At 42.7% G+C, this 144179-nt stretch overlaps 2 protein-coding genes across 3 annotated transcripts; both read right to left on the bottom strand.

The window, feature by feature from the left end:
* Positions 1-2806: 2806 nt before the first annotated feature.
* manea (mannosidase, endo-alpha) lies at positions 2807-27339 on the bottom strand. Of its 2 annotated transcripts, none has more exons than XM_084310309.1 (5): positions 27065-27339; positions 25629-26274; positions 22612-22721; positions 8423-8499; positions 2807-3910 (listed from the first exon to the last, which is right to left on the bottom strand). In XM_084310309.1, exons 2-5 carry the CDS (start codon positions 26164-26166, stop codon positions 3277-3279), a joined length of 1359 nt encoding a protein of 452 aa, XP_084166435.1. In that variant the 5' UTR covers positions 26167-26274; positions 27065-27339; the 3' UTR covers positions 2807-3276. The 2 variants fall into 2 exon arrangements, with proteins under 2 accessions (XP_084166435.1, XP_084166434.1); XM_084310308.1 differs by having other exon boundaries at positions 27090-27339.
* Positions 27340-32598: 5259 nt separating this feature from the next.
* Positions 32599-126217, bottom strand: LOC311225555 (serine/threonine-protein phosphatase PP1-beta catalytic subunit-like). Its single transcript, XM_084310890.1, has 8 exons — positions 126157-126217; positions 79972-80103; positions 57986-58216; positions 54701-54805; positions 54538-54609; positions 53940-54091; positions 41683-41817; positions 32599-34879 (listed from the first exon to the last, which is right to left on the bottom strand). The coding sequence occupies exons 1-8, from the start codon at positions 126206-126208 to the stop codon at positions 34775-34777; spliced, it is 984 nt and encodes a 327-aa protein (XP_084167016.1). The 5' UTR covers positions 126209-126217; the 3' UTR covers positions 32599-34774.
* Between the last annotated feature and the right edge of the window lie 17962 nt (positions 126218-144179).

Below are 144179 nucleotides of genomic sequence, written 5' to 3'. Positions count from 1 at the left end.
CAAAGGCCATCCTGGCAGACGCTCAACACCCTCTTCATGCATTGAGTTTCGACTCCTGCCATCAGAGAGGAAGTACACTTTCCCCAGGAGGGCCAAATCAAAAACACATATTTGAAATAATTTGTTCCCTCAGCCGTTGGGTTCTTAAACAAGCTGTAGGCCTAGTTGCTATTACACACACACTTTAAGAAAGGACTGATGGACTCTTCGTGCTTTTATAGCTCATTGCAATTTTATTATGATGCCCTCTGCTGTATATTTATTATATATGTATCTATGTCTTTATGTCTGTCTGTATTTATTGTTATGTGTAACTGCCCCTCAGTGACAATAAAGAGTAAGACCATCCAATCCAGTATGTTATCTCCAACATATATAAGAGAATGCTGCCATCTTAAGGCTAAAGAGAGCAGAGTGGCCACATGACTCCCCGGCTCCCTCAGGCTCAAAACACCTGCATGTTGTATAAAGAGGCCATACAATCAGAGAGATGCCAAGTCTAGAGACGAGCCCCCGGTACACACACCACTCAAGCAGCTTCAAATTAAAGGCACCAGCTCAAGCACCGATCTCCTGCACACCATCTATCCAATGTATCATGATCTATCAATTGGCCATATTTCTGACAGCCTCATTTCATCTTCCTCTTACAAACAGCTGTGACTTACTGTAGATCCGTGTTGTTCGTAAGCCGGACCCGGGCCAGATGAATCTAACTCCTTTTTAGAGGCTTTATGGTATCAATACATTTTCAGTAGTGATAAGCTGCTCCATATGCTTCACATGAGATGCATTTATTATATTCCCACCAGTAGTGTGTGGGGGGGGGGGGGGTATAATATAGATTCAGAAAGCCTGAGTGATAGCATAGGGATCATAGTCAGGCGAAATATGCAGTATAGCAAAGTTATAGTATCTCCATTATTGGTGACCAGGCTGAGTGAGGTCAGGGAGTATAATGAGGCATTGCACTCTCTTTTTTGTCAATTTAGCACGTCTAAATTAAAGCTAGATGAAACGGGGCTAATTCGTTCAGTTTTAGAAACATAGCAGGCTTTTTGTCGAATGCATTGTGATGTATTTGGGACACAGAAAGAGTAGTATAGTCTATAGTATAGCCTGCGGAGGGCTACGTTTAAAGAATAAAAACACAACCATATTTGTGTAGCATCAACCTTTACCTTTGCATGGATAATTGTTTGAGGTATTGGTAGGCCTATAGAAAATTGCATAATGAAAACGGTTCAGTTGCACCTATATGCCAATACGAAATTACATAATTTCACGTTGATTTGGTCCTGTATTCTGCCATGCGGGCTAGAGGCAGAGCTCATAAAAGGGCAGCCCATCCAAGGTGAGAATTAATGTTCAGCCAGTGCGATTTAACATTGAAGGTCATGTTAAAACGTGATGGTAGCCAACGCACTACTAGAAATGGGTGTCATTCGTAGGTAGGCTACTATATTGAAGTTGATGAGGATCATAAAAGCATTGGCACAATTATTGTGTTGCTAAAAACGGCCCTTTTGCGCACCATATTAATACCAAGTGGACAGCGGTAACGGAACATCTTTTCAATGAAAACAGTTAATCCACTGCGAAGAGTCGCGAAATCGATGGGGATAAAGCATTTATCCACTAATACTTTGTGTGTAAATTATCTAAGGCAGACCATATCTTCATAATAAACAACAAATCCGTAATCGTGGATGAAAAGATATGCCGTGTGTGGCAGGCGTTGTTTTAACATATTCTGGAGGTTAATTATCCTGCAGAACCAGGTACCACTCTGCTCAGCCATGGACGCGCGGGGATAATAAATAGCTATACTGTACATGTTCACTCACCATCTCGACTACTGACGTGAATCAAAATATGCATATCTTCCCCATGTCCTCGCTAGGTCGTTCCCTCATTCAAAGACACCTTGCTACATGCCGAAGGTACGAGGAACGGGGATAAAATAAATAATCCGCAGGAATAGATTCAGATGCGCCCGCATCCATCGTCCTGGTGCCTCCGCTGCTTTCGTGCAACGGGGGCGCTTCCCCTCCTCCTCCGCTGCTGCTCCACCGATGCAAGAGAAAAACGGGAAGAATCCTAAACGGGTGCAGACATTGACGGCTAACCTACTCTCGCTGCCCTGAAGACCAAATCCATCGTTTCGCGTGTGAGGGCGCCATGGATGCTGTGTGGGATGTGATGCGATGTGGAATAATTCCCCACTGGCTGCCCATGATGCGCTACCATGCCCTGTTTACTGACATGCAGCTGCAGGCTGTAGTGGCGGAGCCTCAGTCTCTGTGTGTGTGTGTGCGCGCGTGTAGGATGCCGAGATTTAGCGTCAGGCGCGCGTGTTGAAAATGCATTAATGACGATTGAATATCAGACGTGAATCGTGGGGTTGGGTCAAGATCTTCATCTGAATTGATATAAACAAGCAAGAGAGAACCCCTAGACACCTGCCGTTATTATTAGGCCTACTTGGCCTCGCAAATGTCTTTACTCAAAAAACACATATCGGACGGACACAGATAATGGGCAGAAAGTCTCTTTAAGAAGCACAGGATGTGGACGTGTGCTGCGCCTATTTGGATAACCTGACCATTTGTCCAATAAACTGGAGCTGTCCTGAGGAAATGGCTGTGCGCCCCAGAAACGGTCCATAGTAGACGCTAGGTTGGACAGAGATGCCATTCAAATCATAGCCTACACATTATCAATATGTAAGCCTACTCCATTTACATTCTGAGCAGAAAGATGGAAAAGGAGAAAGAAACTAAAGGAACAGACCAGAGAGAAGGGATTAGTTTGTTGATGTATGCAGGGAGCAATTTATTTCTGTCTTAGTTTTATTCACAAATAAAATAAAGGCAAAAAATGTGTCTAATAGTCAAAGATAGACCTAGTGGAGAAAAGCTTTTCCAAAGTGTGTCTGGCACAGTTTAGGCTTGTAAAGTACCGGTACTTCATTGTGACACCAGAAAGCAGAGCGCTGTGCAATCATTGTCACGAGACAATGTCAAATTATCATTGTCATTAGACAATGCAAGTGCATCAAAACAAACCACTGAACACTACAACAGTCAAAATCAAAACAACAGTAGCCTTAATTGCATTAGGCTTTGCAAGTACTTTGGCTTTTTCCCATACAATTACAATATTGACCTATTGTTCACTTTCTGATTTTCTGTATCCGTGACCTACAATCGTATTCACAACAAGCCAGGCTAATCCTTTCAGCGCTTTGTCGACAAGGTCCTTTATTACAGTAGATCATTCTTGCCACCTCCTATGTTCGCCTCCAAATATCGCCGCCCATTTGCGGGTGATCTCCAGGTAAACCACCGGCTTGTTGGGCAAGTAATCTAAATAAGCCGCCTGGCTCGTCTGGGGGATCGCCATCTCAATCTGAGTCCCCTCGTGCCACTCGTTGAACGACGTGATGGAAATGAAGTCAGGCCGGGCCTCCAAGGCGGCGTTCAGGGCCATCTCGTAGTATTTCCCGTTAATGCGGTTGCGCGTGTTCTGGAAGTTCCACGGCCTGACGCCGGTGTCGATGTAGCCCGGGCCCACGCTCGGGATGAAGATCAGGCCGTTGTCCTCGCAGAACGTTTTCACCGAGTCCCAGTTGCGGTGGGTGGACCCGTAGGAGAAGCCGTTGGTGGCGAAGTAGGTGTAGAGGCCGTCGAAGCCGGACGTCAGGATGTCCCTCTTGTGCTTCTCCTCCACCAGCAGGGCGATGAACAGGGCGTCATACGGCGTGTCCCGGACGCTGTGGCTCTCTGTGTGTTTCAGCAGCTTGGCCCACTGCTCCGAGTTCAGCAGGTACGAGTCGTACACATAGAAGAGAGGGAGCAGCTTGTTGTTGTGGCTCCTGTGCCTGAAGAACGCAGGGTGCTCTCCGTATCTGAGGGAGAAGAGTTATCAGATGAAGAAAGAAAAGACAGGAAAAAAGGAGATTAAAGGTACTATTATAGATAAAACATTTGATCCATTTTATCTAGCTTTTAGAAAGGTGCAAAATAAAAGTATTTCCACCCCCCCCCCCCCAATAAAAACATTGATTAACACTTTCAGTGCCAACGACGAGATTTCTCGTTAGTTCATGCCAACGACGAGAAATAGTCTTTTTCTCGTTATTTTTTTTATTATCGATTGCCATTCATTTTTCATCAATCTAGCCTCATGTTACCAGTGGGGATCGGTCTGAGCTCGAGGAGGGAAAATACCGCCCCCTATCGCCTCTCCGGATGGTACTGCACCCCATTGGATTGGATTGAATGAAACGCATGGAGAAAAAAAAGTCCTGCTTCCACATTTTACTTGTCAGACAAGTAACCGGAGACGATCCAAGTCATTGCCCACCACCAGAACAGTGGAGAATATGTGTTTCCAGTACCCAGCGTTGGATCAATAAACGCGATCGATATTTGGAATGGCGATCAGGAATTGGAATAATCTTTTTGGAGAACATCTGATCTGAGGTAAGGAATCTATTTGACCAGTCTTGGGATAATCAGAGCTATTTTCACCTATATATCAGCGTGTGCCATATGTGTGTATGTCTGTGTGTGTGAGATCAGGAAATAAGATAATCGATTTTCAGCCTAGGGCTGGGCGATATAACGATAAATATCGCGATATATTTTAATAATCGATATCGAATATCAAAAAAAAAAAAAAACGAAAATCTTTTTTTTTTAAGTTTTTTTTTTGTGACCTGCAACAGGGCAGTTTTAAAACCAGAGACAGTGGACAGACTTGTCTTTCTTGCCTGCAACTTAAAGTAATGGCTTTGCTTGTCCAAATGACAATACTGACCAAATTGAGATTTATTTTTCTCTTGTCCATTTATTTTGTTTGCTTTCTAATTTAAAATACAGTTTGAAACCGTCTGTACACAGTAGGCTATGTGTGCTAGCAGAACTAGACTCCAGTCACGAGTCACGGTGCACATGTGCGGTGGTTTGTCTACCAAAAAAGCGCCAAAAGATTGAAAATAAACTAGCAGAGCCAGAACTGTTCAACTCCCCTGGAGCCACAGCCAGCAGAGAAGCCGGTTTACTTTCGCTTTTAAACCAGCTGCAGCCTGAGAACTGGAGTGTGAGGGGATGTAACACTAAAGACACAATGACAAAGAATTGCTGCAAAATAAACATACATCTGTTGTTAAAAAAATTTAAAAAAATTTATATACTTATAACAATTCGATAATTATCGATATCGAGAAATATGATAACATTATCATATCGCTATCGCGATATGATTTTTTTCCATATCGCCCAGCCCTATTTCAGCCCGCTTCTATAGCGTGCATAAGTACACATATACTATCGATAATCTAGCGTTTATTTGAAAACGATTCATAAATAGGCCGAAAAATGACAACGTGTTTTGTGTATTCCAGTGTATTCCAGTAAAGGGCGTTTATCACAGAATCTTTTTTTTTTCTGAAACTTTCAAAAAACGAGCGTTTTTAAAAATGGTATAAAACGGAAATGAACCGATTAAAAAACAATCCGTTTAGACAATGTTGACTGCAAACAAGTCATTGATAAGCGACGTCCATATTAGACACATAGCCATAATTTAAGATATAGTTTATGCGTTCGCAAATATGAGAGCTCGGTCATTGAATAGAGCGGTGGCACGCAACAGGGTTCCTAGGCACCGCATGGCTGGCACGGAAAGTGTTAATGAATTTATCATAAAAAAAAAAAAAAAAAAAAATTGGTCGGTCCAAAATGAACGCTGTTGTTTGCATGTTGTGTGCATGTATCCCCTCCCTACTTTCCATTTCACCACGTGGAATTCACCCGATTGGATAAATGACAAGTTGGTGCTCTAGTGCGGCATCTAGTGGCTGAATGTTATCTGTAGCACCTTTAACCCCTTAAGCCCGACGGGCCCGGTACAGGGCCGATATTCATATCATGCAATAAATCAATCAATACAGAACGTATGTTGAGTTTCTTTTTCAAATGTAGCCAAGAGTAAAGATCCTAACCCATCAAAACAGCAGTCAAAGTGTATATTTTCAGCACTACGTTTGTTTACCAATGATTTTAAGTGTTAACTCATTCACGGCCAATCACGTAATATTACGTGTTTAGATTGTTTTTTCTTTTATTCGATTTTAATATCAATATTACACTCATGGACCTATATGTTACCGCTGAAAGCCATACTGAGACTGAGAAAAGTGCAGTACCAACCAGATCCTGCTAGGTGGCAGTATCGCCCACCCTTTGAAACCCTGTTCCAGACTGTGTCACATCTAATGTCCTCCGGGCGGAGGATTTTGGTCCAGGCAAGTCTAACGCTTCACCCAAGCAACTTGAAACACATCTAGCACATTCAATCCATAAATTGTGCCAAATTATGTCCGGGACCTGATGGACATCAATACTGGAAATCGCGATCAGACAATTCGAATATTATTTTTGGAATAACCCCGATCAAAGGTAAGGACTATCTGACGTCAATTCCACCTTGATCCTATAATGATTTCATATGATCCAGCTTATATGGTGTTCAAAACTAATGCAGTTACTGGCGATCAGAGCATAAAAACTACCCGCCCCCTTTGATGCATTCATGATGAAACATAATACCCATTATATACATTTGATTTGGAAATAGTAGCGTGTCCAGGCGAGAAACGCCAACGACTTTAGCAAAATTCACATAGCACCCTATAACTCAGCTTTTCAGGAACTGGATCACTCCGAAACTATATAATATTCACCACGGGATAACGTGCAAACGTATACATGAAAAAAATCCTCTTTTTCGCATGTTCGACGGGAGATAGTGCCTGTCAAATGACCATAGTATTGTCTCCATAGCTATAATATAGAATATATATATAGCTCTGCAAACATAGTGACAGTGAAAATAGGCTATGGAAAGCTGGCGCATTAGCTACAGGGATGAGGGTAATGGCTGGTGCTGAAATGTTAATAGCGAAATATGAGTTTATAAATATCTCGGGGGATCCCGACGTAAAACCGGTTGAATTAGACGGAAATAAAGGAAGCTGTCTACACGGGAAGTGTGTGTAATCCTATGAACGAGGAGACCCAGTGCTTTCGAATTTAATAATACTACACTTCCCAGCTCACGCCAGCCCCTGTCAATCATCTGACTTCCAGTGGGAACTTTCTTTTTTTTTTCGCTATTTTCGGGATCATATCTCACGGGTCAACAAACCGGAACATTGTTGCCATAAAATACAACGTTGTTGGTTTCTTTACCTTTCTGTGAACGTCTGGGGGGAAAAACCCTGTAACTGTACTTACAGTAGATTTCATTCACATTCTTTGCTGCCCTGTTACGGACGCCTGGTGGTACTAAATCCAGATTGAACTCTGCCATTGGAAAGAGGAGATTTGGCCCGATACATAGATGTGTGACTTTGGCCATAATAAAGGTAATTTATAGGCCTGATATTCTATGTTCATATTTCAAATTGCATGTGTCTGGATGGCAAAATTCAGTATTGCATCTACAAAAACCCCTGTAAATCATCTGCCCTTTATTCATTTGCTTAGAATTTTTATACACTTCTGAATGAGCTCAGTGGCAATTTACCACATCTGGTCAATGTTAGCATGGTGTTATTCACAGTCAAAAAAATAAATAAATGAATTTGATATTCTCCTTTGGTTCATTACAATTTACTCAAGCCTAGTAACAGACAATATTTCACTGGGAATACCATATATGTCCCTAAGAACATGCAAATGGACCTTGTAGAAGTTGAGCAATCTTCCATTTACTTAGGTATGTATTTATAGGCGAATTTTCAGAAAATATGGCTAGGGCTTAAGAGTTTAAAGGAGATATGCATTGCTATTCCTTTCACTATTTGGGCAACTTTACACAATTCCTGTGAGTCTATAGAACACATCTGTAAAGTTTCTTTAAAAAAAAATCTATTGTTTTAAATTTTTTATCAATTACTCAAAAGCAAAACATTTCGACTTCAAGATTCCAAGCCGTTTGTGCTGGGCTCCGCCCATAAGCGATTTGAGTGACAGTCGAACGGAAATTAACGGATTAAAAAACAATCAGTTTCGACAATGTTGACTGCAAACAAGTCATTGATAAGCGACGGCCATATTAGACACATAGCCATAATTTAAGATATAGTTTATGCGTTCACAAATATGAGAGCTCTATCATTGAAGTGGGTGGTGGCATTCAACGGGGTAAATAGGACACAGAGGCTGGCACTGAAAAGTGTTAAGTATATAGGAATGCTAATAGGACATCCATCATCACCGTCGCTGCTGAATTGGCAGGGTCGATAGTTGGATGGTGAACGATGCCCTGGTGCTATGTGTTGATGGGTGTATTGATACACAGAAAAGATTGTCAAAATAGACAAAAATAAAAACCCACTGCATTCACTCACTTGTCAATGATGTACTTGACGTTACTGAACATACTGGTCTCATCTCTTCCGTTGTACGGCTCGATGTGAAAAGCCACCTGCACTTCAAGTAAAATCAACAATGATGGCGACATGAAAGAGACATTGGGATTAATTTGACAAGACATTTAATGGAAAAATATCAGACTACATTCACAACTCTAAGAATATCAATCTGGAAGATATTTGAGGGGGGGGGGGGGGGTCTATTTAATATGTTTTCTTTTGTTGAGGTGTGAGTTTTTTTCTCTCCAAATGTTTTTTTTTATCCACTTTTTCTCCCATTTTCTATATTTTCTCCCATCCCAATTTCGTATCATCCAATTCAACCCTCCCCTGTCACGAACGCCGTTTCTTGCCTCCCACAAGCCGGCTGCAATGTGGACTAAGTCATACATAGCACAAGTCCCCTCCGGTACTTGAGGTAACAGCAGTCGCATCTTTTCACCTGCGCAGCTCGATCTCAGTGGCGAGGAGTAACGCGTGGGAGGCTCACGCTGCCCCCGACACTTCCTGATTCTACTGCGCAGGCGCACCAACCGACCTGTAGGAGTCGTTGTCCACAACGCCCGATCCCCACCCATCAGTTTCCCACCCCCTAATACGGCCAATGTGTATTAGTATGAACGACCAGCTAAACTGAAAGCAATGTGGAGCGCTGGGCTCGAACAGGCGAGCCCAGCGTCTCCGCATTCGTGGCGAGCGCCTTGCCCACTACGCCACGTAGCCGCCTTTTCTCTCCAAATGTTAACCTCCAAATTCTATCTTGGAATTCATCGATCTCAAACCCCACCCCTTGGACAAAACTAGGGAAGCAACAGTTGCGATTGGGGGGATCAAGAAAAGGGGTTTTCACACACCCCTACGCTAGTCCGTCACACTGTCTGCCCCAAGTGCCTAATTACTCCCAGGACCTCCCTGCCCCTAGACTGTTGTGTGTTTGTGTTACACTTGTGTAACACTCGTTTGTGTCTGTACACTTGTTTGTGTCTGTTGTCCGTCTCCAAGGGTCTGATTTGGAAAGTGGTTGGGACATAAAATGTATATATTTTTTTAAATGTTGATTGCATTTCCTGCTATTCTACACAATATACTATGACAATATAATACATTCGTGTACACTATAAAAAGGGGAGAAAAGATCAGTACAATCATAGCATTTAAAATGTTTAACAGTTCAATTCACAATATAACTACTGTTGATACAAACATGCACACCACTTAGTCACTCTCTCTTTGTTTGCCTGTATGGACAACATCTATGTAATACACCGTCGCCGACAAGCATACACGTCTAGTTTTGGTCTTGCAAATGGGATAAGGAGGATGTGTTCAATGAGATAACATTACAGAGTGTCTCTCCGATACCTGAATTGACAATAAGTGAATTATTATTATTAAGTTAATAAACACCGTAACTTAAAAAAGGCCACTGTTCATGCAGAGATCCCATTCTTAGAATGAGAGTGATGGGAGAATTTGGTGTAGAATGATGCTCAAATCATGCTCTTTGCATTACAGCTCATAGTGCAAACTCTCACCCGTCCACTCCCTGCCTGCCTGGGCTCTCTCGCTCTTTTTCTGTCTCTCTCTCTCTGATGTCTATGGTAACGTTAGGTTATGACTATAACCAAGTTCTGTTAATTAGGGGTGACGCTTGGCATCACTACTGCACTATCTCGCGTACGTGCACGCGTACTGAATAAACCACAAATGTACCTCTAATACCAGTATTAGTCTGACCACACCCCTCATCAGCTTACCTTCATAAGCAGGTGTGTGGTCACCTGCTCTCCTCCTTCCCAAGCTTTCACCACAAGGTGAGGTCAAGGGCTGCAGCGGCCGTCTGATGCCAAGCGTCACCCCTAATTAACAGAACTTGGTTATAGTCATAACCTAACGTTCTGTTTCATTAGGGGCTCTGCTTGGCATCACTACTGCACAAAGGGAGGCCAAGCGGAGCCGCTGGCTGACAAATACACCCCGCTGACAGCCCCCCAAAACCATCAGAACAGGGAGGGCCGAGCCCCCCCGACCCCCCCTAATGGAGGGTATCCCCCCTATTAGAGGCTTCACGGGAAGGCGACGGACCCGACCGTGCGAAGAGGCACTCAAGCAACTTAACGCACAGGGTGAGCAGACCGTGGCTTGACCCCACGACTACACACACGCACAACCCGCATGCCACCCGGGAACGAACGGAGGAACAACCTCGTTACTGCCCCCAGAATCACGGGGTCAAGGGCAAACCCAACCCCGTGGCAAGGCCGTAGCAGAGGAGCGCGAAGGAAGACCCAGACCCACCAAAAGGACTGGACTCCCTGGAATGGGGGCCCGGAGAAGTCCATGATGCCAGCATCAAGACCCCACCAGGTGGGCACGTAGTGCCCCGCCCCCCACATCGCCAGCGTATTCGGACAAAGGCCCCCCAGTTACTGCACCTGGTAATCCCAGGCGGTATCCCAAGTACTAACCAGGCCAGAACCTGCTTAGCTTCCGAGATCGGACGAGATCGGGCGTGTTCAGGTCGGTATGGCCGTAAACCGAGCGGGCCCCGTCCCCCCAACAGTACACCGCCTGGCACACTAACCCTGCAGAACAGACAGTCAGCATGGCCGTAAGCACACAAAAAAGGTTAACCAACGGAAGCAGGCAGCGCACCGGGGAAAAACCAGGCAACAGGCTGTTAACCCTAGCCTGGAGACTGCGGACGAGACAGGCGCCAGAGGGGACAGCTGAACACAGCCGCCCCGGCGGAAGGAGCGTAAGCTGGCGGTGTTGCATGACCAAGCCTCCATTTAAAAACCCCCACCCAGAGGGGTCGAGGCAGAGAAGGCTGACACGATTGGCAGACGTCATGAACGTGCAGGGGCACCCTCAAACGGTGAACCCGGGAGTTGACACTGCTCCAACACACCAGGGAATCAACCACCTCGGTGTTACCCAATGCGGTGGTTGTTCCTATAACCCCTCAAGAAAAAATTCCAAAACACACCTGCGGGTATACACCGGCTATACCGCAGTACAAGTGTTTCTGTTTCCAAAAAGGGTTAACCCAGGCCTACGGGTCGCAAACATCACTTCGGACCGGGCCTGGCGGTACGGGAAGCACAGGGTCACCAGAGGAGGTCAAAAAACCACCCCCACAGGCCCCTCTTCGCCATGCGTGAGAGAGGAGCGAAAAATAATGGAGAACCAGCCCCTAAGCACACCGTACCTGGTATTCCCCGGCGGTCTCCCAACCAAGTACTAACCAGGACCAACCTGTGTAGCGGCCGAGATCCGACGAGATCGAGCGCGTACAGAATGGCATGGCTGTAAGCCATGACGACAGTGCTGAGTAAAAACATACCCAACCAGGGTCTCCATAGCGCTTAACCCTGTGACCCCCAGACCGACCTGGCATTTTTCCCCCTGAAAAAAGCCCAAGTCCCTCAGGGTACCAGAACAGCAGATCTGCATCCCCGGCGGACAACGGGTTCAACTGATCTGGACCAGCGTGACCAGAACCAGTCCCGTGCCCTAACCACGCCGACATGCCTACTCCAGGAGAAGGGCAGATATGCGTGTTGATCTTAACATGAAAAGAAGGCGCCACCCAGACGTTCGGACGAACCGCGCCTGGTGGCCCACCCCAAGGGCGTGAGACCCCACTACATATGTTCAGATCCATCCCGTCATCATCCCCCAGACATGAACGAGAATCCGTCGACAACCCACCCAGGTCATGGGATGTGGTCGTCGGAAGAGGAAAAACCCCCATCTCAGTTGCTTTATAAAAACGCTGTTTCAACCACAAGCAACCAAGGCGTGCCAGTCAATCGCCTGTTTACAGCGAGCTAGCACTATACGTGCGTCGGGACACACCCCCATCAATGAACAGGCTATTTAGACCTGTCATTGAATCCCCAAGGCGCCCAGGGGAACGACAAGAGGGGTGTGACACTCCCTAACTCCAACACTTCTGGAATAGAAAGAAGGAAGCATCAACAGTATGTATCCCAGTCTACACAGCCGGGGTAAAAATTTTTCACATTTTTACATCCCACCACCCTCCCATAGGAAAGAGACGGGGATCCCCAGAGAGACTTCCCACGCGAGCTGTACAGATTGAAAAGAATATATTGCACCTTGAGCCATGTAAAAAACTGGTTTTAGGGCCTCCGGGGAAGAGGCACTGAACCCATACACACTCAATAAACGAATTGAATCGAATATACATACAATAGAAAAGGACCCTTCTAGAGGGTCCACTCACTTTGACAATCTGAGGAGGAAGGCTCTGTACTCTGATGGAGGCTTCCTCACATGGAAGAAGGAGTCCGAACTCACAGAAGGCCTGAATAGGCGCTTGGTGAGGAGGAGCCCTGACCACCCCCCCTGAAAACAGATCCATCACATGGACCTGAACAGCACACGGAAGTCCTACCAACAGAGACGCGCACGGTGACGTACTCTATGGCGGGGGAATTCCTGCGGTGCACACGCCCAATATACCAGGCCGTGGGACCAGGAACTCCCTCCCCCCCCCCCCCCCCCCCCCCGTAACGTGCCGAACCGCCACGTGACGGAAACCTTGAAGGACAGGGGGTGTACCCCTGACCGACAGAACAATGGGGAGAGGAAAGGTTACCAGTTCACCCCTTTACGACCCCACACCCATGATACGACGTAACGACAAAAAGAGAATATGACACAGTCATAGTCAGCTCTATGAAGCGTTTCACAGCTCCACACAGCGCACGAGCTAACCTGCTATCTGATTTTTACTAAGGAAAAACACAGAATAGAGAGGGCTCTAAGAACCCCGGTCCAACATACACATGTGCTTCTGTGGCCAGTACAACCCAGTTGTAGGTCACATGACACACACAACCCATCATCACCTACAAAAAATGGCAAAAACACTCAACAGAGGAACGCCGTTTTTTTCACAATGAGAGAATACATCATTCTTGATTAGTATCGACCACAGGCCTTGCTAAGCACACATGACAGCAACCAAACCAATTTCCCTTTAGGAAATAAGTTTCTCCAGCAGATTTAGCACAACCTCAGCAACCAAGCTAAGAGTTACATCGTATCCCTACCACACAAAAGACACAATTAATGCACAACATGTCTGATAGGAGGTGATAAAGTCCCCAGGCAACCGGGGGGGAAAACACAATCCTCCTATTTTACCCTCAATACGGCCAGTTAAAACAGGAAAACCTGTTAATGTGTGAACACACTGTTCATTGTCATTACAGTCTGAGAAAGAACATTCTTTTACTCACTTGTCACCAAGCATAGCTTCATAGGTTAGTTACCTTAGTTGTGAGTACACGGCCGTGTTACTCACACAACAACCAGATCATTACATCCCGTTTGCACGGAGAAGCTAACTGCCAGTGACAAAAACAGCTCACACATAACCCGCAACGTATCCTAAATGCATTGTAGCAACACACGTTTTGGGAAAAACACCGTTATTCACAATACATTTAGCAAAGTAAAACCAGAAGACGTGTTATGAGGTCTGGTCAACCCCGTTCCTACCCGGAACGCAGATCAGCGAAGTGCAGTCACAAGACACCGTAGAACACAGCCGTCCTGTGTTGTTCGATCCGGGCAGCGTCGCCGCTCCAACCAGTCGCTACAGTCCTCTTTGTTGACGCAATCCCCGTCCAGGCTCAGGGCAGGGTCGACGAACATCCCCTGTCAAGGATGACGTCGTGGTCAAGAGTGTAAAACATGTTAAAATCAAAGCACGTTCAACAGAATAGCATCAAGCTAACGGCTGCTCCAACCGTTCGGGTGCTATTGCTTCTGCTCGCGAGACGCCGATCTAACGACGCACGCGATCAGAAGCGAGCTCCCGGCGGCGCACGAGAAGCTAAGCTACCCCGCGCCAGGCCATGGCCATAGCAGCAAGCTAACGTTACCTAGCGACCACGACATGCTAGCCCCGCAGCTAACAGCTGACTGGCTAATAGTAGGCCTTAAGCAGGCCATGCAGCGATCCAGCAGGCTAACGCAGCAGTTAACAGCTGACCGGCTAACCGTAAGCTATGAACATGTAAACAATGACATAACACTCACCCAGACAGGCCGCCGTTCTGAACCTCTCCTCACTTTTTAAGAGAAAAGAGAAAACAAGATGTCAACACCGCTTCACAACGGTGACATTAACACATCCGACGGAATCAGCACAGTACCAACTGGCCTGTGTAGCTGACTTTGAACATGAATCTGCCGCTATCGCACATTACATGCACATATCCCCTCGTGAAGGAATACTCTCATTTGGATATGAAAGATGGGGCCTTAACACGGTGACAGAGAGAATCCACTCGTCCAGAACACACAGGGATCACCAGTGTCAATGGTCGCGGCCCACTAGTTAAAACTATAATGGTCTCCAGACCAAGGCCTTCTGTCGCCTAGGTGGCTGAACAAAGGACCCTAGTCTGGGGCCGGTTTCCATAAACTTTGTCAAGTAGCCCCCATAGCACTAACAGACAAGTGGAGCCCGCCAGCAAACACTACTCACCCAACCTGGAACGCACCGCTTCTCACAACAGCGGCATGTCCGACAGTTCAGCTGTGGCCTGACAGGTTTCACCCCAACAAACACAGCAAGGAACTGCAGTTGAGAAGCATGCAGCGGCGTGCTCCCAATACGAAAACCGGTGGAGGGTTTTTAGAATGATCATCATCTTCTAGACACTCCAGTACGAAGACAATATCGCCGTATTTTCTCGAAAATAGTGAGAGAGAAAATAAAGATATGATGTCAACGTATCCTTGTTTCCCAAAGCTGCTCCTAAACCTTTCTTCCATCATGGTGTCAAGTGTGGGGATCTACCGAGGCACTTCTTCCTTGTGGTGAAAGCGAGAAGGAGGAGAGCAGGTGACCACACACCTGCTTATGAAGGTAAGCTGATGAGGGGTGTGGTCAGACTAATACTGGTATTAGAGGTACATTTGTGGTTTATTCAGTACGCGTGCACGTACGCGAGATAGTGCAGTAGTGATGCCAAGCAGAGCCCCTAATGAAACAGAACTTCTGATTTGCAATACGACACTATAATAATAAGTTGACTCACCAAATTAGTAATTTGCTGATAGATGACTCAGCTTCTTACTACTTACATGGTTACAAACATTTACCAAGAAATAAGACCATGTGTCTCTTTTTCTTGACGTCCATGATGCTGAATTAAGAGGATATATTGCAGGAAGTTTAATCAGAAAATAATCCATTGTAATGTTAACTACAGTAACCCTGTAGCCACAGATATGGGATTTGAATCAGGGGCAGACAGAACAGCAAACTATCAATCCAGGAAGAATTACTATTGCTCCCCTTGTTTGGCCAACAACAAGTATGGTGCCAACATTGTGAGGCACCTGTCGCTCACTGAGCGGCACCTGTCAATCATTGGGTTCTGTGAAGCACACGTCACTCACTGTGAGTGGCACCAGTCAATCACTGGGTTCTGTGGGGTTAATCTTCCCTGATGAGGGGCAGGTGTGCGAGTCTAATTGTCCCTGATTAGGGTCAGGTGTGTGAAGTCTATATCTAGCCCCTGGTTTCTGGTGTTTCAATGAGATTGAGAATGAGATTCATTCTCTCATTGTCAGCATCCGGCGCAGTCATGAGCAGTCGCATTACAGAGAGCTCTCACCATCGATCCAAAACAACAAGGTTTTGTGCACATTTTCTCCTCCTCATAATATGGATTACGGATTTATACCTCAATTCATCAATGAAGCAACATCTAACAGAAGTGGAGAGAAGTGAAAACGGATTTAACGAGACCCACAGTGACTTCTACCTTCTCAATGGCTCTGAAAAGAAACATCTACACGTCGGAACGGCGGCTATACACACGCTACTAACAGCGAGCCCGGCACGTAAGAACTTACCCCCGAATGGCAGATTGGACCGTAGGACCATGATCATCCTGGTTCTACTACTTTCGGGAGACATTCATTTAAACCCAGGCCCGGTCTTGACCAGAACTCAGGCGAGAAGACTTGGTCTGGCAGCGCAAGAAGCGAAGGTGGTTTCCATCGCGACCAACAGCAACATCAACAACTCGACCCGTGGCAACATCCACTGCGCGGACGGCAACTGTTCCCCAATGACGCCGCAGCAGACGAGCACACGTGAGGCAGAGACGAGAGGAGGTGAACCGAGGGTCGAAACCATGACGACCAACTCGACGCGGGATTTAAACATCTCGACGCCCGATAGCCGGCTAGCTAGCAGAGCTAACAACGGAAACATCCAGGAACGAGTCCTTTGTTGTTCCAACACGGCGCGGGACCCGACCCCCCCCCTCCCCCCTTCTTTGTTGTTCCAGCACGGAGCGGGACCCGACCCCCCCTCCCCCCTTCCCACCCTCAACAACAAAGCCCCCCAGCCCCACACAGAGGAACAGATCACAAACGAACAATACTTCGAACCTGCCAACATCAATGAAATAACCAACGCCAATGGACTGAACATTTTTCACATTAACATTAACAGCTTAAAAAACAAATTGGATGAAATCAAACAATTATTCATAAATGGTAAGGCAAACATACTGTGCTTCTCAGAAACTAAGCTTGACGATTCTGTAAAAGATCCAGAGATAGAGATTGAGAACTACTCAATAATTAGGAATGATAGGAACAAACATGGAGGTGGTGTCTGTATGTACATACACAAGGACACCAAATTCATCAACAGAAATGACCTGAATCATAAATCAATTGAAACTGTATGGGTGGAAATCCTATTCGAAAGGGCGAAATCCCTACTGGTTGGCACAGTCTACAGGCCGCCAGATCATAGTGAATTTTATGATACACTGGATGGGTGTTTAGCTGGAGTTGAGGTTGTAGACAAAATTCTTATTGGAGACTGGAACACGGATATGCAACGAAAAGATGCACCCGTCTTCAAGTCATTCAGTAGGTTTTGTGATCTGCACGGCCTCAGCCAGCTAATCACCCAACCCACACGTGTATGTGAATCAACTCAGACTACCATTGACCTCATTCTGACCTCCGACAAGTCCAAGATCTCCAAGAAAGGGGTTATAGCATGCGGGCTAAGTGATCATTATATGATATTCTGTACCCGCAAAAAACTAAAACAAAAGGCTGGCTGCCACAAAACAGTCACATCTAGAGACCTTAAAACCTACTCTAGCGAGGCCTTTAACCTTGAACTGGAGAGCCTGGACTGGTCAGATGAACTCAATGGTACACTGGTTGAAGAAACATGGCTTGGTTTCAAAACCAAATTCTCAACAATACTAAACGACATGGCCCCCCTAAGAACCACCAGGGTAAAAAATCGCGCTGAGCCGTGGATGCACTCCGAAATACTGGCCGCTATGAAAACCAGAGACAAAAAATGCTCTGAGTTTCGTAAAAATCAGTCAAAGCTTACTAAAAGCACGAGCAGTGAACTCCAAGCCCACGTGACTGAACTCAAACTAGAAAGAAACAGACTAAGAAACGACGTAAACTCCATGATCAAAACTGCAAAAAAGAATTTCATCAATGACAAAACTGAGGAAAACAAAAACAAACCACGTGAACTTTGGAAATTACTCAATAATCAACTAGGATGCAGTAAAAAACTTAAAACCAGATTCTCAAACATAAACATAAAAACGGACAACACGCTCATCACAGACAAGCTGGATGTAGCCAATTACTTAAACATTTTCTTCACAAACATAGCCACAACACTGGTAAACAAACTACCCTCCCACTCAGGGCTTTATGGGGTAGAACACATAGTAGCTTACTACAAAAACCTAGGGGTCCGCAAGGACGACTTCAAGCTGGAAATGGTAACAACAGATGAGGTACTCAATAAACTGAGCGCCCTCCAACCTAACAAGGCCACTGGCCATGACAACATCCCCTCCAAATTCCTCAGAGACTCAGCAGCCGCCATCACCCCAATCATCACACACATAATAAACCTCTCCATAAAACAGGGACACGTCCCCAAGGACTTCAAAATTGCGAGGGTGACCCCTCTGCACAAAAAGGGCAGCAAATTAGACCCAGGCAACTACCGCCCTGTTTCTATTCTCACCTCCATCTCGAAAGTCATGGAAAAAATAGTCTACGAACAGGTCGAAAAGTACCTAGCGGAAAAAAATCTAATCTACGAATTCCAATCTGGCTTCAGAACATCCCACTCCACTGACACATGCCTTCTCTATTTGAATGACCACATCAAACAAGAGGTGGACGCAGGCAAATACTGCGGCATGGTCATGCTGGACCTACAAAAGGCCTTTGACACGGTCAATCACTCCATTCTGATTGACAAGCTAAAAGCAATTGGTTTTGATAGTCTATCAGTGAGCTGGATGCAATCCTACCTTGAGGGGAGGGAACAGATGGTGGAGGTAAACGGTACCCTATCCCCCCCTCTCACAGTGAGCTGTGGTGTTCCACAAGGAAGCATACTAGGACCGCTACTGTTCCTAATTTATGCAAATGACATGTCGTCAGCTTGTGACTGCAACTTGTTCCTGTTTGCGGACGACTCAGCCCTGCTGGTCTCTGACAAGAACAAGTTACAGGTTGAAAAAACCCTCAGCTCGGAACTAGGCAGAATCTGCATATGGCTCGCTGATAACAAACTATCATTACACATGGGCAAAACAGAGTCCATTCTCTTCGGTTCAAATAACAAACTCAGCAAGACCGACGGCTTCTCAGTTACAGTGGGTGACAATATTGTCACAAGGAAAGATGAAATTACCTACCTGGGTTCCATCCTAGAGGCTAATCTCTCCTGTGACAAAATGGCATCCAATGTAATAAAAAAAGTCAACCAACGAACTCGATTCTTGTACCGGATCTCCTCTCTGGTAAACAAGAATACCCTGAAGACTCTGGCAGGAGCACTCATTCAGGGGTACTACGACTATGCTTGCACCTCATGGTACCAAAGCACCTCAAAGGCGCTAAAAACAAAATTACAAACATCTCAAAACAAACTGGTCAGACTACTGCTTGACCTTACTCCTAGAACCCACCTCACCCCTGCCCACTTTGACAACCTAGGATGGCTTAGAGTAGATGACAGAGTACAGCAACTTGCAATGGGCCTGGTCTACAAGATACACTACACGACCAAGGTACCCATGTACATGGCAAAATACTTCCCAAAGGTCAGTGAATACCACGATCACAACACCAGAGGGAGCTCCACAAATCATGTTAAACCCAGATTCGGCTCAAATAAGGGACTAAACACGTTTCGCAATTATGCCACATCAATGTGGAACGCCCTACCCAAAGCTGTAAAGGAATGTGGATCACTACCCACTTTCAAAACCTCTCTCAAGAGACACCTACGGGAGACTGCAATTCAACACTGGCCCCTGTAAATATCCTAACCCAACCCCCTCCAATGTACAGTCATTTACCTAGTATGGTTTTGTCAATAGTCCAATGTACAATTTTGTTTGTTTGTACAGAGTCTCCCCCCCCTCAATGTACAGTTTTGCTTGTTTATACAGTGTGCCCCCCCCCCCCCCCCCCCCCAAACCACCTCCAATGTAAATTACCCAGTATGGTTGTCAATATCCCAGTGTACCCAACCCCCCCCACCCAACCTCCTCCAATGTACAGTTTCTACGTCAAATGTATATACTCCCTTTTCTTGACTCCTTCTGTATCACAAACAGTACTGTATTTGCAAATCTGGTATGTCATAAATGTATAGATGTAGCAGTACTGACTATCTGTATGTCATGTATGTCATATATGTCCTGATGAATTGAAAATGGGGGACCCTGGTGGAAACAAGACGAAAGTCTTTCTCTGGTCTGCATCCCCTTAACAATTGTGTGTATTGAGCTGTACTGTATTGTACCCATTCTGCAATCTGTTAATAAAGTTTTCAATCAATCAATCAATCAGAGATAGTGAGAGCATCTGTGTTAGGCGATGGGTGTGTATGAATCATTGTCTTATTGCTAGGGATGGGTACCTTTCACATTTGAACCGGTACCTGTGAATCGATACCGGTACCCAACGGTACCTTTTTTCGGTACTTTAGTCTCAAGAAATTTAATTTACCTACCTCAGTCGTAAAAAAAAAATCCAAACTTCAAATAACTATTTCGACAGTTTTCGGCTCGTCATTGCTCCGACTGCTTTGTTGTTGAATCAAGTCAAATCCTAGGTAAGCATATATTGTGCGTGTGAACGTTGACATGAAAATAAAGTAAAAAAAAAAAAAAAAAAAAAAAAAACGGTTTCTCACTTGATTCGATACTCGGTAGTACCGACGCGTTTAGTTTCGGTGCCTCAAAAGTACCGAATTCGGTACCCATCCCTACTTATTGCTAGTGGTAGACAGAGCAACGTTCTGTGTCCGGCTCTAGGTGTGTACGCATCTACAGAAGTTACTACACTGATCCTATCTGCTAGATTTGTACACCTTTTAGCTTCTCCTCCGAGCTGCTTCCTTCTCAGTGCTGTGGCGCATATTCTGCCCTCGTCTCTGAGCTGCTTCCTTCTCAGTGCTGTGGAGCATATTCTGCCCTTGTCTCCGAGCTGCTTCCTTCTCAGTGCTGTGGAGCATATTCTGCCCTCGTCTCTGAGCTGCTTCCTTCTCAGTGCTGTGGAGCATATTCTGCCCTCGTCTCTGAGCCGCTTCCTTCTCAGTGCTGTGGAGCATATTCTGCCCTCGTCTCTGAGCTGCTTCCTTCTCAGTGCTGTGGAGCATATTCTGCCCTCATCTCTTTAGTGTCCCCGTTCCTACTCGACTGGCTGGGGCGGTCTTTTTCTGCAGCGTGTTACTCCACTCCTTTTCTCATTGGAATTTTCCTTCAAGTAGCTGCACAGCAGCAGAGTTTAGTTGTAGAATTCTGTAACTCCTCTCAGAAGTGTTAGCGAGTAGAGCGGGAGAGATTAGTTTTCCCTGTTCCCTTCTATCGCTTAGTAACGCCTCGGTTCGCATTTGCATCCCAACCCCCTGTTACCCATAACAAAGCAGTACGTTAGTCAAGTCAAAAGTAATGGCACAAAATCCCCCTACAGCACACCCAGCAGTAACATTATTTTGCTATCAATCTGTTAATGTTGGCTAAGTATACTAGCTACTTTTATAGTGTTAATATGCCCATCTATGTGTGTACAGTGCTAACCTTAGCGAGACTATTACAATTCCTGGTCTGTAGTGAGTTAGCCAGGACATCTGTGTCTTTCATAATGCTCAACAATCGATGTGTTTAATTTGATTCCGGTACCGTAACGTTATGATCACAGAAGGCAAAGCACCTGCAACGCGGCGGCCTGGATTGTCTTGTGCTCGAGGTCTCGGAGCGCACTTCACCGTTTGATTCATCCAAAATGCACTCGAGCAGCAATCACTGCATGGAGGCAGGAGGCGAGCAAACAAACACCAATAGAAACTCAATTTCTCATCCCGTGAGAACATGAGGGAGTTAACCCTTTGTAGAGCCAATGGAAATTATTTGATTCAATGTCAAAAGAGATGGAGTCACTTTTAGATCAGAAAAGGGGTAACTTTTAGGTCATCAGAAAAGTGGTAGAGGACATGTCCCTACAATAAAATAGACCCATGTCTGTCTCACTTATTTATAAAGTAGACAAAAAAAGATGAGTGGCCATTTAATATATTATTTATAAAAATCTGTAAAGGTGCTATAGATAACATTCAGCGACTAGATGTCGCACTAGAGCACCAGCATGTCATTTATCCAGTCAGGTGCATTCCATGTGGGGAAATGGGAAGTAGGGAGGGGATACATGCCTGCAACATGTAAATAACTATATTAATTTTGGACTGGCAAACTCATTCAATTCATTCATCAATAATTGATCAATCATTGGGGGGGGGGGGGCCAATACTTTTATTCAGCACCTTTCTAAAAGCTCTGTGGATGTATTACTTAAAAAAAAGAAATGATCACTCTACGTAAAAAGCTTATCTATAGCACCTTTGAGGGATATAATACTTGTATAAATGGCACCGGTTAGTTTACTTCCTCTTTGGGCAGAGATGTATGACAGTGGAACATTGTCCACTTTCTGTATAAGAATGTTAAGTTCTTCAGATTTTAAAATCACACTGGTGTGATCACGCAGCTCAAAGGGATTTATGGTGTTGCAGTCACTGTACACACCTTTATACTGTACTTATGTGCCACCTCCAGCAGTAAAGGCACAATGTCATCTGTTGGCTCACCGTTGTCATCCTTCATACCTGGAGGGTACCAGGAAACGGCAATGACACCTGGAAATAAAACGATTGTCCAGGTCAGTGGCGGCTGGTCAATAGAGGGCGCTAGGGAGCCGTAGTGCTGTCAGACCCGGATACGGGTTGTCTTTTCCCTTTATTTTCTTCTCCAAGTGCTTCCATTTACATGTTAAAATCACAACGATTTACTTCATGCCCCCACACCCCTACAGGGGTTTGGTTTACAAACATGTCACCTTTTCACCTCTTATCAGTTTGCAGGTCTGGTTATATACTGTAGTTACTGAAACTGAGTGAATATGGCACAGGCCCACCTAGAATATTTTTCACCAGCCGCCACTGGTCCAAGTTGAGTAGAACTGCAAACCGCAAGACCTGGGCCCTCATTTATCAATGCTGCGTACACACATATGTGCGTAAACTGTGCGTACGATCATTTTCTATTTATTTTTTTAATTATGTTTTTGGTAGATATTTTATTGTTTTTTCCGGGCAGTCCGGTAGAGAGAGGGAGAGGAAGTATGGGAGGATAGATGGAGAAAGACATTCGGCAAGGGTCGCCGGGTCCGGGAGTCAAACCCGGGACGGCCGTGTTGCACCGCTGTGCGCCACCCCGCCAACCTGTGATCGGGAGGGAGTATTCCAAAAATAATATTCCAATTGTTTGATCGCCATCTGGTACATCCGATGTCCATTTGGTCCACGGCATAACCCACCACAACATATGGATCAGGGATATTTGATGCACTTCAATGGAACCGGGAGAACCGCTCCATTCGCCCAACAAAGAAAAGTGAGCCTAGTGACATTTGACCGTTTGCACAGGCCAAGATACAAGGTCTCAAATGGTGCTCGATACCGCCGTCTAGCCGGATGCGGCCGGTATTGCACTCGTATATATACGTGGTTGGCGTTCAACGGTTGTCGGCCAAACACGTATATAAACGTTTTTTATTGTTTTTACTACCGGGCAGTCCGGTAGAGAGAGAGAGGAAGAATGGGAGACAGAGCGGGGGGAAGACATTCTGCAAAGGACGCCGGGTCCGGGAATCGAACCCGGGTCGGCCGCATCACGACGCAGCGTGTTTACATGGTTCGCCACTTGGGCGGCGATGTGTTCCATAGACTCACAGGAATTGTGTAAAATTGCCCAAAAGTGAACAATTGTGGAACTTTAATCTAACTTTAAAAAACCGAAACGAAAAAAAGGCATTTATTTTGCAGTATACAGTAAACGCAAGCGCAAAATAGTGGATATATGAAGCATGTATGAGATCAGTTCTCCTGTATGGTTCAGAAACGTGGGCAATGACAAAAAGGGTGATGGTGGTGTTAAGGAGCTGCGATCGGAAGACGTTGAGGTATGTGGCGGGAGTCAGGTGGCAGGACGGGAGGACCAGTGCCGAGGTGGATGAGATCTGTGGTGTCAGGGGAATTGATTTCAAGGTGAGATATGGACGTCTCAGGTGGTTTGGACATGCGAGAAGATCGGAGGTGGGGGGGATGTTGAGAGGGGTGGAGGAGATGATTGTGGATGGGCGGAGGCCGAGAGGGAGACCGAAGCAGACGTGGAGGGGATGTGTGGAAAATTATATGAGGGATCTGGAGATACATGAAGACCTGGCACAAAACCGTGCCCAGTGGCGTGGAGTCATCATCGCCCGTCCAACTTCACTGTAGTGGAAAAAAAGGACGTAAAACGAAGATGATGATGATGGGTTGCACGGGTAGCAATTTGCTTCAGTGACTCGTTCATTTCAGTCATTACAGTGCAAATGTCGGGTCAGCTTGTCATTTATTTCGGTCAATGTGCTGGTTCTCTAGGACTGCGTCAGTCAACACCCTTAGCTCCTGTGAAATTTACAACTTCATTGGATTTATTTGTTCTCAAAATATTTAAAATCATACGATTAAATATTGTTTAAAATAAAAAGCAAAATACTATTTTGTGTGTCATGCTTCCAAATAAGATTGTTCACAAAAAAGTGTATACCTTCAATTTGTTGGTTAGATGACCTCCGTGATCAATCTCGCTCCCAGTGAAGTTTCTCATATTAGTTTGCTTAGCCATTATTCCACATTCCACAAAGAGGCACGTTCCCATGGGGGTGTTTAATTACCATATATGGTTAATTAGGGGTGGTTCTGTATGCAAATACTTAGAATCGTGCACGAGCATAGACTGTAAGAACAATTGGTATTTATCAACACAGAGTACTTGTGGGTGTGCGTACGACCCGTGTACGCATGTTTGATAAATCCCGATTCTTCTGTGCGTAGAGTGAGACATTCTAAATTCCGTGCGTAGGAGCGAAAATAGAACACTTTCTACGCATTATTGATAAATGAGGGCCCTGGTGTAAAATTTAAGGTGCAAATAAATTGTTCAGAAGGGAAGCACAGGGCTGGAGAGTAGGGCTGGGACATCACATGTACCTAATATGGAGGTATACCGCCATGGATCCATGCAAAAGTATGGATTTACTATACCATCATCCACGATATATACATATAGTAAATAGTAAGTTAATAAAAAAAAATGTAAAAGAAAAGAACATTTTGAAAAAAATAGCACAGTGATGATTGTATTACAAGAAAAATACTTATTTTAATTTTGTATAATTTGTACTGGAAAACTATACCGTCAAAACTCAAAACTAAGAAAAATATTGTGATATGACATTTTGGGCATATCACCCAGCCCTACTGGAAAGTAATGCTTTCATTCGTCCGTTTTTTTTTTTTATATTATTTAAAAAAAAAATTAAACCAGAGTCATGGTTGTTTACCATAGACTAGACAAACTCACCAGTCCCAGACAGAATTTACCATCATTTTCCATCCCAGGTCTAAATGATAAGTGCAAACGAATGACATAACATGTAAAAAAAACAAGGGGGCCCGGAGGGACAGTGTACCGCCCAAACCCCACGGCCACCTTACCAATAGCAGCCGTCCGCAGCTGCTGCATGTGGGCCTCGATCACGGAGGGGTCCCTGGAGCTGTAGGCCCCCAGGGCCGGATAGAAGTTGGCCCCGATGTCATGCGGTGGGCTGTGCCTCCCCTGTGGATACCCCTGGGCTACCTTGGAGTCCCAGTGCGGCAGCCGCGGGTGGTCCCAGTGAATGTACTTGCCGTCAAACTGGGGGCTGCCGTACCAGGTGTAGTAGAAGGCGTGGAGGTTGTAGTTGGGAGGAGGGAAGTGCCTCAGGGCGGCCTCCATGTCCACGTCCCTCTTCTCTGACCGGGTGGAGTCGTTCCCGGTGGTCCGATTGGGTTTAGTGCTGTCGCCGTTATCTCTCTGAGGCTGAGGGTCACTCTTTCCCTCTCCCCTGACGACGTCTGGGAAGAGTTCAATGGCGAGAGGGCCGCCCAGCGGAGAGTCGTCTGGCGTGAACATCTTTAAAACCACTGTAACGATGAAGACGAGCAACACCAGGCCAATTAAGGTGATGCACGATTTTCGCCTGAACCTTGCCATCCTTCAGTAGGTACCTGAAGCTTTCAAGCATGGTCCGTGGTCGAGACAGCAGTGGGGTCCTTCAGGATGTAGCACTTGAGAAAGTTGGCCGTCGTGCTTTTGTTTATCCTACGGGTTCAACGGAATGCACGTTATCAGAGAGTGAGAGAGACAGAGAAAGAAAAAGAAATTAAGATCAAAACGGTCACTGAAAATTATCTCCAGAATGTCATCCATTTCAAGAAATCCCATGTTATTCCCGGCTCCTGGTACAGTTCAGTTAAAGGAACACGCCAACATTATGGGAAATGCGCTTAGCTGCTTACCGTCTTCTCCAGAGTCAGACAAGACGATAGATACCAATTTCTTCCCTGTGCATTCAGTAGGAAGCTAGCCTAGCTTAGCACAAATGAATGGAAGTGGACACCTCTCCCTGAGTTTTAAGCTAGGCTAGTGGTCCGTATCCGCTCCCATTCATTTGTGATCATAATAGGCTAGTTTGCAGCCGGGTAGCCTTCTACTGAACCAGTCCCAGATTTTACATACAGTTCAAATCACAAATCTTTTTAACTTGACGCATGTTCAATGTTCACAAATGTTCATTGAATTGTCCTAGGGCACAGACAGAGACAAATTCACATTATGTGAATTCTTGGAATGTGTGGCGTTTCAATTTAACCCCGACACGAGGCTACTTCTACTGAGGGGATGGTTCCTAAATAGTCCCCCAAACCCTGCTGTATATCCAGGCAGAGTGATTAGGCTGCTATACGGAAGTCCTGCCAGCCGAGTGAGCCCAGCTAAATAACATTTTCGACCCGACGCACTATGCTTCAACACAAACACAAACCTATGATCTACAATAGCTAGAACTGGTTCATCAATAATATACAATAACATTGGCCTACTTAAACTGCACCTGCATTCTTCCCGGTGTTGCTTACATTACGACGAACTTTTAACTGGTGAGTAACAACAGCCAGCTGCAGAACCAGGAAAAGGGACATCGATATCCAGCCGACAAGACAGACCGACGTTTATATTTTTGCTAATTCAAATGGGATTCACACAATTGAAGTATCAAATAGGCTACGACACATCAATTCCCGTGGGAGAGTTCCTATTTTCATTGATGAGATGCCGGAGGCTGCAGACAGTTTGTGAATGAAGAGTAAAATGAAAGCGCAGTTTTCTTCTTCTGTCGAGTTCAACGTCGGTTGGCATCCATAATGTTGCATTACCGCCGGCGCCCTCTACCGGAAACATAATAGATCTACTACCCAAAAACATGTCAACTCATAGGAACTGTACCCATATTTCCAGCAATTTTGACACTGCATGGGCCTTGGAACAAAAGGCCTTAAGTCAAAGAAATGTTATCAGGTAAATACTCCAAATCAAAGTGTAATATCGCAGACTTGATCTAAACCCTTCCATCACTGGACTCATCATATCTGTTCATTGAAAGCGCAGTCGCTTATCACATCTCCCAAGTAATTTAGCATTGTTTGCATTTTGTACTTTAGTTTGTATATTGTATATTTTGTATGAATGAATGAAAACTTTATTTAACAGATTGCAGAATGGGTACAATACAGTACGGCTCAATACACACAATTGTTAAGGGGATGCAGACCAGAGAAAGACGTAGGGTCCCCCATTTTCAATTCATATTGACATTTATGACATACACAACATACATGACGTTTATGGCATAGGGACATACAGGTATTTAGTACTGATACATTTGTGACAAATGGTATTCAAATATACAGTACTGTTGCCCATAGATCCTGACAGAGTATATATGATGGGGAGGGGACTGTACATTAGGAGGGGGTGGGTGGGTGGGAGAGAAATATACATACGGTGGGGAGGAGACTGTACATTTGGAGGGGGTGGGTGAGTGGGAGAGAAATATACGGCGGGGAGAGAATATATATGCGGTGGGGAGGAGACTGTCTATTAGGAGGGGAATTGCAGCCTCCCGTAGGTGCTCTTTAAGAGTGGTTTTGAATGTGGGTAGGGATTCACATTCCTTTACAGCTTTGGGTAGGGCGTTCCACATTGATGTGGCATAATTGTGAAACGTGTTTAGTCCCTTGTTTGAGCCGAATCTGGGTTTAACATGATTTGTTGAGCTTCCTCTGGTGTTGTGGTTGTGGTATTCACTGACCTTTGAGAAGTATTTTGACATGTACATGGGTACCTTAGTCGTATAGTGTATCTTGTAGACCAGGCCCATTGCAAGTTGCTGTACTCTGTCGTCTACTCTAAGCCATCCTAGGTTGTCAAAGTGGGCAGGGGTGAGGTGGGTTCTAGGGGTAAGGTCAAGTAGTAGTCTGACCAGTTTGTTTTGTGATGTTTGTAATCTTGTTTTTAGCGCCTTTGAGGCGCTTTGGTACCATGAGGTGCAAGCATAGTCGTAGTACCCTTGAATGAGTGCTCCTGCCAGAGTCTTCAGGGTGTTCTTGTTTAACAGAGAGGAGATCCGGTACAAGAATCTAGTTCGTTGGTTGACTTTTTTTATTACATTGGATGCCATTTTGTTACAGGAAAGATTTGCCTCTAGGATGGAACCCAGGTAGGTAATTTCATCTTTCCTTGTGACAATATTGTCACCCACTGTAACTGAGAAGCCGTCGGTCTTGCTGAGTTTGTTATTTGAACCGAAGAGAATGGACTCTGTTTTGCCCATGTGTAATGATAGTTTGTTATCAGCGAGCCATATGCAGATTTTGCCTAGTTCCGAGCTGAGGGTTTTTTCAACCTGCAACTTGTTCTCGTCAGAGACCAGCAGGGCTGAGTCATCCGCAAACAGGAACAAGTTGCAGTCACAAGCTGACGACATGTCATTTGCATAAATTAGGAACAGTAGCGGTCCTAGTATGCTTCCTTGTGGAACACCACAGCTCACTGTGAGGGGGGGGGGGGGGGGGGTAGAGTACCGTTTACCTCCACCATCTGTTCTCTCCCCTCCAGGTAGCATTGCATCCAGCTCACTGATAAACTATCAAAACCAATTGCTTTTAGCTTGTCAATCAGAATGGAGTGATTGACAGTGTCGAAGGCCTTTTGTAGGTCCAGCATGACCATGCCGCAGTATTTGCCTGCGTCCACCTCTTGTTTGATGTGGTCGTTCAAATAGAGAAGGCATGTGTCAGTGGAGTGGGATGTTCTGAAGCCAGATTGGAATTCGTAGATTCGATTTTTTTCCGCCAGGTACTTTTCGACCTGTTCGTAGACAATTTTCTCCATGACTTTCGAGATGGAGGTAAGAATAGAAACAGGGCGGTAGTTGCCTGGGTCTAATTTGCTGCCCTTTTTGTGCAGAGGGGTCACTCTCGCAATTTTGGAGGGGATGTTGTTGTCATGGCCAGTGGCCTTGTTAGGTTGGAGGGCGCTCAGTTTTTTGAGTACCTCATCGGTTGTTACCATTTTTTGTTTGAAGTCGTCTTTGCGGATCCCTAGGTTTTTGTAGTATGCTACTATGTGTTCTACCCCATAATGCCCTGAGTGGGAGGGTAGTTTGTTTACCAGTGTTGTGGCTATGTTTGTGAAGAAGATGTTTAAGTAATTGGCTACATCCAGCTTGTCTGTGATGAGCGTGTTGTCCGTCTTTATGTTTATGTTTGAGAATCTGGTTTTAAGTTTTTTACTGCAGCCTAGTTGATTATTGAGTAATTTCCAGAGTTCACGTGGTTTGTTTTTGTTTTCCTCAGTTTTGTCATTGATGACATTTTTTTTGCGGTTTTGATCATGGTGTTTACATCATTTCTTAGCATTTTTTGTTCAACCACGTGGGCTTGGAGTTCACTGTTTGAGCTTTTGGAAAGCTTTGTCTGAATTTTATGAAGTTCAGAGCATTTTAGTATAGTGTTTGGTCTTTATTATTTTTACTGTATGAAGCACAATCTCAGGAGGCTCATACAGAACCAAGCTTTTCACTGTAATGTATATGTACCTTATGTGACAAATAAAACCAAACTTGAAGTAGGCGCGTACTGTAAATACCAGCCAACAACGACCATTGGCCAAGCAGATGACAACACAAAGGGAACGTGTTCCATTCTGGAAGATGCATGTATAGCGAGCACCAACATGGACATAATAAACTGTATTCATGATTGATTGATTGATTGAAAACTTTATTAACAGATTGCAGAATGGGTACAATACAGTACAGCTCAAAACAAACTGCTGCTAAGAGGATGCAGACCAGAAAAATACTTTCGTCTTGTTTACATAAGGGTCCTTCATTTGCAATTCGTCAAGACATTTAGAGACATACAAATATACGGTACTATGATAACGTATGAATCATATTTCTTTCCACCGAAATATGATACCCCCTTAGCCGGTGATTGTATCGATTTGGAATTAATTGCCGGCGATTGTCATTGCAATAATTTCCCCACAGGGATTAATAATGTATAACTTAATATCAGTGATATCTGGCTTTGGCTCAACTTGCCCTTCTAAAGTCTGACGAGCTGGAGTGTGATATTGCTTGTACACCAGATTAACTATACTGCTATAGACGGTTTTACTGGAATTCTGTTCCTACTAGAGAACACTTTCGATCCAAATATACGTCTTATTAACTAATGCATTGGCAAACATTGCGACAGGAAATACATGTGGGCCCTTTTTGTCACTTTGAAACCAGTATATGAGAAATATTCACTTTAGAAATGGGTATAATGGTTCCTGAAACGATGTCGATAACTACATTCGATGGTATCAGATTGTATGTAAACAGCGAAGCTCATCATATTGCTCAAAGTTGTATTTTAAGTCTAGCAATGGAGGCCATGAGAGTAAAAAAAAGAAAAAAAGAAAAGAAAAAAGAGGAAAGCGTCCACCACGCCAGCGGAGGTAGAAGACACTGTTTCCGAGGTGAACAGAGCAAGAATCTGACATTTACTGTGGGTTTTACTCACGCTGTCTGCATAAGCCATTCTCTCTTGTGGCTTCCTATAGGAACAGCGCTACCCTGAGTGGGTCAGGCAGTCGCAGTGCAGTGGTATCCGCTAGCTTTGGGATCTAGGGCTTTGCTCAACTTACGCTGCCCCACCTTCACCGGCCTCCTGCTGCTCTGGATAGTGCTCTGGGTCACCATGGTCTGGATCCTGTCTTACCTCCACATGGGTCTGCCCTGCTTCCTTTTGGCCTTGACCCACTGGCTGTATGCAGGGCCACTGCAGAGAGCTTTGGATTGGGCCACCGCCAGGGCCCGCCTGCTGAGGGGCAGGGGACAGGTTGATCCAGGGCCCAGAAGCGGGCAATTTGACCAAAATAGTCACAAAAAGGAGCAAACGTGGAGGTCAAATAAAAAAGGACTAACTAAACTACTGTACTTAAGTAAAATTCCGAGGCACCTGTACTTTACCTGAGTATTTTCATTTTAGGGAAGTTTGTACTTTTACTCTACTACATTTCAAAGGAAATATGGTAGTTTACTCCACTACATTCATCTGAACCCATCAGTTACTTTGAAGAAAAATATGTTGCACAGAAAACATGGCCAATTATTAGGATTAGGCTATGTACATTAAAATGTGAAGCCTGCCAACTTCAAGAGGACATAATCAGAGCAGCATAACTGGACCACATAACACTTTACCATAACCTTAGAGGTCAATGGTTCAAGGGTTGAATGCTCCCAAACACTGGAATACACAAACATGTAGAATGCATGCTTTTACTTTTGATACTTAAAGGAACACGCCAACTCATCACCTCAGCAACAAAAAGCAACAAGGCTTTTGAGGTGATGAAATCACTGCGCCTAGGCAGCAGTGGTTCGGCAAAAAATAGTTCAGAGTATATCTGCTTAGAAAACTAAAATGTTTTTTTAATTATAATTTTTTATTTCTCCATGTGGTAAATACACAGGACACAACATAGGTTTATAGGAAAGTGTTGGAGTTGTATTTGGAGTGTATTTCGTGAATGTTGGGAGCTAGGCTACACTGGCACACCTACTTCCAGTGAATGGCGCTAAGCTAGGCTAACAGTGTGGCTGTTCCCTAAGCCTAATGCATGCACAGAGAAGAAAAGGGTTAGATCTGCTTGTCTAACTCCAGGGTAGATGGCAAATAAGCTAATTTGTAATTTCCCAAAAAGTTGGCGTGTTCCTTTAAGTACATTCAATATCAAATACTTCTCTAATTTCAGAATTTTGAATGGAGGACTTCTACATTTACATAGTACTATTTTATCTGGGTATTTCTACTTTTACTTAAGTAAAGGAACTGTGTACTTCTTCCACCACCAATGTGATGTGAATCATGCGATTATAGGCCACTTATGCTTCACTGAAGTGAGATCCACAATCTAGATTTAGAACCTATAATCCATGAACAATACACAAACTCTGAAACAGACGTTTATTTAAATAAATCACAAAAAGTGCAATATATTATTACAAAAGGAGGCAATTACACAGTATTAAGTTTCATCCATTTTATTGAATTTATAGACTTTGAAACCAACTTGTACAAATAGCAAAACAGCTTTTGGTAACACCTTGGATTTATTTTTTCCTCTCATCGTCATTAATATAGGAAATAAATTAAGAGAATAAAAAGTAAACAATGTGAATAGAGTTACATAGAAATCCAACAGAAAAGAATACAACTGACCAAGAGCAAAAACTATAATGAGGCAACTGTTTCACACAAAGTCTACAGAATTATTTGCGGTAGACTGAAGCTTTAACTGCCAACCCGGCTCACTGTGGGACGATACAATAGACCACTGAAGTACCTCCTGATAAGAATCATACAGCATCTTCACACTGGTAATGCCATGAAGAACTCATAGCCTACACAGAATACTTAATATGATCTCTGCACTGTTGATATTCGTACACTAGGTGGCGCCACTGTCGCACGGTAATGCCAGAGCCGTGTGATTCTTTATGCCGGAACACCTGCCGGTTTAATTTGATGTATTTTATGCCAGAACAGATTGGGTTGATGCTCAGCAAATGTATTTTCCAAAAAAAATTCAAAAAAAAACACACACCCTTGAGCCTTTGTGTAATTCCATTTCATTTAAAGACTGCTGACTCTGCCCCATGCATGTGGCGCTATTGGCTATAATATGCAGGTTTTGTAGATATTCTAAGTGGAACTTGCTTTTTTTAAATACTATTTTCTGCACTGTCACACCCTAAGGGATTAGGCAAATTTAATGACAAACCTGCAGTACATGCCGTCTGTTGGCAATTTCCCATCCTAATGGGATTGTAGATACAAGGTCCAGACGAACAAAGCATTGCACAATATCAAAAGTAGCGATTTCCCTTTATCCAATCCTATTCCAAATCAGTAAAACATTGACCAGAAATAATTGGAACGACTTAAACCAAAAGGGCAAAGGTCATGTGCATGGCTCAAACGTTTCAATGATGCAATTAACTACATTTTCACTCTTAATCTGGATAATTCTACGAGGAGCAGGTGGTGGTGGTGTACAATTATCTTAAAAGAAAACTAATATTAGATATGTGAAGAACGTCACAGCCACCTCTATGTGAGAAGTAACATGTGCTTGTATGTGGGTGTGGAATCCAGGCACGGTGGGGGGGAGGGCATAACAGAGAAGGGGAGACTGTGTTCGATTGGTTTTGCGTTTGTGTAGTGAGTGTGTAGACTGCCAGCAGAATCGGTTTAAACCAGTGTGGTTAAAACCCCTTACAGATCAGAGTTTTTTCTCCCCCAGTCTTCCATCTCTCAATGACCAGTAGCCATTGTGACATTGCCGTTAGAAAGTTCAGATCTCAAAGATCCTCAAGCACCGGCCTCTTTTCTTGATCCTCTAATCGCAACAGTTGACTGGAGGACCAGGAAAAGAGGGGGCGGGGTTTGAGATAGGTCAATACTAATCTTGCGTGTGAGAATTGTACACCTGAAAGGGTTTTAATCAAATCCTCGCTCACACATGCTTTCCTTCACTTGGGGGGGTTGCAATTCTCCAATGGTTAAATATATCAAACACGTGCGCAATCACAAACACACAATTGCGCACGCACTCACACAATTACATAATATATTATGCACACACACTATAACGTGTTAGAACTGTTAGCAATGTCTTAGATCTGTCGGAAGTATGTGTTGATGAGAGTTGAACATGACAGCATCTAGGTGAGCTGAAATCTTTCAATCGGGGAGGGGGGGGGGGATTTTCCACTGCTTTTGGAGATGGAGAAATCAAGGCAAGACAAATGTTCCAACGTCCATTCGGTTTTCTTTCAAGAAATCAAAAAAAAATCCCCTTAAGTTACTCATTCACTTACTTTGCCGCTCATTTCTTTACACAACACGGAACCTCGAGAGGAGATGCGGCTCGAATGGCATTGCGAGTAAAACCACAAATAGAATATTCGTTAATAATATAAAAAATACCAACAAACAGGCAAAAAAATAATAATAATACATCGATTGGTCACAGCAAATATGTACACATACATATTAAGAAAGAGCTGTCAGTGGAGTCGGGTGGGAAGAGGGGGGGTGATGGATAAGCCCTGTACCCTCACTATACAGGGGAGTTAACTGGGGTTGCAGCGATGGACAGATTGAGGACCGGTAGAGGGGGGGGGGATGAGGTAGTGTGTTCACCTCTTCTTAGGGGCTTGGGCGGTGCGGGGTGGGGTGACGGGCCGGCCAGAGTTTACTCCTCCGTACTGGTACTTGGCCTTCTTCTCTGAGGGTTTCAGGATCTGGAGGGGAACAAGACGGGAAGAAAGAGATACAGTGAATGTGTGTTAGGGGTGTATCAAAGTATCAAATTGACCTAACTCAAACCCGCCCTCATTCCTTGATCCTCCAATCACAACTGTCGCTTCCCTCAGGGAACCCTGAGGTCAATAACAAAAGAATGTGTGTGTATTTGTAAAAATAATTAATTATTTGTATAATTAATTTAGATGTGTATAAGTAGAGAAGGTACACACTTGTTTTTTTCACAAGTTATCTGTTCAACAAATCAGACTTTTTACCTACCTACTTACCCGTAATTTTCGCACTATAAGCCGCACCTGAATATAAGCCGCAGCAGCTAAATTGAATGATGTGTACATATATAAGCCGCACTGGACTATAAGCCGCAGGTGTTTTAATGTTTAATTACAGTCTTCCCACCAGCATTGGGACACAATACTGTCGGACAAATAACAAGAATTAAGTCATTTACAAGTTGTATTAAGTTTAGCAAATAAGGGAACAGATAAATAACATTTCAATGCAGTCAAAAAAGCAATATTTCGATTTTTACATTTTCGGGTTTGGTCACGTCGAGTCATATATAAGCCGCACCGTTATATAAGCCGCAGGGTCGAAAAATGGGGGGGAAAGGCACGGCTTATAGTCAGAAAATTACGGTATAAACATTTGACTATAGTAGGTCAACGCACCACCAAGTATTAAGAGGAACGATAGACACTGGTATCTATAAGGCCATTATCGGAAAGCTAACACTAACTAACAATATTGTAACGATGCCAGATCTGTTTGTGTTTTTATTAGGGCTGGGAGTGGGACTTTATCACATTCATTTCGATTTATTAACTACAGAAAGAATTAAAAGTAAAAAAAAAAATTGATGCATTTAATCGCATGATGATTTTTCTTTATTGTGTAAGAATGTTACCTTTCAAAGGAGACCAGACTCATGCATGTGCTATAAGTATAAAGTATAATACATCACAAATAACTTTTTTTCTTAGTCTGGTTTGTTCATACAATCTTTTTAGATCAATCAAGAGTTTTTATTAATTTTTTTAATGGTCAACTGTTCTGGAATGTACTTGAAAGTACTGCGTTTTACTTTTACCTCGAAAGTGCTTGAGTTTACAAAAGGTCCTTTGCGCTATATATTATTCCTAAAATTGCTGCACTTTGTTAAAAATTGCATTGATCTGTTGTAGGGATGCCCCGATCGATCGGCCACCGATCGTTATCGGCCGATAATCAGTATAAATATGCGATCGGGTAATTCCGATAATTAGTCATATTCGCCGATCGCGGAAACTGATCAAGTGGATATCTCACTCGCTTGTCTCAGACGCACAGGACCTGCAAACTGCTCCTCCTCCCTAGCCCCGCCCGTACCCGTGTAGAGTTTGTAAACACAGAGGAGGCGGACCTCCTCTGCTGAGTCTAGATAGTGCATTCGACCTGAGCTAACGTTAGCTACCTAGCTATCGTTACTGTTTAAACAAAATTACCCAGTCAACTATTCACTTTTAGTAGGCATTGTCTAACGGTATTTAGCCGGCTAGCTACCGATAGCTCCTGATATCAACAAATGCTCCAGCAAGTCTTGTAGTGCATGTTGATACCTCCGTTAGCTCGCGTTAGCTGACGTTAATTCACTGTTCAAAACGAAATGTCCGATTGAACTAAATAGTTGTCTTAACGTCATCTAGCCGGCTAGCAGTAGCTACAGATAGCTCCTGATATCAATGTCTTATAACATTGATTGAATGCGTATTCGAGCTGAGGGCTTGCTGAATGTGAAATGACCAAAGCACTTAAAGTGCAACCTCCACGTTGTATTTTTGTTCAATAAACAATGTGGACTAGGCCAACAGTGACTTTCATGAAGAATTGGAAAAAAAAGTATTGAAATTGACCCAGTTTTAGCGTTTTTATCAAAACATTTTGTCTGCCCAACACAATCAACATGCACTTGCATATTTTAATCAATGGTTTATAACGTGTAATGTCGTCACAACAGGTATTGGTCACCAGGGGGCTCACCAGGGGGCGCTGAGAGTCACACAGCTAGTGGCAGGCAGAGAGCCTTGCTACCATAGATATATGCTTGCTACTACTAGCCGAATGGAAATGTATCTGTTTCACCTCACTATTGCTCCGTGATTATAGCCATCCATCCATCTCTAAAGCTAACGACTATTTGTAAAAGCCACAACCACGTTACCATATTTGTAATAATGTAAATCATTGTGTCGTTGTACACATTGTGTTTATAACGTTAGTAGATAACATAGCTTAGCTTGGTAGCTATTGTGCTAACAACATATCCCGACATCCGGCTCGCTGGCCGGCATGAACGGCCGACCCAAAATGGTTCTCTCCTCTCTGTACACCCCGACCCGTCCCCACGGGTGCCCTGCCGGGGGGCCCATGGACGCGACGGCGGCGGCAGCCGCAGGGCGCCCGAGCCCGCAAAGGCTAGTGTTACACGATAGCTATGAGCTAACTAGCGCTGCGGGCTCCGGCGCCCTGCGGCCGCCGCTGTTGTCGAGTCCACAAGCTTCACTCGGTGCATCAGTCACGAAAGGGGCTATGATGAGCTTGGCAAGCCAGAGTAAAACACAGTTTTCATTCAATCAATCAATCAATAACAACATTAACCAGACTCTCGTTGTGTCTATTATGCTAACGCTAACGTTACCTCATTGTGTCTATTCTACACAGATAGCCTCTCGTGTCTATCTGCTAACGTTAGCATTAGGCTAACTAACGTTACGTCCCTAACCCCCAACAACAAGCGTAACTAATCAGCGATCTTTTTGTCAGACTAAACTCTCCGCTCGGTGGCAAATTGTGTTGATGTCGGTTTTGTTTCATCAATAAATGAGGCAGAATACACAGTGACTGTATCCTTTTTTATTGCACTTGTTTCTTGCTGCAAACATACAAAAGACATCCTACGCGAGACATTAAAGATGGCGGTGTTCTGTTTTCGTTCAGACTCCCCAAACAGTGACGTCACGCGTCTCTCTTCTGACCAATCAGTGGTCTGCAGTTTTTCACGTGTCATTTCTGGAGCTCTCATGCTGATCATCAGCAGCCCTGCCTCCCCACACGGAGACAAACTGAGTACTTTATTTTAGTGGAAAAGCAACATTAGATTCGGCTCATTAATATGCAAGCCACACCTGTTGTGACGTCGGCGTTTGATAAGCTTTTTTGATTCGCGCGTGCATGTTATTCGTACGTGGACCTTTTTAACTCTTTCAGAGTGGCATTTCCGGTGTCAAATGGAAAAAAATAAATAATGAAATTATATACCAATGATGTAAACTACCCATAATTGATCAGTAGGGTTTAACCTAGAGGTTGGGCTTTAACGTTACCAATGGGGTCCCGCTGCAGCGCCGGAGAATCCTTTTGCTCGCTATCTGCAAACAGCTCCACTGTCTGTGTGTACAGTGGAGCTGTTTGCAGATAGCGAGCAAAAGGATTCTCCGGCGCTGCAGCGGGACCCCATTGGTAACGTTAAGTGCTTTGGTAATTTCACATTCAGCAAGCCCTCAGCTCGAATACGCATTCAATCAATGTTATAAGACATTGATATCAGGAGCTATCTGTAGCTACTGCTAGCCGGCTAGATGACGTTAAGACAACTATTTAGTTCAATCGGACATTTCGTTTTGAACAGTGAATTAACGTCAGCTAACGCGAGCTAACGGAGGTATCAACATGCACTACAAGACTTGCTGGAGCATTTGTTGATATCAGGAGGAGCTACTAGAGTACACACAGACAGTGGAGCTGTTTGCAGATAGCGAGCATTTTGACTTGTTGCGTGGTGGCGATGTCTCGCAGATAATACAAGTACAAGTCTAATTATATAATATATATATTTTATAAAAAAAAAAAAAAAATTTATATAAAATAATTTTTAATTTCTTTTTAATCAAAAACCATCGGTATCGGATCGGTATCGGCCGATATGGCTCACGACGATCGGTGATCGGTATCGGTGGCAAAAAACGTGATCGGGGCATCCCTAATCTGTTGGTCTGTGTAGTAGCTAAAACAGGATTTTGCTGCTTAAACGTATGTATATTCATCACTCGTATACCAAAATTAATTAGAATTGAATTTTTTTGCTTTTCGCATCAAATATTGATATGCGATTAAAATGTGATTAATTTAGATTAATTAACTATAACGTCTCGAATGAATTCGATTAATCGAGTCCCACCACTAGTTTTTATCAATGCCTATTTTATCACTCTGTAATTGCTTTACTATTAACTTTTTTCGTACCTTTTTATTCATCTGTATTAATTATTTATCTTGATGAACTGTAAGCTCGACACAATTGAAAATGAGGGCAAACTCAATTTGTTTTTGAGCAAGAAATAAAGGTTTACATGAATAAATAAGTGCACAGGCTTTGCTCCCATCTCCTATAAATGAATTATAAACATGATGATATGAACCTGGTTTGCATGTTAATTGCATACATAAAATGATTGCAGACGGAATCACATCCATCTGAATCAACCAGACCAACAGTATCATACAAAAACAAATTGAGAACAAAACTATTGATTATTTTTAAAATTTCTTAATTGATTATATATATATATTTTCGTTTTTCTATATATTATGCACTTGTCGCCTAAAAGGTGATTAACACTATGGCGTCCGTCCACGAGTATATAGGTGTTTTGAAAAAGCGCGATGTGGACCAGAGCCACGAGTATATACGTGACGAGTTGTTATTGTTTTATTCCATATTTATAGCGCTTCTTAGGTACCCGATCCACTACCAGCATCTTTTCAGATATTTGATTTTCGAAACATGCAGTACCGGCCAAACCCACTTAGTTAATTCACTGCAGTATCATTGTGAATTAAAACATTTTTTAAAGTACAATTCTGTGGGCGGATCATAGTTCCCTGATCCCAGCCGAACATCCTCCATCTTGGATTAGTTTGGCGAGCGGTTTTTTCAGCGTGGAATAATGGGATTTATGATTAGCCAATGTGCATATCGATCTACCAGAATCCGATGAGTGGTGAGGAAATGCTGCCGGCGATCACATGGCCTGACGGTAGGATAATATTACCCCAAATTACAGCTGGATTGGACATTGTTTTGTAACGTGATTGGTCAATGAAAATGCTATATTGAACGCACACTGTATTGCAGATCAATAATATTAATCAGCGTTCCCCGCCGCCCCCATTTCATCCATAGATTCTCTGTAATAGTCCGGATGCTACTCAGTTTGTTTTATTTCATTCGTATATATACAGCAGAAATAGCGTTTGATATAACGGCGCCAACGTTTAGCCCAGGGGTCGGCAATTAGTTTTGGCCGCGGGCCAGATTTTCCCCAAGCCGTTGCTTGGCGGGCCAGGATAAAAAACAATGGCTAATTTAATATACTGATATTGAAAAAAGACAAACGTTTTTCTCTGGTCTGCATCCCCTTAACAATTGTGTGTATTGCGCCGTACTGTATTGTACCCATAACCCATTCTGCAATCTGTTAAATAAAGTTTTCATTCATTCATTCATCATGAACAGCAGATCAGCTGTTGCAGATCCCAGCGGCGTGTGATGAACACAGATCAAAATGCATGAAAACACGACTCACCATACCTTGTTTGTTGTTAAGTCCTCCAAAATCCCTGCTAATGTTTGAAACATGTCATATCCACTCGCCGCCCTCCAATTCCAGATTGGCGTTGAATGCTTTATCTGAACTTTATCTGCCAACTTGAACACAGTTGTCATCATTGCCTCGTTGTTGTTGTTGTTGTCGCCACATATTATGCAGAGAGGAACGTCGGCTCGGCACGCAAGAATCACCGACCTGTTGCGATAAACCCGTATTTTAAGTATTGCTCCTGTTTATTAAAAGAAGCGTTATATTTCCCCGTTTTCTTTTTAACTCGCTCGCATCTCGAACGCGGAAGTGAACGTGCGTTCGGGAAATATACACAGGCCCGGTGGGACTATTCCATTGGTTCTCCCAGTCCACGTGACCATTTCTAGCATTTCAATTGGCTATAGTGACAGACATGATGACTACCGGTAGATAGATACAGCTTCACAATAAAAGACACCCTGGCGTCCCGAGTGAATATTTCCCGCGCGTCACATAAATATCATATTCTCAAAATAATCTGACGGGCCAGAAATTATTGCTGGCGGGCCAATGTCGGCCCGCGGGCCGCCTATTGCCGATCCCTGGTTTAGCCTATTATCTAGCTCCCGGGAAGAAAGCCTAGACGAAAGGTGTGTTATACCTTATATTCACGACGCTATAAAATAACAACCAACCGATGGATTTTTATTTTCTTTAAGCCATTATGAAAGCACGGTTTATGCACTCAAGTGACAATGAGAATGGACAGATAGCAATACTATAAATGATATATAAAGCTCTTTGAAAGTACATCGGTTTGTTGACAAACCTTGGTCCTCTAGCACCATATTAGACGGCGCTGAACGGTCGTCAAAGTGTTAAAAAAGAGAAATAACAATAGGAATTTAATCAAATCACTGTTGGGATTTAATTGTTACACCTCTAATGTATATATTTACATGCGTGTACAATTGACCTATATCAAGCCCCGCCCACTTTTCCTCAATCCCCAAAGCAACAGTTATGATTGGAGGATCAAGAAAAGAGGGCGTGCCTGGTAAATTATGTACATGCTAAGGAGAGAAATATTGCATTATTTCTGTATATAATCATGAAAGACGCAAAAAATATAAACTTTTATTTTTGGTTGTTGTGCTTATTACCTGGAAGGAACACATGAGGGACTCATCCACGCTCATCATGCCACCTGCGTTGTCAAATTCGCCACAGTAGTTGGGAGCAGAGAAGAGTGTGACCAGCTGGCGTTTGGCAAAAAACTCATATCCGTCCTCCACAACCTGGGGGAAGAGACATGATGCAAATTAAAAAACAACTACGACAATTAGGGATGTCCGATATTATCGGCCGATATCGGCATAAAAATGTGATATCGGAAAATATCGGTATCGGTTTTCAATTCTTTTTTTTTACATTTCTAGAACCTTTATTTACCCAGGCAAGCAAGTATGAACAAATTCTGATTTTATTTATTGTCAAAAGTATGCATAATGTTGTGTTAATTCCACAACAAGAGATATGTAATGTTAATTACCTGAAATTATTCAGTTTTTTGGGGGGGAAACCCTGCATATATCAGTATCGGTTGATATCGGTATCGGAAATTAAGAGTTGGACAATATCGGTATAGGTAAAAAAGCCAATATCGAGCATCCCTAACAACAATCTATAGCCTTGATAAATATAATAACGCAGTTTCACACAAAGCCAAGCTCACAATTGCCATAAAACCACCCACGTTAGATCAATATTAATATTGCATTTCGATCAATATTGAATACACTGAACACCAGAGACTCAAACAACCGCCGCTAATGTGAGAGATAACACATAACTAGTCTGATAAAAAAAATCCTGTAAACCTAATCATTGACTACACCATATACTACTTAAATATAGGCTGACTCATATCTGTATAGGAGGTCCTGATACTTGGCTGGCAAGTGCATCATATATACAATTAAATAAAAATAATAAATAAAAAAGGTGCAAATATTAAGCACATAGATTGTTTCTCACATCTCTCATTTTCTACTGGCATATTATAAATATCATTATGACTAATGCATGCAGTTTCTTTTCAAGTAAATAGTAGTGTTTGAGGTTCTTGTCTGATTATTTTATTATATTTAACAATCTGTCATCCATCTTGTGTTAAAACACCTCCAAGTTTAAAAACAAGTATATATAAACAAGGAAGTATATAGCGAAAGCTGTAGGTTGTGTTGAACTTTAAAGCAACAGAAAGGGAGATAAGCAAAGGAGAGGGTGATAACAAATGGGCATATTATTCAGATGGAGGAGAGAGTATGTTCTTTGGTATTCAGATGGAGAAGACCAGCCTTTTCGGTATAGTAGCTGAGAGCAACCTAATCTATTTATAACTATTTAGCTGTTTATGCCAATAAAGACTACAGAGAACCTGTATGTTTAATATTATAGCAAGGAGATTTAATTTGAGTGACTTTACTTCAACATCCCAACAACACAATGCAGAGTCTATTCTGAAGGAAAACAGGATAAGTAACAGTAATTGACAAAAAGGCATAGATTAAAAGAACGATCTTGTGATTCTATGAATGGATTTCATATCACATGTGATTCCATATCGAAATCAATATTTTTCCCCAGCTCTATTTTAACTAGTTGATAATCGTTCATCATCCAGTCTAGTCAATTTCACATTTATATTCATGACATGTTACTAGTTATGAAAGACTGACAACAGTGAAATATTAAAGTTGTTTTTATCTTTTAACGTTAATTCTACTTCTCGACAATCTGGCTACTGGGCTAAATGTTGTATTATAATAATTTCTTTCAACAGCTGACACAACAATGTTGTATCAGAGTGGAGGCTGCGTGGGAAAAGGAAGAAGAAGAGAGAGGTGGGGCTGGTTACTCCACTAGGGCTGTGTGTAAAGCTATTAAAACGCCTGTGTCTTTACATCGACTGCAGTCATTACTCATTCCAAAGAAGCAATGTAATGACAGTGGTATTAAACGAAACTGCTCATAAAAAGAAAGCAATATCCATTACACACAGTCATGACATACAGTGGTTACTGACATAGAACATTAACTATTATAGATGTGTTTCATATCCTCACTCCATCCACCTATCCATCCATCTATCTATCCACCCATCTATCTATCCATCTATCCATCCATCTATCTACAGTCAGGTCCATACATATTTGGACATCAACACAATTATCATGATTTGTGCGGCTCTGTACACCACCACAATGGATCTGAAATTAAACAATCAAGATGTGATATAAGTGTGATTTTAATTTAACTCTCAATATGAGGTCCAAAGAGCTGTCATTATCAGTGAAGCAAGCAATCATTAGGCTGAAAAACCAAAGCAAACCCATCAGAGAGATAGCAAAAACATTAGCAATAGGTGTGGCCAAATCAACTGTTTGCTACATTCTTAAAAAGAAAGTGCACTGGTTAGCTCAGGAACCTCAAAGACCCATGCAGAAGACCATGGAAAAATGTATAGATATAATATACGTTGCGCATTATGTCTAGTTTATAGTTTTGTTGATTTACAGATTATTTCGTTTATATTTATAGTCATAGTTTATAGTTATAGTTTGTCTTAGGGATGTTCGATATTGGCTTTTTTACCGATATCCGATATACCGATATTGTCCAACTCTTAATTTCCGATACGATAGCGATATATGCGGGGTTTCCCCCCCAAAAAATCGGAATAATTTCAGGTAATTAACATTACATATCTCTTGTCGTGGAATTAACACAACATTATACATACTTTTCACAATAAATAAAATAAGAATTTGTTCTTACTTGCTTGCCTGGGTAAATAAAGGTTAAATAAATGTATATAGTTTGTATAGATAGATTATACGTTGTGTATTATGTTTACAAATCTACTATGGTTGAGGAGCCGGGAAAAACAAGCATCTCACGTTTTTCTGAATGCATGTACATTTAAAAAAGCTGTGACAGAATCTGAAAACAACTGTGGTGGATGACAGAAGAATTCTTTCCCTGGTGAAAAAAAACCCAGTCACAACAGTTGGCTAGATTAAAAAAAAAAAACACCCCCCAAGAGGTAGGCGTATCTGTGTCAAAGTCAACAATCAAGAGAAGACTTCACCAGAGTGAATACAGAGGGTTCACCACAAGATGTAAACCATTGGTGAGCCGCAAAAACAGGAATACTAGATTAGAGTTAGTTAGTCAAAAAACATCTTAAAAAATGTATGGCTGCCAATTTAACTGGTTCTCTTGTATTTATTGATGATGTGACTGGTGATAAAAGCAGCAGGATGAATTCTGAAGTGTTTCAGGCAATATTATCTGCTCATATTCAGCCAAATGCTTCAAAACCCATTGGTCGGCGCTTCACAGTGCAGATGGACAATGACCCGAAGCATACTGCGAAAGCAACCAAAGAGTTTTTTTTATTATAAAAAAAAATGTATTATCTTTTCCCCCCCCTCCTTTTTCCATTTTTCTCCCATCCCAATGTTAGTCGTTATGCCAATTCCCAATCCCCTTCCTGGTCGTTGCGCACTCTACTCCCTACTGTCGGTCTGGGAGGGCGGAGACTATCACATGCTTCCTCCGACACATGTGTAGCCAGCCCACCGCTTCTTTTCACCTGGCAGCGCGGACTCTCACTGGGGGAGTGTAACGTGTGGAAGGGTCACACTACCTCCCCCAGATCCTTCCCTCGCTGTGCAGGTGCCCCGACCGAACTGTAGGAGTCGCTGTTTACAACGACCAGGACGCGTCTATGCTTTTACCAAACGGTTAGTGTTTCCACGCACGTTTCTGGTCATGTGACATGTGCGCCCGCGAGCAGTGTCTTCAAACATCAAAGGGGGGGGGGGGGGGGGGGGGTTGTGATGCTCTGATCGTCAGCAACGGCATACGTTTTGGAGTATGTGACATACGATCATTGTGATCGATGTGAAATCATTGTAGGATCAAAGTATAGTCTTTACCTTTGCTATGAGGTATTCCAAAATGAATATTCCAATTGTCTGATCAGGATTTCCAGTATTGATGTCCATCGGGTCCCTGACATGAAATGGGACAAACTATGCATCAAGTGTGCTGGACGCGTTCCAAGTGGCTCGAATGAAGCCTTTCACTTGCCCGGGTACCATTTCTCCACCCGGACCATATAAAATGTAACACATATATTCAAAGGGTAGGCGATACTGCCACCTAGCAGGATTCGGCCGGCATTGCAATCTCAAGGTCTCAGAATGAGTCCCAATGATACATGAGGTTCGTGAGACTGTATAGAATATTAACACTTTGAGTGCCGGCGAGGAGGCGGAGCTGAGCGATCATGGAGTAGACGTGTTTCACATGAGCTCCCTTCTACCGTGCTGAATATACGTTTCTCCCCATTAGTCTTTATTTTATTTTTATTTGTTTTTTATCTGTTTGCTAGGTCGTCGTGTTTAGTATACATTCATCAACTTTTTTCGACTTTCTACGATGGCGGGGGTGGAAACCAGAGCCATGAAAGAATTAGGCACGACACCGGCACCGCCGAGCATGGCCGCACCGTCTCCCGCTGTCGGGGAGTTAAGCGAAGCTGTGCTCTTGGTCATGACCAAGCTACACGCAGACTCTGAGACACGCATCGCTGAAGCACAGAAGAAAGTGTTGGCGGATTTCTGTATCAGCCTCCGTCGTGAGATATCAGAAGAAATTCGGCTGGCGGTAGTACCGCTGACAGACAAGATGGAGGCGATACACGCTGCCTCTTCGGCTAATGCTAACGAACTAGCCATGCTAACAACGGAGGTATCATCACAGTGTGAGAAGATGGCGGGTCTTGAATCCGCCCTGCTGGCTAGGCAGGCTGAAGTCAACAAACTACAGTCGGCAATGGAGGAGATGCAGTCCCGGGATAGACGCCACAACGTCAGGATTGTTGGAGTACCGGAGACCAGCGGTGAAGGCCGTCTCTCTGAGACCGTGCCCGAACTGCTGCAGAAGATACTAGGGACGGATGTCCTCCCTATGCCTCCTATCTGTGAATCGGCCTACAGAGCGGGCAGGTTTTCTCCCGGCGTGAACAAAGAGCCGAGGCCCATCATAGTCAAGCTGAACAGACTCCAGCAGAGAGAAATCATCATGCGGTCGGCTCGTACCAGGAGGGGTAATCTGAGGCTTGGCGATCACAAAGTGGCCATTTTCGAGGACTTTACACCGGAGGTTCAAGCACAGAGAGCCAAGTACAAGGTGGTCCTGACTAAGCTATGGAAACTAGGCCTGAGGCCCACGTTATTCGCTCCCGCGAAATTATCTGTGTTGGAGAAGGTCGGTGGTCAGCGTTTGTTTTGGTCGTTGGCTAAAGCGAAGGAATATCTCGCGGAGACACCCGAGTCTGTTGCTTGATATCAATGGAGGGTGAGTGACTTGGCGGTTTGGGCCTATATACATTGATTAGGTAGACTATTCACAAACACTTGCTGTCATGCCCAGACATGCTAACTGTCCTCTGCCCATCCAACTAGCGGGGCTTCCCAATGACTTCTGTTACTTGCTAAAGCTGACCTCATGGTCGTACTTGTGTATGGCCTCTTTGGAAGCTAACGAGCTAGCTGAACAATGTACATAATAAGCTAACGTGCTATCCGGATTCATCACTAGCTTACGCGCTAGCCTCAGGCTGGCCAGCGGGCTTCGCCTATAGTCTGCGCTGAGACATTCGAGACCCGTTAATGGTTACGTATTTTGGTTGCTGTTGCTGTTCAAAGGGACATTGGTTTGCACAGTTCAAGAGTGACCGAGTCCCTAACTAACTTCTGGTATGCTTTTATTTTTATATCCAGGTTTTTTTTGAGCGTTGGGATCCAAGTAGATGCCAAGGTCGGTTGAATATGCATATACAATATATGATAACAGGTTGGGTCGGGTATGGCTTGCACTTCAAGGCTATATGGTTATATGGCCTGCACTTTAGCCATGCCCCTCTTTTCCTTTCTTTTTTCTTTCCTATTGTCGCTGTTTTTATGTCATCTGTATGCGCGATTTAAATGTGATCCGATTCTACCTTGGACTAACTGCTGATTCGCCTTAATTTTGTTTTGAATTTTCCGTGAGCCACTTATGCTATAACGTTGCAACATTAATATGCAGACTCCAAGGTAGATGGTTACAGGGCTGATGCTGAGTAATTATATAATAATTATTGTCGCTGTTTTAATGGCATTTGAATGAGCAATTTAACTGTGATTCGATCCTACCTTGGACTAACTGCTCCGACCGATATCTTTATTGAAACAATGTATGATAACAGGTGGTGTCAGGTGTTGCCTATTACCATCCCCGGATTAATTAATGAATGTGTTTAATTCTATTCTTACATAGGTTATGTCATTTCAGCCGTTGTGCCTGATCAGAGGGACAGCTAAAGGGGTGCATTTTGACCGTAACCCTTTTTTCCCTTCTTTTTTTTTTGTCATGGTTTAATTGACACTGTTCACACAATTTTGCACAATTAACCTGTGACCCGAACCTGCCTTAGACTATCGGCTGGGATGCTTTAATTTAATTTTGTTTTGAATTTTCCTATACCCTTTTGGGCTATAACAATGTGATGTTGAAGAGCAGATTCGGAAATAGAGGGCTGCAGGTTGATGTGGAGTTATTATTTAATAATGGCTATTTTTACCATTATGGTTGTCTCATGTTGGGGCCAGGGCTCAGGTGGGTTTCGACCGATATCTTTATTGAATTTTATTTTATTATTATTGTGTTTATTGGACTAGTGGGGGTTCACTCAGGGGTTTATCTAGAGGGGGGTTGGAGTGGGGAGCGTCTTATTAATCCATGTCTCTAGTGGGAAGTGATAGGAGGATGACCATCCTCAGGGGATGGGGCATAGGGTGGGGATTGGAGAGTGGGTATAGGGGACCTTATATTAGGACGGGTGGGTTAGGGTTTAGAGTAGAAGGGGGAGGGGTTGTAGCTGGGGTGGTATTTTTATGTGTTTTATGTACTGTTTTATGTGTGTGTAATTGTTCCTCCTCTGAACTCCTGGGATTGACCGTCCGGGCCCGCCGGGATCGGCACCTCTGTACTCAGCCTGGCTGCACTGGTATGTTCTCTACGCATTTATACAAGCTCGACCATGGCTAAATTGAATATTTTAATTTGGAACGCAGGAGGGCTTAACGCCCCACACAAGCGTGCCAGTGTCCTTTGGCTATTGAAGAGGAGAAATATTGACCTTGCTCTCCTTAGTGAAACGCATTTATTGGTAGGTGACGTGTCAAGACTGGCAAATCGGCAATATCACGTTATCTCCTCATCCTCAGCCGATGATAAGACTAAAGGAGTAGTCATAGTTACAAGACGTAACCTTGATATCAAAATCTTGGATGTATGGTCGGACACGGAGGGAAGGATTACTATAGCAAAAGTTGAATTCTTGCATAGGAAGATGGCTATAATAGCATTGTATGCTCCTAACACATTTGATTCAGCGTTCTATAATACAATCACAAAGAATATGTTGGAACTTAATGGATACGCTCTCATGGTGGGTGGCGATTTTAATGCGTGCTGGGATGCTGAGATGGATAGGTCCGGGCCCTCTGAAACGAGCGACCAAAAACGGGCCTCTAAGGCCCTTAGGATGTGGGCTAAAGACACAGGGCTCACAGACCTTTGGCGTTTATGCAACCCCACCCTCAAAGATTACTCTCACCTGTCAGCCAGACACAAAAGCTTCTCTCGAATTGACTATGCATTCGCGTCCCCTAATATGTTTGATAGTTTCGATGTCTCATTGGTTCCCTTGGCTCTCTCAGACCACAAGGGGATTTTCCTTACGGCAACCTTTGGCAGGCTCTCCGCAAGAGCTCCCAGATGGCGTTTTAATTCGACCCTGCTAAAGAACGATGACTTCTGTTCTGAGTTCAGGAGTAAACTAGCTGAATTTTTGCAGATCAACGTTGGCACAGTAGAAGACCCTAGGGTCCTGTGGAACGCATTGAAAGGATTCATCAGGGGTCATGTCACACTATTTGCCTCCAATTTGCGAAAATCCCGGTCAAAAAAGCTAGAAGGACTGGAATCATTATATGCGGACCTATACGCATCCTTGCAAACTGACTATAATGAACGACTAAACACACAACGTAAGATAGTCAAAAAAGAAATAAACTCCATACTTAAACAACAGTCTGAGTTCTTGATACATAGGACAAGACAAAATTACTATTTTCACGGCTCCAGACCTAGCCATCTATTGGCAATGAAAATACGCTCAAATGATCATTTCTCGGATATCCCCTCGATTAGGACGAGCCAGGGTGCAGTCACTACTGATTCGAAAAAGATCAATGACACTTTTAAAGAGTTTTACTCACAGTTATATAGCTCAGAGGGTAATCTGGATGACTCTAAATTTGAATCGTTCATTGGCGGGCTTGAGATACCCCACATTTCTGAGGAAGAGGCCAAGGAACTGGGGAGACCGATTACTCTCGTAGAATTGAGGGAGACTATTGTTGAAATGCAGAGGGGTAAGGCACCAGGCTGGGATGGTATTCCACCCGAAGTGTATTTAGCTTTCTGGGACCAACTGGGGCCATTGATGCTCGATATGATCAATTACGCTATCGAACAAGGGGAGTTCTCAAGAGATGTCAATATGGCGTTGATTTCTTTACTTCTCAAGAAGGACAAAGATCCCAATGATTGTGGTAGCTATAGACCCTTGAGTCTTCTCGGGGCCGATTTAAAGGTGTTTGCCAAGGTGCTGGCCCGTCGCCTGCAGAGATTTATGTCTGTATTGGTACACTGCGATCAAACTGGTTTTATCCCGGGGCGTCTGGCTGCAGATAATCTTAGGAGGCTGTTGCATGTAATCGATAACAGTAAAGACAATACAACTCCATCCACAGTTCTGTCTTTGGATGCCATGAAGGCGTTTGACAGACTTGAGTGGTCATACCTGTGGAAGGTACTTGAGGTCATGGGTCTTGGAAAGAGTTTTATTCATATGATTAAAGTCCTGTATGCCTCGCCGTCTGCGATGATACTGACAGGCAAAAACTGTTCCACACTCTTTCCAGTCTCCAGATCTTCTAGACAGGGTTGCCCTCTGAGCCCGGGACTGCTCGCGCTTTCCCTCGAACCTTTGGCCCAATTTATTAGGCAATCGGAGGACATCGTCCCCATAATGGTCAACAATACTCCACACAAAATTGCTCTCTATGCGGATGACCTGCTGATTTTCATGGACGACCCCTCCCGGTCGGCCACAAAATTATTGAGGATAATCGACGACTTTGGTAAATTGTCAGGTTTTAAGATTAACTGGAACAAATCAGCCTGCCTGCCTCTTAATGAACTGGCCAAGGCGGTACGACTACCAGCTGATATCCCCATAGTAGAACATTTTAAATACTTGGGCATAGAGATATTCCCCACGCTGAACCAAACTACTAAGTACAACTTCACGGGTACTTATGATAAAATACGCCAGGATCTAGACAGGTGGTCGTCCCTTCCTAACTCCTTACAAGCCCGGGCTTCCATAATCAAAATGAACATCCTGCCTAGGATAAATTTTATTAGCTCAATGCTCCCCCTGCCCCCTCCAATAGACCACTGGCGCAAGGTACAATCGATGGTATCTAAGTTTGTCTGGAATAACAAACGCCCGAGAATCAAAAGGGCTACTACTCAACGTAGAAAACAAGATGGGGGCCTCGCAATCCCTGATTTTAAACTTTATTTCTGGTCCTTTTCACTGAGACCTCTGATGTGCTGGCTGGACCCTGTAGAGGCTGTATCGTGGCGCTCCTTAGAAGCGGCGGCGGTATCTCCGCTAAGATTGCAGGATGTAGTGTACTCCACTGTCTCTATTTCGAAATGCCGGCTGAGGTATGGACCGATCATAACTCACGTGATCCAAACGTGGCGTAATGTACAGAGGTCGTGTGGGGTTAAATGCCCTTGGCACCTGGACTCTCCAATTTTTAATAACCAGCAATTACTTGTTGGACACAAGCCGGTTAATATTCCTCAATGGCAAAGGAGGGGAGTGCATACTCTGGAGGATATTTATGATAAGAACGGCCTCCGTGCGTTTCAGGACTTAAGAGAATTTTATGATCTTCCCGGCGAGTCCTTCTTTCTTTACCTTCAACTAAGGTCAGCACTGAGGGCGCATGGCGTACCGTGGGCTCAAGCCTTGCACCCACACCCCTTCCTCAGGCTCATAGTGGACAGGACGACATCCAGAGGGTTTGTCTCCGACTTTTATACGCTCTTAATTCAATCCACGTATAAAAATGTATCATTGGATACAATCTGGCGTGTGGATATCCCGGAGTTGGACCCCGAGTTTGACTGGGATGATGTTTGGGCAAATGTGGCATTATCTTCCCGCAACCCCAATCACCAGCAAATTAATTTTAATTATATTCATAGGACCTATCTTACACCTAGGAAGCTATATGCTATGGGACTGATAACCGACTCTCGGTGCACTTTGTGCTCTCAAAAGGCCACCGGCACTTATATGCATATGTATTGGGATTGCCCACCAGTGGCCCGCTTCTGGAGGTCAATAACGGACAAACTTTCAGATCTGTGTGGCTTAACTATCCCATTCACAGCTGTTACGCTACTCCTGAACGATATAACGACACTACCCGGGGTTCATTAATGCAAGGTTAATGCAATTTTTCTTTATGGGAATATTTTCTCAGAATTCTACAACAGATAATTCAATCCAATTAGCTCTCTAGAACTGTATATTTCAATGTCCAGTAGCCATGGGTTGTCCTAGCGGGCGTCACAGCAGCGAAGAAGCTAATAGCAATGAGATGGAAGGAGCCTGAGAAGCTTACAATGATTAACTGGTCCCTAACTCTATTGGATGTGATTTATCTTGAGATATCCACAGCCCGGGTGATTGGGGTGGGGCAGGCTGGAATTGACCTGTGGTTCGCAGCAGCTGAGAAGGTAAAGACCGCAGTGTGCGGCTGAGCGGGGTTGGGGTGCGTGTTCGGGTGAGTCCGGCGGTCTCTTGGGAGGGGGAGGAGGAAATGTTTTTGTCTGTCTTGTCCTTTGTCTTGTCATCTTGAGTTTAGCTGGGGATATTATGGGGGGGCAGCTATTTGACTATTTCTTCACTGTTTGGCCACTTTTACACGGTCTCTGTGAGTCTATGGAACACCTCTACAGGTTTTTGTTTTTTCATGAAGGTTCATTGCTCTGTTTTCAGGTCGTGTTCCCAAAAAATTGTCCTTGTGGTGGATTGGAGATGTACGTTTTATTAATATAGGGTCACACGGCCGGGAATCGGGGCTGAACACTGGGAAAGACCATTTATTAGATAGTACCCCTTGGAATTAATTTAGAAGGTTGAACTCTGTTTTCTTTTCTCTTGTCTGTATAATTGTTAGTCTGTATTATTATTATTATTATTGTTTTTGTTATTTTCTTGTGAAGTTCTATGTATTGTGATTGTGGTTAATGTGTTGTCTTGTTGTCAATAATCAATCAATAAACGCGATCGATATTTGGAATGGCGATCAGGAATTGGAATAATCTTTTTGGAGAACATCTGATCTAAGGTAAGGAGTCTATGTTACCAGTTTTAGGATAATCAGAGCTGTATTCACTGAGATAACAGCGTGTCCCGTATGTGTATATGTGTGCGTGTGCGATGCTGAGGAAATGAGGTAATCGATTTCTCAGCTCGCTTCTATAGCGTGCATAAGTACACATATACTATCGATAATCTAGCGTTTATTTGAAAACGATTCATAAATAGGCCGACAAATGACAACGTGTCTAGTGTATTCGAGAATATTCCAATAAATGCCGTTTATAAATCTTTCTATTTTCCGGAAATCTTCGAGAAAAAGATAGCTTTTCGAAATGCTATAAAAAGGATATGAAACGATTAAAAAACAATCCGTTTCGACAATGTTGACTGCAAACAAGTCATTGATAAGAGACGGGCAGATTAGACGCATAGCCATAATTTAAAACATAGATTATCCGTTTTTAACACTAACATTGAAGTGGATGATGGCACTCAAGGACATTAATCAACGTTATGGCTGGCACTGAAAGTGTTAAAAGCGAATAAAAGAAAAAACGATTTCTCGGGTTCTGGCACTCAACCGCTGGCGTAACCTGACTTTTTTTGTGATTGGCGCAGAATGAGTTAAAAGGGGGGGGTGCACTGTTATAATCCCTACACTGTTCATCTGATTTGGATGTAAATACCCTCAAATTAAAGCTGGAAGTCTGCACTTGAAAGCACATCTTGTCCACTGTGGTGGTGTAGAGCCAAAATTGTGAAAATTGTGTCAATGTCCAAATATTTATTATTATTTATTTATTGTATCTCCTCCCTTATTACCTGGTGGGCTCTGCAGATGAGGTCCAGGTCGTGGCGGTTGAGGAACTTGCTGACCACATCGGCCCCAAAGGTGAAGGAGACGCCACGGTCGTTCTCCCCCCAGCCCTGCACATCCTTGTCTGGGTCCGACCATAGCAGGTCACACAGCAGGCCTGGGGAGGCGCACCGGGAGGTTTGCATTAGGAGGAACACATCAAGGGGAAGAGAACAGAGGCAGGCTGAAGTGTGCATGTCAAAGTCAAAGGCTTGGAGTTCTTTGCTGACGCAACGCAGAACAAGATCTATTGCCGCAATAGTCTCTTATAAAAATGGAGACAGGGTCCGATCAATCAAAAGGAAAATATTAAAGACATTAGATCAAAAAGAGAATATTGTAAGGGAAGAAATTCAGCGGAAGTGGACATGTTCAGTCCTGCAGAACACACATACATTTACATTTTTACATTTGGTCATTTAGCTGACGCTTTTATCCAAAGCAACTTACAAGTTTTGTACAACAAGTCAGCAGGAAGGGTACAACTCATCAGCTGAGTAACAATGTGCATCAAAGTGTTGAGTGACACACACACACACACACACACACACACACACACACTACCTGTATCAGGCACATCTGTTGGTCTCATGATTCTGCGGATCTGTTCCATTGACTGCAGATCAGGCGATAGACCTAAGACAGGAAATAAAGTCACTCTTGGTTGGACTGTGGTCATACTTGTAAATGTAAATACAACTTATCAGATAACGGACAGTCCTCTCACCTCCATGGCAACAGAAGATCTTCTCATCAATGATGGCAGCGATGGGGAGGCAGTTGAAGCAGTCTGTGAAGGTCTTCCACAGCTTGATGTTAAACCTGCGCTTACCTGGTGGAGGATCCAAAAACACACAATCAAAAACTTTGGTTGTGTGTGCGTGCATGTGTATGTGTGTATCCTAGGGCTGTCACTAACAATTATTTTGTTATCGATTATTTTTTATCGATTAGTCGATAAATCAAAATAAATAAATCAACAACAATTGCAATTGAATATTTAAAAAAATATATTACTAGTATCCTCAGGTCACATGGGTAGTTGCCTCTTTGACACCACCTACTGAATACCCAGAGTAGGAGATGAGCCATCGATCTTTTTTTTTTTATAATTATTTAAACAACAAATGTATGTTTATTTTGCAGCAATTCTTTGTCGTTGCTGCCATCTTTAGTGTTACAGCCCCTCACACTCCAGTTCTCAGGCTGCAGCTGGTTTGAAAGCACACATGCACCATGACTCATGACTGGAGACTAGCTCCGTACTGTGTACAGACTGTTTCAAACTGTATTTTAAATTAAAAAGCAAACAAAATAAATGGACAAGAGAAAAATAAATCTCAATTTGGTCAGTATTGTCATTTGGACAAGTTTAACACATTGAGCGCCACAAGCTTCCCCCATCCTTCACTGTCTAGCGCCAGCTTTTCTTGACCATTTTCACTATATTTCACGATCTTTGCGGAGCTATTGTATATTCTATATTATAGCTATGGAGACAATAGTATGGCTCATTTGACAGACACTATTTCTAGTCCAACATGTAAAAAATAGGTTGTTTCTATACACTGTAGTTTGTAGTTTATTACATGCTAAACATCGCCCATTTCCAAGATAATCCAGTCTTTTTCCATAGATTGCAAGATAAAACGCATTATATGCAATAAGCCCAAACCGTTCTGGTTGATCCCCTGAAACCCCAAATACTCCCAAATCAAAAGGTATATACCATGTATGTGCCTTATCAAGGGGGGTGGGGGGTAGTCTTATCCCGAAAATGTGATCGTTACAAAACGCTTGGTTTATGTCCGGTAAAGTAAGACACTGTTATCGTTACAGAAACATGTTTCAGGTTAGGTAAAATAGACATAGGGGGTCCTTACCTTAGCCAGAAGGTAATCGAAAAATAATAATTCCAATGATCCCATCGGCGATCACAATTACTCGTTTATATGTAATTACACGTGTTTACGCTCCTCCCCCTCAGAGCGAGTTTTGATAGTCCAGTTCATTCATTGTCTCTCCTGATCACTTTCTATCAGAGTTCAAAAGGTAGGCGATACTGCCACCTGGGGAGATTCGATCTGCATTGTAATTCCAACGTAGGCAAACAAGCCAGGGACGGCTAGAATGATCCAGATGATGGTTTAGAACGGGGATCAGAGGAAAAAGATCAAAGGATCTAAAAACGTATTATTACGCGTTTGGCGCTCAAGCGTTGGCGGTGAAACACGTAATATTACATGTTTGGCCCCCAATGAGTTAAAGCTGCCCTGTTGCTGGTCACCACACAAATAATAATTTTCTATATATATTTTTTATTATCGATATTATTTTTATTATCGATTATTAAAATATCGTAATAATTATCGTTATCGTTTTATCGCCAAGCCCTAGGTGGGGGTATCGGGCTCAGCCCCTCCCTTCCAGCTGGAGTTGACGTAAAACACGGAACTTCGAGTCCTGGCTTTAGGCAGAATCACAAATAGTGGTTTAAGAGAAGTTATTTATATATCGAACGCTATTCATTGCGCACTAGTTCGATTAAACATTGCGAATGTTATGAGTTTGAACATCTGCCATTCCCACCGCAAAAGACATACAAGTAACAACAATACGATGCGTTGATCATGAATATGCAAATCGACAACATTTCATGGTCGACGAATCGTGATAGCCATTGTGTATCCACAGCAGGGTTTCCGTTAAATTTTTTTTTGCAGGTCTGAGTGTCCGGTAGATTTCAATCTACCGGACAAATGGGATAAATTCCGGTCAGAGTTTATTGAGCTTAAAAACAATTGATAGGCCTATATAAAGAATGACATCATCAAGGCATTTATAATATTTTTACTTAAAACTAGGCTACTTTTGCGTATACAGTCATTAATATATTCCAAATAAAATAAGTCCCTCGAGACTTCGTGCTGCTGCCGACTTGAGGTGTCGGTGGGCAGTCTGCCCGACATTAAACAGCAGTCTGTTATAATCACATTTTTATGAGCTAACGAATTCCGTTATATTGGACATTTGTATTAATTATATCAAGCGAAGAACTGAGAAATTTGGCAGAGAGAGACGGCAACATTATCGTGGGTTTGCGTGATGACTCCACCTCCCAATGACTTGGTGCTGGTCATAATGTCCTGTGAAAATAATTCACTCTAAGCACAATTTGATTATTTGAATTGTATTAAAATAGACTAAAATTAAATGGCCTATGCGATGAACGAAACAACCATTACATTTGTTTCATCGTTGCTTCACCAAGCAGCCGGTCTAATAAAGACACCGCTGTGTCAGCGCGAGCTGGCTGTTAGATTTACGTGAAGCATGGAGCTGCAGACCGACAGAGCAGCGGTGTTTTTAGGTCCGGTCCGGTCTGGGCTCAGCAGCGCCGCCCACCCAACAGCTGAATTGCCAATGGCTGGATTGGAGTACTGCATTCTGTGGGGCTGCAGATGGATGCTTCTCACAAATCTAGGAGCAGCAAGCTCGCGCTGACACAGCGCTGTCATTATTAGACCGGCTGCTTGGTGAAGCAACGATGAAACAAATGTAATTGTTTCGTTCATCGCATAGGCTATTTAATTTTAGTCTATTTTAATACAATTCAAATAATCTAATTGTGTTTAGAGGGAATTATTTTCACCGGACATTATGACCGGAGAGATTAAATATGTCGGACTTCAACAGATTTTGCCGGTCAAATACCGGTAATTACCGGCTAACGGAAACGCTGATCCACAGTGAAAGGCAGTTGAAAGTGGCTGGACTTGAATGGATGCTTGTTATTGATATAATCTCCCTCAGTATACCTAAAATGGCTTCTTTAGGGTTTTGATGATATTTCATGAAAATGTGTTTTTTGTGCGGGACATTGAAAGAGACTTGGAAACGTTTTTTTCAGCAGTCTACCACTGGAATGTTCATTAAAATGTTTGACTGTTGCCATGGCAACACATCACCCATTTTAAGGTGTACCAGCCGATGTTGCAACATTTCCACTCACACTCGTCGTAGAAGCCGTAGATGCGGTTGATGGAGGCACACTCGTGGTTCCCCCTGAGCAGGAAGAAGTTCTCTGGGTATTTGATCTTGTAGGCCAACAGGAGGCAGATGGTCTCCAGGGACTGCTTCCCTCTGTCCACGTAGTCCCCCAGGAACAGGTAGTTGGCCTCCGGGGGGAAGCCACCGTACTCAAAGAGCCTCAGCAGGTCTGTGTACTGCCCATGGATGTCACCTGGGGGTGAGGGGTTCATTAATGCAAGGTTAATGCAATTTTTCTTTATGGGAATATTTTCTCAGAATTCTACAACAGATAATTCAATCCAATTAGCTCTCTAGAACTGTATATTTCAATGTCCAGTAGCCATGGTGACATCATCGTTAGAACGTTCAGTTCTCAAAATTACACACGTGAGATCCTAAACCTTAAAGGCTCAAAGAGTAGCAATGATATTACTATAAATAATATATACCGTACTCAATACAGTACGACTACTAATTCTGACTGCCTATTCCTGAGAGAAACTAAGAAATGACAGAGGCAATGAAGACAGGAGCGGACAGAGGACTGAAAAAGTGAAAGGTAGGTCATTATAAATGGTAGAAAGAAAAGCCTGCAGTCGGCTGCATGCTGAAAGAGAAAAGGAAAAGACGTATGTTTAGAGGCCAGAGACAAAGACACACAAGGACAGAGTCTACAGGAATTTGCCCCGAAAGGAAATATTTTTATTAATCACACTCCATTTGTCCAAATACCCGCTGGCTTGCATCCCCCACTTACTCTGAATCAATCTGGATTCTCAGTGCACGTTGGAGGGATAAATGTCTAGTGTCTAGTTCTACAGCCGGGCCGGTCGCTGTGAGCTCAAGGACACGCACACAGAAAATGAGCCATCGCTGCTGCAGATCAGTGCCGAGGCCCGCGGGAGATGAGCTTGAGAAGAACAGTGATGATCCAGGTTAAGGACAGACACACACACTGTTTAATCTTAACAACGTTCTATGGGACCCCAGGACACCCCCTCCCCAACATCATCCAGCCAGTGTTTGAATCAGAGGCACTCCTACCAGAAGAGAGACTCTGCAAAGGACCCTCCCTCCACAGCCCAGTCCTGCTTCCATTTATATCCTCTTGCACCAACTAAAGAGCCGCTGCTCTAATTTGGGCTAAGTGCTCCACACAGAGATGTGAAAGAACCTCCCCAGGTGCGCTAACACAAGATAAGCCTAGATGGTACACCAGATAAAATATATTCATTACAAAATGGCACCAAATATGACCAATGACGACTTAACTGGCATAGGATGATATATTGCAGGTGTGACTTTGCTGTGCCTTTGAGCAATGCACTGAACCCTAACCTACGGCAGGGGCGCTTAACTGGGGATAAAGCCCTACACACGTCTGTTTTCTTTGTGTGTCAGTCAGTCTTGGGAGGGTATAGAAATAGATATCTGCGAAAATAAACACTGATGTTGTTTTTCAGACGCCCTTTTTCCGACTGCAGTTCTCCCCACAACTCGCCGGGGGCATGAAAACCTGGTGTGAAGGAAGGCGATATCATCCTGTACAAGAAACCTACACATGTCCTCATTAACACTTCACCAGACATTTATGATATGGACAACGACCATCCTCGCCAGCCAGTTCTCTTAATATGTAAATAAAGTACTAATCGACCACAAGAAAAAAGGGTACGGTACATAATGTACGTTATGTTATAGCCAAGCCATAAGAAATATATTTACTTATTGTATCAAAAATGTAACATGTGTATGTATTACAAATAAGTAATTTTTTTTTATGAATTATTATTTGAACCCTTAGTAGGGTTGGGTACCGTTCACATTTGAACCAATCATACCGGTACCTGGGAATCGATACTGGTACCTGACGACCAGTACTTTCATTATAAACAAACATTTAATTTATGTTGTAAAACTAAAGTCTAAACTTCTCAATTTCAACATTGTTATCACACCACACAAACTAAAACCCCTCCCTACCTCCCTCTCCCAAACCGTTCCTACAACCATTTTTTTATGTTGCATGATCATGTATACATTTATTATGTATTATAATTTTTTAAGTTTAAATATCAATAGTAAAAACTATTAAACTCCTCTGACCTCATCTGGTCTTTCCAAAGACCAGAGATGGGATACGCACACACACAGACAGAATGGCTTATAGCAGACTTAATGATTTTTTTTATATTTCAGCCAATTAAATGTAATGTTTATTATCATCAACTATCCAGTTCGTTTTTATAGTGTAATGTTTGGCTACGAGAGAGAGAGAAGAGAGAAGAGAGAGGAGAGAGAGAGAGAGAGAGACATTTGATATTCTTTATTAAAACATCTCAACTAAAGCAGCCATTACAGACAAAAAACCTCACAGCATCTTCATAAAACCAACACAGTCACACACGCTCACTCACCTGCACACCCCCCCCCCCCCCCCCCCCCCAATAAATCCCAAAATGTTTCTTCAGCACACATAAACACACTTGACAGTCAAATGCATATGCTCAGCCCCTCCTCCCCCCACAGTACATATTGCATTCCCCAGGCATTCATGAACGCACCAACATCATGTCTCAGTGAAAAATACATAAACTCTAACCTAAGGCGTGCAGAGATCATACCCCTCAACATAGGCACTGATTCCGTAGGACCAACGCCCCTGATCCTATTCCTACGGGTCAGCCAAATGGCTAACTTAGCCTGCCCATATATAAAATTCAGTAAAACACTTACAGCCTTATTACGTAATGAATATGTATGGCCGAGGATGAAACTCTCCACACAGAACATCTCCCCCAGCTTCACACACAACCCTTTAAGGAAACACAACACCTTATTGACTCTTTGACACTGTAGGAAAACATGGGTAACAGTCTCTGACACTCCGCAAAAGGGGCACCCATCACCCACCCCCGGATCCACCGAGCCAGGAACCGATTAGTTGCCAAAACCCCATGCGCTATCCTCCACTGTAGGTCCCCTGACCTCTTAGGCAGTGGCTGTTTATAAAATACCCTCCACCTGAAGCTTGCAGTGCTGCCATCACCCAGCACCCCCTGCCACTGACTGACGTCCTGCAGGGACCTGATGTTCCTGACCTTCATGCAGGTTATGTAAGGGATAATGTATAGCTACAAGGTCAAAATAATTGACCGACAGAGCATTCTGGAACACCGAGGCGCAGTATAGCTATACATTATCCCATTACATGGCTAACTTATTAACAATATACATAATTCATTTTACACCATCGACAAGACGAGATCAAATGCAGACGCAGTTGTTCTGTTGCTCCTCTGTCATCGGCAGGTGTGGACGTGATTGCACCTGATGTAGTGCAGCTGTGCGAGATAAAGCTGGGAACGAGGTTATAGCTTTCGTGACTGCGATCAAAATGCTTGATTGTGATTGGTCAATAGCGCTCTGTTGCCCCTAACAGCGGTCATTATTGCGCGTTGCCCGTAGCAGCGGTGAATTATCGAGAAATAATTCACCGCTGTTAGGGGCAACCGAGCGCTATTGACCAATCACAATCAAGCATTTTGGAGAATGTTAAAACGCCATGTAATAAGTACAGATAACCTAGAGAGAGCGCGAGAGAGAGAGCACGACTCAGCCCCCCCCCCCTTTCCTCACTAATGGGCTCTAAATGTAAACTGGTGTCGTGGAGTAACTCCGCTGCAGTGTTAATTTTGTCAACGAAATTGATGACAAAAGATCTTAGTCAACAAAGCTTTTTCCCACGACGACAACGAGACGTGACGTCACGTTATTGAAGACCATGTGACGCTAACGTCACTAAATTATTAATTAAATATTGTTGACCACAACTGAGGACACAAAAATGTAGTTTACAAAAACCATGACGAATTATCTTTTAACACTTTGGGTGCCGGGACCCGTCTTTAGACGTCTTTGCTGGCCATGCTAAAGTTGCCGGGGGACGCTGTACGTCGTCTTTATATCAATATTTCAAAAATCTGCAATCGGATTCATAATGTCCCTCCGCTGGCCTGAGATTCACCAGCAGGACCCACTGAGCTCTCTGGCGGTTCAGGAGCGCCATCTGGTGGCCGATCGCGCAACCGCTTAACAGGAAGCGCAGTAGAGGTTGTGCTAGATGTCCGTATTGCTTCCGGCCACTCGGGATAGGTTCCGGCACTCTAGCTCGTCACACTACATAGCGATCGATTGCCAATAACTCGATAAACAACATGATTTGGACGTATATACCATTATACAAGCTGGAGATGGACCGGGTAATAATATATCCCATAATGATAAAATTTCTACTCGACGATGATCGCCCAACGGCGCGCGGAGACTGGGGTGAGTTTCAGCGTGTAACGTTAGCGTCTTCGATAATAACTGATATTATCAACATTTGACCCACATTAGATGATTGGTATAACGCTGCCCACGGAATTATAAACGCCCCCTCGCCCATCCGGTCAACATCAGATGACGTGTAGTAACTTCTAGAAGTACGTCTAGTTGGAATTTTTTATATCGCGCTGATTGCCATCAAACTGTATTTCATCATCAATATAATGCATTTGGGGCTATATATCACGTTCTGGAGAAAGCTGCAGAAAGAGATGAAAACATACTTATACATTAGACCATACTTTACTATGAATATGTGAATGAAAAAGTTTAACGTTGCTACACAATGAACAATACATATAGGACTTTGAATGGGCCCTAATAATGGCAATGTAGCAATAGAATTTAAAAAGTTATAGCCCTGCAAAGAAGGGGACTTTCTCCATAGACAAATAGCGCTGGCAATCTATGGTATATCATTAATTTAACCTTAGGCAACCAAAGTGTTAATTTATGTTGACTAAACCAAGATGAGACAAAATAATTATAACTTTTAGAATAAGTCACGTTATTATTTCAGCATTTCCCATTTCCGTGTTAAGCTCAGCAGCGTTTATGGCTAAAAGCCAAGCTACATAACATACGTGAGGCTAAAAACCATGTCCCAGGTCTCTCGTGACTACAGCTTATACCAATAACCATGAACGGAATCTGTTACTCTCTCAACACTCCTGCGGCAGCCGAACAGTTCTACCAAAAGAACATAGCATTTAAGACAACAGAGGCTGAGAGGATGGCTAGGCTAATAGCCTGGGAGTCTGGACCTATATCCCAGACACAGACGTGCTCTCTTTCATCTGTGTACTACACCCACTACTATCAACATTACACATGGATACAACAAGGACAAGACCACGTTCACTTAAAAAGGTATGAAAAGAAAATAAACAGACGAGTACTAACACTGAGATTGACCATGCTATAAGTTATGAATCCCTTTAGCGCTTGAAGTGCACTAAAACGTCGTAATTACTTTATTTTTCATATAATGTTGGGTACATGCTCAGTAGAGTTCGAACGCTCCCAGTCTTAGGGGCTGTGATATTTTGTTACCACACTTTATGCACATAGAAGTGCGGTGGCAGGTTCACTAAGCTAATGTTAGCCGAATGCTCTGATGGGGGCCGCCATTTTAAGTTTAAACTGATGTCAGCGATCTACGGTACGACTCGAGGGACAAAAGGGAATGTGTGTGAAATTTGTACAGTAGGTCTCAGTGAGAATTGCAATCAGTGTGTACTGTGTGTATTTACACTATCCTAATGTTCCTTTGTTGGTTAAAAAAAATTAATAAGCAATTTAAATCAGAATATGTTCCATTCCATGTCTGACTATTTCTGAATCTATTGACCATTTCAAGGAATGTTTGGTTACTATTGGGCTTCTAGCCTTCTACTGAACTTATTGTGAATCCGCTGATAGGGTTTTGGCTAGACTATACTTAATAAATAGAATTGTATTATTTACAATATAAAAATATAAAATGCCTTTTTTTCATTTGCGAAAACTAGACAAATCATCCGTTTTCTGCGACTAAATCTAGACAAAAACAAAAAAGACAAAATCGAGACTAACACTGACTAAGACTAAAATGCTCAGACATTTAGTTGACTAAAACTGACTAAATGAAAAATAAATGCAGATGACTAAATATGATGAAAACGAAAAAGGAGCACTTGACACATGACTAAGACTAAAACAAAAATAGCTGCCAAAATTAACACTGCTCCGCTGTGAGCGTTTCCAGGGTTAGCACCAGCAGCTAACGTTAGTTAGCTTAGTTAACGGCTAACGTTAGTTGTGGTTTTTAATGTGACGTGGACATACAGGAATGGCGAGGATGCAAAGAATGTTAGACAATGACAATTGCGCATCATTGGAATTCTGATAATTTTTTAACTGGCCGGGTTTTAGGTACCAAACGCTTGCCCTGCCCAAGTGTGTAGACCCCTCCCCCACGCTGCAGCTCGGCCTGACAACAAGCCATATCGTTTCAAATGGAGTGCAATAGCGACCGCAAGGCGGCGGTATCGGACCGTTGCGGTCTCAGACAGAGTGCCACACACTTCCACAGCACAGCAGGATGAATTATGAATGGAAATAGCAAATAAAAGAAATAATGATCATAATAACGAGTATATAGTCGTTGTTGCAGTCCAACGATTGGCGGACTATAACGAGTATACTCGTCATTGACAATTAATGTGTTAAGGGGTTATGGCTTAACCATAACTGTTAAGCGAATGTTAAAACTAACCTCAACTCTAACTATAATCATAGTTAGATAGTGGTGAGAGCAATCACGACTGCAATGATTGGTGGTTTGAAAATACGTTAATCTTGCCGATACAATACGTAAATGACTTATTATGGCTATGACGATGTACAGTTATATGTACCTCCCCTGTGGTCGATTAGTACTTTATTAACGTTTTCTGAAGAGGCTGTGTTGTCCTATACTAGTCTGATCTGGAGTATAGCGGGGGGTTGGTGGCTACATTTCACATTTAAGTGCAACGTTTACCACACCTCTCCTCCGCCCTGGACTGACGGCTCATACATCACTGGATGCAGTATAGCCAGAGTTGTTTTGAGCTTCAATTTGAAGGGGCCTCGGCGCGATTGGCTGCCTGGGAGGGGTAGCACCCTACCCTCTCTCACAATAAATTGTAAGTTGAGGGTGAATAATCTACACAGCCCGTCTCTGCAGTGTCAAAACAGCCCTGAGAATAGCAGAGCGCAGATTTAGTGTTCAGAGAGCTGAGGGCAAAAACGCAGTTTTTAATCTACACCACGTAGGACAACTTTTCTGACAAATGACAAATATATAGATGCCATGTTGATAACAGAATCCTAGTAATAAATTAATTCTAGAATAATACATTTATAATCAAAGCAACTAAAGCAATTCCTATTAGAAAATAACATCCTAAGTGAGTTCAGTCAGGCTGCAGGTCTGGACATGGTACCATAACTGCAGCCATGCTAGTGGCTAATGACATAATCAACACACTTGACAAGTAACAACATTGTGCAGCATTGTTTGTTGATTTATCAAAAGCATTTGACTCCGTAGACCACAAATGATTACTGGACAGACTGGACAACATTGGCATTGGACAGGAAGCGGTAAATTGGTTCAGAAATGACCTCTCAGACGGAACACAATGTATATTTGCAGAGAACTACAAATCAAGTTTTTTAGAAATCAACAAAGGTGTTCCCCAAGGGTCTGTTTTGGCTCCGGTTTTATTCTCTATCTTTATAAATGACCTGGGAAATAAAATCCATACAGCCAAGCTGCATCTTAATGCGGACGATACAATCCTGTATACAAGTGCTCCCTCCCTTACTCAGGTGATCGAGGACCTACAGGTAGTGATGCACGATATATCGGCGGCCGATATGGCAGTTTTTTCACACACGCATCGGTCCGATATCTTTTTACATGTTTTGGCCTTAAATAGTTTCAAAATATCAGTCATTTCTGAAAATAAGTTACAAAAGTAAAAAAAAGTATGTGTTTTGGAAAATAGCTCTTTATTTGATTATCATAAAAAAGTGTTTTCTATACAGAGATATCGACATTGGTAAATATCGGTATCGGCCAGAACAGCAATATTAATATCCGTTATCGGTATCGGCCACAATTTTCACATCGGTGCATCACTACCTACAGGCTGCGTTTAATTGTTTTCAAACCCCCATTTTTTATCTTAACACATTGGACGCCAGACATAAATTGGGTTAACTCGCCGCCGAACGTTGGGCGCCAAACCCGAGAAAAGTCGGGTTTTCATCGTTATTTCTTTTATTCGATATTTCCCTTCATAATTCATCCATCCAGCCTGATGTTATCATTGGGAATGGGTCTGAGATCGCAAACATCAAATACCACCGCCTAACGCCTTGCGGCCGCTATTGCACTCCATTTGAAACAATGTGGCTTGGTGTCTGGGCCGAGCTGCGGCGTGCAGGCGGGGTCTAACTACTCGGGCAGGGCAAGCGGTTATAACGGATGCATCGACGAGGGTCACCCACCCCCCCCGTTCATGTTCAATGCTGAATTACGTTGGAAACACGATCGCGATCAGTACTTGGAATGACGATCAGATAATTGGATTATTCTTTTTGCAGTACATCATAGACAAGGTAAGGGCTATATGTTATCAATCTTGCGTTGATCCGATAATTCTGTAAAGCGTGTGTCTAATGTACTGTGTAACATATTCCGTTGGTGACAATCAAAGCATAGAACCCCCCCCCCACACACCCTTTCATGCATGCATGATGAAACATAATACCGATAATCTAGCGTTGATTTCAGATTGATTATTGATCCAGGCGAGGAATGGCACGATTTATAGTGAAATGCAGTTAAACGCTGTTTGGCGACGTTTCCTGGGATTACACAGAATTACTCTAAAACTATACTTATATTCACCACGGTATAAAACGGAAATCTATGGATGAAATTTTTTTCTGTTTTTTGCATCTTGACCGGAAGAAACTCAATGACAATCGACTACAGGGTTCGAAATTAACGGGGGCTTGGGGCATTATGCCCTTGAAAATGGACAAAATGCCCTCGAAAATCAGTTAAGGGGGGCTCAAAATGCCCCCGACAGTTTACTAATTATATATATATATTTATCCGGTAATGGAGCGTCTGTGTATCGTACGGTTCAGATGACGCGCAAATTAAAAAAAGCACTGGCTGGCTGCAGACAGCAGCAGCACTGCAGCCAGGTGCTAGTCAGTTTGTGTAAAAATGGCAAGCACAATATAAATCAATCTTCATTACGACTTTAAAAACATAGCCATTAACATTACATAGGCCTACACACATCTTGCCATAGCGTTAGCAGTTTGTACAAAACAATGCACGTTTTAACTATGGTAGCACTAGCCCCAGCTAATACAGTCAACGCTAGCAGAGGAGGAAATGGGAGTCTGAGAGGCGGAGTGTTTAAAGACAATGATAGGCGTTTATTCAACATCCAAGAAGGCTAACCAGGGCTGTACAGTGCGATGATATCGTCGCGAATTGCCCCTTTAATTGGCCGTTGCGATTGGTAAATATTATCTGGGGGCGGGCTTGCGAGTAGTGCTTTCAAGCCTTGGATTCGCATTTCACTCCTAAATTATCCAAGGCGTGTGATGACGCGATGACGTCCCAGCGCCCAGCTGCAGCTCCGGAGAATCCTGGCCGTAGCTGGAGGCTACTCAGTACACACAGACAGTGGAGCTGGTTGCATATAGCGAGCATTTAGACTTGTTGCGTGGTGGCGATGTCTCGCAGATAATACAACTACAAGTATGATTATATAATATATATATTTTATTAAAAAAAAATTATATAAAATAATTTTTTTTCTTTTTCTTTTTTAAATCAAAAACAATCGATATAAATAATGGTAAAATTGTTATTTAAAAATTTGCCCCTAAAAAATATTTTTTGCCCCTAAATTTCTCATTTAGGGGCAAGTGTGCCCCTAGTGAAAAAGCTTAGCGTACAGCCCTGCTAACATACAACTGTGTTTTACTAACTCCAACCGGGACTATTGCCGCTTTCGTGCTGCTTGTTGATGTTATGAACTCCTAACGTTACCGGAGCTGAAGGTGCCACACGCTAAAATGTCCGTGGGGACCCGCGCCAACCCATAGATAGTTCCAACTCACCGAATGACGTAATCCACCACAGTTGCACTCAATATTTAAATAATGTTAGTCTAAATAAATGTAGACAGATACATAATAATTTCAAGCCGAAAACTAATCTTTCCATTAAGAACTGGCAATCAGGGAATTTAAACATGGTTGACATTGTTTTTTTGTGTTTATATTAAAGAAAGGAAAGTCTAGTGCTGGCTGAGCATATTGTTTGTTTGCACTAAGTTAATACTTTGACAAATGTAGCCTATATTTTTCAGTCAGTTCGGTCTTTGTGTGCCAAACATTATTTAAGGCTGTAAACACTGTAACACTGTAAACCTTTTAATTTTTTTTTAATAAATGAGAAGCATGTTTAGATTTGAGTGTTAAAATTATTTTTTTAATAAAAAATAACATAAACCGAACCGAAAACCGTGACCCCAAAACCGTGATACGAACCGAACCGTCCATTTTGTGAACCGTCCCACCCCTACCGTTTATCATAAAAATTCAGTGCCCCCGAAATACAAAAAAAGCCCCCGAAAATCAATTAAGGGGGGCAAAAAAAGCCCTTGATTTTTTTTTTTTTTTCTAACCCTGATCGACTATATTATTAGATCCATAGCTATAATATTTAATATAGTTTTAGCACTGCAAACACCGGCATGTATCCCCATTAATTACACACACAGCCATATGCCCACAGCGGCCTCTGGTGCTGAACCTGTTAAACTAGTTTTAAATGCAAAGAAAACTAAATTCATGATGTTCACAAGGGCTCGCTCACAGCCAGTGAATCATGTTCATATTGTTACGCTAAAGGGAGCAACCATAGAAAATGTTTCATCCTACAAGTATCTTGGGCTGGATGAAAAGCTATCTTTTAAAGTGCATATTGGAAACCTCAAAGAAACTTAAACTTGTTTTTTTCTTTCGCAACAAACGATGCTTTTCTTTTGAGGCCAGAAAGAAACTTGTTCAAGCCACATTCCTGTCAGTAATTGACTATGTGACATAAGATGTATGCATGCTGCCTCTTCACTGCTAAAAAAGTTAGACAGTGTGTACCATGCTTCTCTGCGCTTCATCACTAGTGCCAAAGGGCTTACTAGGGCTGTCTTAAATACTTCGAAGCTTCGTTCGATGGCACAAGCTTCGAACATAAAAAAAAAATCGGAGTTAAAAAAATTAAAATAAAAAAGGCGATTTCTTTTGCCTCCAAAATCATGCGCCTCCATTCCAATGAAACGAAAGTAAGCGGCGCCTCGACTCCACCTCTCTACAACAAGCACGTGGAGATTATCTGTGTTGAAAACAACAAGGACATGTGCAGCAGACATGTCGACGAAGAAGTCATCAGACGTGTGGTTACACTTTAAAATATGCAAAGACAATGCCCAAAAAGCAGAGTGCCAGATATGCCAGAAGAAAATGGCATATCACAACTCTACAACAACTTTGTCAAATCACCTAAAAAACGTAAGTATCGTTGTACACGATGGCGACGCCACACAAAACATTAATAAGGCTATGCCTATGCTGCTATGACTAATGTGTTACCAAGTTGGCTAATTTAATTGTAATCATCTGCTTTTGTAGGTGCATTGTCTGATATAATTATAAATTAAATATAATATAATTGTTTGCTTGATAGACGAAGGTTGCAACATAATTATGTAATGTCATGTCGTTGGCTGTGAGAGCAGCCCCACTGCACCCAGGCAGCGCAGCCGAGTGAAACCTTGTTGTAGGGGTGGACGGTATACGGTATAAACGGTATTAATTTGCTCTACGGTATGGATTTTGACTATACCGTGTAACCGGTAGGGCAGCTCTAAAATAGCAATGACGTCATGTAACCACAGCGCGACTATTTCAATCGCATTTGCCCCTAAAAATAGATAGAATTAGTCATAGATAATAGATATGTGCAAACTGGAAAAAGTTATTTAGGAGGCTTCGCGCAGTGGGCGTGTCAACACGCAAAATTGTCATTTCATAATAAACACATATCACTGCAGCGCACAGCAAGTTTCAATTTCAGTTCCTGGCATTTTTAACCAGTGGAGAAAGGTAAGATATTTCCCTATCGTTTTTCTTATATGAATTATTCTACGTTAATAAAACATACCTGGTGATCAACTACAGTTTGCTGTAAACATTACGATATGTGTGTAGTGTTATGATAATGACGGCAGCAGCGGGAGCCGGGAGGACGGCTGCAGCAGTGGATTTGCGAATAGCATGCAGCTGCAGAGCCGCAGAGCCAGGGGCTCTTTCAGGTCTGGTCACAGGCCCGTCAAACAGCGCCCCCCCACCCTTGCGCCGTTCTGACCCCCATCGTCTCTAAGCATTTTGTGTGTCAATTTGTTGACACATGTGTCAATTTGTTGACACATGTCAATTTGTTGACACAATTGTCAATTCTTAAAGCTGAGGATGAGTGGCACCTTTGTCTCAATTCTTATTCAATTCAATTCGCTCTGCGGCTCTGCAGCTACATATGCTTCTAGCAAAATCCAGCCCCGCTGTTTGCAATGGGAGCAGGAGTCTCGACTCGGGACTTATTTTATTTTGAATATAATGACTTTATACGCAAAAGTAGCCTAGTTTTAAGTTAAAATATTATAAATCTACATGCCTTGAGGATGTCATTCTTTATATAGCCTGCCCATCAGGCAAAAAAAATTATTCTAACAGAAACACTGATACCGTGATATATACCGTTACCGTCTATGCTTCAAATTATACCGTGATATACATTTTAGACCATACCGTCCACCCCTACCTTGTTGGCTGCGTCACAGTCACGAAAGGGGCTACTTAATTAATTAATCCAATCCACTTTATTTATAGAGCACATTTAAAAACAACAAAGTTTACCAAAGTGCTGTACAAGTCCCACAACATAAGATAAAAAAAAGCTTCGGCCCGAAGCTTCGATTGCCAAAAAAAGCTTCGAAGGTCAGCCCTATTACTCACCATTGTGTGCTTTACCAAATGGTAAGATGGACCTCTCTGTACGTACGGAGGAAATCCCACATGGTTGTTTTTATATATAAGGCCATCCTAGGGAAGCTTCCTATATATCTTTCCAATCTAATTAGCGTTGCCTCTAGCAGCTACCATACCAGGTCCATAAGATGGCTACTTAAAAAAAAACAGAGAATACACACTGAACTAGGAAGAACAGCTTTTTCAAGCTTCGCACCTTGGGCATGGAATGGGCTACAGTACCATATCCACTTAGATACCCTGGTCTCTCTCTGCGAATTAAAATCTTTATTACATAACTTCCTACAAGAAGAATGTTGCTGCTTTCTGTAGTCGGGTCCCAACTGCAAAACTGCAAAATTACTGTATTACCCTGTATTATACTGTCATACACTTTTACTATTATGTAGACTATTCTGTTTTGTGTTTATATGTGATTGTACATTGTATACATGCACTTTTATTATGTTCTTGTGTGATGTATCGCACATTTTATTGCTGTCTGATATATTGCAAATGTTATTGCCGTCATCTTGGCCAGGTCTCCCTTGCAAAAGAGATCTTGTATCTCAATGGGACTTCCTGGTTAAATAAAGGTTAAATAAAATTACGCCGGTGTCTCCCAATTCATGATTAACATAAGCACTTCATATGAAACACGTTCATCTATCATATAAAAGAAGGCCTCTACAAGTATTTACAATCTTGTTGAAAATGTCAGTGCTCTCTGTGTGTTGTATTTAGCTGTATTATAACTTGTCCACATGCTTTGCTGATGCAACCAATGATGTGACGTTAAGCCCCAAGCAAACAGCAAACATCTTGGCAAAATGCTCATTGCTGCAGTTTACTTGTCTGGAGAGTGCAACAGAAATATGCTGTAGATAGGATTTGATGAGCAGATTCAATATATATATTGAATATACGACCCGCAAATCCATATCCGTCGTGAGAGGAGTAATGAACTTGCAACACTGGGCATATTTAGAAAAACAATTTCTTCCATTAAAACCACGGTTCTTGGTGGCAGTACTTGATATCCAACCCTAGGCATAAAAGAGAGGCTGATTCATTACTTTATAATGATTCAATATTGCATTGATACAAGAAAGCCAAGAAGCTATATATCTAGGCTATAAATGAAATGACTATGGTCTTTAATTTAGAGCATAGATATAGCTTCTTGGCTTTATCACATTATGTTCCTGAAAATAGTCTTTGAAAGACCTGAGAGGCCTTGAACTTCATCAGTAGCTGATTCATACATTTTTTATCATATGTTAAGTACAAAATAGATTTTGCAATGATTTTTCTAAATACATTGAAACATTGGGTTTAGCTGTAAAATTCCATTATTCCTTGATTCGAGAGGTCTGTTAATAAATTTGAGAATGAAAAGCCAATTTTTTAGAATGTTGAGTGCATGGTTGATTGCAGAGTGTGAGATTCTGCCTCCGTTAGTCAACACTTGCCTATTGCATTGCCCCCCCCCCCCCTTAGAAAATGTCTAGGGGAAACAATGTGCCACCTAAAAATGGTCAATACCTAACAGTATTAACAATTAACAACACGACTTATCAACACTTAACAGGTCTGATGAAAAGCATGTAGCTCCAAAAATCTTCATTTTCAAACACAGCTTGGGTGCAGCATGCGGTGTGCAGAGACTCTTCTTCTATAGTACCATAACACTTAACAGAATGGAAATGATGTAAACCATGCGATGGCCGGTGTGCGCCAGTGGTGTCAGGCTTAGTGCGAGTGAGGGAGGAGAACGTGATCCCTGTGGTCTCTGTGAATAATTAAAGATGGACATTGTGTTGGCGTGTATAGAGGCGGTATCGGAGCTCTGAGGGCCTGTCATCTGAACAAACCAGGTAGACAATCGGCCGGAGGTTACAAGTTCAGCAGCACACAAAGGAACCAGAGGATACCTTACAGAACTAGATGAACACTATAAAACACCACCGACGGGATCATCTACAGCACTGGGCTCGACCTTTAGGTCTATGTGGAGGAGACCGGTATGGAAGGCACAAACTCGTCATGCAATTTGAGATCTGAAAGGATCACAACAGATGAAGCCGCGCACGGACATGCTATCAAATGGCATGTCATCAGGCGCGTCACGGACACATTCATAACAAAGACAATAGGAAGTATTGTGTAGCCTAGTGCCATCTGATACTAATATTAAGTAGGGGTGACCGATGCATCGATCCAGATCGATATATCGATCTATTATCAATAATCAAATGGGATCGATGCAACGTAAAATGATCGATTCATATTGCGATACTCTTATTTTGAAAATCCGGCGACGGTGACGTCATCGCCCCGCTCCCAGTGTTGTGAAACTCAACAGCACACAGCAGTAGCGTCTAGAGCGTCACTAGAGCAAGACTAGTGTGCCTATTCTGTGACCCAAAACATGTCCCTGCTGTTTTATTCCGCAACGGGTCCAATGCATCTAACCTGCTTTGCAATCCTCGCCACTCCATTATGCCCACGTCGCGTTAAAGATCGAAGATAACGTTACGTTAGCGTAAGCTAACAAGCTAACCCAGAGCCATAGGCAGAGAGAAGTGGGGACTGGGAAGGAGGGTGCATTCTCGGGATAGCCCCACTAACAGGATCTGGCCGGTACTGCACCTTGGGACTCCCAATATGCCTTTTCCAGCCAAAATACAGCTCTGTGACAGTGAATAGGATATTAATATAGAAAAAAAATTAAAAAAACGAACCAAAAACAGTGAACAGGAGGTCTATTTGTATTAAAAACAATAGATTGTTTTTCATTTAAATGTCTGGAAGAGCTCAAATAAAAATGTCAAATGATATTTCCATTGCCTTTTTATTTTTTTTATTTAAATGTTACCGATTGTGTTAAATGGGCATATAATATAGTCTCATATCGATCGCAGGCACCTGAATCGAATCGTATTGTGGCAGACTGTGTGATATCGGATAATATCGTATCGTTGTCCAAATAATCGATATCGTATCGTATCATGATGAAACTGGTGATTCCCACCCCTAATATTAAGGCATATTAAGTTGACAATACTCTACAAACTAACAGTGCATGTGTGCGTGTGTGTGTGTGTGAGAGAGAGATGAGCTGGCTTGGAGAGTGCCACAAACAAACAACGTGTAGGGGACCTGGCTTTATGCATTTCTATGTGAGTAATGTGTGTGTGTGTATGTATATGTGCGTGTGTCTCTTTCTCTGTGTGTGTGTGTGTGTGTGTGTGTGTGTGTGTGTGTGTGTGTGTGTGTGTGTGTGTGTGTGTGTGTGTGTGTGTGTGTGTGTGTGTGTGTGTGTGTGTGTGTGTGTGTGTGTGTGTGTGTGTGTGTGTGTGTGTGTGTGTGTGTGTGTGTGTAAGGACTGGCAAATACATTAAGAGGTTCAGAGAGGGGAAAGTTGTATGCAGTCAGCTGCTGGGAGGAGGGAGATAAAGCAGGTGGGAGTTTGCAGAGATGAGTGGGAGCCACGAAACAGAAAGACAGCGCTCGTTATTTCAACTGCAAGAAGGAGCAGCGATGTCACTGTGTGCGCGTGTATTTCTATGTTATAGTAACGTTTATGTACACTGAGTATGTCAGTGTAATATACATCTTTTAGTGTTCGTGTATTACTATGCTATATTTAAGAGAGCATCCTGACTGGCAACATCACCTCCTGGTTTGGGAATAGCACTGCACAAGACCGTAGCAGACTACAAAGAGTGACACATTCAGCCGAACGCACAATTGGAGGGGGGCTTCCCACCCTCCAGAACATTTACAACAAGCGGTGCAGGGGGAAGGCTAAGAGAATCATCAAGGACTCCAGCCACCCGAACAACTGCCTCTTTGAACTGCTGCGGTCAGGCAAGCGATACCGGAGTCTTAAGGCGAGCACAGAAAGACTCAGAAGAAGCTTCTATCCCCAGGCCATCAGGCTGCTCAACGAACAATAAACACTATGCAACAACCATCAAATGCACACAGCACACACACCCACACTCACTTAAACAAACAACACACTGCAGCACCCACTCTCCACACTTTAGATCACCTAAACACACTTTACACTTTATATTTATTGGTAAAGGATTTGCACTACAACTCGTACACCTTACTGTAAATTGTACATAAATTGTACCTCATCCCATTTCTGCTCTGCACTATATAGTATTGTATATTAGTACATTGCATAGTATATTGTATGGTAACTCAGTTACTTCTATTCTGCATCGAACATTGTACATATGTCTATACTGAACACTGTGACCTCTATTTTTACTTCTATTTTACATGCTATAGTATTTTATTTCATACTTATCTTGTCTAGCACAGTCTCTGGAGCGTAACAGTAAGAAGCATTTTGTATAAAAGTATTCTGTACTTCTGTATGACAACTATTAAAGAAACTTGAAACTTAAGTTTGTGTGGGAGATGAGCTGGCTTGAAGAGTGCCACAAACAAACAACGTGTAGGGGACCTGGCTCTGTGTGTGTGTGTTGTGTGGTGTGTGGTGTGTGGTGTGTGGTGTGTGGGTGCGTGTGTGTGTGTGTGTGTGTGCGTGCGTGCGTGCGTGCGTGCGTGCGTATCTCTCTCTGTATGTGTGTGTGTGTGTGTGTGTGTGTGTGTATGTATGTGTGTACCCCCCGCCCCACATTGCATTCTATACCATACATGGAAGCAGAGGAGTCACAGTGTGTATGAATGACTTAATATGGCCTATAGGCGGGGGCAGTGTTATCCAGCCTGGTTACATAAGTGAATTCCGAGGCTGCATCAGAGCAATAGATTGTCACTCTGCGGTCTGGAGATTATGACTCCGTGGTCAACGCTTCTGGGGAGTGTGAGCGTGCACTTCACCAGCCCCCGACACACGGGGTTAAAAACCAGCTCAGCTGCCTGCCAGAGCCGATACTTAGTCACAGTCAGTCCGCTCGCCGTCTGCTCCATTACGCGCCGCCCCGGAGGATATATGGGAACGCTGTGTCTAGAATGTGGAATCAATGGGAATGACTCATTCTGAACAGGGCACTTATACAGAACTCGTGTGTGTGAAGGTGGATACAAGGACTAGGCACTTCTCCGCTCGGAGGCCCCAGAGAGTTGCTCTCGTCAGTAGATATTATTAGAGCCGTGTCCCAATTACTCCACGTCATCGATCCCAGAAAACACGTCGGTTTGCATGATGTGCATCGGAGAGTCGCAATCACAACAGCACAGCTGCGTGTGATTGAGAAGACCAAGGATTGTGCCGAGCTTTCATCCCTGAATGGATTCAGGTTGATGAGATATTGGCCAAAAGTTTAGGATGTCTATTGCCTTAGTCCAGGGGTCGGCACCATTTTTTTTTTTTGGAGATCGATGTCATACTGTGACACTGAAAATAAAAAATATTTCATCAACTAAGATATTTAGTCAACAAAAGGCTTACCTGTATGCCTGATATGTGGTGCGAAATTTGCGAACAACGAAAAATTTACTTTTTATTTTATAGATTTTCCACAAATAAGGGAAGGACTCTAATAGAGCTGCATAGTTCAGGGTTTTATTTCAAAGTAGGTCTACAGATGCCAGTGTTTTTTCTCCTTTTCTGTGTTTTATTTCAAAGTAGGTCTACACATGGTAGTCTTTTTTCAAAGTAGACTACTTTTTATTTTATAAATGTTCCACAAATAAGGGAAGGACTCAAATATACCTGAATAGTTCAGGGTTTTATTTCAAAGTCGGTCTACAGACACCAGTGTTTTGTCTCCTCTTCTGTGTTTTATTTAAAAATAGGTCTACACAGCCAGTTTCTCCTCTTCATAAGAGTTTGAGGTTTTCCTTTGTTATAACAGGTAAAAACAGCAATAAAAAGTCAAAATGTTTCTTTTTGTTGCTTTATAATCCCATTAATGCAACAAACTGTGTGCTATAAGTATAAAGTATAATAAATCGCAAATTACTTTTGCAGAGTTGGTTGAAGGTTTAGCAACCAGTCAGTCTCTCTCCCTCTCCTCCTGTGTCACTCAGCTGACTCGCTAACAACATTAGCTTGTTAGCTAACTATCTAACAAAGCTAAGCTGGTTTTTTAGACTGAGGTAAAATAGACCCAGCATTGTGGCTCTCCCAAATTCAAATAGACCCACCATTGTGGCTCTTCAAATAAAACATCTCCAGGAGCTACTATAGATCCAGATGTTCACCTTGATTAGTCCAGTAAACAGTGTGTGCAGGAAAGGGAGCATGGCAGAATGAAGTCTTGTCAATCAAAGTCATTGGGGTGAGACTAATCCAATCCATCCCTGGAATTAGGCTACCAATTGTTTCAGCAATGGTCTCATTTGTTTACTGTAATTGTACCACCAAAGTACAGCAACCAATCTGACCATGATATATTTTGTCAGCTGACTCGCTAACAACATTAGCTTGTTAGCTAACTATCTAACAAAGCTAAGCTGGTTTTTTAGACTGAGGTAAAATAGACCCAGCATTGTGGCTCTCCCAAATTCAAATAGACCCACCATTGTGGCTCTTCAAATAAAACATCTCCAGGAGCTACTATAGATCCAGATGTTCACCTTGATTAGTCCAGTAAACAGTGTGTGCAGGAAAGGGAGCATGGCAGAATGAAGTCTTGTCAATCAAAGTCATTGGGGTGAGACTAATCCAATCCATCCCTGGAATTAGGCTACCAATTGTTTCAGCAATGGTCTCATTTGTTTACTGTAATTGTACCACCAAAGTACAGCAACCAATCTGACCATGATATATTTTGTTGAAAATTACTCCTTGTAGCTACAAGGAGTAATTTTCAACAAAATATATCATGGTCAGGTTGGTTGCAGTACTTTGGTGGTACAATTACAGTCTGTAAATTGATTTTCTTGCTCCACTGATGCAAAAATAAATTTGCTGATAGTCTCAACAATCCTTTTGAATTTGAGGTCCAGTATTTTTCTGACCAGATGTCTGACAAATAGGCTCCGTTATTATGAATCGAGTAATACAAAATAAATGAGTCGTTTAATGAATCGAGTCGACTATTAAAAAAAGAAAAAAGATTGTTAGATTAATCAATACATAAATATTATAAATATTATAAAATTATAGCTTACAGATCAGTACAATAAATCAATTGGACACCAGTTGATAACCTGTCCCTTGGAGGAACTATGTGTGAATGATTTGCGACTCGGATTTGTGAATGATGTATGACTCAATGTAGCTAATGAGAAAGGAGACCACAGAACTAAACAGAGAGAACGATTTGAACGAGATAGATAGGGGGAACTCCTAGTGAACAAAAGAGAGCAGAGACAAGTTTAAGTTTATTTGGATCCCCAAATAAGAGCAGAGAATGTATACAGCTGTAAGTATAATACAAGTATTATTGTATTATAAGTATTGTTTTTGCTAGTGATGCACCGATGTGAAAATTGTGGCCGATACCGATAACCGATATTAATATTGCTGTTCTGGCCGATACCGATATTTACCGATGTCGATATCGCTGTATAGAAAACACTTTTTTATGATAATCAAATAAAGAGCTATTTTCCAAAAAGTCTATTTTTTCTCTCTCTCTTTTTTTTTTTTTTTTTTACTTATTTTCAGAAATTACTGGTATTTTCAAACTATTTAAGGCCAAAACATGTATACCAGTATATATATATATATATATATATATATATATATATATATATATATATAGATAGATAGATAGATAGATAGATAGATAGATATTAAAAAAAAGGGATAATTTTTTTTTTTTAAATTAATAAATTTTTTAGCATCGGCTATATCGGCCCTATCTTGATATCGGACCGATACCGATGTGGGGGGAAAAACTGCCATATTATATCGGCGGCCGATATTATATCGGCGGCCGATATATCGTGAATCACTAGTTTTTGCTGCTATTCTTATGCTATTGCTTCTGTTTGTCATATTTTATTGACGTCGGTGCTGCAGGGACAAGGAGCCGAGACAAAGACAGTCTCACACTTGTGTCCAGTAAAGGAATACATGACAATCAATAAGGATCTGAATCAAATGATGCTCAGGCCTAACAAAAATAATAGTTGGTTTCAGGTTGGTTGTCAGTTTGGCCATGGGTAGGTAGGGAATTTATTTTATTTTATTTTTTTATTTTATTCTTTCCCACGGCGACTATGGATAGGGAATTTCTTTATTTAATTAAAATGTTCACAACAACATGGATGCATGTACTCTGCCAGCATGTTTAATATCCATAATACTAAATGTTTGACTAAGATTTCTATGAAACTTTATTCAAAAAAAAAAAAAAAAAAATCAGATTTTTTTTTTTTTTTTTTTTTTTTTAATATATAATTTTTTTTAAAAACTCATAAAATATATTGGGTCGCACCTAAATCGGCAGGGTCGGTCGGCAACCTGAAACCAACCATTATTTTTGTTAGGCCTCAGACCTCTGGTAACCCTACTGGCCTGGGATCAATTCCCGCCATGTCCAGATGGGTGCTATGGGACTTGGGTATAAGCTGCCATTGGACGACTATTTCAATCGGAATTCTCCTCCCCTTCCACTATCTGCGACACTGTTTTGGAAGGGCACCGTTGCTGCGTGCGATTGCATTGTGATTGGTTTAAAGAAATCCAAACAAGCCAGAGCGTTTTTCCCATATACAGACCTCTGTCCAGTGCTGGCAGCACAGCACTAACTTAGTGTGGAGAGGAGTATGGCTACACAAGACTAAATCCCCCTCCGTCTCTTCCTGCTGTCTCAGTAAATTAAAGAAAATTGAAGAGGGCCACTAAAAAAAATTTGTTCTTAAAGAATGTAGATAAGAGGTGAGAAGAGAAGGTTAGATAATGGAGCACAGAGAAAGAAACCGTAAGCAAGGAAAACATGTAGAAGTCCCCAGAGCCAAGGTGTAGATATGATGACCAGGACTGACCACAGATCTTGAGCGGAGCCTCAAGCTCCAGGAGGATGGGCTGGCTGAGGAAGATTTCCCTGGACTTGATGCAGAGCCCCCGCACCTCTGCCTCCGTCATCTGGACTATTTTCCCCGGGCGACATCCTCGCACTGGGAGAGGGGGAGGAGAGGACATTGTCAACAGTGCAGCAGCAACAGCACAACCACCAAGAATAGTATGATTTGATATAACCATTTGAGTGCACCCTCTCTGAGCACAGCCAACTCTGTGTGTTGAGGGGGCGTTCTGTGCATTGAAAGGAGATGTCCAATTAGTGTGACCAGTGTGATCTGTTGCTATGGGAGACTAACATTGGCTAACCTGTTCTAGCAGGTGATAAATACATTGTCACTGTTGCTGTGGATGTTTTTGAACCACTTAAATAAAATTGTGGCAAACTAGTTTCATTACTTGTTTGTGGACCAGTTAGCCGACATCCTTTACAACTACCGACAACTGACTGACAGATGGGCCAATCAGGGTAATCTAATCCCACACACACTTCGCAGCACTTTGCCCTTGTCTGTCGGCCTAGCGCTGTATTTTTGCCGATCAACCAAACCAATACATTGTTGGAAAATATTATTTGCCGCCTTTCGATCGTTCGTCACCCCACTTTCAGGATTGTTAAAGGTAATTAGCCCAATCCATGTCAAAAAGAGTAGCCTATAGCATAGTTACACACACATACAGTCATACACACCAGTGTTTCCCTTCTATGCATTCTGAATTATATTTAAAAAAAAATAATAATAATATAAAAAATAAATCATTCCATTTGGGCTGTGGGGGGTGCTTAATTTCTGAAGGAATCGACTGACCTCTGCGAAAGCATGCAATTGGTCCACCAGATGGATAAATATATATATTTTTTTATACATCTTTTTCTCCCATTTTTCTCCCATCCCAATTTCGTATCGTCCAATAGACCTATCTCAAACCCTGCCCCTTTTCTTGAGTGACACGTTCAGCCGAACGCACAATTGGAGGGGGGCTTCCCACCCTCCAGAACATTTACAACAAGCGGTGCAGGGGGAAGGCAAAGAGAATCATCAAGGACTCCAGCCACCCGAACAACTGCCTCTTTGAACTGCTGCGGTCAGGCAAGCGATACCGGAGTCTTAAGGCGAGCACAGAAAGACTCAGAAGAAGCTTCTATCCCCAGGCCATCAGGCTGCTCAACGAACAATAAACACTATGCAACAACCATCAAATGCACACAGCACACACATCCACACGCACACACTCACTTTAAACAAACAACTCACTGCAGCACCCACTTTACACACTTTAGAACACCTAAACACACTCTACACTTTATATTTATTGGTAAAGGATTTGCACTACAACTCGTACACCACTGGAAATTGTACCTAAATTGTACCTCATCCCATTTCTGCTCTGCACTATATAGTATTGGATATTAGTACATTGCATAGTATATTGTATATTGTATGGTAACGCAGTTAGTTCTATTCTGCATCGAACATTGTACATATGTCTATACTGAACACTGTGACCTCTATTTTTACTTCTATTTTACATGCTATACTATTTTATTTCATACTTATCTTGTCTAACACAGTCTCTGGAGCGAAACAGTAAGAAGCATTTTGTATAAAAGTATTCTGTACTTCTGTATGACAACTATTAAAGAAACTTGAAACTTGAACTTGAAACTTGATCCTCCAATCACAGCTGTCGCTTACCTCGGACAAACTTTGTTTGTACGAGGAAGTCCGAGGTAAGCGACAGCTGTGATTGGAGGATCAAGAAAAGAGGGCAGGGTTTGAGATAGGTCCATTCAACCCTCCCCTGTCTCGAACGCTGTTTCTTGCCTCCCACAAGCCGGCTGCAATGTGGACAAAGCCATACATAGCACGAGTCCCCTCCGATACTCGAGGTAGCAGCCGTCGCATCTTTTCACCTGCGCGGCGCGATCTTTCAGCGTCAGGGGTCTGCGCTTTGGAGGGGCACCGCCCCCATCGCTTCTTGATTCTACTGCGCAGGGGCACCAACAGACCTGTAGGAGTCGCTGTCCACAACGTCCGATCCGCACCCCTCAGTTTTCCCTCCCCCTAACACCCCTTCCTGACAGGCAGCGACGCGAGCGAGCGTGATTGCGAAAATGATTAAAATGTATTCGTTTCAATCAGACTATCCTGACCTGCCGCAAGCGACAGCGAACTGAGCAGCGATGTCGTCCACCCCTCAGATATTCGCTCGCTGTGTCTCTAGTTGAGCGCCCCTAAACACTTTTTATTGGTCAAGAATCGCAGGCTGCTTTGCCCCCCCCCCCCCACGTGTGCTTCCAGGTAACACACACACACACAGACACACTCGGACACGCGCCGCCTCATATCAGGACAGTGTCGCGCGCGATTTCGTCTCTAGTTCGCTCGCTCGCTCCCTGTCAGGAACCGGTTTAATACTGCCTGTTACAAAGGGTCAGATTAAACCAAATATATATATTTATTGCTTGAGATCCTATGTATACTATTTGTATATCGTCCGATATCCCTTGTGTATTCTTTGTACATATACACGGAATATCCCTTAAACCTAGTACAGACCATAATATTTCGTTCTCCTATTGGACAGCGGTCCCCTAGGCGCCACTGCCATACCCCCAAGGTCTGGTTCAAAGTCACCGCCAAAGACATGCCTGAACATGATCGGCTTTGCCCAGGAATACGAGACAGAAATAAGGTTGGCACTAGATTATTCACCGTACGTATAAATACGTCGCAGGTGGATACAGCAGTAGTCTTGTCTTATCCTAATACGTTCGTTCAACGTATCGTTCGTTCCTTACTAGTAAAGCCTTCATCACGAGTCAACGACCAAGTGAAGTGAGCAACCGTGCATCTAAATAGAGCACTTATAACCGCGTGCGAATAGGATAGTAAAGTGTCAGAGCTTAGTGGAATAACGTCAAGTTCGACCTAGTTAATGTGAAGTACCGCGCACCGGAGAATCTACACCGGTGAATGCAGAGCCCTTTCCAGCTGGATTATTATATTGCTTTGGTACCGTGGCTGCTGGATTAAGAACCGTCTACACCCACTGCTGTGTGGGATTTACCCGTGAGGAACATCACTCGAGCCCGTCTCTTGGAGAGGCTGGCCGGCTTTCACCTATGCTGCACGCATAATTGGATTACAGCTGCTGCTTTCGTCTGCCGATCAAGGGACCAGTACCGACTCCCGTAGCTGGAGCTTATTGATTCCCCGTTGATCCAGAGTTTGCATTCGAACATTTCCTCCCCTTGCTGGCTTACAACCGGAGGGACCCTACCAGTATCTCCCGCTGCCTTTACTAGAGTACCATAGATATAATTCCTAAGATTCAGGTTGTATTAATTATCTCCTGCGTAATATGAGAATGGACATACGTTATTGATTTGCTTACGCACATTCCTTTGCCTTATAAGCGCACCCTACGTAAAGTATTGTTATATATACTATTATTGCTGCTAATAAATATTCTTAAACCCAGTTTTGTGTGGAACCGTGTCATTGTGGAGGTGTTCTCATCATATACCTGTGTACTGTATGGCCAGTAGTAGGCCTGCCACGATAACACATTTTGCTGGGCGATTAATTGCCCCCGAAAATATCGCGATAAGCGATATTATTGCGACCGGTTAGAGAATTTTTTTGAGAAATTTATTTCCCAAAACTTTTATTTTGAAGCCCACCGCTCCGTCTTTTCCGGTGTTTAAGACTTTTATTTTGAAGCCCACCGACCGGACCGGAAGTATTGTTGTGATTATCCTAGCCGACAACTTGTCTCGTCCGGTTGTGTTTTTTAGTTTTAACGTTAGCTACTAACGTTAGATGCAGCTACTACAGGCAATCAACGATGAGGAGGAAGCGTCAAAGCAGTATATAATAGAATAGCTGTGGTGCGTAGGCACTGCAGCACGACTCGAAAACGACCTGTTATAATAAATTAATTCATGTTTAACTTGTCCCCGTCTCCAGTCCTTTGACTAGCCCCACCCGTTCATTGTAAACAATGATGCATGTAATTGTATTAACGTTATTCTGTGTTATTCTAACGTTACACTACAAATAACGCTACTTGGTTAAAAGGAGCAACACTATTGAGAAATGTAGTTAAGCTATGTGGTGTTGCCCCACGGAGCTCCTGTGCTGTGCTGTAGTAAAGCCAGCGGCCCGCCTCCCAACACGGACAGTGACTGACAAGGGGCACTGGTTCCGCCTCATTAAAACAAACGCGCAAATAGCAATTAATCGCGCCCGTCAAAATCATTGCATTCATTTTAATTATCGCGGCAATTAATCGATTTATTGCTTATCGCGGCAGGCCTAGCCAGTAGTAATGTACATAAGACAGTAGTGGTTTAATGATACCATACTTATTAATACAGTCAGGGAATTGTATTTTTATTTTTTTACCTTTATTTTACCAGGTAGTCACTTGAGATCAAAGATCTCTTTTTCGAGCAAGACCTGGCATTAGTACGGACGACCAGCCAAACTGAAAACAATGTGGAGAGCTGGGCTCGAACCCAGCATCTCCAGCATTGGTGGCGAGTGCCTTGCCCACTGCACCACCTAGCCGCCCAGATGGATACATCTTGATTCTTTATATTTGTCTAGTGTGTTAGACAGGTGAAATCCTCTTTCAGTGCCTCTGTGCCCGTTTTCTTAGGCAGTTAGCTTCGCTGGTATGCGCGCCATTAGCGTTAGCCACGCTTATAGGCCTATTTGCTTTTGGAAAGAGTGACAATATATATATATAATATATATATATTATTTTTGTGTGTGTGTGCATTCGACTAAGAGGTTGTTAGTCGACTATTCGACTAGTCGGCACGTAGCACCCGTCGGTCATGAATATGCAAATCAACAAGGTTTCATGGCCGACGTCATTTACCACATCGGCTCATTGTTGGAGACCTATGACACACCCACTGATGATGAAAACTAGGGATGCACCGAATGGGAAATTCTTGGCCGAAACCGATACCGAAAATAGGAAACAGTTGGCCGAAAACCGAATGCCGAAAGTAATTCATAGAATAGAATTTTTTTTACCAATGTTGTTCAGCTACCTGATTATGGAAAAATATATGATTATGCAATAAATAATCACTATTATGGGTCTTTTTGTATCACAAACAGTACTGTATTTGCAAATCTGGTATGTCATAAATGTAGCAGTACTGTCTATCTGTATGTCATATATGTCCTGATTAATTGAAAATGGGGGACCCTGATGTAAACAAGACGAAAGTCTTTCTCTGGTCTGCAACCGTGTATTGAGCTGTACTGTACCCATTCTGCAATCTGTTAATCAATCAATCAAAGAGAGAGAGAGAGAGAGAGAGAGAGAGAGAGAGAGAGAGAGAGAGAGAGAGAGAGAGAGAGAAAGAGAAAGAGAGAGAGAGAGAGAAAGAGAAAGAGAGAGAAAGAGAGAAAGAGAGAAAGAGAGAAAGAGAGAAAGAGAAAGAGAGAGAGAGAGAGAGAGAGAGAGAAAGAGAGAGAAAGAGAAAGAGAAAGAGAGACAGACAGCGTCAATGTGAGAAACACAATCCCTCCCCCTCTCGCTCTGAATAATATGCATATTAGATCACTCAGTGATTAACCGCGATGGGCATATAGTAAATAAGGATAAAGCATGTTAAAGACGCATTTATTGGACTCGTTGCGCGCAGAGTTTACATAGAAACAGCGCGACTCCCGAGTCCCAAGAGGAGTATCACGCAGGACTGAAGAGCTCACAGCACGCATGTAATGACTGAATCCGCGTTTTGATGACATCATCACAACAACACGCGTTAGGTTACAGGTTGTTTCTGTTTCGGTGATATATTTTCGGTGAAAAAACTCTTTCGGCCGAAAGCCGAAAGGCCATTTTTGGCAATTTTCGGCCGAAAACTTTCGGTGGCCGGAATTTCGGTGCATCCCTAATGAAAACCCCCCAAAAAATTTGGTTCAGCTGAGAACCAACTTTTCACATTCTGAACCAATTATTTTCTGTCTGAACGCACCGGCTGGCTCTAAATTAGGTTCGGGAACCAGAACGAAGCCCTGCGGTGTGAAAGGCCTACTAGATTGTAGGGCTGACCTGGAATTCGAAGCTTCGGGGCAGAGATAAAAATAAATAAAAAAATTATACGTTTTATTTTATTAAAAATAATTATGTTGTGGGACTTGTACAGCACTTTGTTCAACTTTGTCAGTGCTGTAAAGTTTAAACCTTTTTAAATCTTAGACAAATAAAACACGTTGCCTTCATGAAATATTGTAAGCCGTCATTTGAGGCTTTATAAAAGCAGCACAATGAACACAAATCTGTCAGTGCCGAGTCCGACCTCATCTTAAATAACAAACAGCATTTCTTGTTGTAGTTAACAAAGAGAGGCACAAATCTTTTTTTTTCTTTTATACTCTATTTTTATTTTCATATTCGAATCCCATGCACATCGAACGAAGCTTCGAAGTATTTAAGACAGCCTTACTAGATTGCATGTCAATATTGTGATTTTAGATCCCGCCAAAGTGCAGCACTACATATAATCACAAGCAACTCTGTAGTAACAAGCAAAACCACAAACTCAACTGGAAACCTCATCAAATATGTCAGGACTGTTGGTGTTTTATGCAAGATAAGACACATTCTAAACCAAAAAACACTGTATACACTGTACTGTACACTCTTCCTACCATATATGAGCTACTGTGCGGAGGTGTGGGGTAATACCTACAAAAGCACTCTACAGCCAATATGCACCATGCAAAAAAAAAGCAATAAGAATAATCAACAATGTAGGATATTATGAACACACCAATAACTTATTTATAAAGCTACAAGCATTGAAATGTATGGACCTAGTGGATTACAAAACTGCCCTCATTGTATACAAAGCCAGAATGATACAAGCTAATCCCAGGCAACATTCAAAAATGGTTCAGAGACAGGGAAGGTGAATATAATTTAAGAGGGAGAGGGAATCTCAAACAACCAATGGTACACACCACGCTGAAAAGCATGTGCATATCGGTGTGTGGAGTGAAGTTGTGGAATAATTTACCCGATTACATCAAACTGAGTAAACATGTGGCACAATTTAAAAAGCAGTTAAAAAAATACACATTAGAAAAATACTGAAATGAGTAGTGAGGATAAACAAAATTATGTTATATTGTGTATGTAGTGATACTGCTGTCAAGTGAATCATGTTTTTTATTGTAAACTTTTAATATAAGTAAAAATAATATTCTATATTGTAATATACTAAATTATGTAAATTCTAGTAATATTAATGGAAGAACAAATACAAATGTAAGGGGGTAGGGATCAATAAGCTAAGCTTCCCTCTACTCCTTTTTTGGACATGTCTGCCAACCAAACACATTGCTCTTTTGTTTATAATTCCTGTTTTTTCTTTGTTCTTTTTTTAATGTTTTTTTTCTTTAAGGATTTTTTTAATTTGTTGTTATGATTGTTTGGTCTGACGGATCAAGACACTGAGTTGTTTGAAGAAATAAGAAGAATAACATGTCCAAGAAATAAACTTTTCATTCATTCATTCAAAACTGCTACACCATTTGTTTGGTTCTTAAACAGCTTAACTTCAGTTAGGCCTCTGAAATCCAGTACAACAGAGCTACTGCTGGGAATAATGGAGAGCTTCTATAGAAATGGTGTGTGGGTTTATTGGCTGTGAGGCTGCGTACTTTCTGGAACTCCGCCACAAGGTCCAGAGTGCAGATTTATATGAAGAGTAAACAGAGGAGAGAACATTGCTGGACGGTCAGGGATGTTTTAAAGCTGGGGGGACAGGATAATAAACAGTGTTTATTTCCATATTAGGTTAACTTTTAGATGGAATCTATGGGAAGGCTAAGCCGCACCACCAAAAATAGCATTCCTAAATGGATACAATAAACACATTAATGCTACGTCTTGCATGCATGTACAGTTTGTGTTTATATTGCCCGTCCCAGCTTGGACACTTTGATGTAATCTTGTAGGATACCCTCCATCTCTGGCCTCCAGGGGCATCTCTCTAGCACAGTGTTTCTAAAAGTGGGGGGGCGCAGAGGCATGACAGGGGGGGCCTTGAGATTTATAAAAAAAAAAAAAAAATTGGATTACAGAAAATTATCACTTAAGTGCTTGCTATCTGTTGCAGCTGCACTGTTCTCCATGAAAATACCATTTCTCAAAATCTGAAAATCATTATTTAATAAAACACAGAAAAGGATCACCAAGTTACTCTGGATAAAAAAAAACCTTTACAGACAACATTGAGACAAAGCTTCCCGACACATCTCCATCCAAACTCTTGGAAGAACTCTTTGAAATCTCATCTGATACCACCTAGAGAGCTAGTTTCAGAGTGTGGTGCTGAGTAGGGGTGGGACGATACATCGATCCAGATCGATATATCGATCTATTATCAATAATCAAATAGGATCGATGCCACGTAAAAAGATCGATTCATATTGCGATACTCTTATTTTGAAAATCCGGCGACATCATCGCCCCGCGCCCAGTGTTGTGAAACTCAAACTCTGTTTAACATCAACAGCAGTAGCGTCTAGAGCGTCACTAGAGCAAGACTAGTGTGCCTATTCTGTGACCCAAAACATGTCCCTGCTGTTTTATTCCACAACGGGTCCAATGCATCTAACCTGCTTTGCAATCCTCGTCACTCCATTATGCCCACGTCGCGTTAAAGATCGAAGATAACGTTACTTTAGCGTGAGCTAACAAGCTAACCCAGAGCCATAGGCAGAGAGAAGTGGGGACTGGGAGGGTGCATTCTCGGGGATAGCCCCACTAACAGGATCTGGCCGGTACTGCACCTTGGGACTCCCAATATGCTTTTCCAGCCAAAATACAGCTCTGTGACAGTGAATGGGATATTAATAGAGAAAAAAAAGAAAAATGAACCAAAAACAGTGAACAGGAGGTCTATTTGTATTAAAAACAATAGATTGTTTTTCATTTAAATGTCTGGAAGAGCTCAAAAATAAAAATGTCATGATATTTCCATTGCCTTTTTTTTTGTTGATTTAAATGTTACTGATTGTATTAAATGGGCACATAATATCGTCTCATATCGATCGCAGGCACCTGAATCTAATCGTATCGTATCGTGGCAGACTGTGTGATATCGGATAATATCGTATCGTTGTCCAAAGAATCGATATCGTATCGTATCGTGATTAAACTGGTGATTCCCACCCCTAGTGCTGAGTACCAAGTATCTCATCACATGGCCCACCAAGTATCTCATGATGCAGCAGTTAAGGTGTTGATACCATTCAGCACCACATAAAGTATCTGTGTGAAGCTGGCTTTTCATCCATGACAGCTCTGAAAACAAAATATAGGGCCAATTTGAAAGGTCACGATATTGGTGTTATTTCAATAAATTTAAACATGGCCCATTTCATGACGAGGGGTGGGGGGGGGGGGGGGCAAAATATTTTGGTGCGCCAAAGGGGGGCCTGACAGAAAAAGTTTGAGAAGCACTGCTCTAGCATATGCTGGCCAGACAAGTTTCAGTGGTGATCCAAGAAAGTACTTAATTAAATGGTATTTGGTGAATGGTATCATGATTGGCTTATTTCTAATCCAAGTGATCATAGCCAATTTGTATGATGATATGATATAAGGATTAGTTTATCATTTACTATTATTAAAATTCAACTGACCAGGTGTCAAAGTTAACTCAAGGCCTATATCTAAATGAATGAGTAACAGGGTCAATATAAGACTGATGTAACGCAAAGTCTGACCAACTTTGCCTTTCAACAAAATTGTGCCGTTCAAATAACGTTGGGATGGCGGCATGAGTTTCTCAGCACTCAGCAAATCAAGCCGTGAGAGGAGATGAACCTTGACAACATAAACAATTGTTGAAACGTGTGACGTAAGAGTTAAGTAATAACTGGGCATTTTAGTCGTGCCCAGACAGAGGCTGCCCAACCTCACACCGCAGATCCTCAAACAAGTGAGCTGGTCCTTAGTCAGCTTCCAAAACCAAAACACTTTACTACTCTGTTTTTTGTTTTATTTTGTTTCTTCAAAAGGGTGACAAAATACAGAATGGCCTGTATTTGGGGGCAGATTAAAGGGAAAGTCAAAAAACAATGCAGATTTATTTTGCACATAATCTCACACACATCCAAAAACTCTTGGATATGGCCACCAGTGATGTCATCTGGGACATTTAATCCTTGTGTAGTGTTAATTACAGCTCAATGAAATGATAAGGCAGCAGACCCTAGACAAGGTATTGCTATCTAAATCACTTCATTGAGCTGTAATTACCACAACACATGGATTTAATGTCCCCTATGACATCATGGGTGGCCATAGCCAAACTCATTTGGTCTCAATAACTGTCAAACTAAATGGATGTGTGCAAAACTGTTTATATAACTTTTTTGACGTGTGCATGTAAGATTATGTGCCAAATAAATCAGCATTGTTCTTTTGGTGAAGTGTCCCTTTAAGATGGATTAACTGCTTTTCTGGTGTGGCATTCCCTCTATGAAGCACTTACATGCTACACGGTACACACACACACACACACAGACAAATCACACATAGACGTACACTACTTACACTCTCAATGTCTCATTAGTAGGGGTGGAACGGTTCACAAAATCGACGGTTCGGTTCGTATCACGGTTTTAGGTTTACGGTTTGGTTCGGTTTATGTTGTTTTTTATTTAAAAAAATGTAACACTCCAAAAATACCATACATCAACATAAGATATATAGCCTAAAAATAATCCAATTTTTCAGTTAATCTCAATAACGTAGTCATGCAAAAACTGAAAGAATGAGGCCATTTGACATCAAGCACATTATTTTGACAGTGACGGTTAGAGCTAGGAGAGATTTTGGTACAGCAAGAGGGGAGGCATTGCTGATTTAAACATGCTTCTCATCTATTTGGTAAAAAAAATGTTTACCTTTAATAATGTTTGGCACACAAAGACCAAACTGACTGAAAAATATAGGCAAGATTTGTCAAAGTATTAACTTAGTGCAAACAAACAAAATAATTAAACGTTTCCATTTCTGTGGCCACATTATAGACAAAAAAGGCCAACATGCATAATGCTCAACCAGCACTAGACTTTAGGGCTGGGCGATATAACGATAAATATCGTGATATATTTTAATAATCGATATCGAATATCGAAATAAATAAAAAAATCGAAAAATCGACAGTGGACAGACTTGTCTTTCTTGCCTGCAACTTAAAGTAATGGCTTTGCTTGTCCAAATGACAATACTGACCAAATTGAGATTTATTTTTCTCTTGTCCATTTATTTTGTTTGCTTTCTAATTTAAAATACAGTTTGAAACCGTCTGTACACAGTAGGCTTGGGCTGTACGCTACGCTTTTTCACTAGGGGCACACTTGCCCCTAAATGAGACATTTAGGGGCAAAAAATATTTTTTAGGGGCAAATTTTTAAATAACAATTTTACCATTATTAAAAAAATATGTTCCTCCTGCCTCATTACTGTGGTCCTTTTATTTAACATTTAAGTGCGTTTGTTTTCAGGTTTGTATCTTTTATAATGAACCAACCGAGAAAGTGTGTAAATCACTAATAGAACAAAAACAACAAACTGTGTGTGTGTGTGTGTGCGCGCACTTGTGTAGTGCTCCTTGAATGAGATCACCACAACACACACACACCATTGCATTAATCAGGAGGACAAGAAACTCTGCATACATTTGTTTCACAATGAAAAGTGCTTTAGAAATCAAATGAATTATTATTGTAAATAACCCCATGAAAGGTTTATTATTTGTATGGGTAATTACCTGCTTCATATTTGTGATGTTACTGGTTTCAGTGTGTGCCTAAAGTGATCAATGTGTTGGGCCGTTTATAGAGATCTATGCCAATTAATGTTTATGTATATCCGGGACTTTTTTTAGTAAGAATTGAGAGGTATTTGTATATGTGACCTTTATTTTGAAAACCGTGTTGCGACGCAACCTTATTTACATTTGCGCTTTTGACAGTGAAATGTTCAGTCCAACTTAGCTCGAAGGAAAGACTAATCAAAAAGGTTTAATTGACCCGTATGAGGCTCTTACGGTAGGACTTTGATTGTTTATAGAAGTGGAATGTAATATGCTAAACGAGAAATAAACAGTTTGTGACAGCCAGTAAAGTTGCAAGCCACTTTCATTTCATATACGGGGACACCGTGACAATTATTAGTATTATCTTATTTGCATATTGTCTCATTATTAGATAGATAGATAGGTTGATATTTTATAAATTTAAGTAGACAGTATTTCACGTCCTAATAGTGGGCTACTACTACTCACCTAATGCATGGCTGAACCTGAACGTTAGAAGTGTCCGTGTCCCCGTCAATCAATCATCACATCATCACGTCAATCATCATCATCTTATCATCTCTCCACATCGGACGTGGTTGTCATAAGATGGACTGATATCCACTCCGTTGTTCTTGCAGAGCAAAATTTGTATCTTAAATGTATTGAAATGAGGTGCTTCTTTGGCGATGCAATAGTCCATATTGAAAGGAAGAGAGGCCACATTCAGTTTCGTTTTGCTAGGAATTATGGGATTTGGTGTTGGATGTATAGACTACGCAGATAGGGACATGGTCTTTAATCGCACGATAGACTACAAGTACCAAGTATATAGCGTGACCTAGATTCACTCCACACGCAAATCTTTTTTTTCACTCAGGCTATCGGTGATCGCAGTAAGTTCATTCATTGCCGACAGATTCTTTCATAGCACCACGACATTGTGTCGCACTGACAGCTCGCGTGAGTGGCGTCATCACACGCCTTGGATAATTTAGGAGTGAAATGCGAATGCAAGGCTTGAAAGCACTACTCGCAAGCCCGCCCCCAGATAATATTTACCAATCGCAACGGCCAATTAAAGGGGCAATTCGCGATCATATCATCGCAGTGTACAGGCCTGGGCTATGTGTGCTAGCAGAACTAGACTCCAGTCACGAGTCACGGTGCACATGTGTGGTGGTTTGTCCACCAAAAAAGCACCAAAAGATAGAAAAGAAACTAGCAGAGCCATAACTATTCAACTCCCCTGGAGCCACAGCCAGCAGAGAAGCCTGTTTACTTTCAAACCAGCTGCAGCCTGATAACTGGTGTGAGGGGCTGTAACACTAAAGATATATTAGGGCTGACCCCTATTAGTCAATTAGTCTACTAATCGGTCGAAAGGAGCCGTAGTCGACTGGCCAACCTCTTAGTCGAATATATATATATAAAAATATATATATTCTAATATTTAATTTTTTATCATTCTTTCCAAAAGAAAAGAGGCCTAGAAGCGTGGCTAACGCTAATGGCACGCATACCAGAAGCTAACTGCCTACGAAAACAGACACAGAGGCACTGAAAGAGGATTTCACCCATCTAATGAACACACTAGACTAGACAAATATCAAGATGTATCCATCAGTGGACCAATTGCATGCTTTTGCAGAGGACAAGAAGCCTTCAGTCGACTCCTTAAGACATTAAGCACCCCCCACAGCCCAAATGGAATAAAAAAAATAAAATAAAAAATTATATTATATTTTTTTTTTTTTTTTTTTTTAGTTTAGTGGGAAAAAAGGGTTCACTCACTGTCATTTATATGGTTTATTATAAGTAATATAATTAATCCTTTGTTCTGTAAAATGACTGTTTGTTACTGTGTGGAACTTGTTTCAGTAGCTTATTTATTTGTTTTTGATACTGTGAGGAATGCACTTTTTCAGTTTGTATACTTTGTTTACATAGAGACATATCTGACTGTCCGATTTTACCTGCCAGTATTGAATTTGAATCCCAGGCTTATGCAAAGATTTGGAACAGTTCTAGATGCCTTTATTTTATTTTTACATCACTGAGTGATGAACCTCACTATGGCAATTGGCAAATGTTTACATTTTGCAGTGTTATGTTTACAAGTTATTGACGGATTGTGAATTTTGTGATTCAAATTATATTTATTTGGAAAAATAAATATGGTCACTTTATTTAAAGAATCAAAACTGTTGTCTTGGCTTTGTTTTGTTCATAGTAGTAACGCTCATGTCATGATAAATCTGGTTAGGTAAAAACTACAGGAATACAAATTTTTTAAATAATACAATAAATATATATATAATCGGTTATCGGTAGGGATGCCCCGATCGATCGGCCACCGATCGTTATCGGCCGATATTCAGTATAAATAATATGCGATCGGTGATCGGTGATAATGTCTTATTTTCACCGATCGTCAAACCCGATCTCTCGCTGTCGCTGAGTTCTGTCTCAGACACCGGTGGTGCGGCGTCTGCTCTCGAGTCCAGCCCCTCCCGCACGCATGTAAACACGGGTCTAGTCTAGTGAGACACAGGAGGACGGCGTGTCGGCGACGCGTCTCCCTGAGCTAACGTTAGCTTAGCTACCGTTACAAAATGACCCAGTCAACTATTCACTTTTAGTTTAATACATGATGAGGCATTGTCTAACCGAACGGTATCTAGCCGGCCAGCTACCGATAGCTCCTGACATCAACAAACGCTCTAGCAAGTATAGTAGGTAGTAGGGCTGGGCGATATGGCCTAAATATGATATCACGATATTTTCTGACCTTTCGGCGATACACGATACGCATCACGATGTTTTTATTTTTTCCCCCAAACAATTCATTATGAGGCTTACCCAGACAGTATTTGAGTTTGCAAGCTAACATTAAAGACAAAATAAAATACCCATGCATTTAGCATTTTTATATTATATATTAGATTTAGATTATTGGATTATTAGATTATATATTGCATATATTTAGCAATGAGATATTATATGATTTAGATATGAAATATGATGAATTGAAAATGGGGGACCCTGATGTAAACAAGACGAAAGTCTTTCTCTGGTCTGCATCCTCCAGTCCACTGTTGATTGTTGTTGTATTGAGCTGTACTGTATTGTACCTATGCTGCAATCTGTTAATAACGTTTATATTCATTCAGTCGGCAAACATAATCATTTTGATTGACAGTCGCCTCTGCCAATTACGTCACATCGCTTGCACCCGCCCTGCTGTTCTTAGCACCAATCGGCAAGCGCGTATTAATTTTTTACTTCCGCTATTGGAGAGCTCAATGAAAACAACAATGGCAGCGGTAGCTCGCCGCGGCCGACGTTTAGCTTTTAGCTCTGCAGAATGACTAAACGACTGGAGGCATAATGATTTTACTGCAACGGATGTTATAATAAAAGCCTTTCCATACATCTGTCTGATTGAAAACGTTATTAACAGACCGCAGAATGGGCACAACGGAGTCAGCACGGGCTGAGATATGAACGGCTAATGCTTGCTATATCTAGGTCGACCTCGGTCGTTGCTATGTAAATACGCTGATGTTATTGAAAGTGTAACTATATAACGTCAATGCCACAAAACGAATGCCTTTGTTATCATAAGTAGTAACTTTTGATGCAGTAGTGTGTGTGTGGGGCGGCGGCGGCGCTGTTCAAAAGTTTCAACGTGTGGACCAGATTGACGCGACACAAGCCTCTTGGGCAAAACATCACGATATCCACGATACGTTTAAAAAGTGTATCGTTAATGAACTGTACCCGATATTTATATAATATCGTCATATCGCCCAGCCCTAGTAGGTAGGTATGATACCTGTTAGCTGTTAACTCACGTTAGCGCAAGTTAGTTCACTGTTAAAAACGAAATGTCCCATTGAACTAAATAATTCACTGAGGCGTTGTATTAACGTTATATATCCGGCTAGCAGTAGCTACAGATAGCTCCTGATATCAATGTCTTATAACACTGATTCGATGCGTATTCGAGCTGAGGGCTTGCTGAGCACAGTTAAGTAACGTTATACCAATAGGGTCCAGGTGCAGCGCCGGAGAATCCTGGCCGTAGCTCGAGGCTACTCGAGTATAGGTCCAGCTGCAGCTCCGGAGAATCCTGGCTGTAGCTGGAGGCTACTAGAGTACACACAGACAGTGGAGCTTGTTGCGTGGTGGCGATGTCTCGCAGATAATACAAGTACAAGTCTAATTATATAATATATATATTTTATAAAAAAAAAATTATATAAAATAAATTTTAATATCTTTTAATCAAAAACTATGGGTATCGGATCGTATCGGCCGATATGGCTCACGACGATCGGTGATCGGTATCGGTGGCAAAAAACGTGATCGGGGCATCCCTAGTTATCGGTATCGGTATCGACGTTGAGGAGCAGAAAGTTATCGGTATCGGGGTAAAAAAAATCTATATCGTGCACCCCTACTTATAACAATATCGATAATTATCAATAGGGGTGCACCGATGCATCGGTCGGGTATCGGTATCGGCCGATAAGTGCCTTGTTGACTGCAATCGGCCTATCGGCCGATAAGCTCAAATGTGCCGATGGCAGTAGCCGATAAATATCCATCAATTTGTGTCGCGTCAAAAGGCAAAAAAAAGTTCAGTCGCGTTGCGACCTGCACAACGCCGCCCTCGGCCCACACAAGCTACTGCATCAAAGTTACTACTTATGATTAACAAATGCATTCGTTTTGTGGCATTAACGTTATATAGTTAGTGTTACACGTTCAATAACATCAGCATATTATTTACCCGAACGTAGCAAGCATTACTCGTTCATACTAGCTCAGTTCCTTCCGTTGCTCATAGAGCCCTGAGTTTTACCCATTCTGCAATCTGTTAAAAAAGTTTTCAATCAGACACATGTATAGAAAGGCTTTGTTTTATTATAACATTCGTTGCAGTAAAATCATTATGCCTCGTTTAGTCATCCTGCGGAGCTAAAAGCTAAACGTCGGCCGCGCCGCCGTGGGGATCTAACGTTGTTGTTGTTGTAGAGCTCAGCTCTCGTCAAAATCAATGGCGGACAAAAGCGGAAGTAAAAAATGTATACGCGCTTGCAGATTGGTGGTAACAGCAGAGGCGGGTGCAAGCGGTGTGTGACGTAATTGGCAGAATCGACTGTCAATCAAAATTTCATTGGTTGAGAGCTCTGGTTGAGACAATAGTATCCAGCTGCAGCCCGGTAGACCATACTGGGAGAACTAGTATCTAGCTACAGCCCGGCAGACCATACTGGGAGAGAGATAGTGCTATTTCTTGATGTTTCCTTTTTTTAAGTAAGTAAAGAGGCCTATGTTCATATCGGTGAGCACAATTTTGTAACACAAATATACAGTAGTTTCATAAAAAAATAAAATAAAAAAAATACAAAAGAAAAGAAAATATTAAAAAAAAAGTTTTTGCCACAAATATCGGTATCAGCCGATTGGTATCGGTGGCAAATTTTCATATCGGTGCATCCCTAATTTATCAATATCGAGTGATATGATAACATTATCATATCGTTATTGTGATATCATTTTTGGCCATATCGCCCAGCCCTAGAACAGCCGCAACGTTAGCCTAGCTTAGCGTCATTCACTGGAAGTACGTGTGCCAGTGTAGCTCAGTTCCCAACAGTCATGAAATACACTCGAAATAAAACTCCAAAACATTCCTGTAAACATGTTGTGACCTGTAATTAACACTTTGTTCGCCAGGCTTATGTACATCATTATACCATCCTCTGCCAGCTCTATTTGTCTATGGAGAAGTTCCCCTTCTTTGCAGGGCTATAACTTTTTAAATTGTATTGCTAAATTGACATTACTATGGCCCATTCAACGTCAATTATCTATCGTTCAGGACGTAGGAACGTTATACTTTTTCATTCACATATTCATACTAAAATACGGTCTAAAGTATAAATATGTTTTTATCGTTTTCTGCAGAATTCTCCAGAACGTGATTTATAGACCTAAATGCATTATATTGATGATCAAATACAGTTTGATAGCGATCTGCGCGAGATAAAAAAATTTCAAATGGACGTGCTTCTAGAAGTTACTACTTATCATGATGTTGACCGGATGGGGGGGGGGGGTCGTTTATAATTCCGTGGCCAACGTTAGATGATTCATCTAGTGTGGGTGATATGATCATTAGAGCAGTTTGTATCGAACACGGTAAAAAAAAACGCTGAAACTCACCGCAGCTTCCTCGTAGCGTTGGGCGATGAGCGTGGAGCAAAAATATTCCTATTATGGGATGTTGAAATATGCGATCCATCTCCAGGTTGTATAATAGTATATACGTTAGGGATGGGTACCTTTCACATTTGAACCGATACCGGTACCCAACGGTACCTTTTTTCGGTACTTTAGTCTCAAGAAATTTAATTTGCCTACCTCAGTCGTAAAAAAGAAAATCCAAACTTCAAATAACTACAATTTCGACAGTTTTCGGCTCGTCATTGCTCCGACTGCTTTGTTGTTGAATCAAGTCAGATCCTAGGTAAGCATATATTGTGCGTGTGAACGTTGACATGAAAAGAACAAAAGTTAAAAAAAAAAAAAAAAAAAAAGGTACAAAAAAAAACTGTATCTCACTTGATTCGATACTCGGTAGTACCGGCGACGTGTTTCGGTTCGGTACCTCAAAAGTACCGAATTCGGTACCCATCCCTAATATACGTCCAAATCATCTTGTTTATCGAGTTATTGGTAACGGATCACTATCCATTGTGTCGCGCTCGAGTCCCGGGACCTATAGCGAGTGATTGGACCGAATTTGGATGAGCACCAGTTTCCGTTTCCGGTTTCCGGTTTGGGCGATCCGCCGATCGGCTACCAGATGGCGCTCTTGAACCGTTGGAGAGTTGAGAGGGGATCAACAGTAGATCTCAAGTCTCCGGGGGAGAAATATGATTGCGATCACAGATTTTTTGAAATATTGATCTCAATGACGTGTTACGGCGTCATTGGCAGAATGAGCATGGCGGGGAATGACGAGTTTAGGCGTCCTTGGCAGAGAAAGTGTTAACCATGTGGAGAAATACTTTTTTTTGTTGACATTTTGTTGATGTGCTTTCTAAGCAGATATATACTCATAATTTTTTTTTGCCGAACCGCTGCTGCCTGGGCGCAGTGATTTCATCACCTCAAAAGTTCTGTTGAACGGTGCGGCTGTTCCCTAAGCCTAATGCATGCACAGAGAAGAAAAGGGTATGTATCGGCTTGTCTAACTACGGGGTAGATGGCAAATAAGCAAATTTCCCAAAAAGTTGTCATGTTCCTTTAAGCTCCTTCACAACATCAATTTCACACATTCAATACATTTTCATATCACCCATCTATCTCCGCTGCCTCCCCAAATACCAGAGTGCTGTCTTGCGTGCGTCACAAAATACAGTGTGAAATTGCAGATAGGGGCTCTTCTTGTCAGTAACGAGGCTACATCTGAACCGAGCAAACTAAGCTTGTGCTGCTTATGGCGGCTCAGCCGGAAAGCTGAAGGCTTCAGTGTTCAGCACTTCTGCAGGACGGAGCGTTTTAAAAGTGAAAAGGTCCTTAAGACCATCAAGGGGCAAAGGCTGAAATGAAGCAATGCTGAGGATTTGCTGCTTGCATCACAAACTGCCCGGCAGGCCAACTGGCACAGAACCACACGTGTCCAGACTGTGTGATGTGCTGTGTTCCGTTAAAGCATAACCACTGAATGAGCAAACCTCAAGACACGTGCCTGGCTTTTCCTCAACAAGATTTTCACCCAGACAGCAAAAGTATAGGCTTGGCCCATTATGTAATGTCAAGGTGCATAATAATAAAGCCAAAGGCATTCTTGACTGCTTCGATCTTGCTCAAGTCTCTGAGACTAAACTAATTGCTGGCAGGGGGGGGGGGGGGGGGGGGGGTTCATATACTTTCCTGTCCGGGATCCAAAATTACAAAGATAGTCTCTTGCCCTCTGACCAAGTCCCAGACTCATTAAAACATTACTATTCTCGTCATGTGGCGTCCCACTAGCAACAGGCCTGCACCCCTTTTGGGTCCAAAGAGGACACCAGGCTTTACATGGCAGGGTAATGCCAGTGACAACAGGCATTCTGTAGAACTACCCTCATCCGACCATTTCTATCCCAATGATAGGCCTTTCACACCGGCAGGTCTCCCTGTCGGTTCCGGTTCCTGAACCTAATTTGGAACTGGCTAGTGCGTTCAGACCGAACATGAATTGATGAAAAGTTGATTCTCAGCTAACTAGGCTGAGTGACAACAATATCAGTTGGTATGCTGAATTGTTGGATAAAGCAAAATTAAGCTTACAAATATCTAGAGACTTGCTTTACTACAGGGCTCTACAGTGCGACCATATTGCTCACATATGCCCCTAAAAATATGTGTGTGCGAACCTGAAAAATCAATTACGCGCACGTAGGGATGGGAATTGATAGGATTTTATCGATACGATTCCATTATCGATTCTGCTTATCGATTCGATTCTTTATCGATTCCCTTATCGATACCTGATCAATTTATAATTTAAATAAATAAATTGGAAATGCAACAGAACTACATTTAGTCATTTAGCTGACGCTTTTATCCAAAGCGACTTACAAGTTCTGTACGACAAGCCATCAGGAAGGGCACAACTCTATCAGCTGAGCAACAATGTTCATCAAAGTGTTGAGTGCTACAGTGTAGGTTAGTTTATTAGGACAAGTGCATGACAGTACGGTTAGTTAGGGTTAGATATATATTTTTTTATTCAGATAATGGTTGAAGAAGTGCGTCTTTAGTCGACGGCGAAAGATTGGACGTGATTCGGCTGTCCTAACTGGGGTGGGGTAGTTCATTCCACCATTGTGGGGCAAGGACTGAGAATAGGCGACTTCTCTTTGATGACCCTCCCGGAGCTCGGATAGGAGTAGGTCTGAGGCGGCCAGAAGATGCAGAGCGTCGGGGTCTAAGCTGGTTAGAATAACAACATGCAACTTGACATTTCTGATTGTCATTTATTGTTGAGCCCCCATGTCAGAAAAATACAAAAACTGTAAAAAATAAAACATTAACTATAGCCTACACTTAAATAAAATAATGTATTTGAGATTCTCTTAAAATGTATTTATTTTTTTATTCTTAAACTAATTTAATCTATTGAATAACAGGTTGTTATTCCTCTGACTTCTGTCTCTCACTCACACTCTCTCTCTCACACACACACACACACACACACACAGAGAGAGAGAGAGCTCCCTCCCCGGGCCTCTGTCCTTTATGTATTGGCTTGTGTTGCTACACGGACACATTTGTATGTTGCACCACTGTACTTCCTGGCTTACAGACTTGTAAACAAGCACTCACGTCTCTCATTATATGTGAACTAAAGAGTACAAGGTTTACACAACAGCCCCCACCTGCTGTTTTATTGTATTTGTACCTGTACTATCCGCTGTCAGCTGTTTATCTCTCTTTGTGAGCTTGATTAAATAGCGTTAGCTCACGTTAGCTCACGTTAGCTCCGCGGCTAATTTTAGCTCACCCTGATCTAAATCAATGACTAGGTTCTAAAGCATTCAAGTAGTTTTCACTGCACATAGAAGTAGCCAAACAGCGGGAGCATTTCGGGAGCATATTACCAAAACCCAGGCAATTTCGAGCCCTTAAGGAATCAAATAGAGTCTGCCATGGCTACATGCTAACGTAACGTTATTGCGCAACTGTAGGCAGCGATAAGGGAATCGAAAGTCACAGGAGCCACACGGTTCCAGGCATCGGCCAATTAGGAACCGGTTTTCGATTCCCATCCCTACGCGCACGGTGTGCGAGTGCAGATTACAGCCTCAGTCGTCCCTTTTTTTTGTTTTTTCCACTGAGAATCGTTAAAAAACTACAAGCCCCACATTGCACTCAAGCCAACGGTCCAATCACAGTAGAGCAGGGGTGGCCAACCCGCGGCTCGCGAGCCGCATGCGGCTCTTTGCCCGTCAATGTGCGGCTCTTCCATCCATAAAAAAAAACAAAAAAAAATAAAAAATGTTTTTTTTTTGTTTTTTTTTTTACTTTTTTTTTTATGTCACTCATTCCATAAGGACGTAGAATAAACATTTACAATTTTTTTTAAATGGTCCATTTGCATGTTCTTGGTATCTGAATCTAGGGACATATATGGATCAGTGTCAGAAATAGTGTGTCTGTTACTAGGCTTGAGTAAATTGTAATGAACCAAAGGAGAATATCAATTCTATTTAAAAAAAAATTATCTTTGACTGTAAATAACACCATGCTAAAATTGACCAGACCTGAAAAATCTAAGCAAATGAATAAAGGGAAGATGATTAAACAGAAGGTTTTGTAGATACAGTACTGAATTCTGCCATCTTTTTTATAATGTAAATTTCTCCACCATTTTTCATCATATTGCAACACCGTTTTTGCAACACGTTCACAGAAAGGTAGAGAAACTAACTGCGTTCTGTTTTATGGCAATAACGTTCAGGTTTGTGGGAGATAATCCCAAAAAATAAGAGAAATTAAAAAGTAAATCCAGAAGTCAGATGATTGACAGGGGCTGGTGTGAGCTGGGTAGGGTAGTTTGGTAGAAATTTGAAAGCCCTGAGTCTCTTCCTTCAAAAGACTACACTCACTTTTGGCTGTGCCACTTCCTCCTGTCAATATGCGCCGGTTTCCGACTCAATGCCCTGAGATTTCTATAATCTTATATTTCACTAATAACAGTTAAAATAATTGGTAAACAAACATAATGCTGAAAATATACACTTTTACTGTATATCTCGGGCTTAAGAGGTTAACCCTGTGAGGCCCAAATTAAAAAGAAATTAGCAACTTCAGAGGCCAGAGGGTGGGACATATAAACACATTTACTATCAAATAGCATTGTGAGGCTGAACAACAGGACCAATTGACTATACATGTGCTTAAAGGGGAACTATCTTATAAATGGCTTTTTTCAGTGTTTACCATTGTTTCTTAGCTATGTGGACTTATATTAATAGGATATATGTCTCTAATTCTCATATTGGCGAATTCTTCCAATTCTCCTCTCACAATATTCACCCTCACTGAACTGAGTCATCTGAAAATGTGCATATCTGTGATGTCAGAGATTTCTCAGCTGCATAATAATGTGGCAGTTGGCACCAGGCCACACAGTGGTTGGAGCCCAGCCTCAAAACGGCTTAAGATCTTGAGGTAGAAAAATGCGGTTTTTAGTACTTGATTAGAAATACAAAACAATGCATTTTTTTTGAAAAAAACCTAGGTGTTCCATAGACTCACAGGAATTGTGTAAAAGTGCCCAAATAGTGAAAGAAATAGTAAAATAGTTCCCCTTTAACATTTTTTAAATAAACATAATTTTTTTAAATGGCTAAAAGTGATTTTGTAATTTTGCAACCGTGGGTCTCACAGGGTACTTTTAACCCTGTGAGGCCCAAATAAAAAAGACATTAGCAACTTCAGAGGCCAGAGGGTGAGACCTATAAACACATGAAGGGTGCCGTGACTGAAAAAAAAGGTTGAGAAACGCTGGTATATGGTGTGGCTCTTTGTGGTACCACAGTCATTTTTTTGTGGCTCTTAGTCTCTGACTGGTTGGCCACCCCTGCAGTAGAGTGACGTGACTGGTTTCATGGGAAATAAAGCAAATGACCAATCGGAAGCTCTCATTTTGCTTGTTATGTCCTGAAACTCAGGATGTCAGAAAATCAGGGCTCTGCGTTTTCCGAGACACTAACTTATTATATAGTCTTACCAATAGCAATAGATTTTAGAACACCTAGTTTTATCGATAGCAATAGTAATATAACGGTAATGCAACAAAACGAATGCCTTGCTTTGTTAATCATAACGTTGATGCAGTAGCTTATTATGTCGTTGTGTTGGCTGTAACGGACATGACAATAACATAACGTGTACACATTTAAATTGCGATAATCGATTCTAACATTTTCAAATTGATGCAGTTGAATTTTCCCCTTAGGATCGATGCATTGTTACACCCCTACACCAAAGTCACTGGCCCATTGTGTATCTGTGTGTAAAATAGGGCTGCAACGATTAGTCGACATAATCGACGACGTCGATTATAAAAAATCGTCGACGAGAAATTGTTGCGTCGATTAGTCATTAAAAAAAAAATGTTTTTTTTTTGTGCACTACCTATCTTTGTGAGAGTGGCTTCTCAGGGTTCCAGACTAGGGCTGCAACGATTAGTCGACATAATCGACGACGTCGATTATAAAAAATCGTCGACGAGAAATTGTTGCGTCGATTAGTCATAAAAAAAAAAAAAAAAAAAAAAATTAATTTAATTTTTTATTTTTTTTTGTGCACTACCTATCTTTGTGAGAGTGGCTTCTCAGGGTTCCAGACAACATCATAACATGATGATCCCATAGCAAATTTTGGACATTGAAAACATTGTTCCCCTGCAGGAGATGATGATCAGACTAGACACACAATACATTACACACGCACTCCTCTCACTCACACACAGCGATCAGAGTAAGACACACACATACACACTCCTCTCACTCACACACAGCGATCAGAGTAAGACACACACATACACACTCCTCTCACTCACACACAGCGATCAGAGTAAGACACACACACATTCACACTCCTCTCTCTCACACACAGCGATCAGAGTAAGACACACACACATTCACACTCCTCTCACTCACACACAGCGATCAGAGTAAGACACACACACATACACACTCCTCTCACTCACACACAGCGATCAGAGTAAGACACACACACATTCACACTCCTCTCTCTCACACACAGCGATCAGAGTAAGACACACACACATTCACACTCCTCTCACTCACACACAGCGATCAGAGTAAGACACACACACATACACAAATTACACAGTACACACCTCTCACTCACACAGCGATCAGAGTAAGACACACACAAATTACACAGTACACACACTCCTCTCACTCACACAGCGATCAGAGTAAGACACACACACATACACACACACACGGACTCCTCTCACACACAGCAAACAAAAGTTATTTAAAGTACACTTCCACTTTAATTTGTATTATTTAATTTATTTATCTTGTTATGAGTGATTGCTGTATTGTTCTTCAAATACATTTTCATTTAAAGTGGCTTAAAGATCCAAATTCAAATGTTTCATGAGTCATTATTTTAATTTGCTATGGGATCATCATGTTATGATGTTGTTGTTTGGTCCTGACAAGAGTCTCAAAGTCTGGGGTGATGGTAGACAAGCAACTCTGCTCAATGTCCAATCTGTTCCTCTGCTCTGTCTTCAGCTGGACCAGAGCTGAGAAGCCACTTTCACAAAGATAGGCAATTAAAAAATAAAAATAAAAAAATAAAAATAATTTTTTTTTTTTTTTTTTTGGTTGTTGTTTACATTGGTTTTCGATTAGTCGACTAATCGAAAAAATAATCGGCAGATTAGTCGACTACCAAATTAGTCATTAGTTGCAGCCCTATTCCAGACAACATCATAACATGATGCTCCCATAGCAAATTTTGTACATTGAAAACATTGTTCCCCTGCAGGAGATGATGATCAGACTAGACACACAATACATTACACACGCACTCCTCTCACTCACACACAGCGATCAGAGTAAGACACACATACACACTCCTCTCACTCACACCCAGCGATCAGAGTAAGACACACACACATTAGGGCTGGGCGATATGGCCTAAATATGATATCACGATATTTTCTGACCTTTCGGCGATACACGATACGCATCACGATGTTTTTATTCTTTTTTTCCCCAAAATTCATTATGAGGCTTACCAAGACAGTATTTGAGTTTGCAAGCTAACATTAAAGACAAGAGTCTCAAAGTCTGGGGTGATGGTAGACAAGCAACTCTGAGGTCATGCTCAATGTCCAATCTGTTCCTCTGCTCTGTCTTCAGCTGGACCAGAGCTGAGAAGCCACTTTCACAAAGATAGGTAATTTAAAAAAAAAAAAAAATTTACATTGGTTTTCGATTAGTCGACTAATCGAAAAAATAATCGGCAGATTAGTCGACTACCAAATTAGTCATTAGTTGCAGCCCTATAATAACTTGGCTAGCGTTATCAACAGCAGAGATGGGCAATAGGGTCCAGCTGCAGCTTCGGACGGCCGGAGTGCAAGCGATGTGACGTAATTGGCAGACTCGACTCAATCAATGGTCTACCCCAAACTCATAAACAATGTTTCTGTACTGGAGGTAGGGATGCCCCGATCACGTTTTTTGCCACCGACACCGATCACCGATCGTCGTGAGCCATATCAGCCGATATCGATCCGATACCGATCGTTTTTGATTAAAAACAAAAATTTTAATTATTTTATATAATTTTTTTTTTATATAAAATATATATATTATATAATTAGACTTGTACTTGTATTATCTGCGAGACATCGCCACCACGCAACAAGTCAAAATGCTCGCTATCTGCAAACAGCTCCACTGTCTGTGTGTACTCTAGTAGCATCCAGCTCCAAAAAGGACCCTAAGGGTATAACGTTACTGTGCTTTGGCCATATCACATTCAGCAAGCCCTCAGCTCGAATATGCATTGAATCAATGTTATAAGACATTGATATCAGGAGCCATCTGTAGCTACTGCTAGCCGGCTAGATGACGTTAAGACAGAACTTTTTAGTTCAATGGGACATTTCGTTTTGAACAGTGAACTTAGGGCTGGGCGATAAAACGATAACGATAACTATCGCGATAAATTATTTCCTCGAAATAAACATGAAACGTGGTCGCAAAGTTTCGATATATCGATTTTCCAAGCTTGGATATGAGCACACGCACTAACAACCAATCGGTGAAGGAGATGGCCGATAGAGGAAGGAGACCCGGAAGGAGGTAGGACTCGGTAAACAAGGCTGGCTATGGCTAATTAGCTTGCACGCCGCTATTTCACAGGTTACCTGCCGAGTTGGTGTGTGTTTTGAATTCTGAGGGTAACTGTTATAGTAGTGTGGGGTATACGGTGGACGTCGTTGCAATGAATTGGGCGGAACAGAGTATTTTAGGGTCATTTTTTAGTACATTGTCATGAAATACTCCGCTTGGAAACGAGGCTGGCTATGGCTAATTAGCTTGCACGCCGCTATTTCACAGGTTACCTGCCGAGTTGGTGTGTGTTTTGAATTCTGAGGGTAACTGTTATAGTAGTGTGGGGTATACGGTGGACGTCGTTGCAATGAATTGGGCGGAACAGAGTATTTTAGGGTCATTTTTTAGTACATTGTCATGAAATACTCCGCTTGGAAACGGGGCTGGCTATGGCTAATTAGCTTGCACGCCGCTATTTCACAGGTTACCTGCCGAGTTGGTGTGTGTTTTGAATTCTGAGGGTAACTGTTATAGTAGTGTGGGGTATACGGTGGACGTTGTTGCAATGAATTGGGCGGAACAGAGTATTTTAGGGTCATTTTTGAGTCATGAGATACTCCGCTTGAGATACTCCGCTCTGCTAACGTGCGCGGACTGATGACGACATCAATTCGACTCTCGAGACATTCACAGCAGCAAAACAAGTCAGCCCGCGTATCGGCGCCGGGCATAATAAGTTAATTAAACTTGACAGACATTATATCGACGATAATTATCGATATCGAGTTATATGAAAATAATTTTATAATTTTATCGCGATAACGTTTTTGGTCATATCGCCCAGCCCTAAGTGAACTAACGTCAGCTAACGCAAGCTAACGGAGGTATCAACATGGACTACTAGACTTGCTGGAGCATTTGTTGATATCAGGAGCCATCAGTAGCTAGCCGGCTAAATACCATTAGACAATGCCTACTAAAAGTGAATAATTGACTGGGTAATTTTGTTTAAACAGTAACGATAGCTAGGTAGCTAACGTTAGCTCAGGTCGAATGCACTATAGACTTGAGCAGAGGAGCCGCCTCTCAGTCCTCTGTGTTTACAAACTGTACACAGGTGCGGGCGGGGCAAGGGAGCAGCGGCAGTTTGCAGGTCCTGTGTGTCTGAGACAGACAGCGAGTGAGATCTCCGCTTGATCGGTTTCCGCGATCGGCAAATATGACTCATAATCGGAATTCACCGATCGCATATTTATACTGATTATCGGCCGATAACGATCGGTGGCCGATCGATCGGGGCATCCCTAACTGGAGGTGTACAGTATTTCAATAGGCAACCCTGAAAGGATTATTTTTCTAGAAGAGCAACACTAGCCAAAACATAGGCATAGGTATGCATAAAAGGGGCAAAAGCTAAAGTTAAGTGACTGTTACTTTTGTAGCAGTAGTTTGATATGATCGTTTATTTGATAGGGAGAGCACATGTTAATGAACATCAAGTACAAAATACAAATGTAAACATGCAGGGTTGTAGCAAGAGCTAATTTACACACATGCACGCACAGTACAAATATACATTTATTTAAAAAAAATTAAAATAAACTCTTGTTACTTGAAATATTTTCACTGTGCTCCTAAATATTTTTGGGTGCTCCTACATTTCTTTGTGTGCTCCTAAATTTTTTCATTTAGGAGCACATGTGCTCCTTGGGAAAAAGGTTAGCGTAGAGCCCTGTACTAGCTAGCAAAAATGAGAGTTGCCTCTGTCAGATTAACATTACTGTTATGTGGGCAGCTGGGTGGCGTAGCGGAGATTGCGCTCGTCACCAATGCAAGAGACTCCGGTCTCGAATCCCAGTGTCAGCATTGCCTTCGGCTTGGGCCGGCTGTCATACTGGCTCATTTGGTATCTCACGTGAATCGATACTCGGTAGTACCGACGTGTTTCGGTAAGTACCTTTAAAAGTACTGAATTCGGTACCCATCCCTAGGGACAATACATCGATCCAGATCGATATATCGATCTATTATCATTCAATGATCCAATAGGATCGATGCAATGTAAAAAGATCGGATCGGAAACGCGTGGACATTACAACAGAGCAAGGCTACATAGTAGGGATGGGTACCTTTCACATTTGAACCGATACCGGTGTGAATCGATACCGGTACCCAACGGTACCTTTTTTCGGTACTTTAGTCTCAAGAAATTTAATTTACCTACCTCAGTCGTAAAAAAAGAAAATCCAAACTTCAAATAACTACAATTTCGACAGTTTTCGGCTTGTCATTGCTCTGACTGCTTTGTTGTTGAATCAAGTCAAATCCTAGGTAAGCATATATTGTGCGTGTGAATGTTGACATGGAAGGAAAAAAAGGAAAAAAAAAAAAATTAATCAAAAATATTTTTTTTTATTTTTATTTTTGGTTTCTCACTTGATTCGATACTCGGTAGTACCGACGTGTTTCGGTTCGGTACCTCAAAAGTACCGAATTCGGTACCCATCCCTACTACATAGTGTGCCTATTTTGCGACCCAAAACAAGTCCCTGCTGTTTTATTCCACAACGGGTCAAATGCATCTAACATGCTTTGCAATCCTTGCCATTCCTTTTGCCCACGTCGTGTTAAAGACCGAAATTAACGTTACGTTAGCGTAAGCTAACAAGCTAATCAGAGCCATAGACAGATAGAACAGCAGAGTGGGGACTGGGGAGGGGGGCAGGCATTCTCCCTTTCTGTGTGTGTTTGGAAAGACCAGATGAAGTCAGACGAGTATATTATTGATAGTAAATGTACCGAGGATGGACAGATAATGTTGATATTTAAACATAAAAAATACAATACATAATAAATGTATTCATGATCATCATGCAACATAAAACAATTGTAGGAACGGTTTGGGAGAGGATGGGGTTTTAGGTTGCGTGTTGTGAGTTCCAAAAAAAACTACTTAAAGTTTAAAGCTCAATATATCAAAACGTGGCACTTTACAGTGAACAGGAGGTCTATTTGTATTAAAAACAGAAAATAGATCATCTTTCATTTAAATGTCTGGAAGAGCTCAAAAATAAAAATGTCAAATGATATTTCCGTTGCCTTTTTTGAGTTGATCTAAATGTTACGGATTGTGTTAAATGGACATATAATATCGTCTCATATCGATCGCAGGAACCTGAACCAAATCGTATTGTATCGTATCGTGGCTAGGGTTGGGCATCGTTTGGATTTGAACGATTCCGATTCTCCATTTCGATTCCTGTTCTAAACGATTCTTGATTCCGATTATTTGAGGTGCAGGTCAAAACAGCTTATTTTGCAGGACTTTTTTGTTTTTAATCTTTAAATTTTTTCATACTATTCACATTGCCAGTTGACTTGATAGTTTAATTTGGTTGCTGTACTGTAACCAGGGTATTAATTAACAAAGTAAAAAAATATATATATATATATATATATTATTATTTTTTTATCGAAATTAAGAATCGAAATGCAAATATGTTACTTCCAGAACCGGAAGTTAGGAACCGGTTCCTATTAGAACCGGTTCTCGGTGCCCAACCCTAATCGTGGCAGACTGTGATATCGGCAAATATCGTATCGTTGTCCAAAGAATCGATATCGTATCGTATTGTGATGAAACTGGTGATTCCCACCCCTAATACCCCCCCCCCCCCCCCGGCCCCCCCTTTCCTCACTAATGAAACTGGTGCCGCGGAGTCACGTTAGAGTGTCTCCTCTCAGCCTCCTTAGCCAAATTGAAATGCCCAAACTATATGGCAAGGTCCGTGAGCAAGTCGAGAAAAACTCAGTACAAACACTATGCAACGACCACTGCAAACGTTGAGTGAATCGTCAAGTAACGTTAACGTCATTGCTACTGCTGTGACTAGCTGCTCTAGTCTACCGGTCACAAGGTGTGAAGTAGAGCTGGTCGATATGTTTAAACATTTTGTACAATGAAAACAGAGTTTTGAAATCTCATATGCAGAGATGTAAAAAATGCCCAAAATGTTAGAACAATTGTTGTGAAAATGATTACTAAAGCCACTGGATATCGACAGAATCAAACCATTTCATATCCAATCTGCTTCCCTGAAGATGCAAAATTACCCAGATTGGCCCATCAGTCAGCCTGTCAGTTGTTGTAAAGGATATCAGATAGTTAGTCCAGCTAGTCCAGAAACAAGTAATGAAACTAGTTTGTAGGGCTGTCTTAAATACTTCGAAGCTTCGTTCGATGGGCATGGGATTCGAATATGAAAAGAAAATTCGATTATGTAAAAAAATATATAATAATATGATTTATTTTTTTGCAAAATCAACTGCCTCTCTTTGTTAACCCTTTAATCACCAAAGACGTGTTTAGACGTCATTCCTCGCCATGCGTAATCTGCCAATGACGTCGTACAGCGTCTTTAAGATCAATATTTCAAAAATCTGTCATGGCAATCATATTTCACCCACGGAGACTTGACGGGTGCTGTAGAGCTCCTCTCAACTCTCCAACAGTGCAAGACCGCCATCTGGTGGCCGATCGGCGAGGTGCCAAAACCGGAAGTGAGCGGCCGGAAGTGGTGCTTACCCATATTTCGTCCGGCCACTCGCTATCGCTCGTATAGTGATCCGTTGCCAATAACTCGATAAACAACATGATTTGGACGTATATAGTATTATACAACCTGGAACTGGACCAACTAGATCGACATCCCATAATAGCGAATGTCTATAACTCACGTTCTATGGAATGCTGCAGAAAACGATAAAAACATATTTATACTTTAGACCAGGGGTGGGCAACTTTGTATATGGTGAGGGCCACAAAATGTCCACAATCAATCTGGGGGGCCGCATTGTTTATCGGCAGTCCCGCCAGTAGTACCCCATCACTCAAATAGCCCATAATAGTCACAGATGTGATAAATAAGGTATATAAACAATTATAATTTGTTGTAACTTTGTTTTTATTCCATTTCAAATGCATTTAGTAATGCAATTTCAACTTTATGAATTTATAAACAGCTGAATTTAAAAGTATTGCTGTAACCCCAAATATATACAAAAATGATCAATTATCTTTGTATATCTTCTAATAAAATAAATGTATGAACTTAAAGCCCACTGCTCAACAAACACAAAGCAGCATTCCTGCTGCATTTCACTACAACAGTAAATCAAAAGTGCAATAATAAATGATTTTGTTAAATGTATAAACTTTTATCCTGCTACTAAACAAAACATTATAACACTGAAATGCATGTTATGGATATGAAGCACTCAGGAATGTTTTGTTTAGTAGCAGGATACAAGTTTATACATTTAACAAAATCATTTATTATTGCACTTTTGATTTACTGTTGTAGTGAAATGCAGCAGGAATGCTGCTTTGTGTTTGTGTTATTAGTGTTATCTGAACACTACAAAAGTAAACAAGTAAAGTGCAAGTAAAGTAAAGTGCAATACTACATGCCTCCCATTGACCCTTAATCAAACTGGCATGACATTCACCCTCGCCCCACAGTGGGTCAATAATGGTTATAATAATAATAATAATAATGGTCCCCTCTCTACACCTCTCCATCATCCCCCCCCCCCCTCTCTACACCTCTTCATCATCTCTCCCCCCCCTCTCTACACCTCTTCATCATCTCCTTCCCCCCCTCTACACCTCTTCATCATCTCCTCCCCCCCCTGTCTTTAATGAGACACTTGTGGTCTCTCCATTTGGCGCACAATAGCAGGAATGTCAACTTCAATGTTTGTGCATGCAATCTGTATCAGATGAAATAATGTTTCATCCGACAGCCTGTTTCTCTCCTTTGACTTGATGTGCTTCATGTTTGAGAAATTGCTCTCACGTATGTATGTGCTCCCAAACATACTGGCCATAGAGAGGGCAAAGTCCCTGAGGAGTGGGAAGCGGGGCTCAGGTAGCAGTTTCCAAAACGAAATTCCCCTCTCATTTCTTTGCTTGAAAAAAAGGATCTGACTGTAGCTCGCACAGTTCAAGCTGCAACGGTGGGGGCTGCTCTGACACCGTAGCGGTGAGGGGGCCGGCAAACAGCGCTATCCGTGACTGCATGCCGTTGAAATCTTCAAACCGATCATTGAATTGCATTTGCAGTGTTTCAATGTCGCTCCTGTACTTTCCGACGGCTCAGCCATCGGATTTCTGTGTGTAGCTGCAAGTCACCATAATCAGTGTCCATCTCTTCCAAAAAGGAGACAAACTTTCTATGGTTTAGTGACCTGTTGCCTCCACGAATTAGATTGGTAACCTTGGTAACCAAATCCATAACATGGCTGTATTCAAGCTTCTTGGCACAGAGAGCCTCCTATATCAGATAAAAAAAAAAGAAAAACGATTTAACGACTCTCGCATATAATTTGACTACACTCGACTCGCATTGGTCATTATAGTGACGCACAATAGATGGAAATTATGTTAGCGAACTTACCTGATGTATAATGCAGTGCAGCATTGGACACTCAACGCCACTCTGCCTTAGAAGCCCGGCGAATCCATCGGTAACAACAGCCGACAGTTTATCAAAACCCCCATATTGCTGCACGGCACTTTCAACAGCGTTGAATATGTGCACACTAGGGCTGACCCCTATTAGTCAAATAGTCGACTAATCGATCGAAAGGAGTCATAGTTGACTGCCAACTCTTCTTAGTCGAATACAATACAAAAAAATAAAAAAATAAAAAAAATAAAAAAAATAAAAAATTATTATAATTTTTTTTTTTTTTTTTTAATATTGGCCTGGGGCCGCATGGAACGTCGGTGAGGGCCGCATGCGGCCCGCGGGCCGCCAGTTGCCCCTCCCTGCTTTAGACCATATTTTAGTATGAATGTGTGAATGAAAAAGTAGAACGTTGCTACATCCTAAACGATAGATACTTGATGTTGAATGGGCCATAGTAATGTCAATTTAGCAATACAATTTAAAAAGTTATAGCCCTGCAAAGAAGGGGAACATCTCCATAGATTTACAGTGGTGGCAGAGAGTCAAGTCAAGACAAGTCAAGAGTTTTAATTGTCACGGCATACAGGTATACAATGAAATGCGGGTGGTCTTGCCCGCAACGATGTGCAATACAGTGGTACATATAATAGAATCAAAAGAAGAAAACAACATTGTGCAGTAACAGGTAGCAGGTAACATGGAGTGACATCTCGGTATCTGTACATAGTTATTTACAGAGCATGTGTGACATGCTAGTTAGCTTTGGTAGTGCAATACACTGTTCCTGTTATTCTAATTTAAAGTGACCTTTCCTTTGGCCATAAGTGTGCGTGTGTGCGACATGAGTGTGTGCCCGCTCATGTTAAAGTGTTAAGTGGCTGCTCGTGTGTGAGCGTGCACAGTGTGCGTGTCGTGTGTGTGTTCATGTGTGCTTGTGTGTGGACAGTTCAATGTTCTGAGCACTCAATGTTCATTGTTCATGGCTCTGATGGCCTGGGGGAAGAAGCTGAGCCTAAGCCGCTCTGTCCTAGTAGCTGGGGTTCGCAGGCGTCTGCCTGACCTCAGCAGCTGAAACAGGCTGTTATTGGGGTGGTGAGGGTCTTTCATTATCCTGCAGGCTCTGGATTTGCACCTCTTGTTGTATAGAACCTGCAGGGGGGGTAGTGCAATACCCGTGGTACGCTCGGCTGAGCGCACCACTTTCTGTAGGGCCTTCTTGTCCTGTGCCGTGCTGTTTCCATACCAGGCAGTGATGTTTCCGGTCAGGATGCTCTCTACAGCTCCTGAGTAGAAGGACTGGAGTATCTTCCCCGATACTCTGAACTTCCTTAACTGTCTCAGGTGGTAGAGACGCTGTTTCGCCTTCTTTACTACTGTGTCTATGTGTGTTGACCATGTCAGGTCCTCTGAGATGTGGACCCCCAGGTACTTGAAGCTGCTCACCCTGTCCACGGTAGCCCCGTTTATCATCAGTGGTGTGTGTGTCTCCTGCTGTCCTCTCCTATAATCCACGATCAGTTCCTTGGTTTTGCCAATGTTCAGGAGCAGGCTGTTGTCCTGGCACCAGCGTTCCAGTACCTCAACCTCCTCCCGGTAGGCCTTCTCGTCGTTGTCCGAGATCAGCCCCACCACCACCGTGTCATCTGCGAACTTCACTATGGAGTTGGAGCTGAGCTTGGCCACACAGTCGTGTGTGTAGAGTGAGTACAGCAGGGGGCTCAGAACACAGCCCTGGGGGGACCCGATGCTCAGGGTGATGGTGTTGGAGGTCTGACCCCCCACCCTGACCGCCTGGGGTCTTTCGCTCAGAAAGTCCAGTACCCAGGCGCTCAGGGCGGAGCTCAGACCTAGCTCGATCAGCTTGTCCACCAGTCTGGTGGGGACTATGGTGTTGAACGCTGAGCTGTAGTCAATGAACAACAGTCTCACATAGCCCCCCGTCTGACGGTCAAGGTGCGAGAGGGTGCTGTGCAGTACCTGGGAGACCGCGTCGTCGGTGGACCTGTTTGTCCTGTATGCAAATTGCATAGGGTCCATATCACTGGGGAGGGAGGCACAAATGTGGTCCTTGACCAGCCTCTCGAAACATTTCATGACCACAGAGGTGAGTGCCACCGGTCTGTAGTCATTTGGGCATGCTGGGGAGGGTTTCTTCGGCACAGGGATGATGGTAGACATCTTGAAGCAGGCAGGGACCACTGACTCCGCCAGTGATTGATTAAATATGGCGGTGAACACCGGGGCCAGCTGGTTGGCACAGGTCTTGAGTATACGTCCTGTTATGCCATCTGGGCCAGCAGCCTTCCTGGTGTTCACCTGCATAAATGCTCTTCTCACACTGTGTTCCGACAACGAGAGAGCGTCCCCCCCCCCTCGCGGTTGCCCCCCCCCCTCCACAACAGCCGGCGCGCCAGTGACGTCACTAGCCGGAGAGCCAGCAGCGCCACTGTCTACACCAAACCGAGCGTAGAAGGTGTTGAGCTTGTCCGCGAGGGAGGCGTCGTCGCTCCCCATTGAGGGGGCGCTGACTTTATAGTCAGTTATTGTCTTCAGTCCCTGCCATAATCCTCTTGTGTCGTTTTGTGCCATTTGTGTCTCCAGTTTATCAGCATATGTCCTCTTAGCAAGTTTGACAGCTTTGCGTAGAGTATAGACTGAAGCCTTATACTCCTCCATGTTTCCTGACTCTCTACCCAGGTTGTAGGCGGTGGTACGAGAGTTCAGAGCTGCTCTAATAGTGCTATCCACCCACGGTTTCTGGTTTGGGAAAATCCGCACCGTTTTCCTGAGGACAATACCATCAGCTATTGTTGTTATGTAGCACACCACTGTGTCTGCTAGTTCACTGACGTCACTGGCGCTTCCTATGAACATATCCCAATCCGTGTCTGCAAGCACGTCCTTGAGCGTGGCCTCTGATTCGTCAGTCCACTTCTTTGTCTCACGTGACACGACGGCGTCACGTGATCTCTGTTGATATGCCGGAAATAGCAAGATGGAGTCATGATCGCTCGAGCTTGTGGACCCCGTTAATGGCGGAGCGGCTACTGCCTTGTAACCCGCTTTGAACGGGGAATAGCAGTGGTCGAGTGTGTTCTTCCCTCTGGTGGAGCAAGCGATGTGCTGGAAAAAGGACGGCATCACTTTCTTCAGGTTGGCCTGGTTGAAATCGCCGGCCACTACCATCGCTGCGTCTGGGTGTTTGATCTGGTGTCTGTTGAGATGATCGTGTAGTTCGCCCAGCGCTTTGCCCGTATTCGCGTGTGGGGGAATATACACGGCAGTCATGACGACTGCTGTGAACTCCCTCGGGAGGTGAAACGGACGACATAGGATAGAAAGATGTTCCAAGTCCGGCGAACACGAGTTTGAGAGGACCTGCACCCCCTCGGGATTAGCCCAGGAATTGTTCGTGATGAGGCAGACTCCGCCGCCGATGGTCTTTCCTGAGCCAGCGTTGCGATCTGCACGTAAGACTGTGGAGGCATCCGAGGGAGAGACGCTTTTGTCTGGGGTCGTCGACGTGAGCCATGTCTCTGTGAGACATATAATGTTGATGTCTCTCATCTCCCGTTGGAACCGAACCCTCGCTCTCAGGTCATCCATCCTACCCTCCAACGAACGGGCATTCGCCAGAAAGATGGATGGAATTGCTGGGCGGTAAGCAGCTCTTTTTAGTCTCAATCTGATACCTCCTCGTCTCCCTCTGTGTCTCCTCCTGCCGTCGCCTTTGTTCTTTTCTTTGCCGCCATTCTCCCGTCTGATTTCTGCTGGCCATTCTAGGTCAAAAGTGTCTCCAAACTCCTCTTTGAGCCCGGGGTTCAAGTCCATAAGTGTCTGACGGTCGTATGACGTACCCGCCAGTGTTGCTTTAAATAAAAAAGTAGCAAAAACAAACATAATAGCTAAAAGTGAGTACATCGTTGCGGAGCTAAAACCAGAGGCGTCTGACCAGGGTCGCGTCCTCATATCCATAGAGTGGATTAAGATCAGAATAATCTCTGGCAGATAAAGGGTTAATTACAACAAGCAATGCTGTTTGTTATTTAAGATGAGGTCGCACTCGGCACTGACAGATTTGTGTTCATTGTGCTGCTTTTATAAAGCCTTAAATGACGGCTTACAATATTTCATGGAAGCAAAGTGTTTAGTTTGTCTAAGATTTAAAAAGGGTTAAACTTTACAGCACTGACAACCAGTGGTGCAGTCGTAATATGGGAACTGGTAACACGCCACGCCACGTGCACGCGCGGGTACGTGCATGCGCAGTTTGCGCACAGAACTGATTTATACACACACACACGCACGCACACGCACACACACACACACACACACACACACACACACACACACACACACAAGCGCATATACGCAAGTGCAATCTTTCTATCATACAAGCTCTTCTTGCTCTCCATTTGTGTGAATGTGCGCGTGGAAAGCTGGCGCGCAGGACAGACGCTTGATTAAATATCATAAGCAGGTAGACCCCCATCACGAATTCCGAGCCACATTAGTATTCACCTCCACTGCCTGTGTCACACAGAATGAAGGGGGAGATGCATTCAGATAGCCAACACCCAGACACTTAGTCTACCTGCGCTTTTTGTTATGTAAAACGGTGGCTGGGTACTTAGTCACAACGAATGGATACAGAGCATTTTTGTGTGCGCGTACACGCGAGTACACATCCGTGCGCGATCGCGCGTACTTCTGCCTCAGTGATCTGGTAACACGGCGTGTAACCGGGTGTGACCACGACTGCACCACTGCTGACAACGTTGAACAAAGTGCTGTACAAGTCCCACAACATAATTTTTTTTTTTTTTTTAAATAATAATATTTTACTTTTTTTTTTATTTCGAAGCTTCGAATTAAAATTGAATCTCGGCCCCGAAGCTTCGAATTCCAAAAAAATTTATCGAAGGTCAGCCCTACTAGTTTGCTACAATTCAGTTAATTTTAGTAGAGTTGTTCCGATACCAGTATCGGAAATGCCTCCGATACAGCCTAAAATGCTGGATCGGGTATAGGCGAGTACACGTCAAGTCGGCGAGTACGCGTCAAGTCTATGCTCCGATCCCATATGATGTAATTTATCAACAACAACACGTGCGGTGCTAGCGGAGAGTGAGGATTATAAAATTAACATGTTTTTAATCTACCGTGAATTAAAGTGTCAATGCTGTTTGTCATTTTAACAGCAGATACACTTTCTTAACACTTTAAGTGCCGAAAACGTGTTTAGGCGTCCTTCCCCGCCATGCTCAAGTTGCCGAGGACGCCGTAACTAGTCTTTAATATCAATATTTCAAAAATCTGTGATCGGAATTAGAGCTGCCGCGGTATTGATATTTTCCTTACCGCACAAATTTGCGAAATATTTCCTACCGCCGCGGTTATTACCGCACAGTGCGCACTGCGCACACAAAAAAAAAAAAACTCTGTTTGTCTCCGTGTGGGGATGCAGGCGGGGCCGCTTGTGTACACTGAAAGCTCCGTGGGCATGTCCGAGGGCTTGCAGCAAGCCAGAGTTTAACACAGTTTCAATCAATCAATAACAACATTAACCAGACTCTCGTTGTGTCTATTGTGCTAAAGCTAACGTTACCTCATTGTGTCTATTCTACCAAGCAACCCGGGTTTAACGTTACCTCTCGTGTATATCTGCTGACGTTAGTATTAGGCTAATAACAACAAACTTAACACATCAGCAATCTTGTTGTGACACTAAACTTTCCGCTCTGTGGTAAATTGGGTTGATGTCGGTTTTGTTTCATCAATAAATGAGGCCGAATACACAGTGAATCCATCCTTTTCTGTTTATTACACTTGGTGCTGTCGCAAACAAATCCTGAATGAAATACATCCTTAGCGAGGCAGTAAAGATGGCGGCTTTCTGTTTTTGTTCAGAGACTCCAATGTGTGACGCGTCTCTCTTCTGACCAATCAGTGGTCTGCAATGTTTCACATGACTTTTCTGGTACCACTTCTACCCAATAGGGTCGCTTGGAACCGAGTAGGGTATATCTGCAGAGCCGCAAGTCCAACGTCTGGGCGCTACTTTATTATTATTAAAAAAATCAGCGGTGATGCGGTATTCAGCCCAACTCTGCGGTGGGCGTGATGCAACAGCGATACCGCGGTAATGCGGTTATCGCGGCAGCTCTAATCGGAATCATATTTTCCATCCACAGCCTTCACACACAGTTCTGAGCTCCTCTCAATCCTCTATCGGTTCAAGAGCGCCATCTGGTGGCCGATCGGCAGAAGCGCCAAACAGGAAGTTATGTGGATGAAGTGCTGATCACCCATATTACTTCCGGGCACTCGCTATAGGTCCCGGGACTCCATCTTGATACACTGGACATCGATCGGTTGCAAATAACTCGATAAACAACATGATTTGGACGTATATAGTATTATACAACCTGGAAATGGACCGGGTATTTCGACATCCCATAATGGAAAACTGTCTACCCCACGCTGATCGCCCAATGGCCCGCGGAGACTGGGGTGAGTTTTAGCGTGTAATATTACCGTGTTCGACACTAACTGCTATGATGAACATTTGACCCACATTAGATGAATGGTATAACGCTGCCCACGGAATTATAAACGCCCTCTCGCCCATCCGGTCAACATCAGATGACGTGTAGTAACTTCCAGAAGTCCATCCAGTTGGATTTTTTTATATCGCGCCGATTGCTATCAAACTGTATTTGATCATCAATATAATGCATTTGGGGCTATAAATCACGTTCTGAAGAAAGCTGCAGAAAGAGATGAAAACATACTTATACTTTAGATCATATTTTAGTATGAATATGTGAATGAAAAAGTTTAACGTTCATACACCCTGAACAATACATATAGGACATTGAATGGGCCCTAATAATGGCAATTTAGCAATAGAATTTAAAAAGTTATAGCCCTGCAAAGAAGGGGAACTTCTCCATAGACAAATAGAGCTGGCAAGGGATGGTATATCATGAATTTAGCCTTAGGCAATCAAAGTGTTAAATGCCATTGTCCCCGACAGAGCGGTGTGACGGGGAGCTCGGATGTGTTTCGCTTGCTGGTGTTATTAGTAGGGGTGGAACGGTTCACAAAATCGACTTTTCAGTTCGTATCACGGTTTTGGGCTAACGGTTTTCGGTTCGATATACTTTGCTTTTTATTTAAAAAGAAATTTAACACTCAAAAATCTAAACATAAATATATATAAAAAAAAATTACAGTGTTAGTAGGGCTGGGCGATATGGCCAAAAACGTTATCGCGATAAAATAATAAAATAATTCTTGTTCGTGGCTGTCGGCTAACGCCACCACTCCTTTCCGACTGAATGCGTTTGCATTCAGTGTACTCTAGTGATAAACTTTTAGGTGATAGAACATATTTGTTGTGTTCCCCGTTTTTGTTAGCACCGATCGTCGACACAGTTTGCAGCGAACGCTGCTCTGATTTTTGTCCGACTTTAAAAAGCCAAAATATGTCCATACTGCCGACGTCGAAACACCTTTCTTATTAACAATTTCCTATACATTTGAGGCGCTAAGGCTTGCGGTGGCCGTAGGCGTAGGGTTGTCATCTCCTTCGCCATCTCCTTCACTGGAATTTGCATGCATTTTCCTAACTAAAGTTGCTAAACTAATCTCCTCGGAAATTGAAACCAAAACAGTAGCACATCTGGAGCTGTGGTGCGTAAGCGCGTCATCACGTAACGTAGCTCTATTCCTGATTGGTTGTTAGTGTGTGTGCTGATATCCAAGCTTGGAAAATCGATATATCGAAACTTTGCGACCACATTTCATGTTTATTTCGAGGAAATAATTTATCGCGATAATCATCGTTATCGTTTTATTGCCCAGCCCTAGTTTACAGCCTGAAATAATGTTGTTTGGCACACAAAGACCGAACTGACTGAAAAATATAGGCTACATTTGTCAAAGTATTAACTTAGTGCAAACAAACAATATGCTCAACCAGCACTACTTTCCTTTCTTTAATATAAACACAAAAAAACAATGTCAACAATGTTTAAATTCCCTGATTGTCAGTTCTTAACACTTTCAGAGCCCAAGCTTAATCTTGATTTACCGCTTGAATGCCCACCATCCACTTCAATGTTAGCATTAATAACGCCTAATCTATGTTTTAAATTATGGCTATGTGTCTAATCTGCCCGTCGCTTATCAATGACTCGTTTTCCAGTCAACATTGTCGAAGCGGATTGTTTTTTTATCGGTTCATTTTCGTTTTATAGCATTTTGAAAAGCCCTCGTTTTCAAGGAAAATATAAATATTCCATGATAATCGCCCTTTTCTGGAATATTCTAGAATACACAAAAACGTTGTCGTTTTTCGGCCTATTTTAATCGTTTTCAAATAAACGGTAGATTATCGATAGTATATGTGTACGTATTAGGGATGGGTACCGAATTCGGTACTATTGAGGTACCGAACCGAAACACGTCGGTACTACCGAGTATCGAATCAAGTGAGAAACCGAGAGAAAAAATAAAATAAAAACGTTTCTTTTTTTTTTTTACTTTTTTCTTTTCATGTCAACGTTCACACGTACAATATATGCTTACCTAGGATTTGACTTGATTCAACAACAAAGCAGTCGGAGCAATGACAAGCCGAAAACTGTCGAAATTGTAGTTATTTGAAGTTTGGATTTTTTTTTTACGACTGAGGTAGGTAAATTAAATTTATTGAGACTAAAGTACCGAAAAAAGGTACCGTTGGGTACCGGTATCGATTCACAGGTACCGGTACCGGTATCGGTTCAAATGTGAAAGGTACCCATCCCTAGTACGTATGCATGCTATATAGGCGATCTGAAAAATCGATTCTGATTTCCTCAAAGCGATTGCCCACACACACACATAGGGCGAACGCTGATTATCCCAAGACTTGTAAAATAGATTCCTTACCTCAGATCAGATGTTCTCCAAAATTATCATTCCAATTCCTGATCACCATTCCAAAAATCGATCGCTTTTATTGATCCAACGCTACATACTGTACATATGTATTCCACGCTGTTCTGAGGCTCCACAATGAATCCGGCTCGGGTTACATCCCTGATTAGTAAAATGTGGATTGCGGATTTTTCTTTTCTCATCCATTTTCATTGAGTCCATTCCAAAAGGGTGCATTACCATCTGGGAGACGATAGGGGGCGTTTTTTTCCACATCTGAGCTCCTACAGGGGCTGCATACCAACGGGAAACTCGGTTGATGAAATATGAGTTGAGATCGCTAATAAAAAAATAAAACGATAATTGTCGTCGTGGGCATTCAGGCATTGGGCTGATAAAACGTCTTATCACGTTTTGGGCATTGAAAGTTGGAAAGATTAGTTTTCCGCTTGAAATTAAAGTGCAGTATTTGAAATACAATGAAAGGAATATGGCTGGATTTCTTATCAAAGGGAAAAGTGTCACTGTTATTTAAAATAAATAAACAAATTAGAAGGCCATCAACAGCATACATCAAACTAACACACACACTGTACTGTTTCAAAACAACACTGCGCTGTTCATTCTATATATATTTTTTTTTAAATACGTACATTATCCGTCTACATTTATTTATAATAACATTATTTAAATATTGAGTGCAGGGGCGCCCTCGTGGCGCATACCATAGTGCCTCGCGCACCTACGCGGCCGACCCGGGTTCGATCCCAGCTCGCGTCGTTATTTGTCGCATGTCCTCTCCACCTCTCCTCCTGTTCGCCCTCTCCTCTGTCGGTCCTGCGTGACCAATAAAGCTGTAAAAATGCTAAAAAATTATTAAAAAAAATTAGGGCTGTCAGTTTATCGCGTTAATTAGATTAATTAATTACACAGCAAATAATCGCGTTATGAAAATTAACTCAAAATTAATTACAAAAAAAAGTTTTTTTTTTTTTTTTTTTTTTATAATAATATTTGTTTTGTATCTCATTCATTCCATAAGCATGTAGAATACACATTTACAGATTTTTTTTTAATATGGTCCATTTGCATGTTCTTGGTATCTGATTCTAGGGACATCTATGAATCTCAGGGAATGTATTCCCAGTGTCAGAAATACTGTGGGCTAGATCCACAAAGAATGGATTGTACGGTGCAAGTTGCACCCTTACTTACAATTCATTATGAATTGAAAATGGGGGACCCTGATGTAAACAAGATGAAAGTCTTTCTCTGGTCTGCATTTCCTTAACAATTGTGTGTATTGAGCCGTACTGTATTGTACCCATTCTGCAATCTGTTAATAACATTTTCATTCAATCAATCAATCTGCGCTGTGATTGATTGAATGAACATTTTATTTTGAGTAAATTGTAATGAACCAAATGAGAATATCAATAAATATTTTTTTATCTTTGACTGTGAATAACACCATGCTCAAATTGACCAGACCTGAAAAATCTAAGCAAATTAATAGATGGAAGATGATTAAACAGAAGGTTTTGTAGATACAGTACTGAATTCTGCCATCCGGACACATGGAATTTGAAATATGATTATAGAATATAGAATATGAGGCATAAAATGGTAATGCGATTAAAATGCGATTAATTAGATTAATTAATTACAAATCCTGTAATTAATTAGATTAATTTTTTTAATCGCCTGACAGCACTAAAAAAAATATATATTGAGTGCAACTGTAATTTGTGAGTTGGAACCATCTATGGGTTGGCGGGTCCACAGGGACATTTTAGCGTGTGGGACCTTCAGCTCCGGTAACGTTAGGAGTTCATAACATGCAGTGGAAAAGCGGCAATAGTCCCGGTTGGAGTTAGTAAAACACAGTTGTATGTTAGCCTTCTTGGATGTTGAATAAACACCTATCATTGTCTTTAAACACCCCGCCTCTCAGACTCCCATTTTCTCCTCTGCTAGCTAGTAGCTACGATAACATTTCATTGACTGTATTAGCTGGCGGGCTACCATAGTTAAAACGTGCGTTGTGTTGTACAAACTGCTAACGTTATGGCAAGATGTGTGTGTAGGCGGCAAGGCCTATGTAATGTTAATGGCTATGTTTTTAATAATAATACATTTTATTTGGAGGCGCCTTTCAAAACACCCAAGGTCACCTTACCGGGCATAAGAACAGAACAATCAAAATTAAATTTAAAGTCGTAATGAAGATTGATTTATATTGCGCTTGCCAGCATTTACACAAACTGACTAGCACCTGCAGTGATGCTGCTGCATGCGCTGTGACACCAATGGCGGAAATACACGGCTCGCTCTGTAAGTACCACTCGCTTTGTAACAATGATTTAAACTGTTTATTAGCAACTCCAAGCTTCCAGACCCCACTGTAAAGCTGTGTTAAACCCATATTGTACGCTGGGTATCTTTGAAATTCATATCTGATATATTTTTGACCCACCCCCAGCCCCCCCGATCACGCTTGGTACTTTCTTTTTAGCCTGGTCGCGGCACACCCGAGTGTGACTGCGGTCACTAAAGCCCCAGGCTTGCACATCGCAGTCACGTAAGGGGCTACCCATGGCCTTAACTGACAACCAACAGGAAACAAACAATATTTTTTGTTATGCCCCTTACCTCTGCCCACATCTCTCATTTTCCCTACTGCCCTCTGGACATTGTAAAAATGCCTATTGCCTACCTTTAGTTCCTTTATCCCACTCCTCCTGCCATTTATTTTTCATTTCACTCTTTTTTATTTTATTATGCTCTTGACTTCTGCCTTGCTGTAACTCGCATCCATATTTATTTCTGTTTTATTTGCTGCTGGCTGCTTCCTTTGCGAACTTATCCGCCAGTTCGTTCCCCTCCAACAAGATAGCTATAACGTCTGTGGGTGAATTATGTCTAATCACCACAAGCTAGTCATAGTTTTCCCATGTGTTTTGCCATACAACATGGCAAATGGCCTAAGTTAACTCATTGAGCACAGTTGTCAATTAATTATACTAATCTATACAATCACCTGTTGTTGAATAAATACAATTACTTTATAGTTATTACTAAACAACTGTATATGTAAAACAGTATAATGTAGCTGTAAAAATATATATATATATATAATAAAAAAAATAAAAAGTAGTCAGTATCGGCGATACCCAAATCTCACGTATCGGAATCGGGAAGGAAAAACGGAACATCTCAAAATGTTAGTGGTTCAAAAATATCCACAGCAACTGTGACAATTTAATATCACCTGAAGCACAGGTTAGCCAATGCTAGTCTCCCATAGCAAGCAACTGATCACACTGGTCGCATTATTGTTTACATTTGAAAGCTTCATGTATTATGATACTACCTGGACATCTTCTTTCATTGACAGAGGGATACGCCCCCTCAACATATCGAGAGTTGGCTGTGCTCAGACAGGTGCACTAAAACAATCAAATGATACACCTGAAGCTGAACAATTACACTGCACTGCTGTCATTAACATTCCACAAGACGCTTTTCCGGACTGAATTAACATCACTGTACTGGTTCTTCAAGCTCTTTCTCTCTGCATAGCAACCAACCCAAAAATCAACAGCAAATACGACACCTATGAAATAATCAGAGCTCCATAACTATCACAAGTAAAACACATTGCCAGAACCAAATCAGATGTGAAAAGTCGCGTTGTGATTAAGGCTGAACAGAACAACGCAGGCTGGTGGCTAACTGTTTATAAACATAGCAGCCCATCGACTAGGAACTAGCTAACGCAATATTAGCCAAAAGCTATCCGGAGCGATACAACCTAGCAGTTAGCTAACGTTAGCTATCCTGTCGAAACAGTTTGACGGCATTTCTTTCGTTGAAAAACACAACGATGGTGATTATAGAAGCATTGACATAACACTAGCTGTTGGTTCAATTAAGATAAACCGCTAGCTACACACAAGTTACAGGTTATGACTGTTTATTTAAATCATTCACCTTCCAAAAGCCGAGAGATGATGCTATCCACGTTCAACTCGCTCTCCGCCATCTTCAAACTGCTGTTTTAGAAACGCCCCGCTGTTCAGTTCTCTCATTGGACGGCAGAGGGAGTCGAAGGGTGTCGATAGACCACCGCAACACTTCCGGTATTTTGAGCTCATGGGAGAGAGAGAGAGAGAGGAATGGCGACGGGGGGGGGGGGGGGGTGAATGTTGATTAGAGCCTTGACGGTAAGCGGTTGTAGCCAGAGCCAGGGGCGTAGCTGCGGGGGGGGTAGTTTAGGATGATTCCAAGGGCCCAGCACTGGGGGGGGCCCAAAAAAATTTTTTTTTTTTTTTTTTTTTTACTAGACATCACTCAGGTGTATGATTGATGCTCTCATTGATACTATGTTTGTTTCTGAAGTGTGTGTGTGTGTGTGTGTGTGTGAGATATATAGAGAGAGGGGGGGGTGAGAGAGATGAGGAAGGGGCAAGAGAGAAAGAGAGCTGGGAGTGTGTGTGTGAGAGAGAGAGGGGGGGGGGGGGGGTGATTACTCAGCCCTTGTGTGGGTGAATGTAACAAGTTCCTAACATTTTCTTTCCCCTATTATTTCATGCACACTTTATTCATTGTTTTAAATTATTTTCTTTTAAGTTATTTTGTGCATCACTCTGTTTTGAATTTGATGCAAATTTGCAATGCATGAGGGTCATCCTTTTGTGTTAAATGGCTGCATAAAGCAAGCATTTGTTGACTCGCATGTTGATAAGAGTATTAAAACTTGGAACTTGAAAAATATCTGTTTAAGGTAGAAAAAAAAGAGAAAAAAAATATGATTCAGACTGTCCAGGTCCGCTCCCACCACAGAGCTTGCTTTTTTGACCAGTTTGTTTATTTTGTGTGTGTTGGTGTTGCCCCCCCAGCATACCACAGCGAAGAAGAGGGCACCCGCCACCACAGACTGGTAGAACATCTGCAGCAGTTTGCTGCAGACATTAAAAGACCTGAGCCTTCTCAGGAAGAACAGTCTGCTCTGTCCCTTCCTGTAGGGCCTCGATGTTGTTCGTCCAGTCCAGTTTACTATCACTTGACCCAGGGTTGTTCCCAGCCTAGTGCGACTCAAGGTTCTTTGGTAGACTATTGCATTGGTCCATTCATTGAAGATGAACGCAATGCGACATCCTTTACTAGGCTCACCCACCAACAGTGCAGGTGCTGAACTGCTGATCCGAATGTATAGGTAAAAACCATATTATGCGTTTTCATCAATAAATAAATGGGCAAAAAAAAATTCGCTCGCGCGCTAACGCGCGCTCGCATTAATTGGGGGCCCATTAATACATTCTTTCATGGGGCCCAGAATTTACAGCTACGCCCCTGGCCAGAGCATTCATTGTATCTCCCCCCTCCTCCCCTTACCCTCAAGAGCTCCATGTAACGCGGAAGTGCAGTGCCTGGTCAGATCTTTTTTGGGGGTAAATTAATCGTTATGAGGAAACCCGTAATCCCCACACGTTGTAGGCCTGTTATGTTGATTGATTGATTGATTGAATTGATTGAAAAGTTTATAATAATGCAGGACCTGCTCAGAGGTCTTTAATTGGCATTGGCTATTATCCACAACACACACACACAGTTTATTAACAGATTGCAGAATGGGTACAGTACAGTACAGCTCAATACATACAATTGTTAAGAGGATGCAGACCTGAGAAAGACTTTCGTCTTGTTTCGGAAACAAGTTGTTTCCATCAGGGTCCCCCATTTTCAATTCATCATATGACACACACGACATACAGATAGACAGTACTGCTACATCTATACATTTATGACATACCAGATTTTCAAATACAGTACTGTTTGTGATACTAAAAAAATCCAGAAAAAGAGTGTATATACATTTGACGTGTGATGTAAGGCAGTGGCGTCGTTAGCCCTGGGCTTCCGGGGCTTTAGCCCCGGATCTAAAAAAGAAAAAAAATTGTTTACATTTTATTTTTATTTTTTTTATGTCAGCATCCCCATTGTCTGTGCTGAATGTTTGTTAGTGTTTGGTATTTTTTGTTGGTTTTTAGTACTTTTAAACATTTTTAGTAAGTAGTTTTCATTTGATCCTATAATTCTTTCATTCACCGATTTGTGGACTTTTTAGTGTCCTGAAAGGCGCCTTATAAATCAAATGCATTATTATTATTATTATCATCCAGGAGGGAAAAGACACTTTGGATAGTAGGGACTGCATCTCTGCCTGTCCTGACCAGGAAACACTTTGCAACTGTGATCTCCTCTGGCAATAGTTGGATATTGTAATGTGTGGCGAGGGGTTGCAGCAATTCCACTGAGAGAAACTGGTCTGAGGCTGGATAACATGCCTGTATGCCTCTCATAAATTGTTATCCAACTCATGAGAACCTGCTCTCAAGCTCTTGCAGCATTCTGTCGACGACTGGATAGAACAGTCTCTGTCTCAGCTGATCTCCTGAGCTGAGGTCTGAGCTTGTGCCACAAGATGACTCAACTACATACTCGTCCATCCTTTTCTGGTTCCTCCTTTGGCTGGTAGTATGTTCCTCAATCCAAAGGCCATTACATATGGCCTTTGTCCTGTCATACATGTCCACTGCCATCTCTGATGTGCGATAACCTTTGAGTGTGTCCTGCACTGTGCTTTTAAATAGTACAGATATTGAAGATGTGCACTTTAACGCAGCAGCACCTGGAGCCATCCATACCCATGTCCAGTGTCCTATAATAAGCTTTAATCGAACCTCGGATAGTCCGGTTGGTTTGGGGTGGTGTGAAAGTGAACCCTGCTGCGGTTCATTTGAGATGTGAATGCAAAGCGGACCAAAGGCAGGAAAAGACCCAAAAATCGAATCTTTTTTTAATGAGAAGACTGAAACATATGTATATAATGTAACACACAATAGTTTTTTTTCGATTGCCTAAGCATGATTTTGAAAACGGGGCCCGGTGTTTTAAAACACACAATTAGCACAACCACACACACAATTATCAGAACACCTCAGATCCTTTGCTAAATTAAACACTTGTCAAAACCATACACTAATTTTGTTACCATATGAAACACACGTTACATAATGACTTAATTCTGTTTGAACCAGTTACACACACTGCTGTGCTTAACCTAAAACACATTTAGCAATTCTACTTCTCAGTGATTAGAGTACTGTAAGTGAAGTACGCAGATAATGTGCAAATATACAATAAATTCACCAAACACTACACAAGACCAATGCTGTAGACTGATGAAAATATAATTTATTTATCTACATATACCCAAATCAATGATGCAGACTGATGAAAAAAATAAAATGTTCTCTCCATATAACCAAATCAGTCAACATTCAACATGGAGAATCACAACAATACATGTCCCAGTTTTCATGCTACTATGTGCATAACACTGTAAGCTCAGCAAATATCAGACAAACATAAAATACTGTATCCAGTACAGGTTAAAATTACAGTAACACAATTTTTTTTTTGAAAAAATTTAAACAGAAAATACTAGACATTATCTCTTTGCCTAGCTGGATCTGGCAAGATAATTTTTTGTTGTGATTCTCCATGTTGACTGATTTGGGAAAATGGGAGAAAATGTATATTTTCATCAGTCTGCATCATTGGTTGTCTTGTGTAGTGTTTGGTGAATGTATTGTATATTTTCACGTTCTCTGTGTACAGTACTTCACTCTCCTTCCATTTTGGTTGAAGACAGGTGAACTCACCTGCTGCATTTTTATAGTGCTTAAACCTGATTGTGTATCTACAATTAACTGTGTTTTTATTTTGTTATTGGTGTATATGTGTATGTATGTACAGTATATGTATATTATATGTATATATATGTGTATATATGTATATTTGTACTCCTGTTGGGGCTTCTTGGACCAGATCAATGTTTTATCTGGCTAAATAAATAAATAAATAAGAAACTGATGATTTGGTCCTGTTAACTTTGAATTTTCTAGGGACTGCCCATATCCCTCTCATGGACCTGGACCTCACTTTGAGAACCTCTAATGATTCTAGTTATTCAGTATTCATCTCTAATTAATCTAAAATTGCGTATTTCTGTGCTTAAAAAAAAAAAAAAAAAAAATGGGGGGGGGGGGGGGTGACCCCCCCCTCCACCCCCCTGGGCTGAAGCCCCCAATGTTTTCTAACCCTAAAAACGCCCCTGATGTAAGGGATCGGTCAATTATTTTGCGATGATGACCGAGTATAGCTATACATTATCCCGCTTATTACATGGCTAACTTACTAACAATATACCTAATTCATTTGACAAATCGCAGTTGTTCTGTGGCTCTGTCAGCCCAAATAAAGTGATTATTATTATCGCGGGCAGCCCGGCAGGTGTGTCTGATTGGCTGCACAGTCAATCTGTACATTGGAATATTGACAACCATACTTGGTCATTTACTGTACATTGGAGGGGGTTGGGTTACAACACAGGAGCAGAGTATAAACAACAGTACAGTACTGTTTCTCATTCCTGTACTGTTGTTTATACTCTGCTCCTAACTTGTAACCCAACCCCCTCCAATGTACAGTAAATGACCAAGTATGGTTTTGTCAATATTCCAATGTACAGTTTTGCTTGTACAGTTGTACAGTGTCCCCCACCCACCCACCCCTCCTACCCGACCCCCCCCCCCCCCCCCAAGGCGAAAGTCTTTCTCTGGTCTGCATCCCCTTAACAATTGTGTGTATTGAGCTGTACTGTACCCATTCTGCAATCTGTTAATAAAATGTTCAATCAAGAATGGAGTGATTGACAGTGTCAAAGGCCTTTTGTAGGTCCAGCATGATCTGTTAATACAATTTTCAATCAATCAATCAATCAATCAATCAATCAAGACCCTCGTCGCGGGCACTGCATTCCGTTCTCAGAATGGATTTGACTCGAGAGAGATCATCAGCAGGCTATATATGATATTCAGACTCTAGATCTATTTGCAGAGCCAGATGAGATGAGGCAACCTGTGCGATTGGCTCTTGACAACTAATTTTGCACGTACTATAGGCTACAGACAGTATGTGTGTATGCGCGCACTGCGGGAGGTGGCCAGAAGCGCGCAACTAGCCAACTACTATTATTACTACTATATTAATACAGTTTGATCCATTGCAAAGCGCTCCAGCGCTTGAATACGGCCGGGGGATCCGCTCTATACAATGCAGACCCACGGCTCTCGTATTATAATGAGCCCGCGAGGCGTGTTATTATTAGAGTTAATAATATTGTATATTGTTTACACTGCCTTTTTATTCTATTTTTACTTCTCCACTGTACTATAATTATGTGACCTGTCTATGTCTTCTACTACCTGTACCTCCCCTCCCCCCGGCCCTCCCCATGCTGCTGAATTTATATTATTTTATGAATACAACATTTAACGTTCGCTAACGTAGAGAAACGTCAGACGTAATTCGAGATACGTCAGACGTACTTCGAGATACTTCCGTACTTTCCGCCAATCAGCGCATTGCCCTGTCACAGGAGTAATAATCCTGTGGCAGGGCGGAAGTTCCAATCTGGACCGAGGCTCCGAAGCTGCAGCTCGACCCTACTCACGCCCGGCAGCGTTTTCCTTAATGCCAAGCAAGCAGTGCAAAAATGCTTCCGCATTCGTCACCGCACGCCAGTGCGGTAAAGCGCCCTTCTTTTCAGACAAATGCTACCGTGCGTGCACCGGCGGCGGCGTGCTCGCTCAGGTGCGTGCGTGCGCCGGCGTGCTCGCGCGAGGTGCCCGCGCATGCGCATGAGATCCCGCCTTGGTTCGACACGAGCGGAGCTCAATATATATAAGTCACCGCCCCTTATTCAGTATCTAGCAATAGCTCAATTGGCAAGGCCACATGGCTGTGGATCCTATGGCTCGTTTGCTGGTGAGTTCGAATCCCATCGAAAATATTTTTTAACGTGATTTTTTTTTTAACGTGTATTCTTTCGCCGGTTAAGGTTAGGCATGGTTAAGGTTAAGGTTAAGGTTAGGCATTGTTTCGGAGTTGGTTAAGGTTAGAACGGTTAAGTTTAGGCGCTGTTAAGGAGCTGGTTAAGGTTAGAGTTTGTCAAAGAGAATGGCAATATAATTTCTATGGTTAAGGTTAGGCATGGTTAAGGTTAAGGTTAAGGTTAGGCATTGTTTCGGAGTTGGTTAAGGTTAGAACGGTTAAGTTTAGGCGTTGTTAAGGAGCTGGTTAAGGTTAGAGTTTGTCAAAGAGAATGGCAATAGACAGCCTATTTCCGCGCGACCTGGGCGCTGGGCGGCGGAAAATGAAAGGCGCATTACTGCACGCCACTACGGTAAATTTTTGCACTGCTTGCTTGGCATAAAGCTACACGCCCCTCGGCAGCCGGCAGTTTGCACTGATGTCAGTGGGCTTGATTGCGAACAGCTGCGCACAGCGGTCATTATTGTGGGCTTGATTGCGAACAGCTGCGCACAGCGGTCATTATTGTCCCACAGCGGTCATTATTGTCTGATAACTGACCTCTGACGCCCGCTATTGACCAATCACAAGCAAGCATTTCGGCGAATGTGAAAACGCCATGTAATAACATAAATTAATAATAGGCATAACGTTAGTGCAAAGAATACTGATCGGCACATACCACTGATTTGCACACAGTATCATTTATAATTTATATTCTATATTGTATTGTATTTTACAGTATGTTGCCATTTTAAATAGTTTTATTGTTTACACTATTCTTATTGTCTGTAATACTGTGTGATGTTGCAGCTAGGCAGAGGAGCCAAGACAAAAATAATGTCACACTTCACAGTCTTGATTGATTGATTGATTGATTGAAAACTTGATTAACAGATTGCAGAATGGGTACAGTACAGTACAGCTCAATACATACAATTGTTAAGGGGATGCAGACCAGAGAAAGACTTTCGTCTTGTTTACATCAGGGTCCCCCATTTTCAATTCATCATAACATATATGACATACATGACATACAGATAGACAGTACTGCTACATCTATACATTTATGACATACCAGATTTGCAAATACAGTACTGTTTGTGATACGAAAAGAGTCCAGAAAAGAGAGTATTTGACGTAGAAACTGTACATTGGAGGAGGTTGGGTATAGGTGGGGGGTGGGGGGGACTGTACATTGGAGGTGGTCGGGTGGGTGGGGGGGAGGTTGGGTAGGAGGGGTGGGGGGGGGTGGGGGACACTGTACAACTGTACAAGCAAACTGTACATTGGAATATTGACAAAACCATACTTGGTAATTTACTGTACATTGGAGGGGGTTGTGTTTCGAATTGCAGTCTCCCGTAGGTGTTCTTTGAGAGTGTTTTTGAAAGTGGGTAGTGATTCACATTCCTTTACAGTCAAAGTCAGGGATGTGGTAAATAAACTTGAAGACAATTGATTTGTTCCAAGTTTAGTAGTCCGTGCCTGCACTAGCGGACTGGCCATCGGGAGCACCGGGAGTTTTCCCGGTGGCCTGGCAGACTGGCATGGCCTGGCTGCCCTGACAGACTGGAAAATGCTTTTTTTATTTTAAAATTTGTATTTGTTTGTGCCCGCAGTCAGGCCACTGAACTCCGAAGCAGGCCAGGAGCATACGTGTTTCTATTTGCGCAGAGATGTGCTCTCTATATAAATTCAGGCAACAGGCAGGAATGAGTTAACTTGTCATTCACAACCCAGCGTGAGGCAGCGCGCCTGAACAGGCCTGCGCAGGCCTCGCCAATCTCAAACAAGTCTATTGATTTAAATCATGAGGAAATCGACTGCCGAAACCCGGAGATATGAATGTTTTGGATAGCTCTAGAATGGGTGAAGACGAACGTCGGACTGAAATTGAAAGAATGAGACGAAAGCAGGGCGCAATCAGAGGTGTTATTACGCAAGTTTTGAATCAGATGGACATTGAAATTGACAAGGAAACTCCGAATGTTGATCACTTTATTGGATGTACTGGGAGTTAAAGAAGACAGTTTGTTGGAACCTGACCGTAAAATAGAACAGCTATAACTCTGACGGCTGATTTGGATGCTGATATTGAAGCCGCAGCGATGTAAGGAACGTGTCATTATGTTGATGGCAGCAGCGCAGAGGGTGAGTGATGTAATGAATCGACTATCACAGAGAGAGAGCGCCAGTGAAGTAGAGAAATGTAATGTAACGTGCACCGGTAAACTTCTATTACAGGGCTGTACACTGCGACGAGATTATCGCAAATTACCCCTTAATTTGGCCTGTGCGAGTGGAAAATAATATTTGGGGGCAACCTTGCGAGTAGTGATTTCAACCCTTCGCATTTCACTCCTAAATTAATCCATACAAATTGGATAAAAAAAATAGTAAAACATTAGCCTACAACCAGGGCTGTACAGTGCAACATTATGTCGCGGTGCTATGAAAGAATCTGTCGGCAAATGAACTTACTGCGATAGCCTGTGTGGAAAAAAAGGTTTGCGTGTGAAGTGAATCTGGGCCACGCAACTTGGTAGTTGTAGTCTATCGTGCGATTAAATACCATGTCCCCGTCTGCGTAGAGTCCATACATCCAACACCAAATCCCATAATTCCTAGCGAACCATCGAAACTGAATGTGGGCTATGCATCGCAAAATAAGAACTTCCTTTCAATAAATTTAAGCCGCTAATTTTGCTCTGCAAGAACAACGGAGCGAATATCAGTCCATCTTATGACAACCACGTCCGATGTGGAGAGATGATAAGAGACCATAGCCGAGGGCGGCTAGGTGGTGTAGTGGGCAAGGCACTCGCCACCAGTGTGGAGACGCTAGGATTCGCGTGTTCGAATCCAGCTCTCCACATTGTTTTCAGTTTAGCTGGTCGTCCGCAGTAATACACATTGGCCGTATTACGGGGAGGGAAACTGAAGGGTGGGGATCGGGCGTTGTGAACAAGCGACTCCTACAAGTCGGTTGGTGCGCCTGCGCAGTAGAATCAGGAAGTGTCGGGGGCAGCGTGAGCCTCCCACGCGTTACTCCTCGACACTGAGAGATCGAGCTGCGCAGGTGAAAAGATGCAACTGCTGTTACCTCAAGTACCGGAGGGGACTTGTGCTATGTATGACTTAGTCCACATTGCAGCCGGCTTGTGGGAGGCAAGAAACAGCGTTCGTGACAGGGGAGGGTTGAATTGGATGATACGAAATTGGGATGGGAGAAAATATAGAAAAATGGGAGAAAAAGTGGATCAAAAAAAAAAGAGACCATAGCCGATTAAATTAAGTCGGATCTGGCAGTGATGATTACAATGACGGGGACACGGACACTTTTTTTTTTTTTTATCCACTTTTTCTCCCATTTTTCTATATTTTCTCCCATCCCAATTTCGTATCATCCAATTCAACCCTCCCCTGTCACGGACGCTGTTTCTTGCCTCCCACAAGCCGGCTGCAATGTGGACTAAGTCATACATAGCACAAGTCCCCTCCGGTACTTGAGGTAACAGCAGTCGCATCTTTTCACCTGCGCAGCTCGATCTCTCAGTGGCGAGGAGTAACGCGTGGGAGGCTCACGCTGCCCCAGACACTTCCTGATTCTACTGCGCAGGCGCACCAATCGACCTGTAGGAGTCGCTGTCCACAACGCCCGATCCCCACCCATCAGTTTCCCACCCCCTAATACGGCCAATGTGTATTAGTACGGACGACCAGCTAAACTGAAAGCAAATGTGGAGCGCTGGGCTCGAACTGACGAGCCCAGCGTCTCCAGCATTTCGTGGCGAGTGCCTTGCCCACTACGCCACGTAGCCGCCCTGGGACACGGACAATTCTAACGTTCAGCCATGTATTAGGTGAGTCGCCCACTATTAGGACGTTTTTCAATACTTAAATACTGTCTACTTAAATTTCCCTCCGGGGATCAATAAAGTATCAACCTATCTATCTATCTAATAATGAGACAATATGCAAATAAGATAATACTAATAATTGTCACGGTTCCCCGTATGAAAGTGGCTTGCAACTTACTGCTGGTAAAATCACTGTTTATTTCTCGTTTTGCATAGTATTACATTCCACTTCTATAAACAATCAAAGTCCTACCGTAAGAGCCTCATACGGGTCAATTAAAGCTTTTTGATTAGTCTTTCCTTCGAGCTAAGTTGAACTGAACATTTCACTGTCAAAAGCGCAAATGTGAGCTAAGTTGAACTGAACATTTCACTGTCAAAAGCGCAAATGTAAACAAGGTTGCGTTGCAACACGGTTTTCAAAATAAAGGTCACATATACACATACCGTAGTAGTAGGCCTCTCAATTCTTATAAAAAAAAGTCCTGGATATACATAAACATTAATTGGCATAGATCTCTATAAACGGCCCAACACATTGATCACTTTAGGCACACCCTGAAACCAGTAACATCACAAATATGAAGTGGGTAATTACCCATAAAAATAAGAAACCTTTCATGGGGTTATTTACAATAATAATAATTCATTTTATTTATAAAGCACTTTTCATTGTGAAACAAAGGTATGCAGAGTTTCTTGTCCTCCTTATTAATGCAATGGTGTGTGTGTGTTGTGGTGATCTCATTCAAGGAGCACTACAAGCGTGCACACACACACACACACACACACACAGTTTGTTGTTTTTGTTCTATTAGTGATTTACACACTTTCTCAGTTGGTTCATTATAAAAGATACAAACCTGAAAACAAACGCACTTAAATGTTAAATAAAAGGACCACAGTAATGAGGCAGGAGGAACATATTTGTTTGCACTATAATGGTAAAATTGTTATTTAAAAATGTGCCCCAAAAAAATATTCTTTGCCCCTAAATTTCTCATCTAGTGAAAAAGCTTAGCGTACAGCCCTGAGGACACTTTCGTATTATAACCCGATGTTTGGACAATCCATTATTTGGAAAGTAGTTATTCTAAAGTTTGGTGTAGTAGTGTATAAAACTTGTATGGTCGTGTTTTATGACAGCGTTGCTGTCCATGGTGCTGAAGGTCGCATTTATACTAGTGTATACAGCGCCTCTACAGTGCCACCACGTGATACAACGCAGCAAGATACAAAACACATATTTCTTTCCGGCGGGGGGGGGGGGGGGGGGGGGGGGGGGCGGGGTGGGCCTGGCCTGCCTGAGTCAAATTCCCGGTAGGAATTATGGTCCCAGTCCGCCACTGCGTGCCTGGTCTTTACTGGCTACACGTCTTTCTTCGCCTACTGAACAGCTTGTTCATGCCCATTGTATTGAAAGTATTTCTCATGCACCTTACATCTATCCAGCCACGCCCACTTCTGGCTACGTATATAACCTCTCCTCCTCCCTCGTTCTTTCATTCAAACGTTTTTTGCTCAGAAGCATCTCTGCAGTTTGAGAGTTAGAGATAGTTATTAGTGTGAATTTAGTTTGGAGATGGCAACGCCACCAGCGCTTCCATCGCTTGGCCTCCATTGTTCATCGCAGGGGTTCCCTGGACCGGCTGTCATGGCAGTCAGGTGAGCCCTCACGGCGTGCGGTGGGGAGTTTGAGCTGCCCGGAGGCCGTGGCGGGCCCCTCTCATGTGAGGAGGACCCCCGGCCCTGGTGTCCCCGCGGAGTTCAGCCTGGAGCCTGCGTCTTCAGGGAGGGATACTTCACACTACCTCATGTTACTCATTGTATGTTATTGCAATTGTCTTGCTAGCGCTGCTGTTTAGTTAGTAAATACCGGTCACTGTTATAACCTTGTCTCTGGTCTACTACTCCTTTTACTGGGTATATTACTCCTCTCCTCACTCGAACCTAGAACTGGTCCGTGGCGAACAGCTGTTACTGTTAGTGACACAAGTGCTACACAGTGCGGCTCAGTACACACAATTGTTGCGGGGCGGACCGGAGAAAGACTTTTGTCTTGTTTGCATCAGGGTCCCCCATTTTCAATTCATGATAACATTGTTTGGCTCAGTGCGGTCCGCGAGGCGTCGTGCAGCACATCTAGGCTGTACGACCCCAGACCCGTGCCACCAAGGAGGCGGCAGGAGGTGGAGGTTGCGGGACCGGGCTAAAACGCCTGTGATTCCCCCCGTTTGCATATGTTTTTGTTCAATAAAGAGACCACTCTTTGAAAGAGCGGCCTTTTTTGGTTGAAACAAACATGCAGTAATTTCACTCAATGTGTTTAATGTGTGCCCGAAACAAAATGACAAGTGGGCCACGTTACCCTTTCTGATAAAAAAATTTAAGCGGTGGCGATTGTCTGTCTTGTGAAATGGAGCTGTGGTGGCTCTCGTGTGACACGTTTTTAAACAACGTGAGCTCGGAGCCCACAAATGATGGTTGGTTTTTCGTGTGGGGTTTTCAAGCGATAAAAAGGCATATGCATCGCGTATGTTTTTCACTTATAAACAATACGGAGCTAACACTCCGTATTATGTCAAGACAAAGACCTGACAAGGGTGTGTGTAACGAGCGAGAGCCTTGCCAGGTGCGCTCGTCATTAAGGGGAATCCCTGTACGCATTGACATGATGACGTATGTACGTGGGGTCCCGCCCTGTCAGGATAATCTGACGTCCTCAGCGTCAGAGCAGATATTAAAAACACTTTGAGTGCCAGCCACGAGAAATCTCGTTATTTCATGCCATGCGTTGAGTGCCAATGACGAGAAGTCTCGTTTTTTTAATCGTTATTGCTTTTATTAGCGATATCCATTCATTTTTCATCAATCTAGCCTCACGTTACTATTGGGACTGTCTATGAGCTCGAACAGGGAAAATACCGCCCCCTATCGTCTCCCGGATGGTAATGCATCCATTGGATTGGACTCAATGGAAATGGGTGAGAAAAGAAAACTCCGGAATCCACATTTGACTTCTCAGGCATGTAACCCGAGCCGATCCCATTCATTGTAGACACTCAGAACAGCATGGAATATGTGTTTCGAGTACCTAACGTTGGATCAATAAACACGATCGATATTTGGAATGGCGATCAGGAATTGGAATAATCTTTTTGCAGAACATCTGATGTGAGGTAAGGAATCTATTTTACTAGTCTTGGGGTAATCCGAGTTTTTTTCACATATCTCAACGTGTCCGCTATGCGTCATTACTTTTACCAAACGGTTTGTGCATTTTGCGAATCTGATTGGCCACTGACGTTTCTGGTCATGTGACATGTGCGCCCAATCGTGTGACGGCAAGTTCTTTGGACGGTTAAGCTTAGGCGCTCTTTCGAAGTTGGTTACGGTTAGAGTTTGTCTTAGCATGGCGATAGAACGCCAGCCCTGATTCCAACCTCTAACCTTAACCAACTGCGAAAGAGTCGCCTAAGCTTAACCAGTGATAAACTAGGCGTTAGGTCGTTTGCAGGCTGTTCGACGCGGAAATGGGCTAAGACACTGCTCGTCACGCTATTGGGCGCCCGCCGCCCATGTCACATGACCAGAAACGTGCGTGGCCAATCAGATTCGCAAAACGCACGAACCGTTTGGTAAAAAAATAGACATCCTGCAAACTACCTGGCGTTCAATCGTCCACTTTTATGAAATGCGGCTACGGAAAAGTACTGTCGTCGCCGCGTCGGCCAATCAGAGAGCGTCTCCGAGAAATGCGGCTACGGAAATTATAGACGCCTCTTGCTTAGACCGCTTCAAAGCGCGCCCGTGTTCCATCATAATACATCATATTTCAACGCGCTGATTGGCTGCGACGGATACAGCGATGAAACAGTGCACGGCGTGCACGCGCACTCAAAGCGATATTGCGTCTAGCCCGAGAGAAATGCGGCGAGGAGAAATGCGGCTACGGTAACGGAACATATTCTCTATCAGACAGTGAGTCACTTCCTGTTCAGGAAAACGATTATTTATATTTGATATATTAACGTTATATTGTGCATTGGAAACACAAACATACTTAAAATGAGTAAATATTATTCATTTTAAACATGTTTATATTATTTATAGGGCTATAAAACTAAAAAACTAAAAAAAATATTTCTTATTCTTCTCTCTTTTAACCAGGGTTAACCAGGGGGGTCGGCGCCCGAGCGCCCCTAGTGGCCAGCCGCCACTGTGTGGGTCCCACCTAATGTTATCACAGGGCCCCAGTTATATTATCATACTGGCCAATCGCGTCTCGCTCTTCGCCATTATGAGATATCTCTTATCTCCTAGCACCTACTGTGCTCACGAACAAACAAATGCACTCACATGCACGTGACCAGTCCACGCCCCCGCGTCCTACTATATGACGCCGGACATGGTCACACTCTACCTTCCTCTTTTTTGTTTCCAACACGGACGTAGCAGTGCACTCCGTGAACTAGCTGTTATGAAACGCAGGGAGAAATTACACAATGTTGGGTTTTCGCCGGCGGTTCACCAGCCCCTGGAATCTTCTCGGCACATACTAACAGTGCATCGGGCCTGTACTGGGGTTTCCTCATCTCGTGACAGCGGTTCGAGGGACATCGCGCGACGGTTAGCAGTCGAGCTACGTCGCGCACAGGTAGGGCCTGCGCTAACAGGCATTGATACTAGCATGAGTGATACTGCTCGTTGTCCCGTGAGACAGCCGAGTTATGTATTGGCGCGAGGGGCAGGATATTTGGGAAAACATGGTCGTCATGACTCTGTTTTGGGTGTTTTCCCAGCTATCCTAGAGCGCTCGGCTAATGCTACAATGCTAGGACGCCGTTCCTTTGTTCCCCGCCGAGGGATGTCTTTACTAAAAGGTCTTCCCTCCTCTTAACCATTCATGCTGACGGTCAATCGGTGTCTAATGTTCAACAGGGGCTTGTTTACCATTTACATGGGTGGACGGGCTGAGGCTCAGGGCTGGTGTGCTTTTTGTGAATCTATGAATTGTGTGGACGGGACTGGTGTTTTTCTCTGGTCTGCATCCCCTTAGTATGTTAGTGGAGTTTTCGTTAATTTATTCATTTACCCCTTAATGGGTGCACACCACAGTGGAGGTTGCTGCATGCCTACTAGCAGGGTTCGAAATTAACGGGGGCTTGGGGCAAAAATGCCCTCGAAAATTTACCAAATGCCCTCGAAAATCTGTTAAGGGGGGCAAGAAAAGCCCCCGACAGTTTACTAATTATATATATAATTATATATGAATTATATATAATTATATATGAATTGTATATGAAGATTACAAAACAGCTCTGCTGTTAATAGTTCAGAAACTGGACTGAAATTAAGTTTTTGGGTGGAATGCAAGGAGGCAGGGAGGCGGGGCCCGCTGCGTGTTACAGGGTACTTGAGAGGTGCGAACGCAGACAGACAGAGAGCTCTGCTTTCATCAAGCATGCATAGTGTAACATTAAGTTACACTGCTATCTTAACGTTAGCAAGCTAAGCATCTGCATAGCGCGACCTGTGTAACGTTAAGTAACTTGTGTTCCGTGGGGAAAGACCGTTCCATTTGTAACACAACTTCAAAGAATAACATCCAAATCCGATCCCGATGCGCATTTCCTTCATTCCACAGCGCAGAGCGTGCAACGTATTTCATTGATAGATCTGGCCAGAGCCTATACTCACAAACGTTCCAGTGCTGTCTTCGGGATGATTTTAATCCAAACGTCCATTCAAAACTTGTATTATGAAATAATTCTGGGATGTCTTACTATTTCCCTATGCATTGGTGCGAGTTCAGCTGACAGTCCATAGAGTCCATGACATAAGTTCATGAGATGCTCTGTTCTTTTGTTGTGTTTGAGGTGGATGTTGTTGCGTGTGTGGGGTTTTTCATGTATCAATTTGAAACAAGCCTCTTGACTGTTGGAATTAGGGATCTTAAAAATAAAATTGCTAATAATATTATTCAATATTAGACATTCATTGATCCAGAGGCAACCGGCTATTCGTCTGCTATTTGTAGATATATCAAGACAACAACACAACTTGCCCTCAGGGACAATCATATTTAATCTATTTAGATAGAGTATGTATGTATTATTTACAGATAATTGAAGGTACCTCAAAACATGAAACCAAGCCATGTCACACATCGTGTGTGTGTGTGTGTTACTTGAACAATTGTCACTGTGCTCCTAAATTTCTTTGTGTGCTCTTAAATTTTTATTTAGATTTTATTTATTAACATTTTATTTAGGAGCACATGTGCTCCTTGGGAAAAAGGTTAGCGTAGAGCCCTATATGGAGACATTAACATTACGTTATCAAACATAGGGACGAAGACTGTAAAAAAAAAGTGTCAACAATGTTTTATAATCTTTGTTAATTTTCATTATAAAAATGTTGTGCCCCCGAAATACAAAAAAAGCCCCCGAAAATCAATTAAGGGGGGCAAAAAAAGCCCTTGAATTTTTTTTTTAAATTTCTAACCCTGCCTACTAGTGAGGCAGTGCTTCACTAGTAGTAGACTTTGGTCTGCAGCCACCACTGGTGTTCCGTGCTTGTGAAGCAGGTGGCATCAGTCCTTTGCCTCTGAAATGGTGGAATGGTGTCCCGCCCGGCCGACGCCATGAGGCGAGTCGGTCCGGCAGGTGGCTGGTGGGCTGTTAAAGCCTATACCGCTGCGGTATAGAATTAGCAGTGACTGGCAACATTGTTCAAATTGCTGTTTTTTCTGTCAAAAATTGTGTCGTGGTGGGGCCTTAGGGCCAGCCGACGTCAAAACATCGTGCAAGGTTTTGAGGTTATTTAGCTTTTGACCTAGCCGCAAGCTATAACCGCAGGGAGGGCTAGGATGCTGTCAACACTTGTTCACAGACATCTTGGTTGGAACAGTCTCCCCTTGAGGAGGAGAGAAGGTTTTTCCCTCTTCAAGGCTCCCCTCTCCGCAGAGGGACTTTTGGTCTTTCCGCGGGAGCGCGGGCAGTATTTGACCTAGGCCCCACACCGCCTCACACCGCTCAGCCAGAGGTGAGGGCGTGGCCTCGCCAGCGGCTGTGGCGAGGCCCCCGACCAGCGGCCATGTTTCCCCCGCCTGAGGTACCCTGGACACAAAGACAACAGGTGATCACAAGGCCGACAGCCTTGGCGGCCGAGGGATCGGCTACATTAGATGAGCACGCCCTAAAAAAACGTTGCCATCTAGCTGTGTCTAGCTCGCTCTCCGGTCACTCCCCCCCCCAACACCAGCGGGATACGGGCTCTGATTTGATCCCTTTGGCTGCGGGCCGCGGGCCTTCAGTGTAGCACAAGCGGCCCCACGTTTCACTTCTCATGGGGACAGGGGCTGACACCCAGTTGCTGGCTAGGCCTGGGTCTGTCCGTGAGAATGCTGTGCTGTCAAGCGGTTCCCACGCCACACGTTCTGCGTCTGTGTTTGGTGAGCCTGGTGTTGTGTCTGTCAACAACGAAGGTTGTCAGCAGGGGAACTCGAGGCCCAGGGGGTCGCACCGCAGTTGTCAGGGTGCGATATCCCGGCTCTGCGAGATGCCCTGCTCGCGCGGTTGGCGAGTCCAGGGTTGGCAACGCACAGCGGGTGGGACCGGGCCGCCTATCTACGGTTCCTGGCGGACCAGCGCCAAGTGGCGGCGGGTGCGCTTTGGGATTATCATCACATGGCTACAGCAGTGCCATACAGTATGTCGAGGTGGATGGAGAGAACGCTGAGGCGAGGACTTGTGTTGCAGTTTGCACAACCTCACCCTCCGTTTTCAGGTTTGGTACAGACCCTATTGTCAGGGTCAACAGCGGTGACAGCTCTGGCTGACGAGATCCAATCTCTGTTGGCGAAGCAAGCCATCGTCGTGGTCCCAAAGGAGGACGCGATGCGTGGCGTTTCCCCGCCGGTATTCTCTGGTGCCCGAGAAATCGGGGGGGGGGGGGGGGGGGTCAGACCCATACTGGACCTGTCCCATGGAAGGTTCAGAATGTTGACCGTCTCCCACCTGTTAGACGCTGTCAGGTGGGGGACTGGTTCACCTCCATAGACCTGTAGGATGCGTATTTGCATCCAGATCTTCCATCCTAGGGCTTACCTACGCTTCCTTTGCAGGGCTTAGCGTACGGGTACCAGAGGCTGCCGTTCGGCTACTCTCTGGCTTCCCGCATCTTCACCAAGTGCGTGGAGACCGCACT

This window comes from Notolepis coatsorum (genome assembly GCF_963971535.1).
Source record: "Notolepis coatsorum genome assembly, chromosome: 3".
Classification (NCBI taxonomy): domain Eukaryota; kingdom Metazoa; phylum Chordata; class Actinopteri; order Aulopiformes; family Paralepididae; genus Notolepis; species Notolepis coatsorum.
This window is presented reverse-complemented; position numbering and strand designations above follow the sequence as displayed.

Coding starts and splice junctions, on each gene's coding strand:
- manea (XM_084310309.1), bottom strand. CDS start 26,166: ATGGCAAGGTTCAGGCGAAAATCGTGCATCACCTTAATTGGCCTGGTG. Junction 8,500..22,611: donor CACATAAGTACAGTATAAAG/GTGTGTACAGTG, acceptor CTTGAAGTGCAG/GTGGCTTTTCACATCGAGCC. Junction 3,911..8,422: donor GTCAAGTACATCATTGACAA/GTGAGTGAATGC, acceptor CTTCTCCCTCAG/ATACGGAGAGCACCCTGCGT.
- LOC311225555 (XM_084310890.1), bottom strand. CDS start 126,208: ATGGCGGAGAGCGAGTTGAACGTGGATAGCATCATCTCTCGGCTTTTG. Junction 54,806..57,985: donor CTACGGCTTCTACGACGAGT/GTGAGTGGAAAT, acceptor ATCCTCCACCAG/GTAAGCGCAGGTTTAACATC. Junction 54,092..54,537: donor AACAGATGTGCCTGATACAG/GTAGTGTGTGTG, acceptor GCGCCTCCCCAG/GCCTGCTGTGTGACCTGCTA.